Source organism: Arachis stenosperma, chromosome 3 (assembly GCF_014773155.1).
Source record: "Arachis stenosperma cultivar V10309 chromosome 3, arast.V10309.gnm1.PFL2, whole genome shotgun sequence".
Taxonomy (NCBI): Eukaryota; Viridiplantae; Streptophyta; class Magnoliopsida; order Fabales; family Fabaceae; genus Arachis; species Arachis stenosperma.
In genome coordinates, this window is record NC_080379.1 from 15,593,771 (window position 1) to 15,708,921 (window position 115,151).

At 32.0% G+C, this 115,151-nt stretch overlaps 9 protein-coding genes and 1 pseudogene across 20 annotated transcripts; 6 read left to right on the forward strand and 4 right to left on the reverse strand.

The window, feature by feature from the left end:
- Positions 1-3,898: 3,898 nt before the first annotated feature.
- LOC130970285 (protein ORANGE-GREEN, chloroplastic-like) lies at positions 3,899-7,695 on the reverse strand. The gene is made up of 8 exons (XM_057896317.1): positions 7,268-7,695; positions 6,891-7,005; positions 6,137-6,253; positions 5,900-5,986; positions 5,603-5,679; positions 5,291-5,418; positions 4,641-4,777; positions 3,899-4,404 (listed from the first exon to the last, which is right to left on the reverse strand). The coding sequence occupies exons 1-8, from the start codon at positions 7,477-7,479 to the stop codon at positions 4,327-4,329; spliced, it is 951 nt and encodes a 316-aa protein (XP_057752300.1). The 5' UTR covers positions 7,480-7,695; the 3' UTR covers positions 3,899-4,326.
- Positions 7,696-20,177: 12,482 nt separating this feature from the next.
- Positions 20,178-24,102, reverse strand: LOC130969510 (UDP-glucuronate 4-epimerase 2-like). 4 transcript variants are annotated; one of them, XR_009081859.1, is made up of 4 exons: positions 22,384-24,102; positions 22,155-22,239; positions 21,229-21,393; positions 20,179-21,116 (listed from the first exon to the last, which is right to left on the reverse strand). XR_009081859.1 is itself a non-coding variant. In XM_057895264.1 (2 exons), the coding sequence occupies exon 1, from the start codon at positions 23,674-23,676 to the stop codon at positions 22,408-22,410; it is 1,269 nt and encodes a 422-aa protein (XP_057751247.1). In that variant the 5' UTR covers positions 23,677-24,101; the 3' UTR covers positions 21,849-22,239; positions 22,384-22,407. The 4 variants fall into 4 exon arrangements, 1 of the variants encoding a protein (XP_057751247.1); XR_009081857.1 differs by having other exon boundaries at positions 20,180-21,116; positions 21,229-21,403; XR_009081858.1 differs by having other exon boundaries at positions 20,178-21,403.
- Positions 24,103-29,870: 5,768 nt separating this feature from the next.
- On the forward strand, positions 29,871-32,216 carry LOC130965559 (uncharacterized). Its single transcript, XM_057890327.1, has one exon. It carries the CDS (start codon positions 29,871-29,873, stop codon positions 32,214-32,216), a length of 2,346 nt encoding a protein of 781 aa, XP_057746310.1.
- An 8,530-nt stretch (positions 32,217-40,746) lies between these two features.
- Positions 40,747-42,272, forward strand: LOC130965784 (protein EXORDIUM-like 3). Its single transcript, XM_057890547.1, has one exon. It carries the CDS (start codon positions 40,855-40,857, stop codon positions 41,878-41,880), a length of 1,026 nt encoding a protein of 341 aa, XP_057746530.1. The 5' UTR covers positions 40,747-40,854; the 3' UTR covers positions 41,881-42,272.
- Positions 42,273-67,750: 25,478 nt separating this feature from the next.
- Positions 67,751-69,629, reverse strand: LOC130967402 (protein LPA2). 3 transcript variants are annotated; one of them, XM_057892244.1, is made up of 3 exons: positions 69,150-69,629; positions 68,840-69,005; positions 67,751-68,009 (listed from the first exon to the last, which is right to left on the reverse strand). In XM_057892244.1, exons 1-2 carry the CDS (start codon positions 69,556-69,558, stop codon positions 68,860-68,862), a joined length of 555 nt encoding a protein of 184 aa, XP_057748227.1. In that variant the 5' UTR covers positions 69,559-69,629; the 3' UTR covers positions 67,751-68,009; positions 68,840-68,859. The 3 variants fall into 3 exon arrangements, with proteins under 3 accessions (XP_057748227.1, XP_057748226.1, XP_057748225.1); XM_057892243.1 differs by having other exon boundaries at positions 67,751-68,021; XM_057892242.1 differs by lacking the exon at positions 67,751-68,009 and having other exon boundaries at positions 68,562-69,005; positions 69,150-69,628.
- LOC130967403 (signal recognition particle 14 kDa protein-like) lies at positions 69,548-74,271 on the forward strand. Of its 5 annotated transcripts, none has more exons than XM_057892248.1 (5): positions 69,548-69,818; positions 70,083-70,176; positions 70,298-70,407; positions 72,045-72,201; positions 72,652-74,271. In XM_057892248.1, exons 1-4 carry the CDS (start codon positions 69,816-69,818, stop codon positions 72,198-72,200), a joined length of 363 nt encoding a protein of 120 aa, XP_057748231.1. In that variant the 5' UTR covers positions 69,548-69,815; the 3' UTR covers position 72,201; positions 72,652-74,271. The 5 variants fall into 5 exon arrangements, with proteins under 5 accessions (XP_057748231.1, XP_057748229.1, XP_057748230.1 ...); XM_057892246.1 differs by lacking the exon at positions 72,652-74,271 and adding an exon at positions 72,271-72,635; XM_057892247.1 differs by lacking the exon at positions 72,652-74,271 and adding an exon at positions 72,317-72,635.
- A 1,628-nt stretch (positions 74,272-75,899) lies between these two features.
- On the reverse strand, positions 75,900-76,626 carry LOC130965560 (NAD(P)H-quinone oxidoreductase subunit K, chloroplastic-like; annotated as a pseudogene).
- A 15,705-nt stretch (positions 76,627-92,331) lies between these two features.
- Positions 92,332-99,203, forward strand: LOC130965561 (probable serine/threonine protein kinase IRE). Its single transcript, XM_057890329.1, has 17 exons — positions 92,332-92,744; positions 92,839-92,911; positions 93,036-93,212; positions 93,324-94,679; positions 94,863-95,035; positions 95,243-95,492; positions 95,762-95,854; positions 95,944-96,084; positions 96,197-96,289; positions 96,399-96,600; positions 96,990-97,075; positions 97,549-97,637; positions 98,260-98,311; positions 98,406-98,462; positions 98,559-98,714; positions 98,868-98,948; positions 99,114-99,203. The coding sequence occupies exons 1-17, from the start codon at positions 92,332-92,334 to the stop codon at positions 99,201-99,203; spliced, it is 3,582 nt and encodes a 1,193-aa protein (XP_057746312.1).
- Positions 99,204-101,820: 2,617 nt separating this feature from the next.
- On the forward strand, positions 101,821-105,152 carry LOC130967962 (UMP-CMP kinase). Of its 3 annotated transcripts, none has more exons than XM_057893023.1 (9): positions 101,821-102,055; positions 102,174-102,242; positions 102,538-102,577; positions 103,035-103,152; positions 103,234-103,390; positions 103,762-103,842; positions 103,925-104,032; positions 104,455-104,520; positions 104,696-105,152. In XM_057893023.1, the coding sequence occupies exons 1-9, from the start codon at positions 101,981-101,983 to the stop codon at positions 104,717-104,719; spliced, it is 738 nt and encodes a 245-aa protein (XP_057749006.1). In that variant the 5' UTR covers positions 101,821-101,980; the 3' UTR covers positions 104,720-105,152. The 3 variants fall into 3 exon arrangements, with proteins under 3 accessions (XP_057749006.1, XP_057749007.1, XP_057749008.1); XM_057893024.1 differs by having other exon boundaries at positions 104,699-105,152; XM_057893025.1 differs by having other exon boundaries at positions 101,911-102,055; positions 102,538-102,551.
- A 650-nt stretch (positions 105,153-105,802) lies between these two features.
- LOC130969776 (pentatricopeptide repeat-containing protein At4g25270, chloroplastic) lies at positions 105,803-107,709 on the forward strand. Its single transcript, XM_057895661.1, has one exon. The coding sequence runs from the start codon at positions 105,896-105,898 to the stop codon at positions 107,477-107,479; it is 1,584 nt and encodes a 527-aa protein (XP_057751644.1). The 5' UTR covers positions 105,803-105,895; the 3' UTR covers positions 107,480-107,709.
- The last annotated feature ends 7,442 nt before the right edge of the window (positions 107,710-115,151 follow it).

The following is a 115,151-nucleotide window of genomic DNA, read 5'->3' on the forward strand; positions in this document are numbered from 1 at the left end:
AATTTCTTATAGCCGAAAGAAATTATAACTTTCAAAGTAAAATTTGTATCGTCTTATGTGGATTATAGATATAATATTTGCTTACTGAGTTGTAAAACTCACCCTATCATAATGTGTCAATTCAGGTTCTATTTCACCTATCCTACAGTAGGTCATAGTTATTTGGTGAGTCTTTCTTCTATCCAAGGGTTATATTTATATATAATGGAACATTTGCACAAAAATCTAGATTATGTCAATGTTCTATATGTCATAGTTAGAGTCCTCATGTGGGTTATGTTATTTTAAATCTCTGACTGTTTAGATAGTAATTATATTTTGGTTATGTAAGATTTATAGGATCAACTATATGTCTTAGTTATCAACTTAATATATATGATGCGACTTTTGACATATTTAGTTGTGGATATATTTAAAATATATTGTTGTAGTTAGAAATAGATGTTTATTGATACAAGAAGATAATACTCAATTGACAAGGTTTTAGAAATAAAAGAGATTCTGTCCGTTTTTCTATAAATTTATTTAGTTAGCTTGCTGAGGGACTTGTTCTTCGAGCGCCAATTATGGCTTAGATTCGGGCCATGACAACTGCACTAAAGTTGTCACAGTAGATAGTAGGAGAGAAGGAATAATGCACTGAAAGTTCATGAAACAGTTTCTGTATCCATAGCAATTCTACTTCTGTATATTAGCTAAGTAGCGATATTCTATTTCTATAGAGGAACGGCTAACTGTTGTTTGTTTGCGGTTAGACAAAAAAATAGAAACTGTTATCAAAGAACACACAATATTCACTGGCTTGAGCATCTATCATCCAAATCGCTTGCCTAATCCCCATATGAAAAAGCAATAAGCCTAGAGTCAGAATTAAGTGTGAAGATTAAATCATGTGAGGCAGCAGCTGAAAGGTATCTTAAGATCCTTTTGACTACAAGCCAATGTTAAGTCAGGGGTTGTTGCATGAATTGGCAAACTCTATTTACTGCAAAAGCTATTTTTGGATGTGTCAATGTAGCATATTGCAAGTAGGAACAGGTTTACATTGTTGGATATCAACCCTATCAAGTAAGCCATAGATGTGTTTAGCTTGGAAAATATGCAAAGAAGATTATGATAAGAAATTAAACTCAAGTCCTAAAAAATAATGCAAAGTACCAAGGCCTTTAAGAAAAAATAATGCATTAAGTTCAACAATAAGTTTCTCACTTTCACTAGGATTGTCACCCGTAAAGACAATGTCATCAACATAGGCCAAAAGAAAAATTTTAGAAGTGGATGAAAACCTAATGAAAGGAAAAGGGTCAGCCATAGTACTTTAAAAACCAAACCTATATAAAGTCTCACTGAGCTTAGTGAACCAAGCACATGGTACTTGTTTTAATCCATAAATTGCTCTGTTCAACCTGTATACATCAACAGAATTAGAACTTACAAATTCTTATGGTTGTTACATTAAAACAGTTTCAATTAATTCACTATTTTAAAAAGTGTTATTAAAGTTAAATTGGTGTAAAATCCATTTATTAGTTAAGGCTATAGATAAAACTATTCGAATAGTGGATGGTTTTATCACAGGGCTAAATATTTGAGAGAATTCAACACCCTCGGTTTGATGACATCCTTTAGCCACAAGCTTGGCTTTGAACTTTTTGATTGAATTATCAGGGCTTCTTTTAATGGCAAAGACCCATTTTAATCCAATCACATTGTCATTAATTTTGGAGGAACCAAACTCCAAGTATGATTCTGTATTAAGGCAGAATACTCCTCTTTTATAGTTGAAAACCAGTGTGGACAATTTAGAGCTTGTTTCACAGTAGTAGAAATGTTAACTATATCAATTTCAGCCACAAAATGTCGTTGGTTTGGAGATGCGAGCTTTAGAATGTGTTATCATGTGATAAGTGTTGGTTGGAGGAAGATCAGGTAAGAGAGTTGGATCCAAAGGTGGCAAGTGAATCTCAATAGCAGAAAAGAGAATAGGATCAGGATTCTGAGAGGGTATGTTGCCAGGAGAAGAAGTCAAAGATGAATAAAAAGGAGTTGGTAAAGACTGTAGAGGTTGAGGTGAGGCCTCTGATATAGTAGAATTAGAAATGATGAACATGTAATAAGAGGACAAGGAATGTGAGGTAAAGTAGGAGGGGGTACTGCATTAATAATAGAAGAGTCATATAGAATAGAAGAGGAATATGCAAAAAGAGAATTAGAAAATAAAGAAGTAAAGGAAAAATTATATTTATAAAAGAAAATGTTTCTAACAACGTAAATTTTTTCTTTTGGACTAAGACATTTAAAACCTTTTGATTGAAAAGCATAGCCAAGATAACAGATATTTATAATATTTGCAATGTTATAGGGTAAGTGTGGATAACAAGCACAACTAAAGACCCTAAAGATAGTATAATCTGGCTTTTTACGAGGTGACATTTCATAGGGTAATTCACAATTAAATCATTTCAGGATTAAAATTACACCAAATCACCAATGTCCTAAGGTGAATTAATTTATATGTATGTTCTAAAGTAAATATATAGAAATCGAATCATCTAAATTTGATTTATGCTTTTTTAACGTAAATCGAATTTAATTAATTTGATTTAGTATTGATATAGATTATTGATATTTTTTACTTTTAAGTTAATTGTATTAACTTTAAAACATAAATGTCAATAAAAAATGTCCTAATTTAAATCAAATAAAATATCAAAAAAATTAAAATGAATAAAAATTAAAATCTAATTTTTGTATTTTAGTTCAAATTCTAGAAAATTTATATTTTTATAAATTTATGAATATAAAATAGAACATTAGACAATTTCTAAAAATTCATTAAAAAGCATCATTTGACTCATTAGCATCTAAAAAATCATTACCGAAATTTTTGATATTTATGTAATTTTTTCAGAGACAAAAGTTACAGACAGTTATACAATATATAATGACCAATTATATTTATACAGTATTTAATTTAAAAAATAATTAAAATATTATATCAATTAAATTATCATTTAATTTATGAAATTAAATATAAAATTTATGCTGCTATGATTTTATACTTTAAAAATCCAAGTTTAAGTTAGAAGTAAGATCATCAAAATAATAAGTTCTATACTTAATTTCAAATCTTAAATGATAATTTAATTAATATAGTATTTTAATTATTTTTTATATTACATATTATATAAATATAATTGATCATTATATATTGTATAACTATCTGTTACTTTTGATTCTGAAAAACTTCAAGTTTTAACTCTTATGCCACTTTGGAGAACTAATTTTATATTAATTTTTTAAATGCTAATGAGTCAAATGATAATTTTTAATGAATTTTTAAAAATTATTTAATTTTTTGTTTTATATTCACAAGTTTATAAAAATATAAATTTTCAAAAATTTGAATTAAAATACAAAAGTTGAATTTCTATTCTTATCCGTTTTAATTTTTTTATATTTTATTTGAATTCAAATAAAAAGTATTTTCTTAATGACATTTATATTTTCAAGTTAAAAATAAAAAATATCAATAATTTATATCAATACTAAATCGATTTGCATATATTACAAAAGTAGTAAATTGAATCAACTAAATTCGATTTATTATTAATATAGCATATATATTTATTATTAACACAACATATATAATAAATTGAATCCAATTGATTAAATTACGAAAAAATATAAATCGAATTTAGTTGATTCAATTTACATAAATATAAAGTCAAACATAAACTATTTTATTTTAGAATATTTGTATACTATTAATTTTTTTTTTTTTTTTTGAAAAAAAGTAGCTCAACACCTCAAATAGAACATACTAAGACAACAAACAGGACCAGCAAAAATTATATAGAAAAAGAAAAGAAACTATCCAACACAAAGAACACTAAACTTAAAATTGACCGAGACCCAAACAATCCATGTAATATGTCACAACAGTGCATCACATGTCACTGATCAATATATTTATTACTCCATTACACAACTGTGACACGGCGGTCTATGACTACATGCCCGTTAAAACACCTAGGAACTGTTTCAAGTCACTTACCAATATCTTAGGATCATTGAGTTTTTTGCTTGTCAAAGTTTGCAAAACCATCCCCCTCCTCCTCTCTTTTTCCACTTCCTGCTCGTCTTTCTTTTTTCTCTCTTTCTTTTTTCTCCTCTCAATTCAATTAAAACAGACTTCTAATTGTTGATCTCTTTCTTTTGTCTTTATACATATTTACAGAAATTCTATCTATTGTTCTGCAACTGAAATATCACAAATTTTACAATTCAAATTGCCTGCGGGGTATAGTTATCGGTATTAAACCTCTAATCAAAAGGGTCAATTCGAGGATCATGTTCGCTTGCCATGGCCATTCCAGTGCAGAGACATGTTGGACACATAACCTGAAACCAGAGATTACCGTGACAGTTATTCAACAATTTACATCATGACCAAGCAGGTAAACTAACTTATTCTACTTATATCCGATTAGCCTAGGCCTAGTTAACACGGGAAAACATTTTATCCTTATCAAAATGTACAACCTCAATCCTTAGGTATGTATATTGTGGCAGTTTTTGAATATATCAATGAATGTCATCTAAAAAAAGATGAAGTTCAATGCTTTTAAATGACTAACCTTGCCAGATCCTGAACAATTAGAACATCTCTCAGTTTTTGGTGGCGATAAAGGCTGGTCTCGACTATTGACCGTGGAGACTGGTTCAATCAGAACCAGGGCTCCTGTGCTTGAACAGCGGGCACATGCAAGATATCCTGATAAAGAGCAAATAAATAACAGGTAACGTCAACTACCTCAGCTAATTTCACCATATAAATTAATTTTTAGAATTTTCGCATGACCCATTTTATATCTGATATAGTTCCTCCACTTTCTGCTTTATGTTTTAACAAGGACTTCAAGTGGGCATTTTATACAGCAATAATCCCCTGCAACTGAGTTATGAATGAAAGTATAATGTTCAATTTGACATTTACAAAGTGGACAATCCATCATATAGTCACAAAAACCTATCCAGATTCATTATTTGGGTAGTTTTATAATCCTTTTTGAATTGCAATAGTGATGAAAAGGAGAAAAGATAAGGAGGGTGGAGGAGACATTTGTATCACGATTCACGAATCCAATTGAAACTAGAGGTAGGAAGAATGTGTACATTAAGAAGGGTAAATAAGTAACCAGAAGAATTGAAAGATATCATTCAATTCTACCGTCCGAAAATTCAACCCCTAAAAATGAACATGACAAGCAAGCTTTTGAAATCTTACCGGTACCAAGACAGTATTTGCATCTTTTCTGCTCCTGCTGTTTTACATTGTTTATCTCAACAACCATTAAAGCTGAGATCACTCCAACTGCTCCTCCGGAAAATGACGCCACTATCGGATCAACCTGACTAGAATATCCAACAAAATGTGGTTAAGATAGGAAACAACGAACAGACTGCACCAATAGCAAGGGATAGACACCCATCAAATATCCATAAAAGACAAACAACATGCAGTTCTATTATTAAAAAAGTTCAGTTTCTGGGATTAAAAGAGTAAGTAAGCAACAAGAGACCAGGAACAGGGATCTACCTCAACTGCATAGGCAGATGTACACTTCGAATAAAATCTGCATAAGATGTGCCCCCTAGCCCAAGCTTAAGCTCCAACTGAGAAATGACACAAAAATGACAAAATGAGCATTAAAAATGCTGAAAGTTGAAAAACTAATGGAGTTATTACCAAATGACACATGAGATACATTAAAAAAAAAAGTGTAGAGTAAGCTAAATCTGTTCTCTTAAATGCGAAGCTTGGCCTCTTTCAAAGTAAACATCATTATTTGATACATGCCTGAAAACACAGAAACTAAGTGCAAGAACATCTTACAGTGGGTGCAAGGAGACCGCCAAAAAGAATTATCCCGGCAATGAGAGAAAAACAGGTTGCATAATATTGCTTCAGGTTTGCAGAAGTCTGCAAACAATATACTGTTAATACCATTTGCCAAACCCATGCAACTTAAAAGTAAATTCTTCATATTCATCAAGAATTATGAAAAATCCCTGGCTTCTTGTTATTAAATACATAGTTGAGATGATTCATAACTAATGCCACAAAACTTACCAAAGGGGGCAAGAATGGAATAAATGATGGGAAGTTAGGAAGTTCGTTCTCCTGCTCTTCTGTTAAAATTCCAAGTTCAGCATTTTTCAGCCTTTGTTGTATCCTAAGCCTACGAACCTATAAATACAAGAGGATGTTGTTCATGTAAAAATGGCCTCCAAAAGATTGAAAATATATAAATAAATAAATGATTGGTTGAACATTAAGCGGTTTCACCTGTTGACTTTAGAAAATTGATAATAATATAACCAAGATCAACATAATTCAATACAAGAGTATAGAACCATAGCAAAATGGCAAAGCATCTATAAGACCATAACATATTCAACTCTACAACTTCTGAACCCGTCTGCAAAGAACATCCCATTGTAAGACCTTCATTTGGAACTACGACACATAAATTGGAATCTGTTAACTACTTGAAGAAGTACTCTTGATATTGTGTGTCTTTAATTTATTTTTCAGAGGTTGATAGTGGAAAATATTTATTTGAAGGGTTATGCAGGACCCACAAAACAAGATAAGCATGGTGCTCGGATGCAATTGTTTGTGAAAGATTCTTCATTTAGACAAATTGGCAACGGCAACAATGGCATGATAAGGGAAATTGACTTCCAACAAGCTCCATTACAGCATTAATAAATAAATTAATCTTCAAAATAGCAATCTCTATTCATTCAGTAAAACTACAACAGAATAGTATAGTAATAATCATTTAGTTGTAGAAAAACCGAAAAAGTGAATTCATTCTGACCTCTTCCATATGGAGAAAAATTTTGTTCCTCCGACTCCGAATGTTATCCTGAATCTCTTGTAGTTCCATCTTGGCAAAGTCTTGTACTGTTTCTGGACCTTCTATGATGCAGAATCTGCATTTGGATTGGAACAAATTGAAGTCAACAATAGTGTCACTTTTATTTTTTGGCCCTCCCCTAATTAAACAATCTCCAATCTTCAACAGCACTCAACTCAACATAAATACGCCACAACTTCAATTGATTAACTAACAACTTCAAATTGAAAAGAAGGAGCTATAATTAATCTATGTTATCTAAAATATTATTGGATTCTTATTAACCAATTATCAGTGGGAAAACAAAAAAGAATATAGAATAACAATAATAATAATACCCAGGAGCAGAAGCGTTTTTGTCGGAAGTATCAGAATCAATTGCAAAAGAAGAAGATTCAGAGGAAGGGGAATCTTGAGCCATGACGCGCCATCTCCATGTTGATCTGAATTTCAAGTTCACATGGCGATGCTGTACGAATCTGGTCGAATCGCAGAGATGAATTGGATTTATTGAAAATCCAGCGAATTTACCCAAACACAGCATCATCATCTTTGAGTGTTGAGCACAAGAGATCTTAGAATTTTGGTCATGAAGCCGTGAAGGTGAAGGTGGCGGTTGTGGATTTTGTAACTTGTGCCGGTGCCGGAATGAACGAGTGGGTACACAACACACTACACAGTTACACTTGCACACAACTAAGTTAAACAAATGTAATGGATTTGCCACGTGGAGACTGCGGATTGGTGGGTTTTCATAAATTATAATTAATACGACGGTATTTTTAGTGGAGGCGGTAGCTCCATATTCCACCGCTAAATCCAAATAGCCAAATCTCCACAACTTGAATTTGATATTTGCCTAGTGATTAGTGACATTGACATTCACAATGGCCAATTATAACTATCTGGAAGAAAAACTTAAATGAAAAACATACTAAAACGATCAAATTTCGGAATTAATTATTATCCAATTTATATTTTTTATATATAATTGTTATTATCTTAACTTTAAAATATATTTCTCAATTTATCAATATCCTTAATTTTTTTAGACACCAATATTCCTATTTTAAAAAACTTTAATACAAATTATTTTAAAATCATATTATATATATTAAAAATAAATTATTTGTATTAAATATAAAATTTATATTAAACGTATATAAAATATTACACATAAATTTATATAAATACATGACAATTAATTTAGTAATTAATTTTTAACGTGAATATAATATTTATTATTATTTTAGCTTTAGGTATATAAAATGACTTCATAGATATTTTTTTTGCTTGTCTAATCACTTCATAGATATACTAATTGTCCTTTTTTTCGTTTGTCATTGTCAAATATCCAGTGATTAATTTATTATTAACTTGCAAAAATATTTACCGTCAAATAACTTAATTGAGAATGATTAATGTAGTCTTAATTATAATCCCCTATTTAGTACTAAAAATAGATTTTTTATTCAAACATTTATATAAAGAGCTATAAATACATAAAACATATATCACGAAGTTTTTTACGACTAATTGTATATTCAATCTATATACATATATATAAAATAATTAAGTCTACATATATTAGCTAAGAGTATTATTTAAATTAATTTTTTTTTCTATCTTTAATATTTCTAAATATTTTTCTTTTCTGTTTTTGGTAATAATATTCTTCTTTTTTATTTCCCTAGCCCAAAGCCCCAAAGGCACCATTTGTCTTTTTTTTTCTTCTTCCTGTTTTTACGTGGAGGAGCGGGCCCAGATGTGGATTAATAGGACCCAGTAAGCAACAAAACCTAACGTAACACCATATATAAAAATGCTACAATAATCTACAAAAAATCCCCTAAAATAACATATTAACCCTTTACTCAATACAAATCCTAAACTGTTTTAATTTTGAGCTATTTTTCTTTCATTCTTAGGTTGGCTGTTTTCGTGGCGAAGAACCTGCTAAACTTGGTTTAGAGGAACCCCGGGAGAAGGTTCATAAGATCAGGATTACCCTCTATCCCTCTCCTCTAACAATGTCAAATAACTAGGGGAAAATTAGACTAATCGACCTGTATTTAACCTGATCTAATCGGCCTTATTATAAAATAGGTCTAGACTCAAATTATTATAAAAATCTTAATATATTAATAGATTAAATTTATGTTCATTAATTAGTCCTACTAATTTATCAGAAATGTTTGAATTTATTAAAACATAAATAAATACATAAATATTTTTTATCGTTAATAAAGTTATTAAATATTTTAAATTTATTAAATTTTATTATAAATATTTTTATATATTTTAAATATTTAAAAATTTAAAAATTTTTGTAAACATTAAATTTGACATATTATATATAAGTAATTTTTATTAAAAAATAGTTTTTATAAATAATATTTTTTAATTTTTTTATTTTTATAAAATAAAAAGTTGTCAACCTTTTAATAGACTTTAAATTAGGTCATATTCAATTTATCTGTCAAGTTTAGCACTTTAAAAAAAATATAGTAGATCGTAGACTTAAAAAAAGGTATATAGAGTTGTGTTTGTTTATAGACACGGAACTTTGAGATAAAAATATAGAGATACAAAATTGTGTTTGACAAATAAGATATAGATAAAGACATTGTGTTTAAAGATATTGAATTAGTATATTTTGTGTTTATCCTAATAGAAAAGACACAAAGACACTGACAAGAGACACAACTTATTTTTATTTTTTCTTTTATTATTTTCGTTGATTTTTATAATTATATTTTTTATTATTACATTTTTGTTTCTAACTTTTTTAATAAAAAAATAAGAATAAATTGGACTTTTATAATTTATTTTAGTTTATCATCAAACAAAATACAAAACCAATAATTTTATATCTCTATCATTTGTGTCTTATTTTTAGTGTCTTGTCTTGTCATATTTTTAAAACCAAATGCAGCCTAGTAAACTACATGCCAGATTTAAATTAATTAACTACATGATAAATCTGGCCGGTTAAAAATAAAGCCGAGTCTAACCTATTTCTATCTCTCAAAATATTTTGTTATTACTTAATGTATTTTTTAATTAAAAATATTATCAAAATATAAAAAATATAATTTTAATTTTAACAAAATTTATATAACTATTATAACTATGATTAGGTCCCATAAATTCTACCTTTTTATATAATTCACATAATTTAATTTGATATCATGTCTATAATTTTTTTGTCACATATGTATAATAGCTTGTGCTAAATTAAGTTGGGTTAGTTTAATGACTAGTTTATCAATCTTTTTAAATAAATGTTGGAGGTTTGAATGTTACTTTGTGCATCTAATAACTCATTAGTCAATGACAAATTCTTAAATGGAGTTCTTCAAATAACTATCAGAAAATTCTCGTGTGGAGATCGAAAGTACTAGTTATTTATCACTTTTCAATTAATTACTCATATAATTATAATTATAATTATAATTATTATCATATTAATGTTTTTATTCATAATAATATTACGAAATTATAAATTTTTTAAAATTATATTAATGTATCCCTGACATTATAAATTACTGTAAAATTATTTATAGAATCGAAAGGTCAATTATCACATATTTGTCTATCATCATTTGCGATTTAGATTGGCTATGAAGGATATAGATGTCATTAAAACTGTCTCAGGTGCAATGATACACACAGATGATGAGGTACTAATAGACATTAAACTTCAAGCTCCTGACATTGCTAAAAATTGAGGATTCCAGTTCGATCTTTCTAAACTACAGACCACATCTCCAAACTTGGCCAATAGCTCATGAGTCCTTATCTCAGAAAACTGACGACGACAGTGAAACAAAACTTGTAAATCTTCGTCACTGTATGTCTATCACAAAGGAGTCGTACTTCACACCATCTCGTACAACAGAAATCAGAATTCTATAAAATAACTTATCCATCCATTTTATATCATGCAGTCCCAATTTTTGGATTATATTATTTTAAAACTCAACAAAACTCGTAGAAAGTTTGATAAAAATATTCAACAAATCTTTATCAATAAATTTTATTCCCTCTCGTATTTTTTTCTTAATCGTCCCTCTGTAATGCATAAAAACTAAAAAACTATCCTCACTAGCCATTGTGACAACTACTCTAATGAAGATTTAACATTCTGCTCTTACTTATATAGCTTATATTCTTTGGTAAATCGACTTAGCTGAATTTGATTTTATAGAATTGCATTAGTGTATTAGTAAATCGAAGCTATTAGACTCGATTTACTTGGAGCTTATACATTGGAATAAATCGAAACAATCAGTTTCGAATTACCTCACAAACTCTAGTCCACTACTAAATCGAAGCTATTAGATTTGATTTACCCTAAATCAAATCTATTCAATTCGATTTACATTGAAATCTTTAAATCGGGTTTAGTAGCTTTGATTTACATAGAGTAAACATTAAAATTGGACATGTGTATAACATGTTTGGTTTTGGGACATTCATATAATATTGAATTTCATTTTATTTGTTTAGGTAAATTACCCTGAAAAAATTTAAAACAAAATAAAAAATAAAATTAAAAAATATATATAATAATGATTATATATTTTTTCTATGTGAATAATATTATGGGCTCACTTTTTTAATTATATTTTAATATATTTTTTATTTTAAAATTTTATTTGAATTATATTATTTTGTTAATTTTATTTTTGTAAAATAAAAACTGGAAAGGATAAAGAAAAATATAGAATGAGAATAAAAAAAGAGGTAGAGAATAAGAGAGAAGGATGGTGCTCATTAATTTTGGAGAAAAATATTTCATTTTGATTTACTGTGAGAATTACTTGTGATATATTTTGGTTGTCAAATTAATAATATATAAAATATAAATGGTAGATACTCCAATGAAGATTTTATAATTGTCTTCATATAAAAATTCTTCATTTTGACCATTGGATGATATATTTTAGGGTTTGATTTTCATATGTTATAAAAGTATTACATTTGTTTAAAGTGTGGCTGTTGGCCAAAAACAAATATATAATTTCGAAGACACCAAAATCGATGTACAATAAATATTCTTTCGAAGAATATAACCCTTATCAAGAAGAATTCATCGAAGAGAAGAGGTAGAAGTCAATCGATAATCTGATCAAAGGAAAGGAACATTTGGAGCTGATTGTTGGTGGTTATCCATGCTGTACAAAAAGAACGGAAATGGTTACTCAAAGAATAATGCACATGAGAGTTACATTCAAATCTGATTGGTCGAAGACTTCTATAAATAGATGAAAGATCGAGGGAAAAAAAGGTTGGAATTTCTTACCAGAAAATACTCTCGCACACTCACATCCCCTGCGAATTTCTGAGTCTGCTAAGAGCTTTCTTTTCTATATGGTTCCTTCTACTTTCTTTTAAATTTCTTGTAGCCTTTATTTTCATGCAAATTTACTTTTCCTATTCTCTTTTAAGATTTGGTACTTTATTTTTATTTCAAAAGTCCTTCGACCTTATTGAAGGCAAATTATCGCTTTTATTTAAGTTCAATGCCATTTAGTTCAATTTCAGTCAATTTATTTTCAAGTTTACTCTACTTTTCTTTCAGATATCTTTTATTACTTTGTCCAATCGAAGAATTTTTTTTGATGCACTTTCTAAAAACTGGTACTCGCAAGAGTAGGTTTCGCTCCCAGACCATTAGATATCGAATCACTTTTAATTTGCTAAAAATCGATAAAACAAATTGGCACGTCCAGTGGGACAGTTTTAAAAATTAAGTGTATTAGAAAGTGTTCTAAAATTATCTAGTGCATTCAACTTAGAAGTGGCAAGATTATTCGAATGGCAGAAGGAGTAATTTGGAATCATTTGCAAGCGATAATGTTGTTGTGGTTGCACCGATTTCGACGAAAACGTCGTCGCGTGTGGAAAATAGTACTATTGGGGAGAATGTAACAATTACTAATCCTCCAGTGGGGAGCAATGGACGAAATTTACATCCGCGGATTGCTGTAATGCAACCGCCAGTAACTGTTGGTTGACCTCCATATGGCCTTCCTCCAGGTTACACTCCACCTAGTTATGCCGCTCCAAGATTTGGGAATTCGTCAAGTTTTTGTGGTAACCCAATGCCTCTATTGTATTCTGAGTTTTTCCGAGATTATCAATTGGGTTTCACATCGAATGCTTCTAATTTGATGGCTTTTTTTCGACAACATATCAATGAAAGTCATCATGATTTGGTCAATTTATTAACCCAGCAGATGACTACAATTTTGAACTCTATGCTAGTTGATAATGAAATAAAATTTGAGCGTCTTGCTAGGCAAGTAGAGAGAATTGCTTAAATTGTTGATTATGATGAAGGAGATCAAAATCTGCAAATGAATCAGGAAGATGAGAGGCCTAAAAACATGGAAAATGAAATGTATTTTGGGAGAGATAATCCTTGAATTGTTCATCGAGGCCAAAATGCAGATAATGTATTGGCTCGAATGAGAATTAATTAGCGTAATGAGAGATACTAGGTGACTATAATTGTGGTGGATGTACTTAGTAGGGTTGGATTCAATGTAGATTTTATAAATCAACCATATTTTGTTTCTGCTTTTCTTGCTGCTATACAAGCGGCAGAGGTGCCTAGGGGAGTAGAAAATCCTAAGATGGTAACAAAGTTTGCAGGAGAAGTTGGTGAATTAACTACTGAGCATATTGCTCGATATATGGTCGAGTTAGAAAATTTAGGGGTAGAGGTATGACAGTTATTATATGAGGTCTACCCAATGCTAGATGCAAAGGCGCATAATAGATCGATATGAACATGATGAGCTGTCCCATAAGGGGACCAACCCCCCCCCCCCAATCAATTAAAAAGGGGGCAAATCTCATTTTTTTTAATTCAAATAAATCAGAGTTATCTGGGATTTCTGGAAACAGTCCCAGAGCCCGGCTATTCCCCTCTAGCTCCTGGAATAGCGACATGAATTAAATGTCCTGTCCAAGCCAAGGAACTGACTCCGAATAGTCCTGACAAATGATGATTAAGATGGGATTCGGCAGAATGATGAAAATTTAAACATGAAGTTTTCTCCTTTTTATTTGACAAAGAATGAATTCACTTGGTTTTCTAATCTTCGGCCTAATTCGATTGGAACTTGGGCACAGCTAAAGAGTGTTTTTCATGCCAAATTCTTTAGAGCAGAGTTGAACAGGCTATAACTCACTTGGTGGCTTTAAGCGTGGAGATGGAGAATCGGTTAATGACTTCATGATCCATTTTAAAAATGCTCGAAGTCGATGTTATATATCTCTTTTTGAAAGTAAAGTAGTTAAAATAGTCATTATGGGCCTAGGTTTTTATATGCGTCAAAAATTGCTTAATGTTCATATTCTTGATTTGGCTCATTTGGTAGAAAGAGTACGTCAGGTAGAAATTCTCCAAAAGAAAACGGAGAAATTAAAAAATGAAAAGAGGTTGAAAAGTCGAGTTTTCTCTCAAAAGGAAAAGATTTCATATGTCGAAATGGAATCCTCAAGTGAGAAATCTAATCTCGAGTTTTCTGAAGTTGATTTGGTTGAATTAAAGAAAGGACCACCTTATGTATGTTCTTTGCTTAAGAAAATAGCAAATGTTGATAGATCTAATGATAAAAAATATAAGAGTGGAAAGAAATATAGTTTTAATATTTCAAAATCCGATCATATATTTGATGTGTTGCTTAAAGATAAACAGTTGATTTTGTCTGAGGGCAAAATATTACTTTCGACAAAAGATTTAAAGGAAAAATCATATTGCAAGTTTTATCAAGCAACAAGCCATTCAACTAATAATTGTGTTCGTTTTAGGGACTTGATTCAAGAAGCGATCATGGAAGGGAGGTTGAAGTTTGATGATGGAAAAAAGGATATGAAGGTTGATTCTGATCCATTCGATGCTGGCGCGAATTTTGCAGAGTCCTCTCTAGGGGTTAGTATGGTTGGTTTTTCCTATGAGTTCGATACTGCTTTGGGGGACTTCGAATCTAATGCTCGAGCAGTATATCCTAGTGTTGGCGAAGGATTGCTGGAATTCTTGATGCAACAAAAATTAAAGGATCGAGACGTATCTTTATGTCTTCGATGTAATGCTGTGTTTGATACTGATGCTGCAGCAATATTCGAAAAAAAAAAGAATGAAAAAGGAGTTAGCTCATAAAGAAGAGCAAGTTTGGCAAAGGCAACCTCCCTGAAGGTAAGAGGGACAAAGTTCTGGTGTCCCTCAAAGGAACTTTCCTCCTCTGATCAATCGTTCTCAGGCTTTGGATGTGCAATAGATTCGAAATTGTCAGAAGTTTCGCAATCGAGATGCACAATATAGGCAATTTCCTTAGAGAGGTCATCAAGATTTTTATCGTGGCCGTTATCCGTATCCTTGAGGAAGAGCCAGGAAAAATTGAGGAGGGAGAAGTGGACCTCAAATAGGAAAAAGAGAGCCATCGAATAATAAGAATAAGGGGGCAACTCCTCCTGTTCATTCTCGAGTTATCTTTCCTTCTCATGGAGAGACGGTTCCTAAAAGAATTCCGCCACCGACTAAAATAAAAAAGGGCAAAGCTGTGGTTGTGGCCCCGATTGATGACAAATAGAAAGATGTCGACTTAGATGAGGAGTATTTCGAGGAAGGTGATGAAGAGATGGTAAGTACTATTTCAATTATTCCTACTGAATATTTGGGAGACTATGAAGAAAATCCAAGTGAGGATTATAATGTAGAGGAAGAAGAGGTATTTGCCTTCATTCGACCTGAAGATGAGACGGGATATTTTCAAAGGCCAAGGAGAAACAGAAATTCTATCTTCCTCCGTTACATGTTACTGCTTATATGAGTGGTATATGTGTCAACAAAGTCCTGGTCGATGGAAGAGTAGCGATCAATTTGTTGTCGGAAAGGATGTTGACAAAAGTGAAAATATGCTGATGATTTGGTCCCTATTAATATTTCAGTCACTGATTATAGCGGTGTATCAACTCATGCAAAGAGGCTAGTAACTCTTCAAGTGCAAGTGGGATCCTTAAATTAGAACACTGTTTTGTGGTAGTATCTTCGAAAGTTAGTTATAATGCTCTACTAAAATGAGATTGAATTCACAGTATTGGAGTTGTACCTTCGACTGTACATCAAAGTATCCTTCTTTGGACTGATGAAGGAAAACCTGAAGTGATCAAAGCGGACTCGAGCTTATATGTGAAACAACTACATGTTGATTTCAATGTTTACAATGAAAAACTAAAACCGCTTAATATTGACAGGGTGCTCAATTCCTACAATTATGAGGGTTGTTTTCTTATTTCAAGGGTCTGAATGTGAAGCTTCGACAACCGAAGCTCGATTTTCTTCCTACTGGTTGGGAGTGATTAGTTTTTGGTGGTTAATAATTCGAAATGTCTTGCCATGGCTGAAAAACAAGTTATTTCGAATTAGCTAGGTAACTTAGACAATTATTTAAATAGTTTTACTTCTATTGAAAGTTTTTTTTTTGTGTTTGAAGTTATTCTTTTGATAAAGTTGAGGCACGTAGAGATTTTTAAAGTCAAGGTACAGTAAATATTCTTTCGAAGAATGTAATCCTTATAGAGAAGAATTCGTCGAAGAGAAGAGATAGAAGTCAATCGATAAACCTGATCGAAGGAAAGGAACATTTAGAACTGATTGTTGGTGGTTATCCACGTTGTACAAAAAGAGTGGAACGGTTACTTAAAGATTAATGCACATGGGAGTTACATTCAAATCTGATTGGTCGAAGACTTCTATAAATAGGTGAAAGATCGAGGAAAAAATGGTTGAAATTTCTTACCAAAAAATACTCTTGTACATTCACATTCCTTACGAATTTCTGAGTCTACCAACAACTTTCTTTTCTGTAAGGTTCCTCTCACTGTCTTTTAATTTTTTTTGTAACATTTATTTTCATGCAAATTTACTTTTCGAGCAATATTTACTGTTTCTGTTCTCTTTTAAGATTCAGTACTTTGTTTCGATTTCAAAAGTCTTTCGATCTTGTTAAAGGCAAATTATCACTTTTATCTAAGTTTAATATCATTTAGTTCAATTTCAGTCAATTTATTTTTAAGTTTACTCTGCTTTTCTTTTATATTTTCTTTTATTATTTTATCCAATCGAAGGGATTTTTTAATGCGTTTTCAGAAATTGGTACTCGTAAGAAGAGTAGGTTTCGTTTCCAGACCATTAAATATCGAACTACTTTTGATTTGTTAAAAATTGATAAAACAATGACAAAATAAATAAGTCATATTTTTTAAATTAAGATCATCATAAAAAGATATTTTTGACATTTTCATTAGAGTAGTTGTCAATATAAATGATAGATTATAGAATAAAAAGGATAGAAAAAAAAAGTAGAGAAGATAATGGAAAGAAGAAGTTCATTAATTTTAAAATAAAAAATTTATCTTAATTGTAATGAGAATGTCATATGATAGAATTTTATTGTTAAATTAGTAATATAATAGAGTTATATTTTAATTTTAATTTTAAAATTTTAATTTCAATTATAATTAAAAAATACCATGTATATATTTTGATTGTTAAATTTATAATCAATTATTAATAATAATATATATAAAACATAAAATAAGTAAAAAATAAAAAAAAGAGAGAAAAAAAATGAAACGACTTTTAATTTAAAAAAATAATCTTATTTACAATATAAAAATAATATATAATATATTTTAATGGTAAAATTAATAAGATATAATAAATAAATAAATAAATAGATAGATGTTACATTGGTGTTATGTTTAATTCTAAGGTACAAACACATGTGATAGATGTGAGCTACGTGTGCACAAGAGGGTTATTGACCATACAGCTATCCTCTCCAGATGTCGTTAAGCAGATTACCTTAATCACCATTGAACCTGGCGTTGAGGTTGAGTCACCATTGCCGATGCTTGACATCATTCATATATATATAATAGTGCAACTTATTTTCTTCTTCGCATTAGGTTTTTTCTTTTGGTTATTTGTACTTTAGAATTTTTACTTTATTTTATCGGAGTACCACGAGAAATGTTCATGGCCATTAATTGGCTGTAACAAACTTTCTTTTCAGTAAAATTTGGAGGACAATACATTCTACTACGCAGTGTGACTATTTTGTTTCTTCTACATCTTATATCAGCCACACAACCGCTCTTTTTCTGTTTTATTTACTCTTCAGTGACCTCACATTTTTTTTTCAATTGATTAACTTTTCATTCCTGGTTTTTCTCACCTACCAAATTTTTTAATTTTTGATAATCAAACTCTAACCAAATTGATCTAATATTTTATTGACATAATAAAAATCAATTAAAAAATAAAAAATACACTAAAAAACTTTACTGAAATTAATTATAAAAATAATTTATTTATCTAACATTTTTCTTTTTCAACTTTAGGTATAGACTTATTTTTTGCTGGCTTGAAATGTTACATCGTGACGAATACGTTAACTACTTAACGACCATATGTTGGATCTCCGTTAATGGATGAAAACGAATGAAGTGACCTATTTATATTTATCTTACGATACAACAAGTGAAAAAGTAAAATCTAATAATTTTTTGTTAGGAATGAATGTTTCGGTCTGGAAATTTTTTACTACCCATAATTACTCTATTTTGTAACTAGAAAACGAAGAATAGCTGAACTTGCCCTGAAACCCGCAGTTAAAAGGGAAAAAAGAAAATCCTATTAAACATCACTTGACTCATAACAAAAATATTAACAATTAGTTCATGTACCTTGGTAAGGATTTCAGCTCATTTAAATGCTACATCAAGGTCAAGTTATGAAGTGTATAAGAAAGAAAAATTCTCTAAATAATGAAATCATGATAAAACTTTCACAGATAATTTCTAATAATATTTTATATATAAGATTGAAGGAAATACTGTGGCACTAAATAGCAAGGAAGCTTGGGCAGAGCATCATACAGAACCAAGTGGTTTTCTTTGTTCCTCAAGGAACATTCTAATTCGGAATCCACCACTAAAATTACTGCCATAGGAGGCATCGAAATCAGCATGCAGAGTATCCACATTCCAAGCCATAGCTGATACACAACAAAATTAGAACTATGTTAAGTGTATATTTTTTTTTGTAGTAGAGAGAGTTCAATACAATATAAAAAAAAACTACAATTAACAATTCACTAACCAAACACCAATTTACCCCTAGTCATTTTTAGCATGGCCATCAACAATCAAAGGGGTCACCAACATTTCATTTCTTAGAAATCGTAGCCGATCTGTTTATCATCTCTACCACATTTGAGGCCAGATTTTGGAAAAGTGTTGCTTTAGTGTACCTGGATGTTCCACTCCCTTCCAAAGGCGAGTAGCTAAGCACACTACACCTGCTAAGTGATCTCACAACCAAGGAACAAGTGAAAAGCAGTTTTCACAGTCTATCTTTAGTATTCACCATACCGATTAACACAAACTAAGAAAAAAACTCAATCCTCGGTGGGACGAGTCCTTTCCAAACAGCACTAGTGAAACTATAGCTTATAATTTCTTCCGGTAGGACTCCCGCCTGCAACACCTGCACAAAGGAATTAGTTGAATAAATACCGTTTTTATCATATTTCCATATCACTCTATCTTCTCTCTCAGTTGTGAGCTTGACTGATCGTAATATCTCATGAAGTTGGTTAACTAAATCCAGCTCCTATTGGAACAACTCTCTCCTCCACTAGAAATTCCAAATCCATTCTAACCCATCTTAAAACCTACAGTCCTCTATAACAGATCCGTTAAGGTTTGAAATCGAAAAAGGTTTAGAAAACAACTCTTTCAACACCCCGTTTGATAGCAGCTATCCTCCCAGAACCGTATTGTTCTATCATTCTCGAGATCCATAGACAATCCTCTGATCATCTTTTCTCACCTGCAATTCACTGATTTGTAGCTGACAGATATCTTTTCATGGACTTTTCCTTGGAGGTACAGACTGACCTCACAACATCATCGAACTATGTTAAATATATATTAAAATTAATTACTAAAATCAATTATTAGGATAAAATATATATTAAAATATAAATATATATTATAAATAAATTAAATTACATATATATTTAAAATATGATAATTGATTTTGATGTGTAAAATAATATTGTTGATAAAAGAGACTCCCGCAAATTTTACTCAAACGACTATGGTTACTATTCATAGATTCTACTAACCCTTTTTTTTATTGTTTTCAAGAATAATACGTTAAATTTGTGTCTATTGAAAATTTTTTCTTATTCGTAATCTTTATCTAAACAGGATTGGAGATGACTACTTTGACATGAACATTTGTACTGATTGAAATATGAACATTACTGGTGTAACCTGGGGGCCAGGTCAGGCCATGGTATAGATGTTATCATCACTGAAACTTGATTCAGTTGGTGAAGTTTTTTCACCAGTAAAATTTTTCCCTTTCTCAGTGAAATCAACTACTAATACAATTATCAGGTTAACGCGAGACTACACTTAGCTGCACTTTTTTTTTCTTGTGACTATGAAGCCTCCGAGAAACAGAGCTTATGCTGTGAATATGGAGCTAGAAAGATAAAACTATATATTAAATTTATAACTATATTGTTACTACTTTTCTGTACTTTAAATTTTGAATGTATCCTCTTTATATTAATGTCTTCATCGTACACAACTAATATAATTATTAATCACATAGCCCTAATTAAGGATCTTCCTGCAGCATGAATGCTGATGGAGTCTCTTTCTCTTGCTTGTAACATTAAACCTCACTTGTTTTTTTGTTGGCTTCCTGAGACACTCACAATCTATGCTGCTTTTTTACTTCCAATATGTACAATCTAGAAAGTTGAGAACCAAAAAAAAATGGTGTAGAATGTTTGACCCCATACAACTTACTAATTGTAATGCAGTCCTCAACATAGGTTGCAATTAAATTATGCAAAAATTTACCAACATTCCAGGAAATATTTTCTTAACTTTCGTTTACCTAATTTTATTCAGCAAGATCACTTTTAAAATAACCATATGAATTCATTATTTTTACTCCTTTGTTCTTTTTAATCCCAAATATGAAACATGTGAAAACGAGTAATATGCATTATGCATATGAATCCAACTCAGCATGCAGCAGAAAGTAGTTGCATCATGTGAGCTCCAGCATCCAAAGAATGGCATCTAAACCAGAATAGAGGAAAAGTCAAAAACACACAAAATTTATAAAAAAAAAAAAATCTAGATCGAGATATGATTCTTGTTTCTTGTCCCCATTTAATGACACAAGCCTAACCATTCTTTGGGTCTCAATCTGTGGTCTGTGAAATGTGGACGCATGCAAATCAGAATTCTCCCCATTTTAGACTGCTAATTCTGTTCTCACATACGTGCTTGTATAAACTTTGATTTCATGTCAGGTAAAAAGGTTGGTCAGAGATGAGCCTAACAGAAAGAGAACCTGCATTTTACTATTTTTAAACATATCAAATTCTCACAGAATACAATGTTGCAATGAGATATCCAAGGTATATGATATGATATCTACACAACAAGCAAAGGAAACAAAAATAGAATGGGAGAAGTAAATTACTAATATATTCCTGTTCCTGTTGGTTCATTAAATAAAGTGAAAAAAAAAATGAAAACAATTTGATTCATTCAACTCCAGCATGCCATTGATGTTTAAAAAGTAAACAATCAACTCTTGCCGATTGCGACCCGAAGAATACAAAATTGCGTCAGAATTTTGAAGATAATATTCAACAAAAATGTCTCGTATAAAACTATATTAACAACTATAAGGTTTTTTTGGGTTTACCATGGTATAATGCCCAAGACGGGATTCAAATATCTAATACTTGCTTAAGCGGATTAGATCAATCCAACTTGGTTATACAACTATAAGGTTAATAATTACACAAAACAAAAAAATATTAATCTCTTCAAAAGTAGTAACAACAGTTGAGGAGTAGCACACGAGACATTAATACACTTTCTTTACAAAAGAAATATTATTAAACACCTCTAAAACAAAATTAGGAAATAAAATAGTAATTCAGCCTATTACTGTAATCACCATATTCATAGTATCTTTTGACGAATTGACAGCTTCATATTAAGGCCAGATGATAACTTCCAAATTTCCCAATAATTGACTTCCCTAGAACCATAACCTCACGACTAAAACTCTAATTTGCATAATTAAAGGTTTAAGAGTACCTGCACAGAACTACAGAACTGAATCCACATTATTGTGAGTGTACAACTATAGACAGCGAAAAATGAATACAAAAGTAGAATTCCCCTGCAAAATAGTGCAGGCACTTGATGAAATTTCAGTCAATTGAGTGGGCAAATTAAATTTAACAACAACAATAAAACACATGATATTCGAGACCTAATTGGAATAAAAATGAATTGAATCAAATTGAATTGAATTGAAATTTACCAAAGAAAATGATTCAAATTGACATCACCAAGAACTTAGCCTATCTTTCTTCCCAGATTCATTAGAATAATAAGCCAAATACCAAGTCACAAACTTGTTCAAACCCTTCTCCAAATCGGTACCAGGCTTATACCCAATCTCTTTCTTGGCCAAACTTATATCAGCATGTGTAAAAGGAACATCCCCATTCCTAGGCATAGCCACAGCCTTCTTCTTGGCATGAACCTTCAACAACTTCTCCAGAATACTCACCAGCTTCCCAACCGGCACCGGAGCAGTATTTCCAAGATTAAAAATCCGCAGCTGCGCAGGCCCACTCTTCTTGCCACCACTTCCAGTGCTCTTCTCAGCAGTATCCAAAGCCCCCAAACAACCCTTCACAATATCATCAATGTAAGTAAAATCCCTCGCCACCGATCTATGCTCTGCGCCTTCAAATATCTGAATCTGTTTCCCCTTCAGAATGTCCCTCGTGAAGAAGAAATACGCCATGTCAGGCCTCCCCCAAGGTCCATAAACAGTGAAGAATCTCAAGCCTGTCATGGAAAGTCCATAGATATGGTTATAAGTGTGCGCGATTTCTTCACCTGCTTTCTTCGTTGCGGCGTATAAGCTTGCGGGTTGGTCCGTACGATCTTTCTCGGAGAATGGAACCTTCGAGTTGAGGCCGTAAACGGAGCTCGAAGAAGCCCAGACTATAGCGGGTTGAGGGTTCACGCTCTTGCAAGTTTCTAGAAGGTTCACGAAGCCTGCGATGTTGCTGTGGATGTAAGAGGAAGGGTTCTTCATGGCGTAACGAACTCCGGCTTGTGCCGCGAGGTGCATCACGTGCGTGAACTTCACGAGCTTGAAGAGCGATTTCAAGAGCGATGAATCGTTGATATCGCCTTCCACAACGAACACGCCCTCACGCGTTAGTAGATCGGCGCGTGAACGTTTTAACGATGGGTCGTAGTAGCGGTTGAAGTTGTCGATGCCGACAACGCCGTCGCCGCGGCGCTTGAGTGCCACTGAGACATGGCTGCCGACAAAGCCGGCGGCGCCGGTGACTAGGACGCGGAGACCTTTGGGATTTGACGGCGTGGAAGAGCGAATGACGGAGGTTTGCCACTGAGGACCGCCGCGGAGGGAGCGGCGGGAGTGGGAGGAGGAAGTGGTGGTGGTGGCGGGGGAAGGTGGAGATCCGACGAAGAAGAAGAGTATGACGGCGAGGGAGATGAGAGACCAGAAGATGAGCTTGTTGATGGAGAAAGGGAAACGGGTTCTGTGATTGCTCATTGGCTTATCCACCATTGAAGCAAAAGAAAAGAAAAAGAATAATGTTTAATGTATGTTCAGAGTTCACTATGTTGTGTCGGTTGCTCTCTTTGTTTTGCTGCAAATGTGTTATGTTTGTGATTTATGATCATTGTTGTTGGATTTGGGGTCAATTATTATGGGATATGTATGACTCTGAAAAAAAAAAGAAAAAGAAAAAGTAAGAGAAAGCGTTCATGTGGGATGATTTGTCTTCGTATTTGTATTTGTATTTGTATTGATTCTGCTGTAAATTCGTTGGGAGGTAAAAGGTTTGGAGATGAGTCGGGGTGGATAAGTACTTTCCAATTATGTGTTGAATTAAATTGAATTGAAGGAGAGTGAGTGTGTGTGTGTGTGTGAGAAGTGTGAAAGCAAGGGAGAATAGGATAGGATAAAGATAAAAGATAAAAACAGGGTTTGCAGTTGAACAAGAGTCAAATCCAATGAATACGAAAGCAACAAGAGCATTTTGATTTGATTTTGAGTTTTGGGATGCGGCCGATCCGCTCCTGCTGCAATTTTGCAATTCGCATGTGATTCAGTTTGTACCTATCTATGCGCACAACTTGCTCCACCGATTCCACCTCCTCTGTTAACTTTTTATTTTTATTTAACGTATTGTATATTAAAATGAGTTCTTCATATAAATTAAATATTTATTTTAATTTTAATTACTGACAATACTTAAAATATTTTACATAATCACAGAACATTCTTTAAATAATAAATAACTTTTAATTACTGAATAAAGTCAATAAACGAGATATATGGAGAGACATCTTGAATATTCATATACGAGTAAAATTGGATATAATTTATTACTGGTGTGTTTGGCAAACACGTTGGGGAGGAGAGAAGCCCGTTTGGACTTCTTGAAAGTTTCACTTTGATGTTTGGCAATTTTTATCTTTGTAAACGCAGAATTGATTCTGCCTCTGAACCCACGTTTAGGAGAAGCTCAAATTTGTAGCTTCTGCGTTTCACGTTTCACGTTTCATGTTTAGGAGAAGCTAAAATATTTCTTTTTTACCAACCCTACCCTTCATTTTCTTCTATAAGAATGATACTAGTAACTATTATCTTCACAGTCATTCTTTGTAATTCTTCCTACTTCTTCATAATTTTTTAGTTCCATTTTTTTCATCAAAATCGTTCAGATTTATTTCAATCACTAACAAATTAAAATTTTTTTATTTTTATTTGATTTTATTCATATGAATTTTATTTACGTTTTATGGTTTTTTTGTTCACATGATATATGTTGTTGGTTTTATGGAATTTTTATTATTTCTTATCTGTATAATTTTTTTCTATTCTTTAATGTACTCTATTTTTGTTTTGTATTAATTTTTTTATTTTTTATTCTGAATTTGTAAAATTTGTAATTGTAATTGTAATTATTATATACTACGTTTATTATCAAAATTTTGAATAATATAAATTATGATCCTATAAAAAAGGACAAAATAAATAAAAAATTAATTATAAGTAACAATAGAGTCATAAATAATAAAAATTTATAGTCTAAAATAATACTAAATTAAAGAGTACTGACGATACTAAAAAAAATTATAGAATATTTTCTTTTTGTGTGACATTATAAAATTTATAGTACTCTCTTTTATATTTTTATTTTTTATTGTATTTATTTATTTATATGATAAATATTTTTTATATTATTTTTTATAGTATTCTGATTTTGCAGGTATATAAAATTGATGTCTATTTTAGTAATTTTTCATCTAAAAGTGATTTTGAGTAGTATAATCCAAACAACATTTATTTTACTATAATCAATTTTGATATAAAGATTACCAAACATAAATCACATTAACCCAAACTAACTTATCATCAAAATCAATTTTACAAAATCAATTTTGTGCAAATTCTGGTTGCAAACTGTAATCCAAACACACACTACGACTTATATTGTATTAATTTGATTTTTAATTTTAATTTAATTTTATTTACATAATTTAAAATCTTAAAATTATAAAATTATTAATTTAAAGTAATAAATAAATCATGTGTTTTTATATAACTTGCTCAGTCACACTGAAGTGTAGTTTAGTAAAATTTTTATCTTTCCAAAATAGTTTATAAAAATTAATTTTTAAAAGATAACATTTTAAAAGTTATAGTATTTATATTTGGTAAATCAAATTAAACATAATTTTAAATAAACACAAATAACAATAATTGTATTTGATAAAATACCTTTTAAAATTTAAAAATACACATAAATGCAAGTATTAAATTTAAAAATTAGTTAACATATGAGGTTATATTAGACTCTTAAATTTTAAAAAGTACAAATCAATTTTAAAAAGCTCTATCTTAGGTGCTTTCAAAAGTACCTGATCTTTTAAAAACTGCAAACACAAAACACATGGTCTTTTTGATTTACCAAACACAAATTGAGCAGTTTCAACTTTTATACAAAGCACAAGCATTTCTTTAAAAAACTTTATCAAACCAAGCCTGAATTTGGAGTCATTTTAATTGAAGGGAAAATCTCTACGTCCATGTAAAAAATACATAGATGTTATCCAAGTAACTTCCTCCACACGCGTTCCCCCACTCCACAGTCGTTTGTTATACACGCGCCTCATATAATGTATCGCATTTTCGTTCTTCTTTTTCTTCTTCCTAATAAAATTCGTCGTTTTCATCTGTTCGCATTTTTCTTCTCTGCTCGCATTCTTCATTATTGATTTGTATTGAATTCAACGTGATAAGCTCTGTCGTTCTTCTTCTTCGTTTTCTTCTTCGATTCTGAATGGAAACAATTAATGATTCAACTTCAAATAAGTTGAATGAGGTTATTACATTGAGACAGCTAAGGAATGATTGTTGCATGCTATCACAATAATCTTAAACATTGAACAAAGTAAAAGGAGGCCACCGAACCGAACAACATTCATTTGGTGAACCGAAATCACAAACGCCACCGAACCGAACAATGTACATGTGGTGAATAAATGGTGATCAACTTTCAATCAACAAGAATAGTATTTCTTCTTCTTCTTCTTCTTCTTCTTCTCCTACCTAATAAAATTCGTCGTTTTCATCTATTCGCATTTTTCTTCTCTGCTCGCATTCTTCATTATTGATCTGCATTGAATTCAATGTAATAAGCTATGTCGTTCTTCTTCTTCGTTTTCTTCTTCGATCTACAGTTCTGAATGAAAACAATGAATGATTCAACTTCAAATTAGTTGAATGAGGTTATTACGTTGAGACAGCTAGGGGATGATTGCTGCATGCTATCACAATAATCTTAAACATTGAACAAAGTAAAAGGAGGCCACTGAACCGAACAACATTCATTTGGTGAACCGAAATCACAAGGGCCACCGAACCGAACAATGTACATGTGGTGAATAAATGGTGATCAACTTTCAATCAATAAGAATAGTATTTCTCCTCCTCTTCTTCATCCTCCTCCTCCTTCTTCTTTTAAATTTGCGCTCGTAGGTTCTTCTTCTTCTTCAGTTCAGTGGAAGTGTAACTAGGGCTTGAAACTAGTTGTTACTCTGTTCAGTACTTCTTTTGCGTGGAGAAATACTATTCTTGACATAATTTCCTCGTACTTATCTAAGAGATCGCGGGTTTGAGTTCCTTATCTTTGGTAATAAAAAAAATCTAACTACAATCAACTTCACATTAAATTAATTACACGTAAATTTTCACTAAAAAAATATAATGTAGCTAATATAGTATGTTCGTTGTTTATTTTTAAAATTTAAAAATAAATAAATTATATTGATCTTAAATTTAAATAAAAAATTTTAATTTAAATTTTTCAGATAGTTAATTTCTTTCTAAAATCAAATGAACGATTTCAGTTTGCATTATTGTGATTTAAATTATTCAGTTGTGAAAAAAAAATTCATGATTTAAAATTTGAAAATTACACAATTTTTAAATATACGATAAATATAATTTAAATGAACCTTTTTAAAAAATTTAAAAGTAAATACGTTCTATATGGGAACACGATGATATTTTCTATTTAAATTATATTTATCTAGTTTTAAATTAAGATTTTTATAATTTTAAAATTTTAAATATTTAAATAAAATTAAATCGAACTGAAGCAACAAAAATAAACCGACACAATCCTAATCTAAAAATATTTTTATATAATAAAAATGATACGTGTTAAAAATATTTCGCGTAACGAAGTATACGTGATAATTATCAAATTTTTATTTTTAACAAAAAAAGTATATTAAAATAAATCTCAATAATTTGATATATTTTAAATATATAATCAATATGATTTTATTTATAAAAATATTTGTTAAATAGTAAATATTTTTTTATTTCTATCGTTTACATTTTGTTTTTATTTTATCTTTAATATTTTAATATATTTTAATTATATATTTGGGTGAGATAATATATAACGTGACAATTTTATGCTAATGACTCAATTTTATGTCACATGTGAGTGACATATCCACACACAATAGTCAGGTTAGCTGTGTTAATTTTTAAGAGTATTATTGAAACATATTTGAAATATTAGAAGATAAAATTAAAATAAATTAAAATTTAATTATTTTGTAGATTTTTATAGTTTTATTAAATTTTAATTAATTTTTTATATTTTTTTAGTTTGTTTTTTATATTTTTAAATTTTTTTAATTAAGTTTTTATTGTCAAAAAACGTCTAACATAAATTAATAGAATATTCTATCAAAAAATAAATATTTAAAAATTAAAAGTAAGATATCACTATGAACCATATCATTATGAATCTTTATCCAGGATAAATTCACAAAATCGCAATTTATATAAAAGATTGATGACTTAATTTGATGTAGTTTTATTTGTTCCTGTTATTTTAAAAAAATTTATTTTTATATAATTGATTAGATTTTTGGAAATAGTTTTAAATTTTTTTTGTTTGGTATAAAAAAACAAATTATAAGAAGAGAAAAAATTAATGGCAAACGCAGTTTTAAGAATAAGACTCCATCAAAAAAAAGTAGTTTCGATGATTTTGATGAAGATCATCTTATTTCAGGAAAAATTAAAGAGTGTTCAATTATTCTGACAAATATAACTCCTCTAGAAATTCAATAAGTAAAGAAATTCAATATATTAGAGACTAAAAATAGTGTTTATGATCAACAGAAAAATACAAGTAAAAGCACACGAAAAAAGGAAAAAAATTGCATATACAAAAATGAAAAACAACAAGCACAAGAAGAACAAAAACAAGTAAAAGTAGAAGATGAAAATAGAAATAGAGATACATATGGAGGTAGAAGATGAAGAGAACACGGTTATTACTTCTCCGCAGAAATATAGGTGTCTTCTTTTTTTGAGGTTGAGACTCCTTCATATAGAACATCGCGAAGAGAGAAGAGAGTTTTCTTAGCTTAGATCTATATATCTACATACTATCTCAAAAACGGTGAAAAAAAAAAGAAAAATATTTAGGAGAGGAATTCTCAATTCATATGAGCCATATTATAAGTATAGAGTATGTTAAATAAGTAAATTCTGTGGGTAAAAAACCATATTAAGCTAACAGGCTCAAAAAATTACGTAAATACGCCAAAGCAAAAATCGTTTCAGTAATAAGTCAGATCGTATTTTTATATAATTCGAACCAGGTTGGTTCGAACTCTATTTGTTAGTAAATCGAACCAGGTGAGTTCGAATTAGGGTTTTCTGTTGGTACTAAATCGAACCAGCCTGGTTCGAATTAGGAATGAAGGTAATTCGAACCAAGGTGGTTCGAATTATAGAGAGAGAAGGTTTGCATGTAATTCGAACCGGGCTGGTTCGAATTACACCAATCATAGTTCGAACCAGGCCGGTTCGAACTATGTGTGAGACTGACTGTATATATATGGTTCCAAACGTGAGTTAGTCTCATTAGAGGGAGTAGGATGGCTAGTGAGGAGAGTTTTGTGGTTTTGGTGCACCACAGAGGATCTGTTAATAGAAAAACTCGTTCCGGAGTAAAGTTCACAGATAAGAATCCTCTATGTATTGTCATAACATCTACGACGAGTTACGATGACCTTGTTAGCGCTGTACTAATGAAGCTCGGTCTGGAGGGTGCGAAGCGGGTAAAGAAGTTTTTCTATCGCATTCCAGTCACGGTGCTATAGAATACGGTGAAGTATGATTGCTTCACGATTAATAATGATGCGGACTTGCAAGTAATGTTTCTCTGTCGGCGGCAGTTTCCGGAGGTGAGGACACCGGAGTTGTTGGCCCGGCTGGTTGATGTTGTATCCAGCTCCGGCGGTTCGAACAGGAATACGAACACTATAGCGAATGCAGCAGGTTCTAGTTCCCGGCCTGCCGTTGCTTCCTCGTCCGTCCCTGTGTACGAACCAGTGGTCCAACATGTCGCCTCCCCATCTTTCGCTGTTGACCTCAATGCCACCGAAGGCGACGAGGTAGTGGAAAGGGAAAATTTGCCGAACGCTTTAGTGGGAGTTGCACCTGTTGGCGTAGGAGACGGTTTTTTGGACGATGAAGACGAGGATGACGTCGAGCCGGATATGATTGACGATGATAGCGCTGATGATATTGGAGCGACTGGGCCTGCATTCGAGGTAGGTGGTTCTAGCTCTGGCACACAGCAGTATCCACCACATTTTTCCTCGTTGGACTTGGACGCCATGAGACATGAGGGGGTTTTAGGGCACGCTGTTGGATTCGGAGCTAGAGATGCGGAAGGGACTACTGGTCTGACAGAGTTCCAGGTTGGTCAGCAATTCCAGGATAAAGATGAGGCCCTTTTAAGTGTGAAGACTTACAACATCCGGCGAGGGGTACAGTACAAGGTGGTGGAGTCCGATCACCGCCGGTATGTGGGCAAGTGTTCGGAGTTTGGGAATGGGTGCACATGGTTGATTCGACTGAGTCTCCGGAAGCGCAAGGGCATTTGGGAGGTCAAACGGTACAATGGACCTCACACTTGCCTGGCCACATCCATCTCGAGTGACCACAGGAGTTTGGATTATCATGTGATTTCCGCGTTCATTATGCCAATGGTTAGGGCCGATGCATCCGTGAGCATCAAGGTGCTCCTGAACGCCACGGCAGCGCACTTTGGTTTTAGGCCGACTTACCGGAGGGTTTGGATGGCGAAGCAGAAATCTATTGCCCTCATATACGGTGACTGGGATGAGTCCTACAACGACCTGCCTAGGTGGGTCTTGGGTGTCCAGCTGACGATGCCTGGGAGTGTTGCGGTCCTAAAGACGAGCCCGGTTCGAGTTGGAGGACAGGTGGACGAATCTCAAGCGTACTTCCACAGACTTCTCTGGACTTTCCCGCCCTGCATCGAGGCATTCCGTCATTGCAAGCCGCTAATCAGCATTGACGGCACACATTTGTATGGGAAGTATGGGGGAACGTTGCTCATCGCGATTGCACAGGATGGGAACTCCAACATTCTACCTGTGGCATTCGCACTAGTAGAGGGTGAGAATGCGGAATCCTGGACATTCTTTCTCTCGCACCTTCGACAGCACGTGACCCCGCAGCCCGGTCTGCTGGTTATATCGGACAGGCACAACGGCATCAAGGCTGCGCTTGAGGCTCCTGACGGCGGTTGGCAACCGCCATCTGCGTACCGTGCATTCTGCATACGACACGTAGCGGCTAATTTTGCCCTAACCTTCAAGGGCAAAGACGCTAGGAGGCTACTAGTGAACGCGGCGTATGCGAAGACCGAGGTTGAATTTGATTACTGGTTTGATATCCTGCGATCTGAAGATCCGGCGATGTGTGAGTGGGCGAACCGGATTGATTACTCGTTGTGGACTCAGCATCGTGATGAGGGGCGGAGATTCGGTCACATGACGACGAACATCTCCGAGTGTGTGAACTCTATCCTGAAGGGGGTCAGAAATCTCCCTATAGCATCCCTGGTGAAGGCAACATATTGTAGGCTTGCGGAACTGTTTGTTCGCAAGGGGAGAGAGGCTGAGGCCCAGATGGGAACAGGACAACAATTCAGTCAGCATTTGGTGAAGTGTATTGAGGCCAACATGAAGACGGCCAGGTGCTTCACGGTGACGCTGTATGACCGGGATAACTCCGAGTTCACTGTAGCAGAGACAACTCCGACTGGTTCTTTCTCCTTGGGTACTTACAGAGTATCACTTGCCTCTCGAACATGTGACTGCGGGTACTTCCAGGCTCTTCATTTCCCGTGTCAGCACGCACTTGCGTGCTGTGCATACTCACGGGTCACCTGGACCTCTTACGTTCACAGCGTCTATCAGATTAGCTCGGTCTTCAATGTGTATCGGATGGGATTCACACCTCCCATCCCGGAGGGCTTCTGGCCACCTTACGACGGGCCCACGGTGATTCCAGACCCTGCCATGAGGCGTGCCAGAGAGGGTCGTCCTAGATCCACTAGGATACGGACGAATATGGACGCGGCGGATCCGAATCGGCCAAAGAGGTGCGGCCTATGTCGCCAACCCGGACACACGCGACGTAGTTGCCCACAGGTTGGAGGCTCGTCTCAGACAGGACACCATTAGTATGCATGTTGTTAGTGTTAGCATTATCTACATTAGTGCGCATCTTGCTAGTCTTAGAGTTATTTAGATTATTTTCCATGTTTCCCGTGTCAGTATTATTTACATTAGTGCACATGACTTTTAGTTTGATTGTTGTTGCGAGCTGTAATGAATATGGCTTCTTTAATTATGTATTTTTTTCTTTAAAGTTCAATCATGTATGATAGTGGTTTGTACTTTTTTTGTTATGTTATAGTCTGTTTACCTATGTTTTCTTTTATCTCTGTTCTGGGACATTCATTTTGGATGATCAATGAATCTTGAAACAGTTTAGCGTTTATTTTTTCTTATTAAACTGTGTCCGGGTTGGCGACATAGGCCGCATCTCTTTGGCCGATTCGGATCTGCCTCGTCCATAGATACACAGCTCAATCAGTCTCACACATAGTTCGAACCGGCCTGGTTCGAACTATGATTGGTGTAATTCGAACCAGCCCGGTTCGAATTACATGCAAACCTTCTCTCTCTATAATTCGAACCACCTTGGTTCGAATTACCTTCATTCCTAATTCGAACCAGGCTGGTTCGATTTAGTACCAACAGAAAACCCTAATTCGAACTCACCTGGTTCGATTTACTAACAAATAGAGTTCGAACCAACCTGGTTCGAATTATATAAAAATACGATCTGGCTTATTGCTGAAACGATTTTTGCTTTGGCGTATTTACGTAATTTTTTGAGCCTGTTGGCTTAATATGGTTTTTTACCCAAATTCTGTTGTGAAATAAATAATTAAGGAAGATATAAATATAAAATAAAGAAGTATAATTAGATAACAATATTTACCATAATTACTATCTCAATATAATAGAGATGATTAATATATTTACTAATATTATAAAGAGTAAGAGAGAGGAATATTCATAATAGTTGTAACATAAAGAAAGAGGGAGAATTATTTTATTGCTTGTTGTTTTTGTGGGTGTTATTAACGGAGGCTTAACCTCCTATTTATACACATATTAGGCTTTGATTTTTCAAACTTCGATAAAGCCTTGTGTTATTGAGAAACTAAGCCGCCCAAATATATCCAACTCATCCCTTATCACAATACTCCCCCTTAGATGACCATTTAAGATTATGCCTCGTTAAAACCTTACTAAAGAAAAATCCAATGGAAAAAAAATTTTAGTGAAGGAAAAAGAGTACAATATCCTTTTTTATGGGGACTACCTCATTAAAAAGATTGTCAAGAAAAACCCAATGGGAAAAAATCTAACCAAGGGAAAAATAGTACAGTCTCTCCCTCTTACCGATATTATTTAATATCTCGAAATTGGCGCATCCCAATCTCATGTATCAATCTTTCAAAAGAGGATTTTTGGAGTGACTTTGTAAATAAATTTGCTAGATTATCGTTTGAGCAGATCTCTTGGATATCAATTATCCCTTGATTTTGAAGATGAGTGAATAAGAATTTGGAAGAAATATGCTTTGTTCTATCACCTTTGATGTATCAACCCTTAAGTTGAGCAATGCATTTTGTATTATCTTCAAACAGGACAGTTGGATCTATCTTATGATCAATCAGTCCACATGATGATAGAATATATTGAATCAAACTCCTGAGCCAAAAACACTCGCGATTTGCTTCATGTATCACTAGTATTTCAGCATGATTAGAGGAGGTTGCTGCTATCGTCTGTTTTGTGGACCTCCATGATATAGTTGTACCACCATATGTGAATAGAAATCCTGTTTGAGATCTCCCTTTGTGTGGATCAGACAAGTATCCAGCATCAACATAGCCAACTAATTGTGACTTGGATCCATATGGATAAAATAATCCCATATCTACCGTTCCATGAAGATATCGAAAGATTTGTTTGATTCCATTCCAATGTCTTCTGGTTGGAGAGGAACTATACCTTGCTAGAAAATTTACCTCACATGATATGTCAGGTCGTGTATTATTAGCAAGATACATTAGCACTCCAGTGACACTAAGATATGGTACTTCAAGACCAATGATATCTTCATTTTCTTCTTTAGAACGAAATTGATCTTTTTCCACATTCAAAGACCTTACGATCATTGGGATACTTAATAGATGTGACTTATCCATATAGAATCTCTTCAATATCTTTTCCGTGTATGTTGTTTGATGTATAAAGATTCCATTTTTTGTATGCTCGATCTGCAGGTCGAGACAAAATTAAGTCTTTTCAAGATCTTTCATCTCAAACTCTTCTTTTAGATTTTTTATAATCTTTGGAATCTCATCAAGAGTTCCAATAATATTAGATCATCAACGTACACAGCAATTATAATGAATCCAGATACAGATTTTTTTATGAAAACACATGGGCAGATATCATCATTCTTGAATCCGTTTTTTGCCAGATACTCAGTAAGACGATTATACCACATTCGTCCAGATTGCTTTAGACCATATAAAGATCTTTGCAATTTGACTGAGTATAACCCCTGCGAATATTCATTAGGTAGTTTAGATATCTTTAGTCATTCAGGGACTTTCATATAGATACCATGATCTAATGAGCCGTATAAGTAGGCTGTTATCATATCCATTAAATGCATATGTACTTTATGATATGCGGATAAACTGACCAAATAACGCAATATTATTGCATCTATTACAAAGGAATATGTTTCTACATAATCTATACCGGAACTTTGTGAAAAACCTTGTGCTACAAGTCGAGCTTTGTAGCATACAACTTCATTTTTCTCATTTTATTTTCTCACAAATACCCATCTGTATCCAACAGGTTTTAAATCTTCTGGTGTCCGGACTACAGGTACAAATACTTAATATTTTGCAAGTGAGTCTAATTCATCTTTCATGACTTCTTTTCATTTTGGCCAATCATTCCTTTGTCGACATTCTTCGACTGTTGTTGGCTCAAGATCCTTACTTTCATGCATGATATTTAATGACACATTATATGCAAATGTTTCATCGACAATTGTCTTATTTCGGTTCTATTTCTTTCCTGCATAGAAAAAATTTATCGAGATCTCGCCGTTTTCACAATTTTCTGATACCTGAACGTCTTCTGGCCTATATCAAAATTTTGGACAACTGCAGGTGTCTTTACTATGTCTTTTTTAACAAGAATAGTATTTACCTCATTTCTTTTTCAAAAATTTTTGTCTTTGGAACTGACAGGCCTGCCACGCTTCTGGCGTGAATTTGTTTCAGTGGCTATTTGTTCGACTGGGACATCAATTCGAATTGGAGAGTTTTTCACTGGTATATAAGATTTGGTTATCCTCTTTCTATCGGAGAATGCATTAGGCAATTCATTTGCTATTCTTTGCAAATGTATAATCTTTTGAACTTCTAGTTTACATTGCCCTGATCGAGGATCTAAATGCATCAAGGATTATGCATTCCAATTAAGTTCATTTTCAAGAAGCTTATTCTCTCCCCCCTAATATTAGAAATTTTGATTCATCAAAATGACCCGCAAATCGGGCTTTAAATACATCCATAGTTTGTATCTCAAAATACCTTACTATAGAGGGAGAATCATATCCAACATATATCTCCAATTTTCTTTGGGGTCCCATTTTGGTGCGAGAAGGTGGTGCAATGAGAACATATATTGCACACCCGAATATTCTTAAATAGAAAATATTTGGATGATTATTGCATAGGAGAGAACGGATGGTAACTTGTTGGCCTCACACGGATAAGTGTCGCGGCATGTAAAATAGCATGCCTCCAAGTCGAGGTTGAGAGATTTGTTCTCATGAGTAAGGGTTTAGCAATTAATTGGAGGCGTTTAATAAGTGATTCTGCTATCCCATTTTGTGTGTGAACAAGAGCTACTGGATGTTCAACACTTATTCTGTTAGCTATACAATAAGCATCGAAGGCTTAGGAAGTAAATTGACCAGTATTATCAAGACGAATTGCTTTAATTAGATTTTTCAGAAACTGTGCTTTTAATCGAATAATTTAAGCAAGTAATCTCGCAAATGCCAGGTTGCGAGAAGACAATAAGCACACATGTGACAATCTCGAAGACGCGTCTATTAGAACTATAAAATATCTAAAGGATCCACATATATCGTCTTAAATCCTTTCTAGGAATTCAGGGGATTCAAATCCAATCTTTACTAGTGATGGCCTTAAAATTAACTTTTCCTGAGAACATGCAGCACAACAAAATTCACTAAATTTAAGAATCTTTTGGTTCTTTAATAAATTTTCATGGGAGTTTTCAATAATTCTCCGTATCAAGGTTGTTCTTGGATGACCCAGTCGATCATACCAAGTTATGAATTCATTTGGGCTAGTAAACTTCTGATTTACAATGTCATGTGATTCAATTGCACTAATTTTGGTATAATATAACCCAGATGAAAGTGAGGGTAACTTTTCTAATATAACCTTTTTATTTAAATCATGAGTTGTGATACATAAGTACTCATGACTTCCCTCATTCATTGTTTCAATATGATATCCATTTCGGCGAATATCTTTGAAACTCAATAAGTTCCTTAGAGACTTAGTAGATAATAGTACATTATTTATTATGAATTTTGTTCCTCCGGGAAATAAAATTATAACTCTTCTGGAGCCTTCTATCACATTGCCTGATCCAATAATAGTATTAACATATTTTTCTTTTGGCACAAGATGAGTAAAGTATATATTACCTTTGAGAATGGTGTGCAAACTTGCACTATCCGCAGGCAAATATTTTCACTATATGTCCTTGCCATTCTCTTCAAAGACAAATAATAATAAAATGAGTAGAAATATTTGTTCAGTAAAATTATTTTCTTGATTGAAAATATTTTTCTAAAAAGTATAATATATACTAAAAATTTTATTGTTATTATCTTGGGACTTTCAGTAATTTTGAAATTCATAAATATTTCATCATACTTGAAATTCAAATGCATAGAAAATAAAACTTAACAATAAGTTCATTATTTATTTACATGAGTATTTAACAAACTCACATATTAAACTATTCCATTATTGATCAAATGGTCAATATTTCCTTCAGGATCCTCAAAGAAATAAGATACATCATAATGAGTGGTGGAATTTTCAGCATCATTTGAAACAAAATTTGTTTCCTTTCCTTTGTCATCCTTTTTCAAAGATGCTTGATAAAGATCGACTAGGTACCTTAGGGTACGACAGGTACGCGACCAATGACCCTTTTCACCACAACGGAAATATTTATCTTCGTTGATTTATTTTGCCCAAAGTTTCTTTCTTTATCCCACTTCTGGTGAGATCCTTTCTTATGAACATAATTCTTCTTCCTTCCATAATTTTTCTGGTTACTAAAACCTTGCCATTTACCTCTTCTGTGATTATAATTTGCCGCATTTGCTTCAAGAAATGGGGCGGCGCCAGCTGGACTCGCTTCATGATTCCTTAAAAGTAATTCATTGTTGCGTTCAGTAACAAGAAGGCAAGAAATTAATTCAAAAGATTTTTTAAATCCCTTTTCTTGATACTGCTACTGTAGGAGCACATTCGAGGCATGAAAGATCGAGAATGTTTTCTCCAACATGTCATTATCAGTTATCTTTTCCCCACATAATTTCATTCATGAGGTGATTCAAAACATTGCTGAATTTATTCATAGATTTAAAATCCTGTAGATGCAAGTGCGTTCATTCATATTGGGTTTGAGGAAGTATCACCGTCTTTTGATGATTATACATTTCTTTAAGGTCTTTCCACAGATCTGCAGGATCTTTTATTATCAGATATTCGTTTTTCAATCATTCGTCAAGATGACGACTTTGGCTTTATTCTCCTGCGATACATTATTTTCATCCTTAATAGAGATGATCAATATATTTACTAATATTATAAAGAGTGTGAGAGAGAGGAATATTCAGAATAGTTGTAACATAAAGAAAGAGGGAGAATTGTTTTATTTTTTGTTGTTTTTGTGTGTGTTATTAACGGAGGTTTAACCTCCTATTTATACACATATTAGGCTTTGTTATTGAGAAACTGAGTCGCCCAAATATTAATAGGCATCCAACTCATCCCTTATCACAACAAATTCATAATTCACTAATATTTTTTTGACGTTTAATGTTAACAGAGACTTAATTAAAAAAAATTAAATGATATAGAATTCTAATTAAAAATAAAAAATGTATAGAGTCTAATTAAAAATTCGATAAAACTATAGAGACCTGCAAAGTAATTAAACCTAAATTAAATGTTAAAAATATTATTCAATTTTTTCAAAAATATTAGAGACAAAAAGGATAGTTTACTTTTAAAAATAATTGTTAATTTACATTTTATCAATAAATTTAGGTAAATGTAACTTTATTTTTAAAATTAGCAGAATAATTTCAATATAGTTTCTTTAGTTTGGTGGATAGAATGTGAACTTTTGGTGAAAATTAAATCTTAAATATATATATATATATATATATATATATATATATATATTTTAAAATCATATAAAAATGTAAGCGTTTGCCCTCCTTTTCTCCCTTATTGCTGAACAATATATTCATTGTTGGTTTTGGTCTGGGTAAACAACGTTTGGATTGGGTTTTCCTGAAACTCAATTTAATTTACGTTTTGGGCTCTGTTCTTAATGTTAGACAGCAGTCCAAATAGCTTAACAGTTGGGAAGAAAAATGAGAGTACCAAATATTTGTTGTGAACTTCTCACCGGCAAAAAAAAAAGAAGAAACACTATGCCTTGATATCTTTATGGGTTTAGCAACGGGGTGTTAGGCCCAAAAAATATAAAGTCCAAATTAAGCTCAATAATTTTTGTTTTGGACAAAATAAAAAAGTTGGATAAGATACAACGTACAAGGTAGGAACAGACCCAAAATAAATATAAAGAAAGGAAGCCCAAGACAGCCAGCCTAAAAGAAGCAGAAGGAAGGATGATTTTGTTAAAAAAAAAAAAAAGGTGATTGATGGTAAATAGTAAGATTTTCTGTCTATATATATATGAACCAAAGTGGCAAATCGAGAAATTGAGGTTTTAAGAGTAATACCACCTTGGATCGGAGGAATTAATTACATCAAGATTAGGAATAAGTCATAAATCATAACAGACTGAAGACAAATGAAGTAATGCACAACAGATCCTGAAAATCAAGCTTTCACTTCAGTTATATTATATACCTACCAAATAAACAAAGATATCTTGTTATGGAAATTAGATGTGCAACACTTACCTGATCAATAAATTTTTCAACAAAGATTTATTTATTCTGACAACCATCTCGGCACATAAATACTCAAAGCAAACCAATGAACCAACTTATTAGTTTGTTATTATAACATAGCAAGCCATCGATTAATTAAGTAAACTAAGCAGATTATTGATCACATAATTCAGTTTGTTTTCCTCTGATGGATATAGAAACTCATGAAGAGGCGTGATTGGAGCAGTTTTTAAAGCAAACTGAAGTTGTATGACGGTTACAAACATTATTAGAAAACAGAGCAAGAGACAAAGCAGTCCTGAATGTTGGAACAAATCCAAATTATGTAGCTGATAATGCAAGCACAGTAGCAGGGTGATGTCAATGCTGGCAACTGCAGCTGACATAGTTGGTTCTCCTTCTTGTTTTGCATTGCAACCATATATTCATAATTCATCTATCTATCAATGCATTCGGATCCATGTGGTGTGGACCTCAACACAAACCCCTCCTTCCCAAAATTTCTCTTCTATATACCCATTTATGTTGCTATTGACCTATTGTTTGTATTAAAGCAAATGTACTCTCTACTTGGCAAGCGAGCTCATGTTTCCTATAAAAATATTGCAATTTTTAATTTCATATATTCCTGCTCCTGCGCCTCCTTTTCTCAAATTTCGCTGCATCTAAAAAGAGGTTAATTGGTTCCTGTGTGGTTTTTTCTAGAGACCAGTAATTTATCTTTTGTTTTAGTTGAATAAATAAACATAAAGAAAAAGTAAAAAAGAAAGAGGGGAGCAGGGAGAGTTATGATGGGTGTATGGGTATGACATGGATATCATAACATATGATGATGGATGCTTATCCATGATGGTGTTCCCAACGGCCAATAGTGTCGTCTTTGCCTCGGACCACTTTTCGGTGCGGTCCCCCATTTTTTTTTTTAACCAAAAACACAAAACACCACGTAATACTCAGTAGTACTCTACTATATAATTTCCTTACGCCCGGTGTCGAAATTCCCATAATACCCCTAGACACCTATTTTCCCGCGCAAAAGATGAGGAGATGGAAAATCTCAAATCAGATGACGACCACAGCCATCATCCTCATCATCAATTCTCTCTCTCTCTCTGGACCCCACATACACTTTAAGAATCTAACTGTCCTCCATTACCCTTACCCGCAAATCAATGTCCCCAAAAACAATACTCCATTATTCCTTTCCCCAATTTTCTTTAATTTTTTACTACTCGTCGTTGTTTGTTTCTCTCTCTCTTTTTTTTTTTCAAATTTCCTGAAAATAATTTGAAAAAAACAAACAATGAAAAGTGAATATGTGTGTATAAAGGAAGTTCATCCACTGAATCACTCACGTTTTGTACTTGGGAGCTCTCTCAGCTTCTGAGCTCACTCCTTCACTCCCCTCAGCTACCTCATTTTCCCATTCACTAAAACAAATTTAAAATGAACACGGCGGTTCACTCCAATGTCGCCATCTTGGTGTTGGTGGTTCTGTTCGCGGCGGATCCGGCAGCGGCGTGGAGGCCGTGGCCGCAGAACGCGAACAGAATGAACGTCTCCGATTACGCATTCGGCGACTCAAAGAAGTACGAAGGTTCATCGGAGTTCGTGAAGCTCCGGTACCACATGGGCCCCGTCCTCACCACCAACATCACGGTGCACACAATCTGGTACGGCCGCTGGGAGCGCAACCAGAAGAAGATCATCCGCGAGTTCATCAACTCGATCTCCGCCGTGAACTCCCCTCGCCCCTCCGTGGCGGCGTGGTGGCGCACCGTCCAGCTCTACACGGACCAAACCGGCGCCAACATCTCAAAAACCGTCCGGCTCGGCCAGGAGAAGAACGATCGGTTCTACTCCCATGGCAAGTCCCTGACGCGGCTGTCGATCCAGTCCGTCATCAAGAGCGCCATAACCGCCAGAACTAAACCGTTACCGATCAATCCTCGCAGCGGACTGTACCTCCTCCTAACCGCGGATGACGTTTACGTTCAAGATTTCTGCACGTCAGTGTGCGGTTTCCACTACTTCACTTTCCCCTCTTTGGTTGGTTACACGCTTCCATATGCTTGGGTTGGAAACTCCGAGAAGCTCTGCCCCGGGCAGTGTGCCTACCCGTTCGCCGTGCCCGCCTACATTCCCAACATGAAACCGTTTAAGTCCCCGAATGGCGACGTTGGAGTTGACGGAATGATCAGCGTGATCGGACATGAGATGGCGGAGCTTGCAACGAACCCGTTAGCTAATGCTTGGTACGCGGGTCAGGACCCGACGTTCCCCGTTGAGATTGCGGATCTCTGCGAGGGGATCTACGGTACTGGAGGGGGAGGATCTTACACGGGTCAGGTATTGGACGCTCACGATGGTGCCACGTATAACATGAATGGCATCAGGCGTAAGTATCTGGTTCAGTGGGTGTGGAGCCACGTTCTGAATTACTGTACTGGCCCTAATGCTCTTGATCACTGATTCAAAAGTATAAATTCTAAACAACAGAACAAAACCGTGATCATCTCGATCTAATTGAATCCTCTTCCTCTCTTTGGATGTATGTAGAATGAGATTATCTTTTCTTCCTTTTTGGGTTTCTTTTTTAATTTTGGGGTTTAATGAAATTATTATTGCTGTTATGAGGTCAGGTTTTAATTTTTGTTTGCAGGATTGTGGGCTTGTGTGGGGGGAGCTTGGTAATTTAGTTAAGGTAGTTAAGTTTGTTCATTAATGCAAATAATGTAATTTTATTACTTTTTAATTATAATTATATGACCATGATGGATGAGGGTCTTTGACCCTTAACTATCTCTTCCAAATACGATATTCATTGAACGATGAGAATGGATCGAGCTTGTTTGGGAGGATCATCTACTTTGTGCTTCTGTAATATTTGAGGGACCATGATGATATATTGATATATGAGAGAGTAGGTGATGACAATAAAAAAGGAATTAAATAAGATTAGGTATGTTTGTTTAAGTAAATAATGGTACGGGTGATTGAATGTGATGGACAATGGCAAGGTGTTGGTGTTATTGTTATGGTGGTGTTGCAACCTTACTGTTGCTGATTCATTCATTCTTGTCCTTTCAACACCTGCCAAGTGCCAAGGACCCTTTCCATTTCCCACTCCTCACTACTAAACAAACATGTTGCTTATTCTGTTACTCTCATCCACTTACTACTCCACTATCAATCAATCTAACCATACATGCATTATATGTATTCACCCTATCATTCATCTTCTCTGATCTCCTACACATCTTGTTTGATTTCCTACCAATTCCTAAGTTTTTAATATATGTCTTGTATATTTATTAAAAAAACTTACAAGCTCTTTTTGGTGTATCTTATACCCTAATTTTCTAATTTTGATCCATTCTTCAAGGAATGACTTATTACCGACTGGTTACTTTTTTGTTCATAACTATGTTTAATAAAATTTCTGAATTCAGGCTTCTAAATATAGGAGCGTTATATTATAATATTATTGTTAGAGGATCAAGGCATCAGGCTAACTCCACTGAAATGTTCTGATCCAGGTGGTTTTTATATGATGTATTTGGTTGTTTCAGCTCAAAAACGGAAAGGTAAATTTTTATGAATCTAATTCATGTAACAGTTTACGTTCCATTTAACCTTTCAATCTAGGGTTGTCTGATTGGAAGTTTAACCAACAACGATATTAAAAAACTTTTGAATTTTTAGTGTTGGTCACAAACAGTCCAGGAATTAATTCTCATTCGCTTCCAATCAACAAGAGAAAGAAAGAAAAGTTGATTCCCAAATTTTTACTTTAATCTTAGAGCATCTCTAAGTTTTGATTTTAGTTTAATTTTATTTTGAATCTTATAAGATATCACATAAATATTTGTGGGATCATATATTATAAAAATTAATTTGATATTCAATATGAGATTTGTCATTCTAATACTTGATTTCATTTTAATTTATTAACAACATTATAATGTTTATTTAATAAATTTAATGGATATATAAGTAATTACATTATATTGGTCTTTCTTTAAAATGATATAATATTTGTTTACTGATATTCATATTATTTCAAAGATTATATTTAATATAAATTTTAATTTCAAATCAGTTGAGTTATTGTAAAAATCAAAAGTGATATTAAAAAAAAAAAGTATCCCGTTAGAATTGTTTTTATGGTTCATTTGCCAAAGATAAAATGGCTAATATTTGGTGTCTACACTTTTGACACAAAACTCAGATTTATCACATATTGTATAGTTTAGTTTGGTCTGGAAGTACCTAGCAAAACATAAACACCCCCTCCAACACGACATTGTTTGGAAGGAAGAAAAGGAGTTGAGTTGTCCTAAACCTACACAACTTGGTGTTGGTACAAAACGGACATATAATTCATTTAACGGTATCACGTAGGTAATGTCGTTATATTCGGATGCCGTGGGTTGAGTTCTCAGTTCTCACTTTTCGCTTCTCAGAAAAGCAAATATGGCTAACGGTGTTAGTGTTAGTGGATACGGATAGCAACCGCATTGTCTTTTAAGAAAATTGATAAATATTAGAATTAATATTTACTCTTCTTAAAACAAATTCTGTTTAATTCAATAAATAAGGATAAAAATTTATATAAATGTGTGATTTGCAAAAAAGGGAGTTGGTGATTTTCTAAAACCAGCTATATTAAATATACACAAAAATTAATTATCAAATTAATTATCAGTATAAAATATATATTAAAAATATATTAAATAAATTATATATTTATACTAAATATATAATAATTAATTTAATAGATGATTTTTAGTATTATATAATATTTTTGTTAATTTATATATAATAGAAAGAATCGTGTAATACCTTTATCATAGTTATTATTTGAATTTAAATTGAAGATTTGAGTTTGTTTGTTTAGGGTTTATCTTTATGATTAAATTTAAATTTTATATTTATTATGTTATTATTTAATCTACAATTTTGTTACACATCTAAGTTTTTTTGAGATATTTTTCACATCTAAATAATTTTGGCATCTAAGTTCATCTAAGCAATTTTAGATCACGTGTTTTTTCCGTTTTTTTCTTTCCTTATGCTTCTTCTATTCTTCTTCTCTCTTCTCCCGCGCTTCTTCTTCTTCTTCTCCCGCGTTTCTTCTTCTTCTTCTTCTTCTTCTTCTTCTTCTTCTTCTTCTTCTTCTTCTTCTTCTTCTTCTTCTCACGCTCGTTTACGCACGGAGCGTCTTCTTCGTCGCCTTCTTCGTCGCGTTCCTCCTCTTCCTCATTCTCCTCCTTTTTCGCGTTCCTTCTTCTTCACGTGTTTTCTTCTTATCATCATTCTTTTGTTGTTGTTACTAATGTATTTTTTTGTCTTTGCCTCCTTCTCTCCCTGGTGAAGAAGCAGTAGAAGGTGAGGAGGAAGAGTTTTAAATTGTGTAGAACAGAAATGAACCGAACATGTACTCATGGTGAAACAATTGTATAGTACTGAGTGAACGAAACATAATCCATTATATAAAATTAAATTCGAACAGCTTTCTGCATAATGAACCGAACACGTACTCATGGTGAAACAATTATACAGTACTAAGTGAATGAAATATAATCCATTATATAAAATCAAATCCGAATAGCTTTCTGCATAATGAATCGATCACGTACTCATGGTGAAACAATTGTACAATACTGAGTGAACGAAACATAATCCATTATATAAAATCAAATTCGAACAACTTTCTGCATAATGAACCGAACACGTACTCATGGTGAAACAATTGTACAATACTGAGTGAATGAAACATAATCCATTATATAAAATCAAATTCAAACAGCTTTCTGCATAATAAATCAAACACGTACTCATGGTGAAACAATTATATAGTAATGAATGAACGAAACATAATCCATTATATAAAGTCAAATTAAAAATTTCTCTGTCTACAATCTAGAGATTATCAATTCAATTCAATTCAGATTTAGAACACTTGCGTCCATTCAATTCATTTCAATTCAATTTAGCAATTGCATTTCATTCAATTCGATTGAAAAAATAATCCATTAGCAAAATGTTAGTGTTATTGGTGATGACGATAACGAAAGAGGAGAAGGAGGAGGAGGTATACGTGAATTTGAAAGAAGAAGAAGATGACGTATGCGTGTATTTGAAAGAAGAAGAAGCGCGGGGAAAGAGAAGAAGATAAAGCGCGTGTAATGACGCTCTTTTAATGAGAGTGGTTTTTATTAGTATTGGACCTACTTGGATAAAACTTGGATGAAAAAAATACTTGGATGTGTAGCATAGCCCAGTTTTGTTGGCAACCAAATCTAATCAACTTGGTTTAAATCTAACAAAAACCAATTTCATTAGGGAGAACGTGTATCACGCTCCAACTCTCAGCGGCACTTCTTCTTCTTCTTCGCGCTTTTTCTCTTCTTTTTCTTCGCATTCCTTCTTTTTCTCTGCATACAATTATTGCGTTTTTAGTTGGTTCAAATCTAACAAAAACTAATTTCATTAGGGAGAACGTGTATACGCGCTCCAACTCTTAGTGGCACTTCTTCTTCTTCTCTATATAAAATTGTTGCATTTTTTTTCTCTCATCATTTTTCTGGTGATTTTTTGCAGCATTATATATGTCTTTTTTTCTTTATTTGATTTTTTTTGTTAAAAGGGTCAAATAAGAAGAATTATGAGAATATGAAACAAGAAAAGAAGAAAATGATGATAAGGAAGAAGAAGAAGAAAAGGGTGAGAAGTCTCGCTGTATTTCATGTGATTTGAGGTGCACTTGCTATTATCCTCTATTTTTTTTACATATTTGAGTGATTTGTATGTGTTTTTACTCATTTTTAAGAAATTTGTTCATGGATTTGTTGTAACTAGGGGTGGCAAACGGGGAAGCCCGCCCCGCCTAACGGCGGGTTGGCGGGCCAATCCCGCCAAACCTCTTTTTTTTACTATTAAATATTAAATAATATATATATATATATATATATATATATATATATATATATATAATTTCATAACTATTTTAATAAATGTATAATTTCTAAAGACATAAAAAAATTATAATTTCTAAATTCACAAACATTAAAGTCTTTAAAATTATAAATATACAATAAACATAATCATAAACCAAGTTTTTTGAAATAAAATTATAAAGCCAATATTGTCCAAAGCAAAATAAACATTGTCCAAAAAATATAATTAAACATCTACAAGTTTAGAACATAATTAAGCAAACGTAAAATATAATCCAAAACACTAAATTAGAACATTTTCAAAAAATGTCCCTAGAAAAAAAAAGCGCTGGGCCTGCCCTCCCCCTACCAAAGCCCGCGGTTTAAGCGGTGTAGGTTAGGCAGGCTTTCGAAGTATGGCGGTCTTAATTTTCTTGCCCGACCAGCCTTTTTTGATGGGTTACGCGGATAGGGCCGGCGAGTTTAGGCACGTTTGCCACTCCTAGTTGTAGTTAACCCATATACGTTTGTTGTAGTGGTTCTAGTGTCATTTTGTGCATGTTTGATTGAGTTGCATGTCTTTTTGAACTAACATTATGTGATGTAAATTGTAATAAAAAAATAATAGTGGTGTATTTACTTTGTATTTCGGTGTATTTCATGTGAATTGAGGTGCACTTGATGTTGTTGTTATCTATTAACCTAATTTTTTATTCTTTACAGAAAAAATGACAATAAAAAAAGTTGTTGAGAGGAGCACCACAAAAAAAGAAGAACCAAAATATAGAAAGTCCTTACTGTTAATAGATTGTATAATGTAAATTGTTACATCAGAAAATAAAGAAAGTCAATAGATTGTATAATGTAAACTGTTAACAATATCTCTTCAATGTTGTTTTAAATTGTGTGTACAATTTTGAATTAATAAACATATACTTTGTATCTTTATAAATATTCAATCTAAACTTTTCATAAAAATTTTTTGCAAGATTAAACTCCACCTGTCTATACGGTATTAAAATCATGTTAATCAGAATAAATCCAAGTTCACAAAATTACAAAAAAATATGAAAATTTTTTAAAATACACTGAATTACTAACCGAAAACATCAAAATTATTCAAATAAACACCAAGAAAATACTTACAATTTTTTTTTGCAAATTTTCATTAGGAGATATAGAAATTGTGTAAATTGAATTTCTGCATTGCTTAACTATTAAATTGTATGTGTATTGTATATTCAAAATAAATAAATCTCTTGAAAAAATTGAAGAAACAAATTTCAAAACAATCAATAACATGGTAAATAGAAAAAAAACAAGAAAATATAAAAATTAAATCTCATTTTCATTATAAAATAAAAATATTACATAGATTGCACTAAAACTGTATTGCAAAACACCGAAATGCCTTAGATAAATACCGAAAAGTCTATCTTATTTTTTTGAATATCTGAATTGATAATTTATTGTTTGTCGATGATAATGATTGGAAATTGACTATCCCACTGATACACCATCTAAAAAGTTCAACTGCAAAAAATAAATCATATATTAGTACAACTATCAACATGTATAAACTAAAATTTTCCATTTAAAGCACATCAATTGGTTCGTAATTTCATTTTTTTCTTATTTGTGTTCTAAATTTTTGTAGAAAAACTTATAAGTTTAGAATAATCTTTATAGAATTTTTCAACTTCTTCACGTGTGTTAAAAATTCTTCCAACCTTTAGCACAAGCTACTTATTAACATCTCACAAAAACTGAAATTACACTGAAAATATTTCCAAAATAAACCAATTTATCATTCAAAATACACCAAAACTCGAAATAAAATAGATTCATCAAAACAATAATTCAGATTCAGAACTTGTACATTATATTCAAATTCAAACCATCAATCATGAATAGCAATTTTCATAAACAAAAACAAAATTATTCAACTACAAACGAACCATACCTCAGCTACTTAATTCAATTTAAAATAATAATACAATTCGCTCTGGTTTAATTGACTGTTTGAATTTCAAAATATACTGAAAATATTTTCAAAATACACCAATTTATAATCCAAATATACCGAAACTGAGAGCGAAAAAAATTTATCAAAATAATAATTCGGATTTAGAACTCCTACATTACATTCAAATTCAAACCATCATGTGAAAGTAGGACAGGCATGCATCATATGCATTTATGTGATATTGTTTGGGTGTGCATATTATATTTGGTTTGCCTATTTGAATATTTCTGTTTAACTGTTAATTGTCATACTTGTTGTAATTGCTCTTGATTGTTTTGAAGTTCATTACTTATGATTGTAACTGGTTGGTTCGGATTATAGTAATTTGAGTGTTGTTTGATTATGTTTGAGTCCAAGACCGTAACTGTTTGGGCCGGAAGCCATAATTGGACAAGTTATATTGCCTTGGTAAGACTGGTTAGAACAGTTCTTTGGTATATAGCAAAATCTTTTAGATATTGTGTTTGATTGGATCTTATAAATTAAAATATGATTTTTGGAATTTGGATAATTAATTTTTTATGTTCGAAAAGATTCATAAGACGAACGATGATCACTGCGGTTAAAACTCATTTTTTTCTATATATGCATATCCTCTTATAACAATTCTAAATTTTTCTGGTGAAACTGTGTGGTTAGACTCTCATCCCCTACAGTCTTATCTTTTTAGGAAATGGACGAAGAAGTTCATGAAGAGATTATTGCGCTTTTGGTTATGCGACATTGTTGTATTAGCGTAGTTATTATGTTTCCTTGCCATTATTATTATATTTTTGTAAAGAGGGGTAGGAGTAGTGACTGTGATTGGTTTATATGTAGGCGTATTTATAGAAAAAAAAAGTATTTCTGATTTTTCAAAGAAAGGTCGATACGTTTTCAAGTTAAAGGCTCCTATTTTATATTTAAATATATGAATGTTGTCGTAATATCCTCGCTATCAGAGTGGCACAACCAGAAGCGTAACATTTTGGTAGTAAGGGTGTTACAAACTGCACTTTAGTAACTTGATTCGATTCAAAACAATAATCAATTCGTCCTGGTTCAATTGACAGTCTGAACTTGAATTATTCATTATCTTTGAAAACGAAATATCTGTTCAAAGCTGATTTCACAACTTAATTTTAAAAATTTTGATCCAAATCTTCAAATCAGATAAAGAGCATTGATCTTGAACGAAGAGAACACAGAAAACGAAGTGAACATAAAAAAGAAAGAGAAATATAGATAAAACAGAGATAAAAAAGAATGTAGAAAAAACAGAAAATGTTGAAAAAAAAAAAAACAAAATTAACATGATACAGGAAGTTATATATATTCGCGCATTAAGTCAAAAGTTTATTAAAGATAGCAGCACATAGAGGTAAATTAGGTTAAAACTATTTAGTTAGACTTGATATTAAATGATTTGAACATTGAGATTAATTGTTGAATCTATTACTATTACAACTACTTTAATTTTAAATAGAGTGATAACTAATATATCTATATATGATAAGTTCTGGTATAATTTATGTTTAAATTTAACTAGTTTTTTATTTAAAATATCTTTAAAAGAAAGAAATAATCTCCATTATGTTCCTAATCCTTAGCATCACTTTAATTATTAACTCCAAGCACTAAAAAAGTTGGCTCAAATGTTGAGATAATTATTCTTTCCTAAAAGTCTAATCAAATGATCAAAGTGTAGATATCATATTGGAGTAATTGTTTGAGGACTTCAAGCTTCGTATACTAACTTACATTAATTCTGGATTGACTTGATCTGAGTTAATTGAGATCAATTAATAAAGGATCAACAGAGCTTAGTGATCTAGACCTAAAAAAGGGTTTCAATTTCTATATTTATTGGGATTTTATTATTAATAATTAATGAGTAACCTAAGAATATATTTTAAATAGTCAATTATATTGAACTCCTAAAAAACTTTGATTTTTTTTATATTTTTTAAAAACATTTGATGACTCTTCAAAAAATATCTTTAATTAAACACTTGTTATAGTATTTTTCCTTCTCTTGCTATCTTTAATTACTATTCAATGCATACTAAGATCGCTAATAACCGAATCTTTATATAGTAATTAGTTAAAAACGTTACAATAAACGATAATGTTAAAGAGGGAAAAACAGTTAAAATTTATTTTATTTAATATTTATTAATTATTATTTTTAGTTAATTTTTTTTAATTATCAAATATTTTCGTACAGTAAAATGGGACATCATGGATGTCTTTTCTTAGATTAGACCCTCACTAATTAAATCACTCGGGGAATCTTTGAAATGAAAATTTGTGCAGGTGTCAAGGAGATTAGGGAAACTTGTTTTGGAATCATTAGTAAATCTTGCTTTACTACTTTAATTAAGCATCACTGGATAATCCTTTTTTATCAAAAGAATACAACAATAATTGATGTACTATTTTCTCACTTCAATCAGCATACATTTATCATTATTCGTTCGTGTATTATTCTATTTTTTTCAAAATAATTCTTAATATTATATATACATTTGATCATTTATTTTTTCTATATAAATAGTATATATATTTGTCCATTTGATGATAATATTAAAATGAGTATAAATAATTGTTTAAAAACAAACAATTTTAATACCTATTATGTCGACAAGAGTCAAATCTTGTTGAAAAGTGGTGTTGGCCTGCATGCATTATTTCAAAACATGGCAAGAAGCCAACAATCTTAGCTTATCCTTAAACTATGCATAAGATTCCATTCATGGCACATTAATTAACAGAATGAACTCGTGTGACAACAATTCAATGCTGATTCTTCTATACTACCAAAATTAAAATAAAATAAAATAAATTTGAATGTGTAATCAACTATAAGTTTTACCACATAGGGCCGCGTGTATTTTATCAAATAATAGCCTAATGATATTATGGGATATAGAAGCCAATTCTTAATCTGGAGCACCATCTGAATTTTATTTAAATAATCAATTATTCCTAATCTACCCTTAATTTGAGGAAAGATTCCATTGTTCTTGTACCGTGTAATGCAGTTGATATCTGAAAGGAAATTCTAGGTAAATAATAATTATTTTAAATAACATGAATAATTATTAATCAAATATAAGTATTTATACTCTAATTTAATATTATTTATTAAATTTATTCTTTTAATTCTGTTAATTTATATTATTTACATATTATTCAAAAATATTATTAGTTACTTATATTTTTTCTACTCGAAAAGGTTGAGGCACAAAAGTTCAAGTTTGCTTGTCCTTTTAACTATGTTATGCAAACTGAAAACTTAGCATATCATCTATTACTTGTTTTTTCCAAGAACGGGTAAATTTGATTTCAACCATTTTTACTATTTTCTTTTTTTGTTTAAATAATTTTTACTCGTTTTAATGCAGACTCCAATAATATCACTCGAATCGGATCCGGTATTTAATTCATAACAGTAATGGGAATTAATATATGTTGTATTTTCTTTTTTATTTTTTTTAAAACGGTGACAACATATATAAAATAAAACGGAAATATTTAGTAACTAAAAAAAATCAGCCAAAACCAATTATAACTTACCTTATTTAATATTCTACGATAATTAATAAATGCTAAATAAAGCAAATTTTGATTTTTTTTTGTCAGCCTAACATTATCCAAATAAAAATAAAAGCTCTATAGCATATGGAGCAACTTTTTATTTTAATTCAGTTCAATAATTATTGGAAAAAAATAATAGATGGTTTAATAATAATAATAATAATAATAATAATAATAATAGGAACATAATCCCCTCATAAAAAAGAAAATTGTCATACAGTATTAAAAAAAATTCGATAGGAGTTGAATATGTGTAAAAATTATATGAGCTAAATTTTAAAGTAATTTTTGAAATTAGCTGTTTATACTAAAAAGGTTCTTAATAATCTAACTGCATTATATTTTAAAAATGAATAAAATTATCCCACGTTATTTTTTTCGTCAAGTTACTCATTACGCAATAAATAACATGGTGTATTCTTTTTTACGCGAGACTAGACGAAATGATAATTGCTTTAATTTTGACGTCAAATACTTGACAAAACGACATCATTTAATTTTAATAACCATAATATATCTTATTCCTCACAAAAAATATAACTATTAAAATTAAATTATGTTGTTTCTTTAAATATTTAATCCTAAAATTAAAGCGATATCCTTTGATCTAGTCATCGTGAAAAAAATATACTGTCATTGATTACGTGGAGTAATTCAACTAAAAATAAATAAAAGACTATTAGTAATTTTTTAAATTTTAATAAAATTTATAGTGTAATTAAAATCTAAGAAAATTTTCCGATACAAGCTATCAATTTCGGAGTTTATCTTTAACACTTAACTTGGAATTGTACAGATGTGAAGGTGAATTTCCTCTTCCATGTATATATGCATGAAAATAGTAACACCACCGTTTCATTCCATATTCCGATTCCATTCAAATTCAATAGAGATAGATATTTTCACTTTAGCATTCAATCATAACTTGTTAAAAGTGAGACTCAATACAATAATGTTGAGGGTACCACTAAAAATCCAAAACGGTGGAAGCGTACCTCAGAAGATATTTTATTATGTAGAAAGGGTCTGAATGAACATCATACATTACATTACCAAATGTATATGATTGCATGTACATAATACTGATGTGTATGGGTTATTAAAAAGTCACATATACCAACAAGTAAGTGTGAATGTGGCAGAGGGCCCCAGGGCCCACGGGGGGCCCTACACTACTCTGCCCAGTGGCCCCTTTCTCAAAATTTTTCAACTTAATAACTTTATGGGGATTTGTGAGGAGAGGCTTATGATATACTCGACCCACTTTTTTTTTTCTTTTCTTTATTTATTTAATTTTTTAAAATAATCAATAATAAAAGAAAATTCTTATTTTTAAATGAATTCATCAGTTTCAATTTTATAAAAATTATTTTATATATGAAAAAAGATTAGTGTATTTATTAAATATTGGTGTTTAAAATACTGTACAGAAATGTGAAAATATCAAAAATACTAACACAATACACACTTTGTGTGTTATTTTTTTAAAAAATCAAGACAACTTTATTAAAAATTCTCAGCAGAGATTCGCCACATGTTGTTTCTCAGTGCAACACATATCCTGGGTGTTACTTTACCAGAAATTTATGCAAATTTTCGAATCAACTTTATCAAAAATTTCTAACAGAAATTCGCCATATGACAACTCCAGAGCAACACAAAAGATGCGAAAATTTTTTGCAAGTTCTTGAAGTGTATTGATCAGTGACTCTAAATACGAAAACGCCACCTGTCATCACCCTAGTAATACGCAGGATGCGTGTTGACTAGTCTGACCACGTGTCTTTACCGCAGTAACACGCAGAATGCATGTTAACTAGTGTTTCTATATAGGAGACAAGTTTTGCTCCGAAAAAATGCATCACTAATATTAACGGTTTGCTTCATAATTTTCTACTGGGTGTATACAAAAAGAGGGGTGAGGCTTCAAGGTTTTCATTTCATTTCATGCGTAGCTCGTGGGTGAGAAACAATTCATTTACATTGCATTTCATTCATTGTGTGGAGAATGGAGATGTAAGTTTTGTGATGTAGTTAAGAGTGAGTAAGAGAGTTTTAGTTGAGAGTGAGATTAAAACATCTAAAAAATAGTATGTAATTATACGTCTGTAGAAGATCATATTATCAATGGAACATCCTAACTATATAAATTTATTATTTTCAGTTAATTTATTAGTCTTTGTTTGGTTATTAGTTTAATAGTTTATTATTGTTTATTTGGTTAATATTAATCTAATTATACTGTTATTTCTGTTAATATACTTTGGGTGTTACACCTGAATTTGCTGGTGAATATGAAACATCTATTGAATACTTGTTTCGTCAACGATCGGCATAACCTCAAACTGTATGAGACCGCTAAATACGACAATCGAACTTCTTAGAGAATGTTGCCCACTCTCTTTAAAATATCACTCTTTATGCTCTCACAGAGCCCGTGCTGTAGTTTCGTGAACGTTATAGTACACGGAACTACAAACAAAAATGTATTCTCACACGCAAAACTCACATCTAAAATGTATTTCATATAACCTTACTGTTGTGGTAAATCACTATATTTGCAGTGTCTTCCATCACACCAACCATGCAGGAAAACACCTCTTTCGCAATGAAGTAAAATGGTAACGAGTTTCGATTTTTATAAAATAGATGACTCACCTCACAGGATACGTGTTGCAAAGCTATCCAACTTGCACTTGACATGTGTACAACACGCAGGGTGCGTGTTGTATGGATATCTGACACGTGTGCAACACGAATGGTGGTGTTGTTTTTGCTTTGGACACGCGTCAATCACGTTGCTCCGTGCTGAGTCAGCACGTGATCTGCGTGTTGCACCTGTTATATCTGCAACGTCCATCCACCTGTATATAACTATATACACAAAAAAATCACATTTTTAGCGAAAACTCACATGTTTTTTTTATATTAAAATTTTTTAGCCTCAATTTTAAATACTACAATATTAAAAATTCACACACATTTTATATTGGGAGAATACTCATCCCGACTTCTAATAATTTTTTTAAAAGTTTGTGAGACTAAAAAAAATCCATTTTAGCCTCTGATAATTAATTTCGTGAGACTAATTAATTCCTCTGTCAATTATCTCTCTCTAGAATATGTTTATGTGACTCGTTGGTCACCAATATATTCTCTATTTAATATTTATAAGTAAAAATAATTTGAAATCACTAATTTTTCGTAGTTTTGTATAATAAATTTAGTTAATGTATTTAAAAAAGTTACCAAAAAAATAAAAAAACTAATAATTACATACTAAAAACAACGAAACTCCTAATAAAAAAGAATTTGTCAATCTTAATGAGCTCTTAACAAATAAATCAATAATTTAACATGCTATATAGACTTATTCCATTAATACAAAGAAAAAATATTGACAGAAGAGCTAACCAGTCTCACATAAATAAAGTTCAAAAATTGAAAAGTATTTTTTTATTGAAAATTTTGTTGCCTTTTGAAATAATTGTAAAGTGCCGTTTAGAATTTTTTTATATTTAATCATTTACACACAATATTATTAAAAATTTTATTTATTACTTAATTTCAACTAAATTTTAAATTCAAATATAATAATTTCTCACGAAATAAATAAATGATCACTACTAAGAACTTCGACCACATAATAATCGTCTTGAAAAATGATATATTTTTTCTTCTTAAAAGTGGGGCAGGTTTTGTTGACTGTATTAGACAAAAAAAAAAAAAAAAAACACCGTTTGCTCCTTAGCAACCCAACCACAAAGGTGCTAACCGAAAAGAGCACCCATTGCTCCACGTTTGTGTACACTCTTAATTGCATTCAGAAATTCATGAGTCATATTTCCTTTTCTTTCTTTAACATAAAGATTAGAGAGGAAAACCTAGCTACATCGGTGAGACTTCATGTGAATTGTGATAATTCATAAAAGCGATATAATCCCTTATTCCCTCTCCAAATGAGTTTTATAAAGTAGTCTAGATTGAAATCGGTAGTCTCAAATATTAATTACCACATAAAGTTTTTTAATCTTGTTACTTTTTTATTAGAAATTAACAAATTTAACCAAATTAGTCTCATCGTTATTAAAAACAATCTAACATTTTTTTACAATCCTATGTTTGTGCCCCTCCGGAATTTAACGTGAAAATTATTTGTCTAAAAGGATAAAATTTGAAAATCAGTTTAACCAAAAATGTTAGGAGATCTAACATGTTTTCCTTGCATATATAAGATTCAACAGTAAACAACTCTATCTAATTTTTTTCGCTAGAAAGATTAATCTAATATTTTTAAAAAACTTATTAAAAGCTAAAATAAGAGACTTAAACTTTTTTTAAAGAAAGACTTCAAATGTTGCTCTATTTTCTTACAAATAATTCTTAACTTTAGTTTGCCATACCTTCATGTTGAGAGCATAAGGTTTAAAACATTTAAATATGACCTAGGTCTTAGGCTCTTATAGCTTGGTTTTGATGGCACATTTTTATATAACTGTCAAGAAATATTTGTGTCATATTACTTTACATGCACCTTCATATCTTGAAGAAATTAGCTAATATAGTCTAACACTGACATTGTGAAACAAGATAATTAATTAATATAATATAAAAAAATTAATAAAATTGTTTTACATTAATTAACTATATATGATCATCACCCAGGACATAATTAAAGTAAGTGCTGAAGAAGCTTTTAGGTTAATTTATCAGTTGATTGATTGACTCCAACAAGTAATATGTAGTACTGAATAGGTGATGAGTGCATTAAATATGAAGATTGACCTAAAAGCAAGGAAAGTTTTATGAAACCATTGGTCATGATTTCACGCATTTTCCGGAAACCCAGCTGGATTTCACTTTGCATAATTTGACCTCAAATTCTTTGTTGTGAAGAGAGTACAATAGAGTAGGAAGATTGGTGCTCTAATATGACAATCCTAAACCCTAATAACAAATAACAAGAATACAAGACTAAAGTCTTATGTGGGACACTTCACATTTCTACACAATGCAAAATAGCACAAATATATTTTTATTGTGGAAAAAACTCACATACGGTTTATCTTAAGATGAAATCGATATTTAAAAATTATTAGATAACCTAATAAATTTGATTAAATAATCACTATTAACTTAGTACCAAACAATCATAACAATTATGTATGCCATACCGATTATTCATCTTTAATCTATCAAAGATTGGCCGCTTTTCATTTTCTTTAATTAAAATCAATATGTTTTTGAAATATTTTAACAAATAATCATCATTGACCTTTAATTGAAGGCAGCAGTAGCAATTGGAAAAGTGGTGGTAGCGGCGCCTGATTCTTCTTCATCTTTTGACATTCAAGTCATTTCATTTAATATAATAATCAGCAACTAGCTCCATACTCTTGTCTTGTGATTGATATTAAAATTAATAATTACTAATATAGTATTCATTATTGCATTACACCCCTAGCTAGGCATTCATTTAATTTGAACCTTTGGGACCCTCACACACTAGGCACTAGCCAGCCATATATGGATAACTCAACCAATGCAACTTCAGAATTCTAATCCTCTAGACTAGACATAGCTTTAGGTGCTACATATGTAACTTCTTTTAATTCGTATACAGTAAATATACCGGTATTTTAGTAAATTTTAATTATTGGTATTAATTATATATATTTTATATAGTTTTTATAATTAAAATTATTAAAATACTAATATATCACTATACTTAAAAATTTTTCAATTTAATAAATATCATACAAACAATTATCATATTGCATTGGATATCATTTTACATAAAAAATAATTATTAAATTAATTATTATATATTTATAAATATAATTATATGATATATTCATAAAAAATAATGATTTATTATACAAAATATATATTATAATAAAAAATATATAATTAATATGTATAAGTATATGTGATTAATATAATACTTTTTATATACATATAATATATTTGTTAGACATATAAATATATAATCAAATTTAATTATTATACTATTAAAATAATCAAACATTTTTACCAATACATTATTTTCGATTTGTTCTGGATTAAAATTTTTAATAAAAAATATAGTTTTACGAAAAAAAGTTTTTGTCATAATGAATCCTGCGATATATTGATAATGTAGTATTGAGAAGTAATTTATATGGAACTCAAGATACGTCTATTTGTATCAAGAGTTTCGGATATGTAACTGCTCAAGACATTATTTTACTATTTTTTGTGAAAATTATTGATAATACACAATATATAACTAACTTAATAGAACCTATTAATTTGTGTATTAAATTACAAATCTAGAGGAATCGCAAATATGGTATAAAAAGACTAAAACTTTTAAGACAGAAATTATTCTATAAACGCAATATTCATGCTTGTTCGAAACATAAATTTAATATTAGATATATATTAGAATCATTTATTAAAATTAGTTATCATATACATTAAAATATAAAATAAATAAGATGAAAATACATATATATTTAGTGTGCATATAGTATTTAAAAAAAAACAATTACGTAATCAATCTAATGCAATTTCAAAAATTAATTTAAAAGGTAAAAATGGTCTCATTTCGATTATTTGTAAAGATTTCACAGACAATACACAGAGAATAAATTTGATGATATGAGATCTTTTCTTTTTCGTAAAATGATAAATTGATAATACAAGACTTGTAATATTCTCTTTTTCACGTTTAAAAACGTTCTCACATTAAATAACAAGCATTTAGTACATAAAATTTGTAAGATTATATAATTACACTGGCTCAACTCATGAGTTCAGTGTAAAAAAAATAAATCTTCACTTTTTAATAGGCAATGTTTATGGAGCTATTGAAATTTTGTTTTGCGACGGTTAGAAACCGTCGCTATTTAGCGTGTCTTTTATAGTATCAAATATTATAAAAATTAAAATTACTTTACATTATAAAATTCATAAAAATTGTTTGATATCCTTAATCGAGGTGAAACTTATAAAACAAGGAGTAACAACTAATGGTGAAAAAAGTTGACTTTCTAGTTGAATTTTCTAAAATAATATTAGAAATAACTTAGATGTACCAAAATTTGATTCAATTATGATTTACCAAAATAATTTTCATGATATAAATTTTTGTAAAAATAATTTAAACTATAAAATATTATCTTGTGTTTTAAGAATATATTTTATCAGTATAATAATAGAAATATTTTAAATTTTTTATATGTTTGATGTATTAAAAATATAAACAATTCAATAATATTTAGTAAAATATTTTTTGTAATATTTTTAAAATATACCCTTAAAGTATATGTCACTAAGAACCTAAAACATATATATTATATTATGCCTTATATATGACTAATTATGCCAAATTGCAATTAACACTCCCTCATTTGGTTGTTAGTTCTGGTTCCTCTCTCCTTATTAGGGCATGGGTTCGAGATTTCGTTTGTAAACATTAAATTATTGAGTTGCATGGGTTCAAATCATTTTTGTGCAAACCAATATATTCATGCATGCTTTTTGGACGTATAACATAATGTTAAAAAAATATTAAATGTAAGAAAAAAAGGGTATTAATCACATGCATGTGTATGTTGTGTCTTATTATGCTCCCATTTTGCTTCTCTTGAACCTTAGCAAATACAATTTGGTCTTTCAAGGTTCCTTGAATTAGGAGTAGCCAATCAACACCAACGTTGTCGAAGCCAGCAAAAGAACATCCATACCATCCCACTTCACCACAAAGTTGTTTAATGTTTATGGGTCACATTTAATTTAATTGATGTGGACACCATCCCCACTAGCTACTACTTATTGCATTGCCTCATATGTATACAATATACCACTACGCCAACTACCAAATGTTAGAAATCCAAGAGATTTTTATCTTTTTCAAAAATTATTTAACACTAGTATTATTATATAGCGCTAGTAGTAGTGGCAAAAGTGTAACATGCCCCAAAAGAAAAATAAAAAAAAGGGTATAAGTTTTTATGTTTTTTTATAAGTAATTTGAAAGTATTTTAGCAAATGCTTAGGTAAATTTGAAAATATCTTTGTATCAAATTCATCTAAATTTATAACGAATTAGTGTGAAAATTAACAAATATACTAAATATGTACAAAAATTCACTCATCAAATCATTTATTTCTATAGAATATACGATGAAATATAAAATATATATAAAAATGAGTTAAATAATATATATTTATACATAAATATATAATGATTAATTTAGTAATTATATATATATAGTATTTTTAGAAAAACTAAAAAAAAGGTACTCAAAATTTAAAAATTTAGAAATTCTGTGAATTCGTGAGCATAAAGCTAACCAAAAATAGGTAAATATGTAACTAAAATAAATAAAATGATTTGGCAAATTGTGATAGACAATGCCATTCAACATGTGCAATAGGTTTTGATGGGGGAATATAAGATAGGGGTCAGAATCAACATGATCATATATATGTGATTCATAAAAGAACATGTGATGAGGAGTATACCAAGTTACCAACGTATACACAAATATACATATACGCAAACTATGGAATTACATAAATTAAATTCCTAGGATTATTGAATACTAACAGCATAAAGAGAAAGGCAAGATATATTCTTTCTATTCAGTTAATTGATTTGGTTTGCTATGTATTAATTATGAAGTTGCACATATATATATATATATATATACAGATTACCCGTGAGTTTAAAAATTAAAGAATGTGGGACATGGAAAAACCGTGTGACTGTAATTAACGTCACCAAACCTAATAAGTACTACTAACTTAATAGCCTAAAAAGGAAAATGCGTTGCAGATTGGAACTTCATTTAAGAATTTGTTGTTATCCAATAAATTGTCGTATGTTAATATGTATAAGACAAAAGTCAAACTTTTGATACTTTGCTTAATAAGTAAACGAATGAACTAACCACTCGACTAACTAAATTGGATACTAATAACTTATTAAAGTTAGAGACATGGGATCTAAGAGAAAGAGGGTTAATTAGTTACTTCCCATTTCTTTGCGTGAGAAGGGGGTTAGAGTAAGGAGAGAAGGAATTGAGGATATGGCAATAATGAGAAGATGGAAGATGGAAGATGGGTTGAATTCATATCTAAAACTTATTCACAGCTATGTATTGTGTTCACATTTATTGAATTTTGGCAATTTCAGACATCTTAGCCAGCTGCTATTAAAACAAACTTAAGATTGAGTGGTCCTAAGTTCAATAACAAAGTCATATGGTCCTTACTCCTTTCACTACTCTTTTGTCTTTTAATAGTACTATATATTATTGTTGAGTTGGTGAACACTACAAACCACCGAAAATTATTAATTAGTCTCATGGAAAGAGGAATATTGTTCTAAATGTCTTCAATCATCATTATATAATGAGGTTTATCCTAAAATACTCTACTAAATAAATAATATTGTATTTTTTTGTTAATTATATAAATTTTAAATTTTTATTTATTATATTTGATATCGATAGTTTACATTTTAAATTTAAGATATATAATTTATAATTTAAATTTTAAAATTTAATATGCAAAAGTTACTATATTTTCTACTTTCTCACTAATTCAGTATCATTTGTCATAAAAAAATGGTGCTGAATGATGATAACACTTTCATGCATTTATTTATTTATGAATAATATTACGTATTTAAGTTTTTTTATTAATTAAATTTAATTAAATTATTTTAATATAAACAAAATTAATTATAATTAATTTTATTCTAAATCTTACTGTTTAACTTGTCATACAAAAATTTAATAGATGAATAACATTACTCTTTATTTATTGAAATAGAATAATGTGTATTTTCTTAAAGAGACAATCTTATTATTTAATTTGAACATATGAGATTCTAAAAAAGAAAAAATGTATGTGTTCAAAAAATGAACAACCTCAAGTTATAAGAATTATCAACTACACCCGCTTTCTAAAGATTTTTTTTACAGTATTATCTAACTAACAGTCTTATTTACGGATTTTTTTATTATAAATTAAAAAATATTATTTCTCTAAAAAATTTAATAAGACTTTAACTTCTGAATGTTTTTTCTTTTCTTTGGCGCTAAGGATGATTTTGTTGGACTCTCGACAAATCTTGTTATTTTGATAAATTTCGCTGCATTTTCGATAAACTTCTATAATTTTATAGAATTTGTCGTAAGGATGTCAATGGGGTAGAGCATGGGCAGAGAATGCCTCCCTATTCTCCATCCTCGTCTCCAGATTTGCTCCCCGTCTCCATCTCTATTTTTCACTGTGGGAGAATATTGCTTCCCATCTTCATTCTCCACAAGGTCCTATTCTCTGCAGAGATCCCATTTCCTATCTATTTGATAGTTCTAATTAATTATTAGTTTCCATATAAATAGAGCTGTAAGTATCCATTCTGTACAAAAACAATAAAATTTTATACAAAAAATCTAAACGACAAGATGGTAACTTCTTTCGACATGACGCAGTGGGCGGACGTAACAGCGAGTCAGAGGACAGAGCAGTGGACGAGGTGGGAGACGCGGCAACAGAGGGGAGAATGAACACGACGGCAGAGTTATGAAAAGGAATGTCGCAAATAGAGAGCACGACGCGGTAAGGGTAATGGCACGGTGAGGTGTGACGATGCGATGAGAATTGAAGGGAGAGTGGCGAGAAGGTGGCTGCAGAGAGGTTGGATGGAATATGAAGTATGGATAGCGTTAGGGATATCTGAATTGAAGAAGGGTTATGCATATGAGGATTAGGAGTTTTGGGTATATATATATATATATATATGTTTTGGGTTTTGGGGATTAGCAGGGACGGGGTGGGGATCCCCGCTTGGGTCCCCACGCCTGCCTCAGGAGAATTTTGTCTCCCATCCCCATCCCCACGGAAAAAATTTTCTGCAGTTAGATCCTCATTCGGAATAGTCTCCACAGGAATTTTTACGTTTCGGGAAGTTTTGCCATCACTAGCAAATCGTACCATATCTCCACAATCCATCTGATGCCACTCGAAGATGGCAAAACACAGGAGCAGACGTATTACTACAATAGAGGCTTCAGCATACGACATCCAGTCAACCTGGTCGCACACACCAACAACCATCATAAACAAATTCGAGAATTATTTACTTTATAAATATCATACCATCAATGTTTATCACTTGCATTAAGAATGCCGATTCGATTGAGGAGACGCTTGTAATGTTGAAGTATGTTGTCACCTCTAGTATTATCTGAATGCAACTTCACCCTCCTATAAAATCACGAATATTATAGACGCCACAAAATTATTTTAGTAAATAAGAAAAAACAAGCAAAAAATAACTATAATACCTCTCAACCAGGGAAAATCGACGCGTGATAAATTCTTCCAGATGCAACAGTGATATATGATGATTTGCCCACGAGAGAAGTAAATTGCTACATCCACTCATGTTCCGCTAACAATAATCCGTTTTCCGACATATCTGACGGTAAGGTCATGTCAACACGGTTAAATTCCAAGATAACCTCCCACATCCGTCAAGGTCCTCTAATAGAGACAATCACCGAAAATAAACCCGAGAGTCAAAGGCATTCGGAAACAGGATGTCCCTAATGATCTGCATAATATATTTCCTGGTGTAACGGAGTAGGCGCTCCTCCGTCGAGTGCTCTTCCAACTCCTTGCAAACCGTATTCTTAAACCAACTAAATTTGATAGTCCACTTAGTCTGTGACTATCAATCATAACACCTGATAGCTGTTGACACAAGTCCTCAATGGACCTCCTTGATAGAACTGCTCCCACCCACCTATGTAGCCATTTACTGGATCCCCATCAATGTTAAGTCCTAACTGGTACGCCACGTCATATAAGGTGATAGTCATCTCTCCGCATAGCAAATGAAACGTATGAGACTCAGGTCGTCATCTCTCAATTAGAGCCGAGATCAATGGCCAGTCATACTCCCACTCAATTATGTAAGCAACATGTTAAAATTCTGCCCATTTAAGATGTGACCTAATCTGCTTGGACGGACGTCCCAATAAATTTCTCCTAATACGCAAGATCTGAGGTAGCTAAGAAACAAAAAAAATTATGAAAAAAAGACCTTAAACAAGTAATAACACAAATTTATATTTTAAACATATAAAAGATAAGAGTTATAAAATATACCACTAGGCCAAGTCTATCTGCTATATGGTCAACCTAATCCAGTCTATAAAAAATATTCTCGTATCCCAACAACTCTTGCTCCATGAAACTCTAATCTAATTGAATAAATTACAATAAAATATTTTCAAATTAACTAAATAGTTACCAGACATATCTAAATCTAAATAACATAATCAGTTAGACTTAAATAATAATCTAAATAAAGCGACTTAAATTAAAATTAACTAAATTATCACCAACAACATTTAGCAATAATAAAATAAAAAAAAAAAACAAAAAACGGAATTTCCAAAATTAACCATAATTAATTCAAATGAACAATGATCATAGTAGAATTTTTTCTCAACTAACATCTATTTTTAGCCACATAATCGTTTCACGTATTCTAAACTAACAATACTTAAATGGTCATATAAACTAAATGTATCATCTAATTATTAAACTAATTAAAATTTACCTAATAACTTAATCAAACTAACTAAAAAAACATGTTATGTTAACATAATAAACAACAACAAATCAAACAATAAAAAAATAAAAAAATAAAATTACTTGAAACTGATGAATTGAAAAGATTAAAGGTTTTAATAATATCCCCACAAAATAAGAGAGAACAAGAGTGAAAGTGAATTAGAAAAGTGACAAATGAAGTGGTCCTCTTCTATTTTTATATTTATGCGAACTCGAAGAAAAATTTGTTAAGAGTGCGCCGAACTCTATAAAATTATAGAAGTTCGCTGAAAGTGCAGCGAACCATAAAAAATTAATAAGATTTGCCAGGGATACGACAAACTCACCTTAAATGTAAAAGAAAAAATATATTCTAAAAATTAAAATCTAATTAATTTTTCTAGAGAAGTAATAATTTTTTTAATTTATAATAAAAAAATCCTTTTATTCACCAACACCAAATTAAAAAAGGGTAATAATATAAACATGTTCCTTTTTACAATAGTCTCTTTAAAATTTGTGTTAGGTGAGAGAGCCACAAATTTTCAACTTAGATGAGTCACGTGCCTTTTTTGGTAATAAACACTGAATAATAATCAAACATAGAAAAAGGTCTTTAGCACATTATGAGAAAGAAAAAAAGGTCTCTAGCGCATTATGAGAAAGACAATTACAACCTATACAATTCCTTAACTAAATTATTCAAATTTGCGGTAATATGGTCGAAATAATTATCATCAAAGACTTAAAATAAAAGTCTTATTCATAAAATGTCAAAATTTAGAAAGACCCATTCTTTCAATAAAGATTTGAATTATATAATGCACCACATTTTACTAAACTAATCCTTTTATCCTTGGTTCAAACCTCAAAATTTTATGTTTATATTTTTTGTCTTTTAACGTTTACCATTTTTTTTAAAAAATATTCTTAACGTTTAATTTCATTTAATTTTATTTTTAACGTTTTTGATTCATTCAAATTTATTCTTAGCATTTTTTATTTATAATAAAATTATTTTTAAAAATTTTTAATTTTGTCCATAATATTTTACATAAATTTAAAGTCTAATGATAATTTTGACACATGTTAAAAACGATAGAAATAAAATTAAATACAATTAAATATTAAAAATATTTCTAAAAAAATCACAAATTTTATAGACAAAAAATATATTTTACTGTTTTTTTTTCGAAACCTATATTATTTAATATAACTCTTTGCATGCTGATTATTATGGGGCTTCATAAGCCTGTGTGATACTTTAATCATGAAGATTTTCTTTCCTTTATCGGCCTTCAGCCCCACTCTGTTTACAAAATGGGAAATAGAAAAATGAAAGGTGAACTAAATGATTAAATCAACCAATATAATGATATCATACACCATTTTTAAAACACAAATCCAGAACAACCTTAGTACACTATGCATTGTCAATTGTCATAGCAGTGATTAAAGCGAAGGAAAAGGAAGAACGGGGACAAAAATCAGAAGATGAGCACTTTATCATTTCCTATGTTAAAAGGAGGCAAAATAATCATAGCATGTTTTGCCTATTCTTTTTAACTTCTACTAGTAACAAAATTAAATAACACCTTCACACATGGTCTGAAAATTCATTGTAAGCATGCTTAGCTCAATACTTAAATAAGAACTAATTCCTATATATGAATATCATTAACTAGTCATTATATCTTGGGTATAATATGAATATTAACTAGTTAATGAAAACGTTTTGAATAAAAAATTGATTATATATTTCTAACATTTCGATCAATCTTAAATGGTCTAAGATATCAGTGAAGGTGAAGATTAAGGAGTATCAACCAATCATTTAAAATATTTACGTCATCGATAATCAAACATAAAAAAAAATTATTGAGACAATTTATGAGGCTGTATTAAAAAAAGATAAATGTACCAATGTTTGATAATAAGATAAAATAAAACTAGATACCCACATTGGAAGTGATACAAATTGCATATTGTTTTTTATTTTTTCCCTCAAATTTCGTGTGAATCTATATGTATATATTCATATAATATATAAGAACATATAATGATGTAATTAAGGAATGAGAGATATGCAGGCAGCATTATCCATATAACCTTAACAAGGACAAATATATTGGATGTGGACCACATGAATCTTCCATAATCCATAACCTAGTGGCTATAAGAAAATTAAAGGGCTTCCATAGGACTATAGAAGTGTTATGGTAAAGCAACAATATCTCCTATGTCCTACCTCGTGCTAGATGCATCTTACAAAACCGATTTGTTTTTTTCTTCTTGTTTGTTCTTCCTATTCTGTTGGCCACACCAAGACTCTAGCCTGAGGTACCTTTAATCATCTTTAAAAAAGGGGAGAAACTGTGCATTGCATGTGAAGAACTGTAAACATTTGTAGACATATTCTGAGGTTTCTAACGAACCTTCAGCTGTGTTACTAACATGCGCAACAGATTAGTTACTCATTAACTTCTTGGTTCACTTTCTTTCATAGGTTTAATTGGGTTAGTCAATTCCTGTTGACCATTTATTGTTCTTATTAACGAATCAATTGAAACTTGAAATGCGAATGTAGAAAGGCATGAGATCATGCAAGGTATAATTGTAAATGTAGTAAACGGAGCAAAGTTTAGAACAAATTACACTACTTTATCTGCAATAGTAAGAATTGAAATATTTCACAATTCAAATTTTTTTTTGGGTCTTCAATTCAATTTTACTTTCATTTCAATATTTTATGAATTCTTAATACCGTACGTTTTTTGGTGTTCTTTTTTGGGGGGGGGGGTGGTTATAATTTTTTTTTGGTGTTGGGGGTTTTAATGTTTTTTTTGGTTTGGGGAAGTGCACTTTGACTTTTTGTTTTTGGTTAAACCCAAGTGTTTGGGCTTCTGGAGGAAAAGCCCAATAAGCATAAACAAGCCCATCGATGTAGATAAATATGCACGTCTACTATCAAATATTCAAATGGCAATAGATTTTACCTGATGGCTAATCTCTAGTTCTTTAGGCTCTGTTTTGAAATATTGTTCTAAGACATAAATATGGAGACAGAGAGAAATATTAGAGACAGAAACATAAAAAATGGTCTTGTATCTTTTTTTTTAAAATTAAATATCAAAGGAAAAAAAATTAATAAAAAAGTCATTTTTGTTTCCATCTTTTTATCATCTACATCAAACCACCATTTACATTCTTCCAACACCATTCTTGACTAATAAAACTTTTCATCTCTTTATTTATGTTGTATTCTCTATCTCTCTTTCCAAACATTTTTTTGTCTGTGTTTCTATTTATGTTTCAACATTTCTGTCTTGGAATCGAAATCAAACGAAGCATTTAAGGTTGGAAGTTCAAATCCCATCTTGGGCATGAAAAACACTCCATGGCTTAGTCGATCTGCCGTGGATATTTTGATTAACCTGAAAAAAGGGCTAAGAGATTTTGAACAGAGTGGAGAAAAACTGAAAAGCATGGATACTCTAGCAGTTAGCACAATTTCAAATATTGAAGTTTAGGAACCATGGTGAACCCATGTGATTCAACGTATTAGGGAACCATAAATCAGAACTGAAAGATCAATTTAAGTAAAAATGGATGCCAAAAGTTCATATTTAAGTGAGGAAAAGCTATGCCAACTACACCAACACCATCATTTAGTTAACTTGCAGCACACTCTTAACTCCTTACATCACCAACCAAGCACGTAACAAATTAACTAACTAACTGTAACCACTTTAATTAATTCCTAACAGCCGACTGAGTCAGTTATAGAGTTGCAGCTCTCAGCTCAATTAACATTAAGTCCCACGAATAATTTATTATCATCACTAATAGACTAGCTCATTACCCTAAGAACCAAATGTATTATTATCATGACATAGACTATCTCATTATAAGCAGGGAAGAAAAAGAGAAGGAAATTTACTGCAGAGAATAAAACGATGGCTCAAAATTCAACACTGCAGCAAAGATGAATTTAATCTAGGCCATGGTGGAAGTCATGGTCTAGTTGTTGCTTTATACAGAATAAGGAGCAAAACAAACCAGAATTCTAATAAATGAAGAGATCTAAGTTAAGAATATTCAACATCCAAACAGCACCAAGTTAAAAAAGGGAACCAATTGCGGCTAAAAAGGGTGATGAAATTAATTACAACATAGTATGAGTGGCTTTCAAAAACCTCATTAAAACTTGGTGAGGATGGAAGCTTGGATTGTTGCATAGGGATCAAAGATGAGTGGCTCTTACTGTAATTTCCTTCTTGTCATTTATTTCTGTCGTGTGATATTCTCATTCTGCAGATATTTGAACACTCCATATGCAACTGCTCCCGCAACAAACAAGAAAACCGTAGGCGTGAAGGACGGATAAAGATACTTCACAAACAACTTGTCCCACTCTTCTGGCAGGAACCCTGTACATCAAAATTGAGAGCAGGATATTATATCACATAATTATTGGACATACTAAGTTTCAATTTTCTAACAATATTGAGTCAATTATAGATTCTGATTGAATATTAGAGTTAGAATTGACCAAAAAAAAAAAAGAAAGGTACCGGAAGCAGCAAGAGAGATGCCCTCAACAAGAATGACAAGACCAAAACCAAGCCAGGCTAGAATGAAAGCGCTTTCGTTCTTGCTCTGCTCCTTCGCCTCAGCTTTATCCTCTTGTGACACAAACGCGGGCTTTTCCACTGGAGTCCTTCGAATTATGGAGGCTCTTTCTCTTTTACCCTTCTTCTGCTTCTTCTTACTGCTGCTTGTTGATACTGCTGCAGCACTCTCATTGGAATTCGATGACCCGAATCCTTTCTTGCTGGACGGAGCCGGATCCTCAGAATCAGAAGCTTTCTGCGATCTGATTCTGAAGGTGTACTGGCTGGGACTGGGAAACAATGGAACACTGTGTGCATCTCCAACTTTGCCGCTGAAAAAGGAACATAAAAACTGGGATTGTAGCGCCATTTTCCCCCTTTTTGTTCGTTGGACGCTGTTTGAGTGTGATGCTCAGATCAAGTAACCATATCCACATGCTTTCTCTTCCACCTTCCTTCTTTTTTTTTGTTTGCTTGAACTAGTGGGCCTTAGGCCCAATAGAAATCCTAACGTAAATAAAAAAAAATAAAAAAGGACGACTTGCTTTGATTCTGAAGGCAGCGACCGCGTTTTCATCTCCCACATCAGAAGCTCTCAGCTGCACTGCAACTTTGCAACCATCTGCCATGGTAATTCAATTCGATTCTTCGGATTTTAACGCATTCCTTGTGATCCGTTAACCATTCCCATTTCCGTTCCTATTCCACAATTGTGCACTTTTACTACTACCGTAATTGAAATTGTTACTATTATGATTATTATTATTTATTTAATTTTTAACCTTCTCTTCCAAAGTATGAAGTAGGATTCTGATTGCAAAATCGGCATGGTATTATTGTGTTGTGTTGTTGTTCCATTCTAAACCCTGCTATTTTGCATGTTTTTTTTTCTAGGTTCTTCTACAGCTAGATCCGTTTCTCAATGAACTCACCAGCATGTTCGAGCGAAGCACTGAGACGGGCTCTGTTTGGGTTACACTTAAACGATGTGTGTATGTGTGTATTAGTGTTGACTTTATGGTCTGATCAAATGCTTTAGGTTTTAGTTTTTGGCAAAGTGAGTTCTAACTCCTAATTCTTCTTGTTCATGTTCTTGGTGCGCCTTTTAGCAACCTTGAAGTCTAAAGCCGTTAGGAATAAAATGGCAACTGCTGGTGAAGCAATTGAGTATAGATGCCTTATCCGTGCGACCAATGGGAAAAAGACAATCTCTACTTCGGTACGTGTGTATCTTATATATTATGAGCTTATCATTCTCATTTCTCAGTGTGCTTTTAGGAGATTCATGTTAATTGGCAATTTTTTGGTAGTGCAAACTTATATCATAGATAATCTTGTGACTAGTTGTGGCATGATATTCGGCTCCCCCACTTGTAATGATTAAGGGCTCTCAGATCATACTGATTCTGAAATGGGGAAAGTGAAAGGAAGATAGTTGAAGCATCACTACTAGTGTTTTTTCATGATCTCTTGATGGGCATGGTTTACAGTCTCATGTGTTTAGGAATTACTCAAATTTTAAAACCCAATTCTTGTTTGATCATATTTACAGTCACAGAGATCTCAAATTTCATCTACCGTAATTGATTTTAAACCTGAAAATTTATAGAAATAACAAGTCTCTCAAGAGATACTAAACAATATTTGATACCAAACTAACTCCCAAGAACAAAATAGTATTCAGCATGAATTGATCTAAACCAACTCAGTTGTATATGGACTTATGAAAATTATCCGATACATTTGTTATAAATATGCCAATGTTTCCTGCATCAGTTCTTTTCACTAAATAACATTTTTTTTATTGGGAAAATGAGTCGGAGGTGCTGTTGTGCCGGAAATTTCTTAGTTCTGAAACTTGTTTTATTCATTGCATTACTGCTTGCTTGTTTTTTTAACTAGAAATAAGTTGCTCTGCAAAATTCCATGGACCAAGTTTAATGCATTCAGGTCAGGAATATCATATAGTAGTTGAAATATTGAGATCAAAGCATCGACAACAAATACACCTTGAAAATGAGTTAAACAATACATGTATTTATATATAAATACATAGTTACTGATTTTTGGCATACATATGACATTTTTGTAGCATTATAAGTTATATTCCTTTATGTTGAAATGGCTGTAGAATCAAGTTAGGAACATATTTATAAGTGATGCTGTGTTATAGTTAGTAGGCTAATCACACTAGGCCTCCTCACTTACACACTAACATTATAGGATTTAATGACGTCGTTTGATCCATGTAACCGACTCCACTTAGTGGGATAAGGCTTTGTTATTGTTGTTGTTAACCAACCAATTCAACAATGCTAAACACAAGATACTTCATTCAAGTTACAGGACAAGCACACACACTCTTCACATTGCCTAGAACCCAATCCCATGTAATTAGTTAAAATTAAACACTGATGGAGCATCTATAGGGTGTCCAGGAACAGCTGCCTGTGGGGGCATTACGAGTGACTCTGCTGGAAAGTGGGTAATGAGATTGCAAAGGTGAGGATTTGTGAGGCAATTACAGAAGAATTTTGGCAAATTTTCTACGGTATTCAACTGGCCTGGAACAGAGGAACTGAGCATCTAATACTAGACAGAGGATTTTGGGGGGATTTTATATGGTATTCATCTTGGTGTTTTGTCTTCCATTGGACTTTTAAGCCCTATTCTCTAACCCCGAAAAGCGCTAATTTTTGGAGAACTTTTAGTTGGATATCACTTAAACAGCATGTGCCACCCAAAGACCAAAAAAAAATAACGGTTTTTGCTAATTATTATGTCAACTTATTTTCATGTGCACAGATGTTGTTTCCTTTACTCAATATTCAAAATTTCCCACCATTCATTAAATAGGTTGGAGCAAAGGATCACCAGCGCTTTCAAGCTTCTTATGCAACTATATTGAAGGCTCACATGACTTCCCTGAAGAAGAGAGAAAGGAAGGAAAAGAAGAAATCCGCGGAGGCTGATAAGAGAGAAGGCACTTCAAAGAGGCCTAAGAAATCTTAAAGTAATCAACTTTTGATGCCTGAGCTTCTGCACAGACTTCATTTTTTGCTGACTTTATTTTCATCTGCAGGATGCTAGGCCCCCTCAGTTTTATTTTACTTCTTTTTTGTTCGTAGGCAAAGTGAGAAGTGAAGAGAAATAGGAAGAGGAACAGGGAAAATGGGGTCGGGGAGGACTTTTTACATTCTAGAGCAATTTCGGGTTTTAAGGCATGTGATTGATCACATATGCTTTCCTTAAATAGATGTTCATTGGTTAGCAATATCTCAGAATTTTGCATCAATCCCCTTGGAGTGTCTATAAATTGAATCTGTAGATTATATTTATTTTCCCCAATATATTGCATGTTTTGATCTTGTTCTGAGTTAGTATTTGTTGACACGAACTCATTGATCATTATTGGATTTGGAAAATTGGAATTGAAGGTTGAGGTAAGGTTGCTTGATTACAGGTATAATAGGTACTGTTTACCCGCTACATGGCGTGGAGGGGCAATCCAAATAAGATAACTAAATGGTATGTGTCTTATTCATCATATATTCAATTTTGATCTAATATCAATGTGGATTAGCTTTATCTCCCATAAACGAATGTAAGTTCTATGAATGAAATCTTTTATAGAATCAAGATAACAGAAGAGAAGGAAAAGAGAAACTAGATGTTTAGTCACCTAAATCCTACTGCACAATCTCAAGCAGCATTTCATTAGGCAAAGCTAGCTTTTTTGGTTTCCCACGGGTATTCTCTAGTTCGGCAGGTTAAAAACTAATCCGTCGTGGATCAAAAATCTATTTAAAGATTTGCCGATGGCCAATGAGTTGTTGCATGCACAAGATGGAATTCAGACTGTAATACTCTACTATACAAAGCCTTACGCTATAATCGTAAATCAGATGTGGTGGGACATTACGACACTAAAAGCAAGAATACATACATAATATAACTAGAAGCACGTGAAAAAAGATAAACAAAACGACGACCGTTATCACATTCGAAGCGTTAAAGGTAAGAAAACGTCGTGTGTGTATATATATATATATATATATATATATATAAGATCCAGAGTAGATACATAATAAGAATTAGTCTCGACTCTCGAAGAAAAGGTCAGCTAGGACATAATGCAAACTGGAAGAGTACAAAATACATCCTATTTCTCTAAAATAAAATTTCTAAGAGGAGTATACAATACAGCATTCAAACGTAGAGAAATGTACTACATAAAACAAAATAAACTCCGAAAGCTCGCTTTGCTGAAAAGGAATCTTGCACACTCAATGAGATGCGTCACGTCGTGTATTTGTAAAATAGAAATTTTCACAACGGGTGAGAATTCGAAGGTTTTCAGTAGGGTAATAATTCTAAATAGAGACTATATAAAATTATATGAACTCACTAGACAATCCTAGTCTCCAAACTCATAAAGTTCAAACCTAGGGTTATTTCTAATCCAAACAGGGTGTATTCCCTAAGTCACAGTTCTTTCCAACACTTCTCAGCATCTTTAATATCCAATATCACAATTGATCAACTCAGTAATTTAGTATCCAATTTAGTAATATCAAAGACATTTAGTAATCAATGTAAGTTAAACACAATTAGAAAGCAAGTAATACAGATAACAGTTAATCAGGATCAGCAGTTAGGAAAACCAAAGACAATTAAGCACACTCAAACAATGACAATTAAATGCAGTATGATGCGTATCCTATTGGCCGTGAGTTCACGTGTCAGTTAAATTGTCAAAATCCGACACATCTATTAGCTAATCTGGATATCATCTCTCTTGTGTTATCTGATATAGTGCCCGACACACTTTTGGGATATAGTGCCATCCACACTTCAGGGATATAGTGTCCGACACTCTTTTGGGATATAGTGCCCACCACACTTCACACACCGAGAAAATGTGGGAGGGATGAAACCACTGTCCCCACGTAACACCGCAACCACGAAACAAGCCGGATGGAACCACCGTCCTTACCCAGTGAAAATGCCAGATCAATACGCAAGCGGGATAAGACCAACATCTTTGCCAAATCAGTCATTCAAACCACAATTAGTTATAATCATTGACTTTAATAAATTTCATAAGTTATTAAATTCGTTAATCCTAATTACTTATCAAGTACTCAAATTCGTTTTCTCGTGAGCGGGATAACACCGGGGCGGTATAAGACCTCCATCCCCACAACAATTTTCTTCGGTTAACTAAGTGCTTATCCGGTAATAAATTAATTTAATTCGTCATATCATTTCTTAGTGTATTCAAAGCTTAATTATCAGTTATTTAATTCCGTACGGAGATTAAAGAGGGTTACAACCACCCCGGAAAGGCAGAACAATCACAAAAACAGGGTTATTTAACAAAACAAAGTGTGTGCGTGTGCACATCCCTATGCACGCGCACGGATCAGACTGCAATTTTCGTCAGGTGCGTACGCACCACCCTATGCGTATGCACAATGTACAATTTTCTCTTCTTGGTGTGCGTACGCACGAGCTGAAACACTCGTTCTGTGTAGTGCGCATGCACGCCCCTGCGCGCGCAGGCTAAATTTTCTGAGTTTCCTGCAAACTCTGCCGTTTTAGTTTTTTACACCAGTTTTCAAACGCGCATGACTTTTGCTAAAAAATTTGGTTTCCTTCGTTCTTAGACAGTTTTAAAGCTCTCATTGTCATCTTTAATTTAAGATAAGTTTTATTTAAATCCAAACTCCAAGCACCAAGTTATATCCCGTTGAAATTTGTCAAAAATATGTTTTTACTCAATTTTTTGCTTAAGTGTAATTTTACCATTTCCCAATTTATTTCATCCCAAAACTCAACATAAACCATTCTTTGACACTCTCTAGTCAATTTTCAACTCTCAATCGTATCCTAACCATCTAAGACCCAATCCACCAATTCCAAATCAATTAACCATCTCATCAACAACATTAATTCATAAAATCAACACACATCACCCAACATCAAGCATGCCAATGCATAATTCATCTAATTATGGCTTTTGGCCACAATCTCACTCAATAAATTATCAATCAACTTACCGAAATGCCTTCAATCACAGCCTTAGGCCAATTTTCATATCAATCACCATAATAGGCAATCAAACTACAAATTTGCATCCAAACTCATTCATATATATACATATCATTATTCAAACTATCATCCAACCAATTAATCATACTAAACTATCAATAATTCACAACAATAATTATTCATTCAATCCTATCCTAAGGTATTTAATCTAAGTTTTTTTCACATAATTTTACATAATGCTGACCTGAAACAAAAATTTGTACCTTATTGACGGCAGTTTTTAATCTTTAAATTTTCTCTCCAAAATAGATCCAAACCTCAACCAAGAACTCCACAAGCAAGTCAAGCTCCAATTCTCCAATAATCAACTCAACCCAAACGTCCAACTCGCACCAAAACAAGTCCTTGAATATTTTTTCTCCGTCAATCCAAGCCAAGTATTTAAGCAACTCTATTAAATCCAAATTCACTAAATTCCCAACTTAGAATTCATATAAAATGAAAGTTTAAAAAAAAAAGGAAAAAGCCACCTTATCTATACTATTGTGTGTGAATGTAAAATATATGTGAGTTTTTAATATTGTATTCTTAAAAATTATAACTGTTTAATGCATTTGAAAATAAAAATATTATTATATTATTGATTATTTTAAAAAATTAAGTTTTAGTTATAGCATTTATAATGGCCTCTGGTTTAGTTGGACAGCCTGGCAAATAGACATCCACGGGAATTAGCTTATCAACTCCCCGAACAGTACTATAAGAATCGGTACTGAACATACCCCCTGTAATTGTACAGGCTCCCATAGCAATAACATATTTTGGTTCGGGCATTTGCTCATATAATCTAACTAAAGAAGGAGCCATTTTCATAGTTACTGTGCCCGCTGTTAAAATAAGGTCTGCCTGCCTAGGACTAGATCGCGGTACCAGTCCATAACGATCAAAGTCGAATCTGGTACCATAGAGAAGCGGCCATAAACTGGATAGTCTTGACCAATTTGAAAGATCATTTAATGTAGTTGAAATAACTGAATTTTGGGTTGTTCGATCAAGTAAGGGAAACTCAATGGAATTCATAACTGTCTAAATGTTTTTTTTTTATTATCTAAATATTCAAGAATTAAGACCATTCTAATGCCCCTTTTCGCCATGCATAAACTGAACCAACAATTAGGATAAGCACGAAAATTAAAGCTTCTATAAATACGGATATCCCCAATATATCAAAACCTATTGCCCAGGGATAAAGAAAAACCGTCTCAACATCAAAAACAACAAAAACTAGAGCAAACATATAATAACGGATTCGAAATTGTAACCAAGCATCACCCATTGGTTCTATTCCCGATTCATAACTAGAAAGTTTTTCGGGCCCTTTGCTAATCGGGGCTAAAATTCCAGAAATTAGAAATGCCAAAATAGGAATAAGACTGGATATTATTAGAAATGCCCAAAAAATATCATAGTCGTAAAGCAAAAACATAAATGTACTCCTATGAATGTGGAAAATCTAACAGAAACAAATTAGTAGTTGTTATTAGTCGATTGGAATATATGTTATTAGTCGATTGGAATATCGAATTTCTAGAATTCGATTATTTAATCTATTTAGAATTCTATCTAATTTTGAAATTTTTCATTATTCTATCTAATATTAACATAACCTATTCTATGAGAGATTCTTTTATATTTCAAAATCCAAGGTATAATATTATTATGTATAGTATTCTAAATCTAGAATACTAATAAATGCGATATATTAGATACTCAATTTGTGAGTATATTTAACAAGAAATAGAAATATATATATTATTATCTTAGGGTATATATTATTATCTTAGGGTAGGGCTATACGGACTCGAACCGTAGACCTTCTCGGTAAAACAAATCAAACTGTTTATTATAAAAATGATTTGAATTGTTTAAAAAACTCAACATGCATCTTTTTTGCATTGGGCTTTTTCATTAACTGATATTTCGATCAGTTAGTCTACCATCTTTTTTCTTGACAGAAAGAATAAGAAGATGATTTTTTGTGCTCTGATTTTTTATTTTTATTACAATCAAAGAGCACTACCAAAGTGTTTTAAAGAAAGGGGGTTATCCTGACGTAGGTCTGCTTATGGCCTAGATCAACTTAAAGTTTAATGGATTCTCTATTGAACTACTAAAAAAAATTGAAAGTATCAAGAAATGAAACCCTATACACCTTAAATAAGAGAAAAGAAAAGAAAAGTGAATTGAGTACATCATAAGCCTCTCCTCAGTCTACACAAATCCCCACAAAGTTATTTATTAAGTTGAGAAATTTTGAGAAAGGGGGCAATGGCTGAGTAGTATAGGGAGGGCCTTCCATGGGTCCTGGGGCCCTCTGCCACATTTACACTTTTTTTTTTTTATCAAAGATTAGGAGGTTCGAATCCACAACATTTTTAAATGAGTACGATGAGATTATGTCATTTGAACTATTACTCATTCATGCCACATTCACACTTACTTGTTGGTTTGTGACTTTTTAATAGCCCATACACATCAATATTATGTACATGCAATCATATACATATATGGCAATGTAATGTATGATGTTCATTCAGACCCTTTTTACATAATAAAATATCTTCCGAGGTACCCTTCCACCGTTTTGGATTTTTATTTTTTAGTGGTACCCTCAACATTATTGTATTGGGTCTCACTTTTAATAGGTTATGATTGAATGCTGAAGTGAAAACATCTAACTCTCTAGAGTTTGAATGGGAATCGGAATATGGAATAAAACGGTGGTGTTACTATTTTACATGCATATATACAGGAAAGAGGAAATTCACATTCACATTTGTACAATTTCAACTTAAGTCTTAAGTAAACTCTGAAATTGATAGCTTGTATCTGAAAAAATTTCCGAGATTTTAATTACACTATAAACATTATTGAAATTGAAAAATTGTCCATTAGTCTTTCACTCATTTTTGGTCGAATTACTCCATAAGCTATGAGTAACTTTATGTATTTTTTTTTATGATGACTAGACGAAACAACATCATTTTAGTTTTAAGACTAAATATTTGATGGAATAATATTATTTAACTTTAATGGTCATAACGGTTATTTCGTCTAGTCCAGCTTAAAAAAGTATGAGTCATGTCACTCATTGTGATAACTCAATAAAAAAGGAATGAAGATCAACGTGATACAGTTTTTTCCATCTTCAAAATTTTATGGTACAATTAGATTAATGAAGGCTTTTTTAGTGCAAGCGACTAATCTCACGAGCTACCGATTTAATTTAACTAGTATAATTTCACACATATGCAACCACCATTTAGTTTTTTTTATACTGTATCGCAATTTTCTTTTTTATGGGGGGATTATGTTCCTATGCATATTATTATTGTTATTGTTATTATTCTTAAACCATCTATTATTATTTTTCCAATAATTATTGAACTGAGTTAAAATAAAAAGTTGCTCTATAGAGCTCTTATTTTCATTTTATATATGTTGGCACCGTTTTAAAGAAAATTTAAAAAAGGAAAATACATGAACATATATTAATTCCCATTACTGTTATGAATTAAATACCTGATCCCATTCGAGTGATATTATTGGAGGCTGCATTAAAACGAATAAAAATTATTTGAACAAAAAAAAAGTTTTAAATTTAGGTCACACACGCCACGTTCCTCCCCTGCGCAGCTCCGTCACGCCGCCTTCCTCCTCCATGCCGCTCCCTCCGCACCGGAAACACTCATCGGCTAATTTCAAACATGCGCACAAATTGAAGAAAGAGAAAAAAGATCGAGCGAGGGAGGTTGTGAGTCACGCACCTATTACACCGAAGAAGAAATATGCAGCATTCACCATGATGATGAAGTTGTTTTTTTCAATCCCTTCCCTTTAATTGAATTAAATTGAAGTGTGTTTTCGTATTTCATAATTTATCTATGCCTAATGTAAGGTGGGATAAAGCTAAAAAGCCCCATATTGGGAAAGATTCACGAGTTTGGAACTAGGAAACATATCTCCGATTGGAGAGTGAATCATTCACAATTTTTGTAGACAATTTCAGGCATTATTTCAAAAAATGAATTATTTCATATGTTCAAGTAGACAGGAAAGATAAATGACATCTATTTGGCATGTAAGAAGAATGGCCGGATCCACCTGTTTGTTTTCATCAGGTATACTACAAAAGGAGGGGCATTAAAGGTCATCAAGGAGATGAATGGAATGTGATTAAGGAGTAAAGAAATCTTTGTGGGAGAAGCTAAGTATAGGAGGAGAATTGATGTCCGAAAAAAAATCACTACGCACGATGAAGATTCTAAGGAGTCTCCTGATGGAAAACATAAAAAAAAAATTAAAGAAAAGGATATTGAGGTGAACGAGAAAGGGAGAGTTGTTTTGTAACACCGTGGAAGTGAAGAACTAGAATCTCATAGAGAACCGTTGGAGTTGGGATGGGATACGGTGGTAATGATGCCACAGGGGCTACGAGAGGGCAGAGCATGACAAGGATAGAAAGGTAATTACCATTGAGGATTTGGATGAGTGGCATGAGAGTTTTTTGAAAACGCGAACGTATAATCCTTGGGTGTATCCATCAGTTATGGTGAGTGTGAAATCTATGAGATCTCAAACAATTAGTAACAAAGCAATCTCTAAAAGAATAGAGACTTGGGAATATGGAGATAAACGGAGAGAAGGGATTCATTTGGTGTTAAACAAAAGTACAGTTGGGACTGGGTTGAAGCATACAAGGCCCAATATGTTAGTAGGATATGGCGGTGAAGTGGTTGTGTGATGCGACGGAGAATACGTCATTGTGCATTTTAAAAGGGCCTTCTTAGCTTGCTGGCTGCTGCGGGCGACAGTGAAGAGAGGGGCGTAGCTGGTCATGGAGTTCGCAAAGGGGTTGATGCCACGGTGAACAGCGCTGACGAGACGGATCTGGGAGCAGCGCGGAAGTCAGCTGCTGGTGGCAGAGGTGATAATATCTGTGCTGAGTTTGATGGCGTGGAAGGCAGGAAAGAGCGTGAAGCCCCTGATACACTCAACGAGCAGAATCAAGCCAGAAAAGAGATTGGCGGAGGTGTAGAGAATTATTCGAACAGCATAGCGGAGGAAAACATTCCACCAAGTGTAGTTAATGAGATCTACGCTAGTTTGGAAGGGAGTGGTAAGTAGTATGTTGGCATATGTCTGATGAGGGGTGATGCAATGTAGGATTCAAATTTAGAGGATGAGAATACAGTGGTGGAGGAAACTGGGTTGGAGTATGAAGGAGCTGTAAGAAACTTAGAAGAATTGAGGGACTCAAAGCAGGATGTAGACGGTGAAACTAATCAAGATGAGCATAGAGAAAATTGGAATAAAGATATGGCTGAAAATAGGGTTTCTTGGGATCTGGCAGTCGAATCAGAGCTGTTTTATATGTCGAGAATGAGGACATTATGGCTATTCTTCAAACTCATAATGAAGTATTGGCACAAAAAAAAGGCAAGTAAAATAGAAGAGAAAGCAAGAAGGAGATGTCCCAAAAATTGGATTAAGGTGTGTAATAAAGTTTTTAAATGATTTTAGTTCGTGGAATATGAGGAGTTTAGGAGGTGTTGAAAAGTGAAAATGGTAAAAAATTTAAGCGTAAAAATAATGTGAATATGTTAGGATTGATAGAGACAAAGAAGGAGATGATTACTAAGTTTGATGTAGTACAATTTTGGGGTAATGATACGGTGGGTTTGGAATTTGTGGGATTGGAAGGTGCTTCTAGAGGTTTATTAATAATGTGGGATGATATGATGTTTATGTTGAGTAATTGTTACAAGGAGAAGAGATGGTTGTGTATAGAAGAGAAATTGACAAAAAATAATTTTTATTTGTGCGGTTTGCTTGGTGTATGGTGCATATACAAGGGAAGAGAAGTTTGCTGTGTGGGAATAATTGAGTTTTTTTTATCGGGAATATGTCAAGTTCCTCTTTGCTACATGGGTGTCTTCAATGAGGTTGTGCAATTGGAAAAAAGGTAAGAGCAATATGGAACTGGTGGATATAGAGTTGAATGACCGTAAGTGTATGTGGTTCAGGAGTCAAACGTGCAGTCGAATTGATAGAATGTTTGTGAGTTTGGTTGCACTTGGATGAAAAGGAATGATAGAATCTTCAGGAATCAAGAAACGGGTGTTGCAGGAGTAGTCAACAGATCGATTAGGAGTTATAAAGAGTGGAGTGATATTTGATCTTTTGGATTGTTGATGGCTTTTACCAAAGATGATTAGGAAATAGTTTATTTTATCTGTTAATTACTTTTCTATTGATACTCTACCTTGTTGTGCTGAACTTTTTGTTTAAAAAAAAATATTTGAACAAAAAAATAAGAGAGTAAAAATGGTTGAAATCAAATTTACCCTTTATTGGAAAGAACAAGTAATAGATGATAAGCTAAGTTTGCATAACATGGTTAAAAGGACAAGCAAAACTGAACTTTTGTGACTCAACCTTTTAGGTATCAAATGCATTACACCATTACACGCAGGGGTGACAAATCGACTAAAATCCATCGGGTCGACCTGCTTAACTCGTCAAAAAAGATGGGTCGGACTGAAAATTTAAAATTGTCATAACTAAAAAATCCGTCTAATTCACAAAATTTGGCGGGACGGGGCGGACTTTTTTGGCGGGCCCATCATTTTTTTATTAAAGATGTTCTAAGTTATAATTTGGATTATGTTCTATGTTTAATTGATTAGATACTTAAGAACGTTTAATTATATGTTTTGGATAATATTTGTTTTGTTTTTTATAATGTTGATTTTATTATTTTGTTTCAAAAATTTTGGTTGATAATTATATTTATTACATATTTAAAATTATAAAGACTTTAATGCTTGTGAATTTAGAAATTATAATTTTTTTATGTCTTTAGAAATTATGAATTTATTAAAATAATTGTGAAATTATATATATTATTTAATATTCAATTATTTATTGTTGAGTTTGGAAAACTAATATTTGATTAAAATGATAAACAAACATTATTAGAGAATTATAAATTGTTTATATGATTATGGTGTGCTTGTATGCAGGGAAATAATTTTGGAAACATGGCCCAATGAACTAATAATCAAATCCATGAACCAAATATGAGAAAATAAAGAAATGAGCCCAAAAATTCACAAGCCTCATATAGTTATCTACTCCCACTCTCACTTACTTGAACCCCAAATTCATTCCAATTAATTTCATTGAAACTTCCACCAAAAGCCAAAAGTCCTCTCTTCTCTCTCCTCTCCTTCACTTCAGTTATGTCGTCCATCAAGAAAGAAAGAAAGAAAAAGAAAAGTGCAGTAGCTTTGTGGGTTGAAGGACAAAAAACTTATTACCAAGTTTAAGCAAGTTTCAAAGTTACAACAAAAGAAAGATAGCATCCGGTCAGAGCATCTTCAAAAGGTGTTTTCCTCATTTGTGCTACACCAAGAAACTAAGGAGAATCAGATAACACCAAGAACTAAACAAGCATCAATGAAGAAAGTGAAGTCCAACGTGATAAGAAGCTCATCAACGCTCAAAAGCAAAATTTGGAGCCAAAGCAAAGCTCTACGCTCAAGATTGAAGAAGCTAGAATAAAAAGGATGAGAGAGAATGGGTAAGGTGCATGCAACAGATTTGGATCTCTCTCTCCTCACTGTCAAAGCCGCTGCAAGCTCTGAAATGGAGAAGAAGACAGCATTAGGGTTGAACCTGATTCAACTTTAGAAGCTTCACTTTTCTATAATAAGGGTGAACAACCAAGGTTTGAAGGCAAGGAGAGTAAGTAAAAAGCACTGTGTTCAATTCTCATAGCTATCTAAGTTGATTGAGTTCTTTTCCTTCATGTTGTTCATTTAGTATTCTTTTTCTCACTTTAGTCTGTCTGGGTCTCATTGAAAAAGGCAAACATGGTGAGGTTTGTAAGAAAAAAGCTAATGAGAAGTAAAAGGCAGTGAGTTAAACAATGAGAAAAAATCATAAGATGTCTTAGAGGTTCTTTGTACATCTTTCTGTTTTGTATCATGATCCTGTGGGGATTCTCTTACAAGTTGGGTTAGCACTTTTGCTGTTGAAAGTTAAGTTGAGTCCTAGTCAAATTCAGATTGAGTTAGAATCTGGATTTATCCCAGATATGATTGGGTAGATCCTAGGAAAACATTAGTGTATGTAATCTTGTAAAATAGATACTGAAGTTCTATCATGATTGAAATGGAGACTAGATGTAGGCTACATTGCACTAGGTAGCTGAACCAAGATATATCTGTGTGTTACTTCTTCTTCTCTTCTTCACCTTAGGTTCTGTTACTCAGGAGACAAAATGAAAATGTCTCTCAAATATTATGAGATAAAAGTAAAAATATCTTCTGAGTTCCTCTAAAAAGGCAAAAGTAAGATTCAGCAAAAAAGAAACTAAGATTCAACCCTCTCTTCTCTTAGCCACTGATAACCATCATTTATTAATTGAAAAAAAAATTGGCAGGTTAAGACCGCCAACCCAACGTTAGGCAAGATGGGGGAAGAATTCAAGACCACCCCACTAGGCGAGCTGGCATGGGGGCGGGGTGGCTTGTTCGCACGGTACTAGAACAATGGAATTTTTTCTCAAATTAAGTAGGAATAATTGATCATTTAAACAAAATTCTGATGGTGATCCAGATTAAGAATTGGCTTCTATCCCATAATTTCATTAGGATATTATTTTCTTACCTTTAACGCTTTGAGTGTGATAACAGTCGTTGTTTTGTTTATCCTTCTTTCATAGGTTTCTAGTTATATTATTATTTTTCGAATTCTATGCATGTATTTTTACTTTAATGTGTCATAATGCCCCACCACCTTTGATTTACGACTATAGCGTAAGACTTTGTGTGGTAGAGTCTTACACAAACTCCCGTCATTTGTCTAAGTGGACTAATGAGTTAACCACATGATTCTAAAAATTAGACCGTACCGGCCGGTCGAATCAGTCCAACCGTGAATCGACGACATTAACGGTTTGGTCAAACATACAAAAATGTCAAAATGAAAACCAGTGAAAAACTGGTGAATCGGCCGAGAACCCGCTAGTTTGGTAAAAACGGCGTTGTTTTTTAATTAAACGTTTAGATGATCTGACCCTAGCTGCACATCTCACTCTTTAGTTTTCACATCTCACTCTCACACTCAAGCTTCAGACCTTTGAATCACTCCCCCTCCTCCAACCCTAGTTGCTGCCACCACCGGTCCATTGATTCACTGCCGCCGTCTGTCCGTGTAGCCACTGCCCCCAAGTTTCCAACCCCTGCTCTCTTCTTCCGCGAACTCTCGCCCATCCGTCGTCTTCATCTTTTCACCGGCATTTGGACGGCATCATCTGTCAATCAACGGTTTGTCGGCGTCGCCTTCAATGGTCAGTGGCTCGGTCGCTTGTTCTTCACTTTATTTTTAGTTTTTTTTTTGTTTTTTACTTTTTTTATGCTCAGTGGTTCGAAGCTTGTAATTGTGTTTTTAATTTTTGGTGAATGATTACTCGCTTATTGATTAACTTTGGTTCTACTATGCTGTTATTTTGTGTGTCAATATGTTATGATTTTATTATTTTAATTTACTGATTATTAATTATTAAATGTGTTGTGATTATTGATTAACTTTAATTTTAATATGCTACTGTTTGGTGTGCTATAGTGTTGCTGATAATAATACCTCAATCTTTGTTTACTGTTTGATGATAAATTTCAATTTTGATGATTCTGTTATTGAATTACTGCTTGATGATAAATTAAATTGTCTATATTACTAAATCATTGTTCATTCTTGCTCTTCTATTTCCATAATTATAGTAATTTATCACTTCAACAAAAACTATTTTTTAAATAGAAATTATTTTAGACAAGAAGAATGATATTTTAAAGAGTAATAATCATAAGAAATTGCTAAAGTGCTAATTATTGTATATGTGAGATAAGTTTCGTTGTGGCATAAATATGGAGATAATTTGAAGGACATAAATAACTTTAGTGATTTTTTATTTGATTTCTGAAGATAAGTAGTAAAAATGTATCAAATTTGTAAGACAATTAGATCATGAAAAATTATATTCTTGTGACAGAAAACTGGAGAAAGAGTGAATGCATATTGCTGGGCCTTAGATATTGTCAAAATGGCTCTAAAGATTTTTGGTATATTGTTTTGCTTTTTATATTTTCATATGGCTCCAAATATTATTAGTAAGTTGCTCATTTAAGTAAAGTAAGCTTTTATTTATATTTGATGACATTATTATTTTTCTTGAATCGTGTGATTTTTATATTATAGCCAAGTTATAGTACTCTTTTTTTTTGTATGTATTTTTTCTTCAATTGAGTTGAATTTTTTTTATGATTAAATAAAAAAAGTTATACTATGGTGCCGAAGAAATTTTTTTTCAGTAGGTATTGAAAGTAGGTGGCGCATTTTAGGAATTGACGCGTGTGAGGGTTGTCTCGATGATTCCCGATAATTCCTACCGCGTGTCCAGCGAGTGATAGAGGTAGATAATAATATAGATGCAGAAATATTTTGTTAATGATGATTAATTTGTTGTTGGGCTTTTTCTTAGGGGTCTAAGAAATATGTGGTATGACATTTGAGGTCCAATAAATATTGGATGTTAACATATAAAAAGGTAAGGTCCAAGAAAATAAATAATGATAAAATAATAGTAACAATAGTTATAAAATTACAAATTACAAAATTATATATTATGTTTTACATCTAACTACAAAATGATAAACATAATTGACTTGTTATAGATTAAAAATCCAAAGTCTTAAAGTCTCAACTCTAAAATTTAAACCCTATATCCTACGAAACACATATAATTCAATCATTAAAAACCTTACATAATAAATATTAAAACCATAAATCCTAAATTATACAGAGTGAAAACACAGAATTGAAATTTTAGGAGTCGAGTTAAACGTTGTCTCATGCTTATAAATAATTTAGACATTATACTTTTCAAATAGATGACACTTATAATTCTTTCTAGTAACTTTATAATTTTTTTTGTGACTATAACTATACAATATTTATTAATTTTAAAATGTTACAAAATTTTAAAAAAGACCACAATGTTTTATATTTTAACAATATTTTTATTTTTTTTTCTAAATTCAAATCATTGTCAAATAGTACAAAAATAAAGAAAAATTATAAAATTAAAAAATACTCACTAATTTAGAATAATAAAAAAATTTAAATAATTTAATTTATACTAGATTTTGTCCTCTTTAAATTAATATTCACTCATTTAAAATTTTAAAAGTATTTTTTAAAAAAAACTAAATACACATCATTAAACCCTAAACTCTTCAACATAAACTGTAAATACTACATCACAAGCCCTACATCTAAAACCCTTAACCTTAACACATAACTTTTCAACCCTAAATCCTCAACTACATATTCTAAACCCTAACCACTAATTCAAATTATCTCTATCATAACCTAAATTACAAATCTTAACATACTGAATACTCAATAAAAAATACTAAATAAATAACCTTTAAATACTAAACTCTAAAATTTCACTCAAAGCCTTTCAACTTGTTCATAAATTTTAGTCTTTAATTCTAAATTTTAAATCCGTAACCTTTTAAATCTAAACAAGAAGCTATAAAACCATACAATAATAATAATAATAATAATAATAATAATAATAATAATAATAATAATAATAAGGACTATGCTACCGTGTTTAATTAAATTTTTTTCAGCAGTTCTAAAATGAATTAGACAGACTATTTGATGAACACGTGTTACCTTTAAAGTGGCATGAAAAGACAAGTGAGTAAAAGTAGTAGACTGCAGGATTGGTCGGTGAGAAGTCAAGTAATTATCCCAAAAGTTTGTGTTAATTAGAAAGTGTTTATAGATCGGATATTCTCAAAAATTACAAATATCAATTTCATCCGTACACTAATAAAATTGGATTGCGGATTTTATATAGGTATCCGCATATCCAATCTACATATGTTAATTTTCACTTCAATCAGCGATCAAATTTAAAAATAAAAAAATGTCTGCATATGTTAATTTTCACTTTAAAATTAAAAATCCTTGTATTATTTTAAATTAAATAAATTATTCAAAAATATATTAATTTGAATCAAATAGAATTAACCATTTATTAGTTTATCATTATAGAATAGTTAAAAATTAACTAAACACAATAATATCTACATATGTTTTAATTAACTAAACACAATCTAATTGTATATTTAAATTACAATATCAAATCTTTTAGAGTATTTATTTTCAAATCATTTAGTTTATACTAAATATTTGTCAACTTTAAATTAATATTCATTAATTTAAATTTTAAACTAATTTAAAAAAAAAAACTAAATATACATTACGAAATCTTAAACCCTAAACATTAGACTTTAAATTTTATACCCTTAAATTTTAAACTCTAAACACTAAACCCTCAAGAACATATCCTAAATTCAAATTCCAAATCCAAAATACCCCAATTCTAACCTAATTGTAAACTATAAATCCTTAATTATAAACTCTGAATACTCATCCAAAATAAAATACTAAATAAATAACCCTTATAGTAGTACATTTGTTTATCTTGTTTAATTAAAATTACTTATTTTAAAATTTATTCTACAACATTAATTACCAATAGTTTCAGATTTAAAATAATTTCAAATTTTAAGTTTTTTTAATTTTTTAATTATTTCAAATTCTGAAATTTATTCTACTATCTTTGTTTATTTCAACTTTTATAATTCCACACTAATAATACTATTAGTCTTATCTTTTAGTTTATATTCTTATCATATAATTTTATATTCTCAAAATTCATACTTGTTTTAATCTGCAATCTTAAACACTTTTTTTTTTTTGTCAATCTCATATAAAGGCTATCAATCTACAAAAATATAAACGTCCAATTCTAGCCAACAAATAAAAGAATTTAACTTTCTTTCATATTCATCAATAGGACTACACATAGCCCACCATTACCAAAAACGCCCAACATATTACCCATCTTCATTAACTCATAATCTAACACCTCTAATTAACCCACTTTCCGATAATTTCTGCTCCTTCTGAGTCTCTGTTTACGTGTGTCAACATGGCACTGCCAGGCGTCAAGCGCTCCAACGGTCCACGCATCTTCCTCATCTGCATAAAAAATTTGGCTTCAACACAATAACACTGGCCAAATAAAAAATGCAAGGTCACATGGCTCCACTAACATATATGTTCCTTTCTTGAATTTTGTTTTCTTTATAGAGACGATGATAACATATGAAAACTCAAAGAGGAGGGAGAAAAAAGCTTACGTGAAATAGGGAAACTTCTGAACCTCTTTTTAGTTCATTATTGTTCTAATAGTGCTACGTTACTGTATTCTGTTTGGTCACTTTATAGCGTAATTTTTGTGAACACAATACTACTAATTTGCTTATTTGATTGTTGTTCAATTTTTCTATGGACATACTCTTGTTACTAAACTTAGTACCTACATTGTTTTCGAGACGTTCACACTATATATTATAGTAGTAGTAGATAGAATTTGATGGTAATCTTCTTATTACTGCCATATGAAATTATATTATATAGGATGTATCATTACGTAAATTATATTATTTTTAGTAGCTCTTTTTGGGAGCTCATCTACACACTCATGGTCATAGTTGATAAGAGAAAACCAGCGACACCCACAAAACCCAATTTCGTAGGACTGTACATAAATCGGATCAGATATAACCTAAAATTCTATTCAATTCGTACTACACTTATCAAATTGAATACATTATTTGCACTTTTTGAGGTCAGTGCGTAATTTAAAAAAGTTGTTTTAAGACTTTGTTTGCCTATTTTTATAAAAAAATAAGTCTATAGACTTCATTTTTCATCTATTTAACCTTATTTATTTCTAAAATATTATTAATAAAAATTCTTTTAAATAACAAAAAAATAACATGATATTTAAATTTAATTATTTTAAATTAAAGTTACAACTAAAAAATTAAGAACAAGATATAAAAAAATTCATAAAAACAATCCACTAAAATTCATAAAACAGCACTTGGTGAAACACTGAAACAACGTATTAAATCAGCAATTCAGCATGCTAAAATAGCAAGTTTCAATTGCCACTATATCAGCAACCATTCATTTCTATTAAAAAATAACAAGCGAGAAAATTAGTAAAATATATTAGAATAATTTAAAAGAAATAATATAAATTATTATACAATAACACACTGATTATGGTATTTTAAAAGTATTTGTATACAAATAATATTTAATTTATTCTGGTGATTTATTATTTAAAAATTAAAATTAAATTACCTGATGAGTTGAAGACGATGGAGACAATGAAGATGAAGGAGCCGTGGTCTGATGGAGCCGCTGGAGGAGACGACCACCGCCGATGGAAGAGACAACCAAGCCGCTGGAGCCTGGAGGAGACGACCTCGCCGCTGGAGGAGATGATCGTGCCGTTGGAGGAGAAGACGAACACGTTGAGCTGCTGATAGAGGAGACAACCACCGCGCCTATGGAGAAGACAACCTTCGCCCACTGCGTTGATGGAGGAGACGATAATCGTACAACTGGAGGAAACGAGTCAAACAACAAACTTATGAGACGACGGAAGAAACGCGACTATAAATGAATGCTGGTGACGGTGGAGTGAATCTCGGTGATGGAAGTGGAGCCGATTAGAAGTGAGGTGAGGCTAAGAGTACTGAGACAGTGGGAGTGTGGCTGTGGGACTAGGTCTGGGTAAGAGTCTGAAAGAGGAGAGACAAAGAGAGCCTGAGAGCAGTGACGTAAGATAAAATGAAAAGATGTGATATTTTATGTATTAGATAATTTAAAAAATACTTATTATAGAGGAAGTTAAAAATATTTTAACCTAAAAAATTTATTTAATAAAATTAAGAGAGAGAAAGAGAGAGAGGGTGTTAAAATTTTTAAATTAATAAAAAGAATCACTACCATCAACCTATTAAATTTGAGTAATATCAAGTGAGAATTAAGAAACAAACCAAAATAATAAATTCAAAAGTTTTTTATCTTTCTTTATATAGTGTTTTATTTTAAGTAATTTTTTATTGGATAGTATTTAAATGACAAATAAAATAGTAAAAAAATTCGCATTAGTTATAAAAACTAATGTCATCCTTATAGTACGATCGCATTATTTCAAAATATACAAAATAAAATAATAAATTATAGTTGACTTAATGTGCACAATAAAGCAAACGTGAAACTTATATAATAGCCGTAAAATATGAAAAGTAATAACAATCTTCTGTTTTAAGGTATTATATTAAATTGTAACTTAAATTTATAATTATTAGTTAAAAACTTACAATAATATACTATTTTTATTATATTAGTTAAAATTAATATATTTTGATATTATTTTTTAGAATTACTAACATTAAATTTGATAATTTGAACAAAATTTTTTAATGTTTTATGTCTTAAATTTTTTATTAATAGAACAATAAAATTACTTAACTCGTACGTCAATAAAAAACTATTATTTTTATACATCTAGATATTCAAAAGAGACAAAAACGAATTCTTTTAATAACACTTTAACAACTCATAAAAGTTAACATAATGAATGATTATCGATCAAAGTGATATATCAGATTGAAAATTGTGATAATAGTACTTGGTGATAATTAATTACAATCGGGTGAAGAAAAGGTGAGAAGAGAAAAAAAAAAGAATAAGGCAATATAACAGTTGTGCTGAGACAATGACAGATATGCGTATAGAGAATAATACTAAGAAAAATAATAGTGTATGATACAATGAAAGAATATAATAAAAGTATAAATCAATAACTTGAAAAAAGTAATAAAATTAAAGATAATTTAATAAATTGAATATAAAATTTAGAATTATTTATGAAGATAAAAAATGCTTTGAATATAATGTTTTATCTTTGCTTCATACCTCAAATGATATAATCTTTTTATCCTTACCTAGAAATTTTGAATTTGAGTCTCAATCCTAACTGTTAAAAAAATAAATAAATAAACTTATATAATATTTATAAATAATTACTTTATAAATGTTTATCTTGATTTTGTTACACATAATAATATTATAATGATATAATAAATTTTTTAAATATTTTATTTAATTTAAATAATTTATAAATTTTTATATTTAATTTTAAATATTATTTATTTTAAATTTATAAAATTATTTTATTAAATTTATAATTTTAAAAACAAAAATATAAAAATTAATTTCTTAAAAATAATAGAAAAATAGTTGACTATTGAAGCGCTAGTATATATAACTTCTTTGGATTTCCATTTTTAGACAAGTTGACCAATGACTAAAATATGAGATACAAATTTAAGACTCCTTCATCCTTGATTCCTTGTTATCCAAATCAGGGTTACTACTTATTGATCACTGTGTATCTATCTACTAAATATAATGAATTAATGATTACTTTTAAGTTTTAAATATTGGATCACTACATACACATTTCAATCATGTGAATGAGAATTCCATTTCTTTTAAATATTTGGGCTCATTCAACTTAAAAAAAAAATTTAGTCGCACAACAAAATCGTAAAAAGAAGCCTAACTAAAAATTTGGTTCTCTAAAGAACTCTTCAAGAAGATGATTAGACAATGGATATTCTAGGAAAATGTTGAAAATAACATTCCATAGAATCTAACCTAACAAGAACAATTGTAAGCATTCTATAAATAGCAAAATGGGATGATCCTATTTGTCAAGCATGATACATGCAAGTGTGAGAAGGAGAAACAAATAAATAGGCACATATATAGACACGTAATATAGGAAGAAGGCTAATACATCGCATTACATGGTTCCCGCGAAGCACGTTGACAAATCAGACATCGTATTCGTTATTCTCTAACGAACTTCCCTCCGTACATCTCTCCCTCTTAATTTTCCCGCGAAAAACTCTCACCACGATCCATTCCCTCACCCTTCCATCGATCAATCATTCAATCACTCACTTTCCCCTAACTCTCTCTCACTTTCTCTCTCATCACTCAGAATGCCATGACGTCAACACCTACGCCACCACGCCACGCCGACCCCTCCTCCTCTTCCTCTTCCTCTTCCGCCAAGTTCAGGCTTCAGAAGATTCCTCCGATTCCGTTCCGAAGGAAGTCCAAATCTAAGGCCGAAGCAAACAGATTGGCCGAGGAAGAACATAAAAAGCAGCAGCAGAAGCTGCAGCAGGAGAAGAAAGAACAACAACAAAAACAAAGCAAGGTGCAGAAAGACATGCAGGATTGCGATTCCGGAGAACCCTCCATTCTTCTCGCGTCTTCTTTAGGGCTTAATCAAATTCGCACTCGCTCTTCTTCTTCCCCTCTCCGCCATTGCTCCTCCGTTGGCGCCTCTTCCTTTCTCACAAACGACGTCGTCTCAAACATTGACCACATTCCTACAACCAAACCTACTAAGGAACCATGTACGTTTCCGTACACATGCATTTCCGTTATTTTGATTGGATTATTCGACAACATTCTTTCTCTTTTGATAAATTCCTAATTGTTGTTGTTTAGGGGAGAAAGTTCATTGGAGTCAATCCAAATCGTTGAAGGCTCATTCTCAGCTGCTTCCTGTTCTGGAGGTGATGTATAATAATTAATTTGTATCTTGAATTGTATGTAATTGTTTTTGGGCGTGGTTCAACGAGAGATTAGTTAGAGGAATTTAGCTAGGTTTTAGCTTAATTAGGTTGTGTGTTGGAACAGGGTAATCATGCAGCTTTTGCCAAAGAAATGAATTCCCCACGTTTTCAGGCAATCCTGCGTGCAACAAGTGGCCGCAGAAGGACACAACCTGATATCAAAAGCTTTTCCCATGAACTCAACTCCAAAGGTGTTCGACCTTTTCCAATTTGGAAACACCGTGCATTAGGCCATATGGAGGTACATTATTCCTTATCTATCGTCTTGAAACTATCACATTATTATTAGTTGTTTTATTGATTTTGAAAATACATGAATTTCTCAACACATTTGTATGAAATATTTCTGTAGGAAGTCATGGTGGCAATTAGAGTTAAGTTCGAAAAATTGAAGGAAGAAGTTGATTCGGACTTGGGTGCTTTTGCTGGAGATTTAGTGGGTATTCTTGAAAAAATTTCAGGGTCTCATCCTGAATGGGCAGAGAGCTTGGAGGATCTCTTGATTGTTGCTCGACAATGTTCAAAGATGTCAGCTACCGAATTTTGGGTCAAGTGTGAAACTATTGTTCAAAATTTAGATGACAAACGTCAAGATTTACCTGTGGGGATCCTCAAGCAAGCTCACACACGCCTACTTTTTATCCTCACTCGTTGCACCCGTCTTGTGCAATTCCACAAGGAAAGTGGCTATGAACAAGATCACATTCTGGGTCTTCACCAGCTCAGCGATCTTGGTGTATATCCAGAGGAGCTGTTGCAGGCTGCACAACAAAATGCTGATGCTCCAATTGGTGGACATGACATGGCTGACCTGCGGAAAAAGTCAAAAGGAAAAGAGAAAAACAAATTAAAGACTACGAAATCTCAAGCTAACGAACAAAGAGTTATGAGTGGCAATGCGGAGGAGGATAGTACAACAAAAAATAGTTCCACTCCAAATAGCTATAGGATGGCTTCTTGGAAAAGGTTTCCAGCAGCTATTGACAAAAAGCAAAAGGATGAAGATGATGGAGATTTCCCCTCAAAAGGTGATATGGATCATTCGCTGGTCAAAGAACAGAATTCTGAAAATTTGGATGCTATGTCATGTCAACCTGAACATTCTGTGTCATCATCAAGGACACGAAAGGGTTCTTGGGGATTCTGGGGAGATCAACAAAATCTAACATATGAAGATTCAATGATCTGCAGAATTTGTGAGGTTGAAATACCAATTGTACATGTGGAGGAGCATTCTCGAATATGCACAATTGTTGATAGATGTGATTTGAAAGGCTTAACTGTAAATGAACGGCTTGAAAGAGTTTCTGATACTATTGAAAAGATATTGGAATCCTGGACACCTAAAAGCACCCAAAGTACCGAAATTGCAGGAGACAGTTTTGAGGTGTCTAGAATGTCTACATCAAGTGTGCATGAAGAGTTCAGTGAGTTAACTCTAGAAAGAAATAACATCTCTTCTAGATGCTCTGAAGACATGCTTGACTCTACCAATGATACTGACAATACATTTGTTATGGATGATGTGCACCTCCCATCCGAAATATCGTGTGAACCGCATATCTACTTAAAATCTGATCATGGGACAAAAATATCTTCAACTGGAAGCTTGACACCAAGATCCCCTTTGATAACACCACGAACCAGTCAGATAGAAGTGTTATTAAGTGGAAGAATAGCAATATCTGAATATGAGAGTTACGACCAGGTATACATATGGCTGTCAGTTTTATTCTGTATTGAATATATTGTGATGCATAGAAACATTACATTTTATTACATTAACTAATAACATGTATCACCTTTATACATAAAAGTTTTGTAATTCATGGATTTCTTCTACTAAGTATATACGTACAAATTTGGTGATTAGTAAACTGTCAAATGACAGATTAATAAGCTAGTGGAAATAGCTCGTTCTGTTGCAAATGTGAATGCCTGTGACTACAGTTCTTTGGAGATTATGCTTGATCGCTTAGAAGACCTGAAATATGCAATTCAAGACAGAAAAGTGGATGGCCTCATTCTGGAGACTTTTGGACGACGTATAGAGAAACTTCTACAGTGAGCACTTGTAACTTTTCTGTTGGATTTCTAGTACAAAAATACATTTCGTGATTTCAAAAGGGCCTACTAGATATTTCTAGCATTTATTAAAACCATTATTGCGGGAATGCTCAATATAACTTTACCCCTTTATTTTTTATTTGTTTCCTTTTGCCTTCAGCATGCTTAAACCTTGCCTTGCAAAATTGCAACTTCATTTTACAGGGAGAAATATATATCTCTTTGTGGGCAGATAGAAGATGAAAAGGTAGACTCGTCAAATATCATGGCTGAAGAAGAGAGTGCAGTGGAAGATGATGTTGTACGTAGCCTTCGTGCTAGTCCAATTAATCCTTGTTCCAAGGACCGAACCTCTATAGAAGACTTTGAAATAATAAAGCCAATAAGTAGGGGTGCATTTGGACGAGTTTTTCTTGCCCGGAAAAGGGCAACTGGTGATTTATTTGCTATAAAGGTTAGCTTCCTAACTGTGTAGACATGTTGGCTTTGCAAAAAGGAAGTTAGAGAAAGTTGAGATAAAATGATGCCATAAATCCTTTTGTTGAATTGTACCTCGTAACAACATATATGCTGAAGTTTAGAACCATAAGATTATTTTTTCAGTCTGGCATTGCCAACTGGCTATCGTTCAGTAGAGAAATTATTAGAAAGTCTTCTTGCCAAATCAACAAAAAGAGAAACAAAAAGAAGTTACAAACTTCTTTTCAATTTTCACTTTTGCAGGTTTTGAAAAAGGCAGATATGATACGTAAAAATGCAGTTCAAAGTATTTTGGCTGAGCGAGACATCCTCATATCTGTTCGAAATCCTTTTGTGGTGAGCAGGACTTGCAATGTGGCATCAGTATGTGAAATTGTTGCATATTGGTAATACTAATATGATGTTCATGAATTTATGATGAACAGGTCCGATTTTTCTACTCTTTCACATGTAGAGAAAATCTCTATCTGGTTATGGAGTATTTGAATGGTGGAGATCTTTATTCTCTGTTAAGAAATTTAGGTTGCTTAGATGAAGATATGGCTCGTGTCTATATTGCAGAAGTTGTAAGCATATTAACCTTTGTAATTTGTTGGCTTTTGCTTGTGAATATCTGTAAGTTCTCGCAGAACTGTGCTTATGTTCTTTATTTTTCTATTTTCCTTATTCATTCTACAGGTTCTTGCATTGGAGTATTTGCATACCTTAAATGTGATTCACAGAGATTTGAAGCCAGATAACTTGTTGATTGGTCAAGATGGTCACATTAAGGTTAGCACTCAAGAGTATATCACTACATGTTTCAACTTGTCATCTTAAGATGCTCCAACAAGAATAATATTTGCGGCCTCTAATATTTGTCTAATACCTTCGATTACAGTTGACTGATTTTGGACTCTCTAAAGTTGGTCTTATCAACAGCACAGATGACTTATCAGCACAATCATTTTACAATAATGGTTTTCTAGGAGACGATGAACTAAAACCTCAACATTATTCTAAAAGGGAAGGACGTCGAAAGCATTCAATAGTTGGCACCCCAGATTATTTGGCACCAGAAATACTTCTTGGGATGGGACATGGTTGGCACTTTATCCATCAATTAAACAATACAAATTATATAAGAAGAGATATGTTATTTGCACGTTAAAAAAATGTATACGTTTCATGGGCATAGCAGAGAAATAAATAAAAGTTGGAATGGATTTAGGGTAAAAAGGTCAAGTTATTTTTTTGTCCATTGTCCATAGAATGCCCTATATTTTGATAACCAAACATCATTTCACATGCAAAAATGGTTTGTTCAAGTTATTTTTTTGTCCATTGTCCATAGAATGCCCTATATTTTGATAACCAAACATCATTTCACATGCAAAAATGGTTTGAAGTTAGCGTCACCATTTTATTTACTTTTTTTCTTTATCTCGTTTTGTTTGACTTACATCCGTATATTTGCATGCTCTCCTCTCAGGTGCAACTGCAGATTGGTGGTCCGTGGGTGTGATTCTTTATGAGCTTATTGTGGGTATTCCACCATTCAATGCAGAACATCCCCAGGTAGGATTTTGTGATATGTTTCCGGTTCTAAGGACTATGAAAGGAGTTGATACATGACATTCCCTTTTCTTCTCCTCTTCCGCATTTCTAAATGATAGCAGGCAGCCTTTCTCTTAAGTTTTGTCTCCTGTTTTTTAAATTTGCCAAATTAATGCTCTCCTTATTTTTTTACACTTAGTTTTAATATGGTTATGGTGCAAGATATTTTTATATACTTTGTTTTAATATGTGAACAGAACCAACACATAGTAACCATAGGATGCTGTTGCTACAGCCTTTTTTATCAAGACATTGGGCTACTGTCTATTATATGGTTATACTTATATGGATTTTTAACTTGATTAAATATTTTGCTTTGCATTTGTTGGAACTTAAAAGGGACTAATAAGTTTCGTTTACTTTTTTTTTTTTCATATATGTGAATATGGATGGATCATTATGCAATTTTTTCTCATTTTTTTTTCTTTGGGCAGCAAATTTTTGATAACATAATCAACAGAGATATACAATGGCCCAAGGTTCCTGAGGAGATCAGCTTTGAAGCATATGATTTGATTAACAAGTAAGTATTATTTAAGTAAAATTATGCATTTTATGGGTGTTTCAACATGACAATGCTATCAAAGTAGTATCCTATTGAACAGTTACTCATTGTAATCTTTACCTGCATAAAATCTGGAAAGGTATATCATAAAGAAGAAAAAGGGTAAATTAAAGAATGCTAATGAGGAATTTATAGCTGTGAATGCACACATCCCATTGTATAATGCCACTTTTTTTTTTTGGTCATGTTTTATGTCGCTTTAACCATAGGCATGTATCTAGAGGGGATTAACCAAGCGAATAAATGTAAATTGTGACAAAAGTAAAAGTTGATGATTGTCCATTTTAACAATTAACACTACTAATATTGTATTTTCAAATAGACTCTGACATGCAAATTGGAAATCGATAAGAATAAATGCTTTCCAAAGTTCACATAATATGTCAGCAAAAGCTGGGTCAGTTTGAGTGAACTTGACAGTATATGGTTCATTCAACTGCTTATAATGTTTTGCACTTTTAAGATCCCCTCAAGGATCTAATATGAATCATGTCTTTGATCAATGAAATCTTCTCCATTCAACTCAACACATTCAAGTTTCATGTCATGTTGGATGTGGCTGACAGTATGTCTCTTTCAGATTATTGAATGAAAATCCAGTCCAAAGGTTAGGTGCAACAGGAGCTACAGAGGTAAGTTATTTATTGCTCATAAAAGCAGTAGGGTACTTGCACACTGAAATACTGCACAAAAATGTGACCATGACAACTTTAATTTTGATGGAAGGTTAAACGCCACTCGTTCTTCAAGGATATTAATTGGGATACTTTAGCAAGGCAGAAGGTTGACATCTAGTTAGTTTATTATAGAGCTTTGATATATGTTTTTGCTGTATCTTTTGGAATCATCACACTTGGGATCTATCTCAATTGCTTTCAGGCTATGTTCATACCATCAGCTGAAGCTCTTGATACAAGTTATTTTATGAGCCGGTACATTTGGAATCCAGAGGATGAACATTGTACTGGGGGTAGTGACTTTGATGACATTAGTGAAACAAGCAGCACCTCTGGCAGCGACTTATTAGATGAAGATGTAAGAACATTGTTAAATATTGCTACCCTTTTAAATTGAACTTCTAACTGGGTGTTAAAAACCATTTCAGCTGATATAATCTATTAAATGTAGTAGCACTAAATTGTCAACCTTCTGGCCATGATGTTTTCTAATGAAATACTTGTTTATCAGGGTGATCAATGTGGTAGTTTGGCAGATTTCAGTGCTCCACCTCTTGAGGTGCAATACTCCTTTAGCAATTTCTCATTTAAGGTGAGATTGGTCGAGCCTGGTATTCACTTTGGTCAATATAATTTGATTCAAGATCTTATGTAAACTATGCATTTTGTAGTGCCAAATAGTTTATTGCTTTTACAATGCACAATACATTTATGATGAACGAAAATATTTTCTCTTCCACCATGATCTCTTTTGCAGAACTTGTCTCAGCTAGCATCTATCAATTATGATCTGGTGATTAAGAACTCCAAAGAATCGCCCGATAACTCCAATCCATCAGTTTCATGACAAAACCAGATAGGGTGGTAATTTTCTCCTACCTTCTTCGTGTGACTACGAGGGTATTATTGGTCTCATGTTGGATGCAATGTGATGTGGCCCAAGAAGTTGTTCTACTTGTTTGTTGTCATCTTTCGGTGTAGAAGGTCTTTTAGGATTTGAACCGAGTGAGACTGTTAATAAGATTTTATCTCTTGCTCAGAGTGCTTTTGGAAGGTAGAAGGGTACAGTTACACCGAAAATCTTAAGTATGAGCATACACCTATGCTTTCTAGGTGAAGGAAAAAGGGGAGAAAGAAGCCAGGAGCGAAGCTAGTTTGAACCCCGAATAAAGTATTAGGTATATATAAGTTTAGAAATAGGTGTATGAGTTTTGGTAAAGGTTTTGTTGTGGCAATTGCATCTCTTTGTGGAGGTTTTAGGCAGCTTGATTCTTTGTACATACATAATAGGAAGCTTTGAACATGCCCTTCCTCGTAAAACTTGAACACTAAAACTAAAAAGAAAAAAGGTGATGAATTAATGAATTTACGTATTTATTTGTTTTTGTCCCAAGTGTTAATCTTCCCCCAGCCCCGCGTGACTAGTGAGTGCCTTCTTCGACTGATATAATAAAATGGAAGTTTATGTGTCGTGGTCATAATGGGTGAGAAGAGTACTGTCGTGCGTGCAGGTTTTGGTGGAAGGCATCTTTTTCGACTGAGATAGAGGTCCTTCTCTTATCTCATCTTCTTCCCCTCGTGCGTAAAATAAAGATAAAGCTCTGGCATGCATTAGATTAGAGTGATACGCGTCTGAAATGCATTAAAACTAAAGCAAAGAAGCTAGCTGCATGCCTGCCTGCCCGTGGGAGGGGAAAGCTTGCCAGATTTCTTGTTTGAGGATTGGCATGCATGGTCATCAAGAAGAAAAGAAAGCACTCGGAAGGCAGAATAAAATTTAACAATAACTCACTCAAATTCATGTTTGAAATTATGTCTTTAAATTGTATATTTTTAAATATAAATATACAGTGTGTCTTTTATCTAATGTAGTTTCAAATGGTAATATGTAATTGCAGAAGCGTTCTAAAAAAAGGATCATCATTCTGTTATGATATTATAGTTCATAATTAAGTCTAATTAGTAAAAGTAAAATCACTTAACACTTATATTAGAAAATAATATAATTACACTACTCTAATTACTTAATCGCTCCTTACATAAAAAGGAAACAAATATTCGAATTTAATTTCTTTACTTTGCACTTAATAAGCAGTTTTCATTTTCTAAATTCTACCATAACTAGTTCACTTCTACTTAGCTTAATTGGGCTAATATCATAACACATGTTTTGAGTATTATATATCACTCTTCATGAATAAAGCCTCCTTCCTTAATACGTAATACCACTTAAAGCTAAAGCATAAAGCGAGGAGGCGAAAAGTGAAGTTAGTTTTCTTCCATTTTATAGGCAGAAGTAGTAGAGCATATATTCAATGCAGGCTAAGGGGCGATGCTTATATGATTTCATTTCAGGAATGAATTCCATTCAACTTTTCCAAATTGGAAGCATCTTGGTGCAGCCACATGGTTTTACGAATTTTGAGGAATGAGAAAGTGAAACCCCCTGGCCCCTGTTGCCTTCTATCCCAGACTAGACATACACCATCTCATTATTGACCTGCTTGCTTCCTCGCTCATAATAGGCCAATAATGTTATATGGCTTGATTAATGGACGGATGACATGTTACATGATATTTAAGATCAGATTCGATTAACACTGCTCAAACAAAGCTGCGGGAATTCCTCCTAGCCCCGTATCTGTGTCTGTGTCTGTACCTTCTAACAGGTAGAATCTTATCAACGCTCCTGGTGCACCACTCTACCACTTTTGATTAGGGGTGTAGATAGATAAGATGGACTCGGGTGCGAGGTGCGACTGATTTAATTAGATTGAGATTTAATTTTAATATTGTATTTGGTCTATTTTAAGGATTTGGATCCTAAATTAATTTAAAATAAATTGGATTAAATGAATTTAATTTATATATAATTTTATAAATTTTTATATAACAAAAGGATAAAATTTTATTTTTAAAAATTAAATATAATAAATATGATATATTATTTATACTAAAATAATTCATTTTAAAATGTAACATTATATAATATAAAAATATTAATTGAAATATAAAATATAATATTTTATTATTATTTTTTCTATAAAACATATATTTTAGTTATACAATCATAACTTCAAGCAGGAGCAGGACAATATTTAATCAAAATATTATTCAAATTCGGCTAAAATATTACATAGGATAAAATTGATAAATCCAAACTTGATAAAATATACTTTAAATTTAGACCAGATTTCAAATCGAATCTAACATTTCTACTTTTAATTAGTTGCAATAACAAAATTAACCACAATGACTTGTATTTTGTATGTTCATTTGAAGTTATCATTCCAAAATAATTGAAAATCTTAATAAATTTTCCTAAGTTTAAAATAATAATGTTTTTTTATTTTTTTAAAATGAATTTCAGAAATAGCAATATTGAATTATTATTATTAATTTCGAAAACTTATTAAATAAAAGAGAGGGCGGAAGGGACGGAACGTGCTATTCTAACTAGTACTCACACCCAATTCAGGTGAACGCAGTTTGCATTGTCCAATGTCCATTACCATTATTGCCGCCCACTGTGCCTTGCACGCAACCTGTTTGATGTAATACCCCTTCCCCACTTCCCCCTTTCGTTCCGTTCGAATTTCATCTGAGAAGCTCAACAAACAAACAATGTGGAGAAAAGTAACCGCCACTTCCTTCTCTTCTCTCAAATCCTCCCTCTTCTTCACACGCCTCCATCTCCAGGCACTCTATTCTCTTCATCCTTTTTCATTTTTTCATTCAATAAAATTGAACATGAAATGATTCTGATTGATGCATTCTTCTGACGTTGACCTACTTTCAATTTGTCTTTTGAGTTCAGCAAGCTACTAAACACAATGCCGCCTCTGCCTCCGCCGTCTCAAGATTCGCCACCGTAGCACCCTTGCAGGTCTGATTCCATTTCCGTACATACACTCTTTCTTTTCAGTCTTTTACTTTGTACGTTAATGACTTTCAATTTTTCATTTCCACTGAATAGATCACTTAGAGAGTGGATATTTCCACTCCAAATTGATAATATTACTTCTATTTAGGAGATTCTACTCTTAATCTAAAGCTTATCTATCACAGAATCTTATCAAATTTAGAGTCACTAACAAAATTGGAGTGCCAATGTCGACTCCCGATCACTTAACCTCACTGTATCATTAACAAAAACTGATCTCCTTTTTCCTTTGATGCAGGAAAAGGATGGAAGGTGTCCCTTTATAACATTTGTTTTAGGTAATGATTGTGCCTTATTTGTCTTCAAATTTAATTTTGGGAGTTATATCTGAGGTTTTAAGTGTATTATCCAAGTAATGAACATAACCAGGATGACAGTGGCGTAATTGGATTTCACTTTGTAAGAAACCAAGAATAATATCGAAGGGTATCAAGTTGTTGCAGCTACATGGTTAATAATGGAGCTTAGAGTTCTAGGATCTTTTATGTTATTCAATCAATTATTTGACTGTACATCTGGAAAATCTTATCGACTGTTTAGCCAATATGGAAGTGATTTGTGAAAGTTTACAAAGAGAATTGGCAATGGATCAAAGTAAATAATATTTTCTTTCCTTATGATAATTTAATTTTTTAATGAAATAATGATGCTAAATTTTTTCTTGCTACTTTTTTTCTTTTCAGATATATGTTTGCTTCAAATATGTGATTTAAAATGTTGTTCTTATGTCCTAAGGTGGCCCTGGTAGTGGAAAAGGTACTCAATGTATTAAAATTGTTGAAACCTTTGGATTTAAGCATCTAAGCGCTGGAGATCTTCTGAGAAGGGAGATGGTTTCCAATAGCGAATATGGGTAATATTGTCTTATCCTATTCTTGTTTATCTGTTTCATTTGTGAGTCTTTGGGATAATAACAATTAAAATGGCAAAACAGTTCAATGATTCTGAATACAATTAAAGAAGGAAGGATTGTTCCCTCAGAAGTGACTGTCAAATTGATTCTAAAAGAGATGGAATCTAGTGACAACCATAAGTTCCTTATTGATGGTTTCCCCAGAAGCGAGGAAAACCGCATTGCTTTTGAAAAAATTGTGAGTTTGACTTTCAACCTTTTTATCACTTAAACTTGCATTGAAGGAAGTTCGTTTTGAGTTATTTTTGTGTCAGCACCTATTTTACTTGAATTTATGTATTTAACTTACTGGAAATTTGTAATACATTCTCTACCTTGTTTGCAAATGGCAATATTGATTACTGAGCAGTGTTTTATAAGAGAGAACTCTTTTAAATGGCAAAAGACCTAGATGTCTCAGATTCAAATTCTAAAAAGAAGCTCCCTACTTGCGGGGGATAAGCCTTTTAATACGCATATAGCCATATACTGCCTTCTAGGCCCCACTAGGTGGGAGGCCATCCGTTATTAATTTTTCTATGTAATAAGCACTCACTGTTCCATACGCAGTCTGGAGCAGAACCAGATGTAGTACTTTTCTTCGATTGTCCAGAAGATGTGATGGTGAAACGAGTATTGAGCCGTAATCAGGTTCTAGTCAAATTCTTAGAAATTGAATATACGCTCCTGATATGAAAATACTGTCTGATATCTGGTGCTCCTTTTATGTCAGGGGCGAATAGATGACAATATAGATACAATCAAGAAACGTCTTAAAGTATTTGAAGCATTAAATCTTCCTGTCATTGATTACTATGCAAAGAAAGGGAAAGTTCACAGGGTAATTCTATGTTGTTTCAGTACTTAATTAAATTTAGGAGAACTGGCCTTCTTTAGTATGTCATGAACACGCTAAAACTTAAACTACTGTTGCCTTTTGGTTAGAGCTCTTTTATTTACTTACTTTTGAAGTGTTTGTTGCTGCTTCAAATTTTCTATTTGAATTTGTCCAAGTGGAAAAATTCAATAGCAAGTCTTCTATGGATTTGACTGAAGTGAGGACTGAACCTATGGTTAACCTGTATGTTTGTACTTTCAATATGCAATTGAAGGTTTTGGAAAGAAGGAAAGAAAATATAGGTTCTGTACAAAGGATTTTATGTCGCTTTATTAAAAACACTTAACCCACTGGTTTTGGTTTTGTTATGTGATTGCTGCTATATGATGAACATGTTTGTTATAGTGACAAGCTAATCTCTGCAGATTAATGCAGTTGGAACAGTAGATGAAATATTTGAGCAAGTTAGGCCAGTTTTTAAGGCATGTGAGGTATGTCTTTCATTGTTATTTCTTTTACATTACATTATCATATTCCTGATAGAATTATGGCTGTTTCATGGTCATGCTTACTAGTATATCCAAATAAGCAATTAATAATTGACTGCACTTATTTGACAGCCATAACCATTTATTTGTTTGCCAATGACTTGTATCATCTATACAGCAGAAGGCTCTCAATAGAAGCTGATTGAATGGGTTGGAATTTGGAAACATTGCAGAGTGTATTGAAATTTGGGTTTTACAAAGGATCACATATACTTCCAGCTGAATCGGCTCTGATTCAAGTTCCTTGGCTGATAAGCACTGGAATTTCAGTCCCTTTAAAACAGTTGACTCAAAGTATTGACATTTACATGCCAACCATTCACAGTGATAGCTCTTCTTGCCTTTTTTCTTTATGTTCTAGGTTTTTCTTACATGCAATAAACTGCTCATGCCACCGAGAGTATGGCGAATGGAGCAAAACTGTCTCCAACAGCAAAGGGATTGCCAAGTGCGCAGATCTATTTTTTGGTTAACATAGCATTTGATCTTTTGTAATTTGATGACAAATACTTTGTTGAAACCCTTTGGGGTTTTGTTAACACAGAAGTTGAAACAAGTTTGACAGCTTTTTGTGGTGTTGGACTTGTTCTAAACTTTTAATCTTTCTTCTATTTTTCTTATCATCGTTGATTTATAAGTTAGACGAACTTGTCTGATTTTGGTTCAATATAGAATGGATGTGCTGCAATACTTGGAAAAATTAGTATGGCATTGAGTAGCATAATGGAATTAAATCATTATATCATGGGAGAGCAAACTTGCGTCCCTTGCTATTAGCCTATTACACATTCAATGAAGATTGTTCTAAAAATACTGATAAAAAGAATCAAAAGAGAAAGTTGTGCGACTAAAAATTAAAAGTTTTAAATTACTAATTAAATAAAAATTTCAAAATTTTCCTCTTCTATTAATTACTTTAAAAAATAATTGTTAGTAACAAATGTCCTTTTTTCGTTTTAACAAAGAAAAAATTTCATTAAATAAACATGAGTTATATATGAGACTACTTGGATCAACATCACTGCATTTACAAATAAATACTCGGTGCATAGGTAATTTACTGAGTACTTCTGTGTATATATTGTCCCTTGAATATGGTAATTATCTCCCTTGTCTCATCCAATTCACTCTATTACTGTGGATTTTTTTTTTAAGAAATTGACTTCAAAATATAACTATTGAAGAGTGTGCATTTAAATTTTCCCACAATTAGAGCATAAGTTAATGGAGTTTAAGAAATGTTGATAGAGCATATCCGCTATATTGCTCACTAGGTGTTAGTGATGTGATTGGGTTTTATCCACAGGCAGTAACTAGAATGATAATAACCACTACTCTCCGACCACTAAGCTTCCCTCCAAGGTTGTGCATTCTGAGCAAGAAGAAGGAGAAGAGCGACAACAAAAGTAGAACCAGGAAACTGAGCAAGTGGCAAACAGAGACCAACCATAACATCTTTTCCTTCCCAAAATCCAAATCAACCCCACTTCTCATCAATCACCAACCCAGTCCCCAAACAAAATCTCAAGCACTTGAACAAGTCCTCAACGACCTCGAAGCTTCCCTTGAGAAGGGCATCACTATTGAACCCGAAATCTATGCTTCTCTCTTAGAAACATGCTACCGTTTTCAATCCATTCACCACGGCATCCGACTTCACCGCCTTATCCCAACCACCCTTTTGCACAGAAATGTTGGTATATCCTCCAAGCTTCTTAGATTATACGCTTCTTTTGGTTACATGGATGAGGCACACGACCTGTTTGATCAAATGCCTAAGAGAGATGAATATGCATTTCCATGGAATTCACTCATTTCGGGGTATGCTCAAGCTGGCCTCTATCATGATGCCATAGCACTCTACTTCCAAATGGTGGAAGAGGGTGTTGAACCCGACGTGTTTACATTTCCTCGGGTTCTCAAGGCGTGCGGAGGAATTCGTTCTGTCGAAGTTGGGGAAGAGGTGCATCGTCACGTGGTTCGTTCTGGTTTTGCCAGTGATAGGTTTGTCCTCAATGCACTCCTTGATATGTATTCTAAGTGTGGTGATATTGTGATGGCTCGCAAGATTTTTGAAAAGATGCCCAATAAAGATTCTATTTCGTGGAATTCAATGCTTGCAGCTTATATTCATCATGGCCTTGAGGTTGATGCAATCAACACTTTCCACAGAATGCTTTTGAAAGGTTATGAGCCTGATTCTGTTTCCATATCGAAAATTCTTACTGGTGTGTCATCATTGATTCTTGGGGCCCAAATTCATGGATGGGTGATCCGGCGTGGGATTGAGTGGAACTTGTCAGTTGCTAATTCCTTGATCAGAGTGTACTCCAATCATGGCAAGTTAGATAAAGCACGTTGGATATTCAACGTGATGCCAGAGAAGGATGTTGTGTCATGGAACACTATAATCTCTGCTCATTGCAAACGAAGAGAGGCTCTAGATTATTTTAATCAAATGGAGCTTGCTGGAGTAAAACCTGATAAAGTAACATTTGTTTCATTATTATCAGCTTGTGCTTATTTGGGTTTGGTGAAGGATGGAGAGAGGTTGTTTGCTTTGATGTGTGAAAAATATAAAATAGAACCAATTATGGAACATTATGGTTGTATGGTTAATCTTTGTGGAAGAGTAGGAATGATTGAAAAGGCTTATAGCATCATAGTGAATGGAATGGATTCGGAGAATGCTAGTCCAACTCTCTGGGGAGCTTTGTTGTATGCTTGCTTTTTACACGGAGACGTAACAATAGGAGAGATTGCTGCAAACAAGCTTTTTGATTTGGAGCCAGACAATGAACACAATTTTGTACTTCTCATGAAGATCTACGAAAAGGCAGGCAAATCAGAGGACATGGAGAGAGTTAGATTGATGATGGTAGAAAGAGGCCTGGATTATTAAAGAATTATGCAGCAGAATTCTAAAACTGAAAAGTGCAATACGTGCTTTCAATTCCATTTTGTCCCCTGCAAAAGTGGTTATTTTAAGTAAGGATTCTTTAATAATGTATACTGTACAGCATCACCACATAGCTTGCTTGATAAAACTATACCTTGGCTTTGTCTGTCTTCATCTCTATTATCAATTACAAGGGAAAAACAATGTTTGCTGGGTAGTGTTTGGAATTTGTTCTTAAGACATAAGTACAAAGACAATGGAGACACTAAGGACAGAAATAAAAACACAGTTTTATCTATTGTTTCTACTTTTTAAGAGAGAATACATAAATTGAAAAAAAAAATCATATTTGTATCTATCTCACACTTTGTTTGGATATAGAAAAAAAAATAAAAAGTAAAAAAATAAGAAGAAAGAAAATAAAAAAAAAAAGAAAATAAAAGAAAAAATGGAGTTATTTTTAAGGCTTTTTTACTTAAATAAATTAAACAAGTTTTAAAATTACTCAAATACCCTAAATCAATTTTTGATACGTAAATACCCTAATCCTAATATTATATAAATCGTGCTAGGGGAATGTGGTTTATATAATATGTTAACCATTACACTCTGGAACGATTTATGCATGAATGACTTCTGAGCAATAACACATAAATCGTCCTAAGGTTGCCAGCTTTATTAATTGTATGTAAATCGTTCCAGGTTAGGAGGATTTACGTGGCTTCAGCCAAAAACACAAGATCCTGCAACGATTTATGTGTAAGTTATAACCCCAGCACCCTACCACGATTTATTTGTCAGCTATAATCTCCAACATCCTGCCATGATTTATGTTCTAATATCACACCCTAAGACCCAACCATGAATTACCCACAACTCTTAAAGTTACACACAAAAACATACAAAAACCTCCATTTTCACCCTATCTAAACATTCAGTGATAAGGTTGGAGAGAAAGAGAGCCCGCAGTGATGCGAAAGAGGCATTGAGTGACCGCATCTGGCATACAGCAGTGGGAGAATGGGCATTAAGAATATCAAATTAAATAAAAACAATACTAAAAGAGAATACTAAAAAATTATAATTAAAATTTTGACACATAATTTTGTTTAATAATTTAAATTTTATATATTTTTTACTTAAATTTATATTACTCAAAAATACATGAATTTATATTAAGCAAAATTATATTTTTTTTCAATATTTTTTGCTCTTAATTTAAAAAAAATAAATTATATGTTAAAATTTAGTATTTTTTATTTAATTTGATCTTTCAATTGAAATAAATAATTTATATTATAAGCAAATGACAATAGTAAGTAAAGTACATACTAATTTAAGAATATACAGTACAAATATACAAAGTTAAAATAAAAAAAATAACAAATTTTTGTTTATAGAAAATATATATAAATAAAAATAATTAAAAAAAATTATATGAACAATGAGTATTAAAAATTTTATATTAATTTTTTTATAAATTTTAAATCCTAAATTCTCTCTTAATATTTTAATATTAAAAAATTTTAATTTTATTTAATTTTAATATTCTCTTTTAATATTTTTTTTATTTAATTTGATCTTTATAATGGAATAAGTAATTTACATTATAGCCAATGAGTTATAACTCAAATGGCATAGTCTCCCCCATATTCAATTAAGAGGTTGCGGGTTCGAGTCTCCTATCTTTGGTAAAAAAAAAGTAATTAAAAAATAATTTGTATAAATAAAAATAATTAAAAAATTATATAAATAATGAATATTAAAAATTTTATATTATGCAAAATTATATTTTTTAACGACCTTTTGACTATTTTTTTTAAAAAAATTTAATCTATGTATTAAAATTTAGTACTCTTTTGATTATAATTTGTCAGTACTCTTTTTGTATTTAATTTGGTCTTTCTAATGGAATCAATAATTGAAATTATAAAAAAGTATATTTTTATTTTTTAAGTTAAAATTTAAATAGATATAATTTAAATTAAAAAATTAATTAAAATTTTTAATTTAAAAATTAAATTATCTCTATCTAAAATTTAATTAAAAAATAAAAATATACCTTTTTTATAATTTCAATTATTGATCCTATTAGGAAGACCTTTTTTATTTCAATTATTTTTATTTATACAAATTTTTTATAAAAAAATTGTTATTTTTTATTTGACTTTGTATATTTTTACGGTATATTATTGAATTAATATGTACTTTACTTACTATTGTTATTTATTTATAATATAAATTATTTTTTTTTTTACCAAAGATAAGAGACTCGAACCCGTAACCTCTTAATTGAATATGGAGAGATTATGCCATTTAAGTTATAACTCATTGGCTATAATATAAATTACTTATTCCATTATAAAGATCAAATTAAATAAAAAAAATATTAAAAGAGAATATTAAAATTAAATAAAATTAAAAATTTTTAATATTAAAATATTAAGAGAGAATTTAGGATTTAAAATTTATAAAAAAATTAATATAAAATTTTTAATACTCATTGTTCATATAATTTTTTTTAATTATTTTTATTTATACATATTTTCTATAAACAAAAATTTGTTATTTTTTTATTTTAACTTTGTTTCACTGTATATTCTTAAATTAGTATGTACTTTACTTACTATTGTCATTTGTTTATAATATAAATTATTTATTTCAATTGAAAGATCAAATTAAATAAAAAATACTAAATTTTAACATATAATTTATTTTTTTTTAAATTAAGAACAAAAAATGTTGAAAAAAAATATAATTTTGCTTAATATAAATTCATGTATTTTTGAGTATATAAATTTAAGTAAAAAATATATAAAATTTAAATTATTAAACAAAATTATGTGTCAAAATTTTAATTATAATTTTTTAGTATTCTCTTTTAGTATTGTTTTTATTTAATTTTATATTTTTAATGCCCATTCATCCACTGCTGTATACCAGATGCGGTCACTCAATGCCTCTTTCGCATCGCTGCGGGTTCTCTTTCTCTCCAACCTTATCACTAAATGCTTAGATAGGGTGAAAATGGAGGTTTTTGTATATTTTTGTGTGTAATGTTAAGAGTTGTGGGTAACTCATAGTTGAGTCTTAGGGTGTGATATTAGAACATAAATCATGGCAGGATGTTGGGGATTATAGCTGACAAATAAATCGTAGTAGAATGCTGGGATTATAACTTACACATAAATCGTGGCAGGGTCTTGTGTTTTTGCCTGAAACCACGCAAATCCTCCTAACCTAGAACGATTTACATACAATTAATAAAGCTGGCAACCTTAGGACGATTTATGTGTTATTGCTCAGAAGTCATTCATGCATAAATCGTTCTAGGGTGTAATGGTTAACATATTATATAAACCACATTCCTCTAGCACGATTTATATAATATTAGGATTAGGGTATTTACGTATCAAAAATTGATTTAGGAGATTTGAGTAATTTTAGAACTTGTTTAATTTATTTAAGTAAAAAAGTCTATTTTTAATGAGAAAATTTTCACATGTGACAGTCACTTTATTGGCATAGTGCCATACCAGATAGGTACCGATATCGATTAGACATTTTATCTTATTGTATGAAACCAAATATCCAAAATATCCCTGACTTATGTTAGAAGTACCGAAAGGATAGTGAAAATGAGGCAACTATGTGGCTAAAGAAGGAATGAAGCTTAACACGCGCACAAAAATTGGTTGAAGCTGATGGGTTGTTTGTTTTAAGCCCTGGCGAAACATGAACAAAATATGGCTTCATTTTTTTCTGGTATTCATGAATATTTGATGTAATGGATTTAATGAGGGCAAAGATGGTTTATGTTTAATGAGGATAAAAAATTTGGTTGCCGAAAAAAAAAGTAAATTATTAATTCGATATCCGAAATGTTGACAAAAAAATTCTTGAAAGATATTATTAATAAAATAGTCCATGAATAATTTAAAAATACGATAAAAAGAATTAATAAATATTATTTTTTTTTATAAACAACAAAAAAACTTTTATATTTAGTAAATGACTTATTCATTATATCTAAATTTTTATGGTAATATTTGAATAAATATTTAGAAGGTACACAAAAAAAATTGGAATAAAATTTTATTTTATATTTTTAATTTAAAAAAATATAGTCATTCACAATAATATTTTTTTTAAAAATTCACTTCACAAAAAATTATCAAATTTTAAAAATGAAAAGATATTTTTTCCTAATAATGATTGTAAAAATTTGTATCAAAATTTGATTTCTAAAATTATTTTTTTAGAATATATATTTAATATCTAGTTCTTTATGTTGTATTTTAAAATTTTTCGAAGACTTATTTTTTATTAGTATTTTTTTTTGAATTCACAGTGTATTTATGCAATACCATTTGGATAGTTTACTTTTTAAAAAGAAAAAGTCTAGGGGGCCAGCAGTTTTATTGAATTTTGGCCAGCATGTAACCAGCAGAGGAAGGTGAGTCATTGGATGAAATTTCACACCAATCTCACACCATCAAATCATCATTGATGACTAGTTGATGGCTAACAATCACAAAAATTACTGACCCATAACATTGCTCTTTTAAAAAACCAAAAACTTTCACGACGAAAAAAATCTTTTTATTCTCTTTTAATGTCCCTAACTTATGGTACTTAATTGATTGCTTACGAATTACAACTTTTCTTACTAAAATAATTTTCTCTAGACATTTATATTAATAACATTCCAATATTTCACGTTTCCACTTTTCATGAAAACTGACCAAATTCTACATCTTTTGCTTCTGTTGGAATCACTCAAGTTCCACTTTCAAGCTTTTTCTCAAAACCTCATGTTACCTACATTACTTTCATTCCTTGCATATTAACTTTTTATGAATACTTTGGCCAATTTAGTATATCTTAACCTTTACGCACCACAAAAAGACTAAATTCTTTGTCCATGTGGTAAAATAAATAAAAGATAAATTAAATATAAAATAAAGATGTATAAATAGAAGATTCTATTATTAATATAATTAGCTCAATAATATTTATATATATATATATAATAATATTATATGTTGTATTGTGTATATATATACAAAAATAGAAAGAAGTATTAAAAATAAAGAGAGAGAATTGCATTTGTTTATTGTTACTATCTCAATATAATAAAGATGATTAATATTGCTATTAATATTATATGTAAAAAGTAATAGAAAATAGAATTTAAAATACTTATAAAATAAAAGAAGAGGAAGAGTTGTAGTAGAAATATAAGGAGAAGAGTATTTGATTGTAACATAAGGAGGGAATATATTTGTTTTATTATTGCTGTACCTACTATGCTTCAGAGTTCAGACCCTCCTCCTATTTATACTTGAACAATGCATTCTTTTTCAAAGCTTCATAAAGCTTAGTCATTCTTGAGAAATTGAAATTCTCTATTGGAAAAGCTAGCCGCCCAACATTGTGAAAAAAGTCACAATGTATTAAATGGGCATCCATTCATATATATCACAACACTCCCCCTTGGATGACCATTTAGGATTATTGCCTCGTTAAAACCTTACTAAAGGAAAGCCCTGTGGGAAAAACCTTAGTGAAGGAAAAAGAGTACAATATCCTTTGTGATGAGGACTGCCTCATTAAAAACCTTGTCAAGAAAAACCCAATGGGAAAAAACCTGACCAAGGAAAAAAGAGTACAGTCTCCCCCTCTTGCCGACATCATTTAATGTCTCGAAATCGGCGCATTCCAATCTCATGTACCAATCTTTCAAAGGAGGATTTTGGGAGTGAGTTTGTAAATAAATCTGCCAGATTGTCACTTGAACGGATCTGTTAGACATCAATTGTCCCTTGATTTTGAAGGTCATGAGTGAAGAAGAATTTGGGAGAAATATGCTTTGTTCTATCACCTTTGATGTATCCACCTTTAAGTTGAGCAATGCATGCTGTATTGTCTTCAAACAGGACAGTTGGAGCTATCTTATGATCAATCAGTCCACATGATGATAGAATATATTGAATCAGACTCCTCAGCCAAAAACACTCGCGACTAGCTTCATGAATCGCCAGTATTTCAGCATGATTAGAGAATGTTGCAGCAATCGTCTGTTTCGTGGACCTCCAAGATATAGCTGTACCACCATATGTGAACAGGTATCCTGTTTGAGATCTCCATTTATGTGGATCAGACAAGTATCCGGCATCTGCATAGCCAACTAATTGTGACTTGGATCCATAGGGATAAAACAATCCCATATCAACCGTCCCATGAAGATATCGAAAGATTTGTTTGATTCCACTCCAATGTCTTCTGGTTGGAGAGGAACTATATCTTGATAGTAAATTCACAGCAAATGATATATCGGGTCGCGTATTATTAGCAAGATACATTAGCGCTCCAATGGCACTAAGATATGGTACTTCAGGACCAAGGATATCTTCATTTTCTTCTTTAGGACGGAATTGATCCTTTTTCACATCCAAAGATCTTACAGTCATTGGTTTACTTAATGGATGTGACTTATCCATATAAAATCTTTTCAAGATCCTTTCTGTGTATGTTGTTTGATGAATAAAGATCCCACCTTTTATATGCTCGATTTGCAGGCCGAGACAAAACTTAGTCTTTCCAAGATCTTTCATCTCAAACTCTTCTTTTAGAGTTTTTATAATTGTTGGAATCTCTTCAGGAATCCCAATGATATTTAAATCATCAACGTACACAGCAATTATAATGAACCCAGATGTAGTTTTCTTTATAAAAACACATGGGAAGATATCATCATTTTTAAATCCGTTTTTGGCCAGATACTCAGTAAGACGATTATACCACATTCGTCCAGATTGTTTTAGACCATATAAAGATCTTTGCAATTTGACTGAGTATAACCCTTGCGAATATTCATTGGATGGTTTAGATATTTTTAGTCCTTCAGGGACTTTCATATAGATATCCCGATCTAATGAGCCGTACAAATAGGCTGTTACCACATCCATTAAATGCATATGCAATTTATGATATGCAGATAAACTGACCAAATAGCGCAATGTTATCGCATCCACTACAGGGGAATACGTTTCTTCATAATCTATACCGGGCCTTTGTGAAAAACCTTGTGCCACAAGTCGGGCTTTGTAGCGCACAACTTTATTTTTCTTATTTCGTTTTCTCACAAATACCCACTTATATCCAACAGGTTTTACATCTTCAGGTGTACGGACTACAGGTCCAAAGACTTCACGTTTTGCAAGTGAGTCTAATTCAGCCTTCATGGCTTCTTTCCATTTTGGCCAATCATTCCTTTGTCGACATTCTTCGACTGATCTTGGCTCAAGATCCTTACTTTCATGCATGATATCTAATGCCACATTATATGCAAATATTTCATTGACAATTGTCTTATTTCGGTCCCATTTCTCTCTTGTAAAGACATAATTTATTGAGATCTCGTTATTTTCACAATTTTCAGGTACCTGAACGTCTTCTGGCGTTATATCAGAATTTTGGACAACTGCCGGTGTCTTTACTATGTCTTTTTCAACAGGAATCGTATTTACCTCTTTTCTCTTTCGGGGATTTTTATCTTTGGAACCGACAGGCCTGCCACGTTTCTGGCGTGTATTTGCTTCCGCGGCTATTTGTCCTACTGGGACACCAATTCGAATTGGGGCATTTTCCGTCCTGCCACGCTTCTGGCGTG

Excerpts from the sequence above, each read along its gene's own strand:
- LOC130970285 (XM_057896317.1), bottom strand. The coding sequence starts at position 7,479 with ATGATGATGCTGTGTTTGGGTAAATTCGCTGGATTTTCAATAAATCCA. Across the intron at positions 5,987-6,136 it reads TTCCATTCTTGCCCCCTTTG|ACTTCTGCAAACCTGAAGCA; the intron begins GTAAGTTTTGTG and ends TATTGTTTGCAG. Across the intron at positions 5,680-5,899 it reads GCGGTCTCCTTGCACCCACT|TTGGAGCTTAAGCTTGGGCT; the intron begins GTAAGATGTTCT and ends GTCATTTCTCAG.
- LOC130969510 (XM_057895264.1), bottom strand. The coding sequence starts at position 23,676 with ATGGTGGATAAGCCAATGAGCAATCACAGAACCCGTTTCCCTTTCTCC.
- LOC130965559 (XM_057890327.1), top strand. The coding sequence starts at position 29,871 with ATGTTTCTCTGTCGGCGGCAGTTTCCGGAGGTGAGGACACCGGAGTTG.
- LOC130965784 (XM_057890547.1), top strand. The coding sequence starts at position 40,855 with ATGAACACGGCGGTTCACTCCAATGTCGCCATCTTGGTGTTGGTGGTT.
- LOC130967402 (XM_057892244.1), bottom strand. The coding sequence starts at position 69,558 with ATGGCGCTACAATCCCAGTTTTTATGTTCCTTTTTCAGCGGCAAAGTT. Across the intron at positions 69,006-69,149 it reads CATCTCTCTTGCTGCTTCCG|GGTTCCTGCCAGAAGAGTGG; the intron begins GTACCTTTCTTT and ends TTTGATGTACAG.
- LOC130967403 (XM_057892248.1), top strand. Across the intron at positions 70,177-70,297 it reads TTGGGTTACACTTAAACGAT|CAACCTTGAAGTCTAAAGCC; the intron begins GTGTGTATGTGT and ends TGCGCCTTTTAG. Across the intron at positions 70,408-72,044 it reads AAAAGACAATCTCTACTTCG|GTTGGAGCAAAGGATCACCA; the intron begins GTACGTGTGTAT and ends TTCATTAAATAG.
- LOC130965561 (XM_057890329.1), top strand. The coding sequence starts at position 92,332 with ATGACGTCAACACCTACGCCACCACGCCACGCCGACCCCTCCTCCTCT. Across the intron at positions 92,745-92,838 it reads ACAACCAAACCTACTAAGGA|TTTAGGGGAGAAAGTTCATT; the intron begins ACCATGTACGTT and ends TAATTGTTGTTG. Across the intron at positions 96,601-96,989 it reads ACTTCTTGGGATGGGACATG|GTGCAACTGCAGATTGGTGG; the intron begins GTTGGCACTTTA and ends CTCTCCTCTCAG.
- LOC130967962 (XM_057893023.1), top strand. The coding sequence starts at position 101,981 with ATGTGGAGAAAAGTAACCGCCACTTCCTTCTCTTCTCTCAAATCCTCC. Across the intron at positions 103,391-103,761 it reads GCATTGCTTTTGAAAAAATT|TCTGGAGCAGAACCAGATGT; the intron begins GTGAGTTTGACT and ends TTCCATACGCAG. Across the intron at positions 104,521-104,695 it reads CAGTTTTTAAGGCATGTGAG|CAGAAGGCTCTCAATAGAAG; the intron begins GTATGTCTTTCA and ends TCATCTATACAG.
- LOC130969776 (XM_057895661.1), top strand. The coding sequence starts at position 105,896 with ATGATAATAACCACTACTCTCCGACCACTAAGCTTCCCTCCAAGGTTG.